At 36.9% G+C, this 144179-nt stretch overlaps 2 protein-coding genes and 1 non-coding gene across 3 annotated transcripts in view; 2 read left to right on the plus strand and 1 right to left on the minus strand.

Annotated features, from left to right (window-relative positions):
- The first annotated feature begins 7574 nt into the window (after positions 1-7574).
- LOC137765561 (U6 spliceosomal RNA) lies at positions 7575-7681 on the plus strand. Its single transcript, XR_011074208.1, has one exon. It is a non-coding gene; the product is annotated as a U6 spliceosomal RNA (small nuclear RNA).
- Positions 7682-8586: 905 nt separating this feature from the next.
- Positions 8587-76739, plus strand: ICA1L (islet cell autoantigen 1 like). Its single transcript, XM_068543822.1, has 13 exons — positions 8587-8709; positions 36915-37083; positions 39465-39537; positions 44643-44766; positions 45929-46127; positions 47896-48021; positions 49504-49602; positions 50853-50938; positions 54545-54588; positions 65432-65506; positions 68438-68692; positions 71661-71750; positions 76420-76739. The coding sequence occupies exons 2-13, from the start codon at positions 36922-36924 to the stop codon at positions 76533-76535; spliced, it is 1449 nt and encodes a 482-aa protein (XP_068399923.1). The 5' UTR covers positions 8587-8709; positions 36915-36921; the 3' UTR covers positions 76536-76739.
- A 7640-nt stretch (positions 76740-84379) lies between these two features.
- The window catches only part of FAM117B (family with sequence similarity 117 member B), an 81683-nt gene continuing 21883 nt past the window's right edge, over positions 84380-144179 (minus strand). Inside the window, exons 2-8 of the mRNA XM_068544638.1 lie at positions 122241-122392; positions 113306-113398; positions 112063-112176; positions 97203-97346; positions 95364-95589; positions 93034-93154; positions 84380-87290 (exon numbers count right to left, since the gene is read on the minus strand). Coding sequence (XP_068400739.1) covers positions 86972-87290; positions 93034-93154; positions 95364-95589; positions 97203-97346; positions 112063-112176; positions 113306-113398; positions 122241-122392 — 1169 coding nt within the window. The 3' untranslated portion in view covers positions 84380-86971. The remainder of the gene's footprint in view (positions 87291-93033; positions 93155-95363; positions 95590-97202; positions 97347-112062; positions 112177-113305; positions 113399-122240; positions 122393-144179) is intronic.

A 144179-nucleotide genomic window follows, 5' to 3' on the forward strand; every position in this document is an offset into this window, starting at 1 on the left:
AATGTCCTTTGTAGATATCCAGAACATTAAAACATGTAGATATTTCCAGTTAATTAAGAATTTCTTGAAATGTTTTAAGTGAAGTACTTTGTATTAAAGATAAGTCAGGGAGGGGACTTCCTTGGTGGCCCAATGATAAAGAATCTGCCTTCCAATGCAGGGGACGTGGGTTCGATCCCTGGTTGGGAAACTAAGATCCCACATGCCACAGGGGAACTAAGCCTGCATGCCACAAACTACAGAGCCCACGCGCTCTGGAGCCCACGCGCCACAACTACAGAGCCCACGTACCCTGGAGCCTGTGTGCCACAACTAGAGAGAGAAAACCCACGCACCACAACTAGAGAGGAGCCCGCGTGCCTCAACGAAGATCCCGCATGCCGCAACTAAGACTGGATGCAGCCAAAAATAAATAAATAAAAATCTTTTTAAAAAAAAGATAAGTCAGGGAATTCCCTGGAGGTCCAGTGGTTAAGACTCTGCACCTCCAGTGCTGGGGGCCTGGGTTCAATCCCTAGTCTGGGAACTAAAGATCTGGCAAGCTGCGTGGTACGGCCAAAAACAAAAATTTTTTTTTAAATAAAGGTAAGTCAGACTCCTTTAAAAATAGCATACAGATTTCATGGTAACCAGGAATCTCTCTCCCACACTTATCCTTGTATATAGATAAGAATTAGATTCTTCAGACAAAACCTTTCAGTCAGTATTAGATAAAAATATTCTAAAATTTTTTTATCATTAGCATTTATCTAAATTCATATATACAAAATATTTAAAGTAAATGTCTTAAAATGTGACTTTAATGGATTGGTATTTCTCAAGCAGAGCACCTCAGCCTCTAAGTAATATATGGGAAAATCAGTTTGGTCTCATCATTAGACTCTGATGCCATATATCTCACGTGAGGTTCCTATCACAGAGGTCTAGGAAACAACCACCATAACTTCACTGCAATTGAGAGCCAGATTTACAGTGGATTAAACCAGGTGGAAGATTAGTTCTCTCGTTTGGAGAGGTCCAGAGGCAGTCCAGTGCTGGTATAGTGGTTTTGTTCCATACTCCTTAGGGACCTGGGCTCCCTCTGCCCCTGTGATACAGTCATCATAGCTCACAAGAGCTAGAGCTCCAGGTACATCATTTCTTAAAAGACAGTAATATTTTAATGCCCAAGAAGTGAATAAAGGTAGTTGTAAAATTCACAAAGTCTGTTTTTCCCATTTTGTGCAGAATGGTGTAGATTTCATCATATTTGCAGTCTCTGGAAATGTAACTTTCAAAGGACAAAGATGAATTTATATTCCTGTTCTGGATGGTCCCTGAATGAATCTTAAAGGCAGAGTTATTTAAAATAACTTTCTTAATTCACCCAACCTGGACTGCTCACAGGTAGTATGCATACACTAGGTGGTTAAAGTAAAGAGTCCTGTTTATTAGATAAAAGACAAAGAAGGAAGTGGCATCAAGTCCTGGTCCTTAGCCTGTTCTTAACTCTGGTTCCAAGGCAGGATACATTCATGGTTCAGGTATTCTCCTTTGAGATGGATGTAACATTAGTGTCTAAGTCTGTTAGAGGATTGTCTGATTGATCTCTACCAAACTTCTCTTTTTGTGTAACACAAGTGATTAGATCTTATTCCCCAAACAGGAAGAACATGGGAGGCCAACAGAAGCCTAGAAGACTTAAGTCCTTTTAAAACAGTGCTCTCCTACCTCCCATCCTCCATCTTTTCTTCAGAAGTAGGAGTCTCCCTTTCAATAGTCCATTTTCCTCCATTTTAGTCACACCAGAGATAGGGGCCTTACATGGACTTACTTGCTCCTAAGATTTGCTTCGGGAAATGAGTGGAGCTGCTTTTCTAGTGCTGGGAGAAGTTTGGAACCAGACAGTGCAGAGTTCAGGACCTGCAGACCAGTACAGGGTTATTTATGCTGTCTTGCCATAGTAATGCCGTTAATAAGCCTGTTGATACTTGTTCAAATTCCTTTTCTTACAGTTTAACAGCAAACTTCCTAATTTTAAAATTAGGCTCCAAATGTACCCTAATTGCTGAAAAAGGCAGCTCAAGGAATAAGGCTGACTTTCCACCATGTATAGGGTCTCTGCTGGGGTGGAGGAAGGGGAAAAAAGAACCCAAAATGTGTAAGACATGGAGACTACCTTCAAAAAGGTCACATTCTCACACATGGGAGATGTTCAATTAAAAATTAGTTACAACAGTATCCTAAGTGCAAAGAAAGATGTAAATCTAAGGTAGAAAGGAGCAATTAGCTTTGTGGGGAGCGAGTTGGCTGTCAAGAAAGGCATGTAGAAGAGTGACATTTGAGCCAGATTTGGATAGAAAATTGGTTGGGAAAGTGAAGATGCAGGTTATTTCTGGCAGGGGAAGCAGCACAGAAGCATTAGAAGTGATAGCTCAGAAATACTGTGAGGAAGAAAGCATAATATTTCTTCATATGCTAAGAAGTTTAATTTTGTTTTCCTCTTAAATAAAGCGGCCTTCCAGGTCTTATCTAAGACATGATGATCTTATATTGGAAAATGAAAAAAAAAAACAAAAACCTGGCTGTTAACGATTACCTAGAGATTATTAGGGTAGAAATCTTGAGTTACTTAAGATTTTTAGGAGTTCCCTGGTGGCACAGTGGTTAAGAATGCACCAGCCAATGCAGAGGACACGGGTTCGAGCCCAGGTCCCGGAATATTCCACATGCCGCGGAGCAACTAAGCCCGTGAGCCACAGCTTCTGAGCCTGCGCTCTAGAGCCCGTGAGCCACAACTACTAAGCCCGCGTGCCACAACTACTGAAGCCCGCGCGCCTAGAGCCCGTGCTCCGCAGCAAAAGAAGCCACTAAAAGGAGAAGCCTGCCCACAGCAATAAAAAGTAGCCCCCACTCGCCGCAACTAGAGAAAAGCCCATGCACAGCAACAAAGACCCAATGCAGCCAAAAATAAATAAATTTTTTAAAAAAGACTTTTATTCTACATAAAATATTATAATAGCTTAACTGTCAGTAGCTGCCCAATTTTTTTTTTTTTTTCATATTCTTTGAATTTAGAATGACCGTTTTGGAACTGTTGTCAACAATGCATTATAATATATTGGAATGCTTCCTAGCATTATCAGGGGGAAAGAACAAATGAAAGTTTTAATTGACATAAAATACACCTAATTGAACAAACAACCCTGCAAAATGAAACATACTATCTGGGAATTTCTGATAAGAACATTGAAATCTGTTTATAAAAATTCTTCTGATGTATTGTAGTTTTGAAAAATCAGTTGCTTATAAGGAGAAGTATTAATCTTTGTGATGTACTACCATACCTCCTACTCTTAAAGGGGAAAAAAATGACTTTTTTTTTTTTTAAGATCTTTATTGGAGTATAATTGCTTTACAATGGTGTGTTAGTTTCTGCTTTATAACAAAGTGAATCAGTTATACCTATGTTCCCAATCTCTTCAACACTTTAATACTATGCATGTGCAAGGGTATTCAATTAATATCTTCTTTATTAAAAAAGCCACTAGTTGGAATCAGGTTTCATTAGACAACTGATATCCAAACTTTGCTAATCAGAAACTGCCAGGTATAAAAGTAGCAGGAATTTTTAAGTCACTTTAATACTGACATTTTTTGACTATCATAGACTTCTAGCAGTAACCATATTAATAATGTTAATTATTATTTTGTTATATAAGCCAAATATATCTTTAATATAACTTAGTAGAAAAGGAGTTTTTTGGTTTAATAGAATTAGATTGGCTATCGTTGGCTATTAGTTCCACTGGTTCGCAGGTTTGAGGAAGTATATTATCTAATGGCAGTGTCTATAAAAACAGCAAAAAATTATCCCACCGTAACAATCATCTGACATTTTATTTTATTTTATTTTATTTTATTTTATTTTATTTTATTTATTTGGCCGTGCTGTGTGGCTTGCAAGATCTTAGTTCCCCAACCAGGGACTGAACCCCAGCCACGGCAGTGAAAGCGCCGAATCCTAACCACTGGACCGCCAGGGAACTCCCATAAAAGATCTTTATTTTAAAGAAGAAGAATATATATGTTAGGTCAAGTTATTTGACCAGATTTCATGCAACCAGTAAAATGGCGGAGTAACAGTCTGAATTTGGATTTATCTGAGTCTAGAGCTCAAGCTCTTAACCGTACATATTCTGCCTATTCTTCAGGCATGCATGAGAACAATGATTTTATACATGCAAAGAATGAGAAAATGTCTTCACCTACATGAAAGAAAGTTTATGTATAAATTTAAGTGGCAGTTATTGGTACCAAACTACCATGTTATGTTCAGCTTTGCACGTTTTTGCCTTAAAAATTTATTTCAATTTTAGTATACCACTAAATGTATAGCATAATAATATGTAAATATGTACTTTAAAGATCCATTTCTGTATTTTCATATAGGAATCGTATATAAGCAGAAAGGAACTTTAGAAATTATCCTGTTATTCATATCATTTTAATTATCATGTTATTCATGTTATTAAAGGAAATCACAACCCAAACAAGTTAAATATCTAATGTGAAGGTATACAGTCAATTGGTGATAGAGATAGGAGACATGCTTCTGGGTAATAAAGACCACCGAGAAATGATCTTGGTTAGGTACAATTTGATAGAAAGTTTAGAAACGTCAAACAATTCTATGTACAGTCATATGCCTGGGACTTATTAATACCAAATAAAGTTCAATGGTGGTTTCAGGGGGAGGAAATACTTTTTATATGTCTGTAACATTTCACATTAAAAAATAATCACTTCAATAATACTAATTCTAGCCTTACTTGAATAAACAAAAATGCAGTATGGGAGAGCGAGCACGCTTACCTTGTCACGTTTAAGTAATTACTAGGACGAGCACCTGGGAAGATAGCGTCTCCCTACTCTGACTGCCACTTCCTTGATAAAATCAGATTATGGGGGGCGGGGAGGGGGTGATGAATTGGTAGATTGGGATTGACATGTATACACTAATATGTATAAAATGGGTAACTAATTAAAGAACCTGCTGTATAAAAAAATAAAATAAAATATAAAAATTAAAAAAAAAAATCAGATTACAAAGTAAGTGGAACACCTTGAAGAAATAGAGCTATTTCCATGACAGCAGGCTCCATGACGTCAGGTTCAACAGATCCCTAATCCTTAAGAGTAAAACAGTACAAAAGGGTAGAATTATTAATATGCTTTCTAATATAAGTTGAGGTTTTATTTAGGATATTAACCAGAGGTTTGCTTGATGGTGCAGAAATAAAAGTAAAGATCATTGCTCTAAGGAAATCAGGACTCCAGGTTGGGATCCCAGATTTGCGGATCTCCACATTCCAAGCCATCTAATGGTCTTCTTTTCTAGTTAGCTTGTGGAAGCCTACAATGGAGGAAAACACTGTTTATACTAGGATAAATCTGTTAATATGTTGATAGGATATTAAACAGCAGTTCTCTAAATGTTTGTACTTCTTAATGAAATTAAACCCTCCCATATAAAGTGTTTTCATGGTGTTAAATCCTTTCATTTTCTAAAAAAGGTTTTTTTTAAGAAAAACTAAATTTTAAATACTGCAGTTGCCTCATTTGTTAAGGGACTCGTACAATGCCATTTAAATAAATAGTTCCTACCCATCCAACACCGTGAGTGAGAAGACCTGATTCTTGCCCAGGAAGAGTGTCAGTAGCTCTACCTTGTTTGCTGACACCTTTCCTGTACTGTGCCCCTACCTGCACACTTTTCTTAGTGACCTATGAAGGAAAGTGATTATGTGTAAATGCTACATTATGTGGCTCAGAGACACTGTATATCTCTTGGTAATTTTCCCCAATTAAGTGAACAAAACCAACAGGTCTAGCCCCGGAGTTACTACCCTGACTTCCTGCTGTGTTCCTTGGAGGCCCTTTCTCTGCTTCAGACTGAGTTAAACTTCATTCTGTTGGAACAAGCACTTCCTAAAATATCCCAAGAAACTTACTATGGTGCATAGTAACAATTGGGAAGTCATCTTGCTTACCGTATTAGAATAATTTGTTTTAGGTAATTAATACTGTATACTTCAGTTGTCAATTAGCTATCTTTCTTCTGTTCATTTATTGATTGAATAAACATTCATTCAGAACCGAGTGTGTATTAGGCACTGTGCTAAGAGATAAGGCTATGGAAATGCATAAGAGGAAGCATCTAATGGGGGAGACAGGCAGGTAAGTACTCACAATACAGTACAGTTGTTGAATTTGAGAGTAGAGGGACACCAAGCTTGGCATGAGTGAGTCAGGAAAGATCCGAGGAAGTACAGCAATCGTTATATTTGCCAAATACTAATTCTTACCCTTTTAAGGATCTGGACTTTGAGACTCTGAGGAAAGCTTAGATTCTTTCCTCTAAAAAAAAAAAAAAGCCAAAATTTTGCATATTATTTTATGTATTCACCTTGACACCCCATATATCTCAGGGTAAGCATTCCTGGTCTACAGACTTAATATTTTCAGTCCAAATTAACTCTGTAGCATAAATAGCCTACCCTTTTCCCTATTCTAAAACTGATTTTTTCAGGTCTTTAAATACTTTGTAATAACATTCTAGAATCTTACCACATCTTTATGTCTTTCATGTTATAGACTAGTTACCACCTCAAGCGTCAAAGTTTTTTTCCTTGCTAGCCCATATGTCACAGTTGTGATTAATTCGTATTTTGTAAAGTTTTAGTTAAGTTGATAATTTTTGTGTCACCTTTAAAAAGAAAGCACTCTGGGGACTTCCCTGGTGGTCCAGTGGGTAAGACTCCGTGCTCCCAGTGCAGGGGGCCCGGGTTCAATCCCTGGTCAGGGAACTAGATCCCATATGCGTGACGCAACTAGGAGTTCGCATGCTGCAACTAAGAAGTCCACATGCCGCAACTAAAGATCCTACATGCCGCAACTAAATATGCAGCAACTAAACATGCCGCAACAAAGATCCCCAGTGCCACAACTAAGATGGAAGCAACCTAAGTGTCCATCATCGGATGAATGGGTAAAGAAGATGTGGCACATATATACAATGGAATATTACTCAGCCATAAAAAGAAACGAAATTGAGATATTTGTAGTGAGGTGGATGGACCTAGAGTCTGTCATACAGAGTGAAGTAAGTCAGAAAGAGAAAAACAAATACCGTATGCTAACACATATATATGGAATCTAAAAAAAAAAAAAAAAAGGTCATGAAGACCCTAGGGGTAAAAGGGGAATAAAAACACAGACCTACTAGAGAATGGACTTGAGGATATGGGGAGGGGGAAGGGTAAGCTCTGACAAAGTGAGAGAGTGGCATGGACATATATACACTAACAAATGTAAAATAGATAGCTAGTGGGAAGCAGCCGCATAGCACAGGGAGATCAGCTCGGTGGTTTGTGACCACCTAGAGGGGTGGGATAGGGAGGGTGGGAGGGAGGGAGACGCAAGAGGGAAGAGATATGGGAACATATGTATATGTATAACTGATTCACTTTGTTATAAAGCAGAAACTAACACACCATTGTAAAGCAATTATACTCCAATAAAGATGTTAAAAAGTGCTCGCTTCGGCAGCACATATACTAAAATTGCAACGATACAGACAAGATTAGCATGGCCCCTGCGCAAGGATGACACGCAAATTCGTGAAGCGTTCCATATTTTTGTGGTCATCCATGTACAATGCTTGGTGTCAGTCTATGTCTTGTAAAAATAAAATACAGTGTGTGTGTGTGTGAAAAAAAAAAGATGTTAAAAAAAATCCACTCATTATGCTGGTAAAAAAAAAAAAAGACCGCGTCACAGCCTAAATAAATAAATAAATAATTTTTTAAAAAAGAAAGCACTTTGGGTTTAAATTATCTTCCACCAATAACATAATTTTACTTTTGCCTTATTTCCAATTTTTTTTCTGAGGTTTTTAGGTGCAAATTTTACCTTTGACTCGAAGATTCATTTATGACAAATTATGGTTATGTAAATGTGCACTTGAGGTCAGTTATTAACAGTTATTAACTTAATCCTCTTTAAACCTTTAAAATAAGTTACATACAGCACGTGAACGTTTACCGCGTGCGGCCACTGGTGCTGAGAAGCGCCCGAGAGTTCAGGAATGACCGAGGCTCAGAAGCTTCCGTCCTCCGAGGGGTGGCAGCCCAGGGCCCGGCAGGTGCAGTGGGGCTGGGAGGAGGCGGGGGACCCGGGCTCCGGGCTCGGGACTCAGCAGAGGAGCCAAGAATTCCCTCCACTTCCCCACGCCTCGGAGGTCTCCCACTCAGTACCTTATACTGATGTTCTGACCGGTTTGGTGTTTGTCATTAAGTGAAGAGGAATTCGGGAAAGGAGGACCAGAGAGGGTCTCGGAGTTTCTTCAAGAACCGGCGGAGAGCCGCGGCTCCCGCGGGGTTACGCGAGAGCCTGAACAGAGTGAACGCGGACGCCGAGGCCGAGGCGCCGAGGGCAGCGCGGCTTTTGCGCTCGCCAAGCCGCGGGGTTTAAGTCTCCCGCCTCCCGCAGCCGGAGCCCGACACCTCCACGCTCCGGTGCGGAGGGGCACCGGCTGCGGGTGCGGCTCGGCAGCGGCGCAGGGCTCGCGAGCGGCGGCAGAGGGAACGGGCGCCGGGACCGACCTCCGAGCTGCCGAACGCGACCCGAGGCGGCGGAGGACCGGCGCGTCGCGGCTCCGGCGTCGAGGTGAGTGTCTGCGGCCTCCTCTGGCCCCCAACTCTCCGCGCGGAGGAAGGGCCGCGCCCTCCCCGGCGGAGGCTGGGAGGCCAAACCTTTGGTTCCCATGGCGACGCCCCAAGGTGGAGGGGCGGCGGTAGGTGCCCGCCACGCGCGCAAGCGGTCTCTCGGGGCTTCGCTGGCCTTCTCGGTTCTCTTGGGGACCCCGGCCCCTGCGGCCTCCCCTCCCGGACGAGGTCCTGTCCGAGCTCCTCCGGGCTTACCCTGGGCAGATCGGGCCAAGAGTAGTTTTAGGCTTGGCAGCGTCCCGGCGGGCCGAAGGGAGCTTCCACCCACGCTCGCCCCGGGTAGCGAGCGAACGAGCGCAGGGGCCTGAGGCTTGTTTGGGTGATTTCTCTCGAAGGTGCGGATCGCTTCCATTAGAAGCAGATGCTTACGGCCTTTAGGTGCTTTCCTGCTGACCTCCTTTTTATGTTGTGCCTATTTTCATGTTATTATTTTGTAGTGGGAATGTCTTCTTTACAGACTAAATGGCTAGCAATGGGTAAAACAAAACACAAGTAAATGTGCGGTTTAAGACAAAGTGCAGAAGGCGCGAGCTCCCGAGGGGTTCCGCGCACAGATCTCGCTGCCTGAGGCCTTTATCCCAGCGCCACGCACCGGTCCGGCTCGTGGAAACTGGATCATCTGGTCAGATGCCCAAATGCTGTCAGCTGTCAGATACCTGATGCTCTGAGAAAGATGGAGAGTGGAAAAAAATCCATCCTGGCAACTAACCCGCGATGCTGTGGATTTGCCAGTAGAGGGTGTAGGATTATTTTTCATGTAATAGATGATCTTGATGCACAGAGCATGAAAGCAATCATAAACTCTGGGTCACTGTGAGATAGCTTATTGGGAAGATAACATTTATCCATCGTTTGGGTTTTTTTCTAAGTATTTATGTAGTGATTTATGTGGTTACGACTCAGGCAACGTACTGTAAGGTGATATTACTTTAATCATCTTCACATCAATATTTATGGAGTAGCCACAGGTGCCCATCCTTTAGTAGGAGTTAATTATACATTTATTGGCCAAATAAACATCCAATGGTATGTATATATTTTTATATGACCAACCTTTTTAGTCGTTTTATATTTATACTCAGTATTCTTTGAAATTTCTGTGTTTATTTAATAGTGCAAAATGATTGTACATCTTGACATTAAAACAGTTATATGCAAGACATTGTTCTAATTAACAGTAATTAATGTTAGAGTTAGGTGGTTGTTCAGAGATCAGCCAGTCCAAAGTGCAAAAACTGCAAACATAAGACTGGTGGAAAAACTAGGAAGCCATATTTTTATTAGAGATATTTATTATAAAACAATAAAACAAAATTTATACCAATGACTGAACTAGGACAAAATATTAAATATCAGATATTAAACAGTATTGTTTTGTTCTACTGTGCTGTCAAACTTTATTTCATTGTGTGGTACATACTATATTAAAATTTTTTCCCTTTCCTTTATAGCTTACCTTTCTCAGTACTCACTGTGCCTCCTGTAAATTTTTATTCTTTAACAACAACAGATGGGGTGTGTGAAGGACTTTTCAGTATGTCTGTGACTGGAAAGATTTCCTCATGTGAACTGGCTTTTGTTATTTAATAACATCCTTATTCCCCTTTTCCCTTGTTTGTTTTTCATTCATCTGTTAGGTTTTTTCCTTTTTTCTGAAGTCAGACTTTTCAAACTTCTGCTTGCATCCAATAGTCACCTTCTATGTAATTATTATTATTATTATTATTATTTTCCTATTGTAGACTCATTTGCAAATAACACTTTAGGTTTTAAAAGAATTTTTTTGTGTGGATTTAGTTTAGATTAAAAAAAAAAAAACCAAAGCCCAAAAAGTAAATTACCACAGTAAGTACAGTTACAACAGCCAACATTAACAGCTGTTCACATTGTGTTGTATTTCTTTCAAATATTTTTTAAATAAAGAAATAAAGCATTTCCAATAAAGCTAAAGTTGTTTTTGTATCATACCCATTCTCTTACTGCCCGCTATATATTGCTCATTTATATTATTCTTTTTTTCTTAATCTTGCTAGAAGCATGTAAAGTTTAATAATTTTTTCAAATGAACCAACTGATTTTCTCTATTTGCTTGTTTTCTATTTCACTGATTTCTACTCTTATTTTTATTATTTTGTTTCTTCTACTTTGGGTTTACTGTGCTCTTCTTTTTCTTCTTAAAGTGGAAGTATAAATAATTGATTTTGTACCTTTTTTACTTTCATATATTGATAGGTATTTAAAGCTATTAGTTTTCTTCTAAGCATGCTTTAGCTGCATCCCACAAACTTGGATGTTTTCATTATCATTTAGTTTAAAATATTTTAAAATTTCTCTGTCACCTGTTATTTATTTAGATGTGTTACTTTACTTCCAAATACTTGGGATTTTTTTTTTTTAGATAGATCACTGCTATTGATTTCTAAATTAGTGTTGTTGGCGTCAGGACATACTCTGCGCTATTTCAAAACCTTTAAACTTATTGAGTTTTTTTGTTTGTTTGTTTTCTGCCTATCCTAAGGTCTGTCTTGGTGAATGTTCCCATTACCCTTGGGGAAAAGATTTGTATTTGGCTGGTGGTGGTGGTGGAGTGGTCTATAAATGTCAGTTAAGTCAAGTTGGTTGAGAGTGTTGTTCAAATCTTTTAAATCTCCACATGTTTTATGTCTCCTTATTCAGTCAGTTACTCTGGGGGGAGTGTTAAGTCTCTAATTATGATTGTAGATTTGTCTGTTTCTCCCTTTAGTTCTGTCAATTTTTTTTCTCATATTTCGTGGCTCTGTTATTAATCACATACATATTTAAGATTGCTATGTCTTTTTGATAAATTGACCCTTTTATTATTATGAAATGGTCATCTTACCTCTGAAAATACTTTTTACCTGGAAGCCTGTTTTGTCTGACATTAATATAAGCTTAATGTTTGTCTCATATCTTTTTTATCCTTTTCCTTTTAACTCATCTGTATTTATGTTTAATGTGTGTTTCTTATAAACTACATATAGTTGGGTTGTGCTACTTGTTATCTAGTCTTACAGTCTGCCTTTTAACACTGTTTATATCATCCACTTATGTTTTTGTAATTGTTTTCTGTGTTTGGATTAAGCACAAAATATTGGTGTTCTTTTTCTGTTTTCCTACTTACTCTTTGGTCCTCCTTCCTGCCTTCTTTCTAGTAAATTGAGTTTTTAAAAGTATATTCTACTTCTCCTCTCTTGACTTTTTAGTTTTGCCTCTTTGTGTTATTTTTTTTATTGATTGTGCTAGAGATCACAATATGCATCTTGAATTTATAAAGCCTATTCTCAAATATATTCTAGTACTTCATGAACAATGTAAGAGTATTACAACTTAGACTTCCATTTATCATCCTTTTACCTTTTCTTCTGTTATATATTTTACTTCTACATATGCTTATATTTTTTATTTTTAAAGAATCGATCATCTTTTAGTGAAATTTAAAGATGCACATGTATATTTTTGAAACTTTCTTTGTGTTTATCAGTATATATTTACCCTTTTTGATTTCTCTCTTGCTTCCTGTAGAACTGAGTTTCTATATATTATCATTTTCCTTCACCCTAAAGAATATTAAGGATTTTTAGTAGCGTAGGTCTGCGTGGGATAAGTCTTTCAGTTTTTATCTGTCTGAAATTTTATTTTCCTTTCATTTTTGAAGGATATTTTTATTGGGTATAGAATTCTTGGCCAACTTTTTTCAGTACTTAAAGATGTAGTTCACTTGTCTTTTGTCCTCTTTTTTTTTTTTTTTTTTTGTCAAGCAGTTTCCTTCTCTTCCTACTGTTCTGCCGAAGATGAAAGGAGTCATGAGTCCTAGGCAGGACTGTTCACTTTCTGGATTTTAGTTCATTAGCTTTTTTTTTTTGCATCCTCAGCTCTCTGATTGGCTTTAAAAAAACACATAATTGTGTAGGTTATCTATCAATAGTTTATTCTCATTGTTAGGATGGGGGTTCTCTTAACTTTCTGAAGTGGAAGTGGAATACCAGTACAATACTGATTTAATTAATATTACTTAAAAATCCCTTTATTACTCTTATTTTCCAGATTTTTTCTGGTTATTCTTATATTTTGTTTGCTCAGAGAACTTTTGACTTACTTTGTCATTTTAAAAATAATTGCAATTATTTTTTGGAACTATTTTTAAAATTTATTTTATTTAATTTATTTTTGGCTGCATTGGGTCTTCATTGCTGTGCGCGGGCTTTCTCTAGTTCAGCGAGCGAGAGCTACTCTTCCTTGTGGTGCGCGGGCTTCAGCGAGCGAGAGCTACTCTTCCTTGTGGTGCGCGGGCTTCTCACTGCTGTGGCTTCTCTTGTTGCGGAGCACAGGCTCTAGGCACGCGGGCTTCAGTTGTTGTGGCTCGCGAGCCCTAGAGCACAGGCTCAGTAGTTGCGGTGCACGGACTTAGTTGCTCCACGGCATGTGGGATATTCTGGGACCAGGGCTCGAACCCGTGTCCCCCGCATTGGCAGGCAGATTCTTAACCTCTGTGCCCCCAGGGAAGCCCAATAATTGCAAATTTTAATAATGATTGAGATTACATTGCATGCATAGATTAATTTAGAAACAAATGACTTTTTTTTTTTTTTTTTTAAGTTTAATATTTATTTATTTATTTATTTATGGCTGTGTTGGGTCTTCGTTTCTGTGCGAGGGCTTTCTCTAGTTGTGGCAAGTGGGGGCCGCTCTTCATCGCGGTGCGCAGGCCTCCCATTATCGCGGCCTCTCCTGTTGCAGAGCACAGGCTCCAGACGCGCAGGCTCAGCAATTGTGGCCCACGGGCCCAGCCGCTCCGCGGCATGTGGGATCCTCCCAGACCAGGGCTCGAACCCGTGTCCCCTGCATCGGCAGGCAGACTCCCAACCACTGCGCCACCAGGGAAGCCCTGACTTCTTTACTTTATTGAGTCTTCCTATCCAAAAACAAGGTGTTTCTCTTCTTTTTAAAGTCAACTTTCTATTTTAGTAGTGCTTTTAGTTTTCTTCATATAAGTATTTGGTATTGAAATTATTCCTAGGAATTTTAATAGGGACGAATATTTTTCTTGCATTATATTTTCTAACTATTTTTTGGAAATCAGTAGGAAAACTGCTCAGTTTTATATACTAATTTTATAACCAGCTACCTTCTTAAAAGATCTTATTGCTTCTAATAATTTCTCAATGCATTGCCTTAAGTGTTCCAGGTATACTGTCACATCATGTGTAAAATTATACTAATCCCCCATTTTTTTTTTAGTCTCATTCTATTGTTTAGCATTTCTAGAACAATGCTAAGTAATAGAAAAATGGTGGCCTTCCTTGGTATTGTTCCTCACTTTAATGGGAATGCTCTTGGTGTTTTATCATTAAGTACTATAGTGCATTTGAGTGTGAGTGTGTGTATGTGTGTATGCCCCCTATTAAAGTAGAAGCCCTATATTCCTGTTTTATGAAAAATTTCTTCTTAAGATATCAAGAAGGGATGTTAAATTTTATTAAATGCCTTTTTATCATGAAAGATGAAAAATTATCATACTTACATTGCTTCTTACTAACATTTTAACAGTATGTTCTGGAATTTTTGTCACAGATGATTTTTATCAAATTTTTCTTATTTTTACATTATGTACTTTACATTATGTATTTAAACAGTCATAACAGTTAATTTCTGTTTGTTTGTTATAATCACATTTAGATTTAACAGAATTAAATGCTCATTGCTATACCGTTTCACCATTTCTCCATTTTATAAATTCTTGATTTTTAAATATATTTTACTTGTATGGATTGTGGCTTCAAATAATTTTTGTTTTGTTGTTTTATTTTAAGAGGGGTTCATGAGTGCTATATTTCTGATTCTTGTATATCTAAAAAACCCTTGTCTAGATACTCAGCCTTACTCAAATACCATATTTTATTGATTCTAAGATGCACCTGTTCATATTTTCACATCTCTGAAATCATTTCTGTAATCTGAACTTTTTACCAATATGTATCTGACAATTGATGATATGAAAGCACAGTTTACTTTGTAGCCCTTTTTCTTATATAGAGGTACATAAAATAATGGTTCACTTTTCAAATGATGGTGTCTTCAATTGATGAAATATGATAATTACAAATTATTCCTTTACCTAAAAATAATTTTTTATCTCTAAGGCTGGAAAAGACCAGAAAATTGGTGAGTTGTAGTGAACAAGCACTTTTCTACATTACTGGTACTGGACATAAAAACTGGTACAATCTCTATGGAGGACAATTTAGCAAAATGAAAACAATTTAAAATGCATAAACCCTTTGATTCAGCCGTTATACTTCCAGAAATTTATTTTATAGGTATACTTGCATGTATTTTAAATAATATATATATTTACTAATTTTAGCATGGTTTGAAATAATAAAATTCTGGAAGCAATCTAAATATCCATCAATAATAGACCATCAAGTAGATTACTGTACATCCATACACATGGAATGTTATATATCCATTAAAATTGTATTTCAGCTACATAGAAAATTCCATGTTAGATTCTTTTTCCCTTAGTACTCTACAGTCTCACTTTGATCCATTCTCTAATGTGGCTGAGGAGATGCCTGAGGCCAGAATAAACTATTTAATTTGTAGGTGGCCCTCTTTTTTTCTGTCTAGATGCTAGTAGCATTCTTTCTTTACCCTTGAAATTCAGCAGCATTCCACAGCATGTCTTATTCTTGATCATTCTCTATTAATTTTTCTTGGAACACGGTGAACCCTTTCAATTTTCAGCTTTATATTCTTGAATATTTTGGCTGTTCCATATGTCTATCTCTCTCTAAGAATATTTCTTACATTAGATCTCAGTTGTTTATCTTCCAAATCTATACATCATTTTGTTCTGTCTAACCACTTTGTTTGAATCTAACCACCTTTATCTTGTAATCTTCATTCTGAATGATTTTCCCAGGCTTGTCATCAATATTATTCACTTAGTTTTCTGAAGTATCTATTCTACTTGGAATTGTTTCTAATGCAGTTTCAAGTTCTGTGGTATTTTTTTCCTCTTCTTTTTCTTTATATCTTTTGCTTCCTTCAGCTCTTTTTAAAAAATCTCTTTTATGGAATATTATTCCATTTATCTTCAGGCAGAGCAGTTTTTCTTTAAACCTGTTTTATGAAGCAGTTTTTCAAATTTATATTTTTCTCTTTCTCACGTTATGGTCCCTCCTTTTCTTATAATGCTACTTTTTCATGTTATTTATTTTTCATGTTATTTATTGTTGAAAGGGGCAGTTCTATTTTGGCCTACTTTTTGCCCAAGAGTAGTATAAATAGTTTTATATAACCCTGAGGCTGAATAGGTGACTGGGTACATTATCGTGATCTCTTCTTTAACTGGCTTCTTGATGACAGTTTTCATATGCTCTCTTGAAGCAGTTTCCCACAGCATATGTTAATCACTGGTTCCAGAGGCACGTCAATGCTGATATAGCTCTGATTTTTCTAGGGTACTTTTGTCTGCTATACAAGGTTGACTATCAGCTTGTTGTTTCTGTTTCTCTACAGCCATGCCTTGCCCCTTGTCAGGGAAAATAAAAATATCCTGGCCATTGTAGGTTTTACGGAGACCAACACATAATACCGCTCACCTTTTTTTCCCTCTTGAGATTGAAACCAATTCAGATGTAGTCAAAGACCTAGGCAGATGAAGGTAAAATATCAGCTTTATTATTGAGAGAACCGTTAGAGGATGTGTATCATGTCAATGGTCTTTTAATATTTCTGTCCCCTAGTCCAGACCTGGAAGAGCCCACTCAAGGGAAAGTTTGGGTCTTCATAATAGACACACTTACCTAAGACTTTTGCCTCTCACTGATTAGGTCACAAGTGATGAGTAAAAGATTAAAAAAGGACTAAATTCACTAATTTTATGACTTGATAAATTAGCTCTACCCAGTCAAATGTGGACCAATGGTTAATTCACCTGTCAGGCTTCTCGCTGTAGGGGAGAAAGGGCAAGAGGCTGGGAATATTTATAGAAAATTTCTCCTCATAGAAACCAGAAGAGCTTAAAACGAAGCATTCCCCGCCTTAAACATAATGATTTCTTCTTCAGTAGTCTTCTTTGCTAGCCTGTGATAATATAGGGAGATAGGCACCAAGTAAACTGTCTACCTCTTCCTTAAATCTGGCTGCTATGCCTTTAAGAATTCATGTTTTCAAGTTAGTGATTAATTATTGGAATTGCTCTTCAGGACCTAATCTATTTGCCAAAACCGAATCTGCTTCAGACTAGAGGAGATGCATGTCAAATTTGGTCATCCTTTTTGAATCTGATGCAAACTTCATTGTATCTGACATTTACTTATTGGCATCAGTGCTATGAGATGTGGCAATTTTTTCCCCATGGGGAACCTGATTTAATGAATAGAGGTTTTTATTTATTTATTTATTTATTTATTTATTTATTTATTATTGAGATATAGTTGATGTAGAATATTATGTAAGTTAGAGGTGTACAACAATTTTTAAAGGTTATACTCCACTTATAGTTATTATAAAACATTGGCTGTATTTCCTGTGTTGTACAATATATCCTTGTAGCTTACTTATTTTATAAATAAATATTATTTTATTTTATAAATAAATACCTCTTAATCTCCTACCCCTATTTTTCCCCTTTCCCCTTCCCTCTCTCCACTGGTAACCACTAGTTTGTTCTCTATATCTGAGTCTGTTTCCTTTTTGTTATATTCACTAGTTTCTTTTATTTTAGATTCTACTTATAAGTGATATCATACACTATTTGTCTTTCTCTGTCTGACTTATTTCACTTAGCATAATAACCTCCAAGTCCATCCATGTTGTTGCAAATGACAAATTTCATTCTTTCTTATGGCTGAGTAGTATTGTATGTATGTACACCACATTTTCTTTATCCATTCATCTGTTGATAGACACTTAGGTTGCTTCCATATCTTGGCAATTGTAAACAATGATGCTATGAATGTTGGGGGGTACATGTCTCTTTTCAGATTAGTGTTTTTCTTTTTTTCTGATATATACCCAGGAGTGAAATTGCTGGTTCATATAGTAGTTCTATTTTTAGTTTTTTAAGAAACGTCCAAACTGTTTCTTAAAACACAGGGAGAGAGACAGAGGGAGATTAGATACATACACAGAGGAGAAGGTGATGTGAAGACAGAGACAGAGATTGGAGTTATGTTGCTATTAGGTAAGGACTGCCAGCAGCCATTAGAAGGTACAAGAGGGAAGAACGTATTCTTCCCTAGAGTCTCTCAGAAAGTACAGCCCTGCTAATACCTTGATTTCAGACTTCTGGCCTCCAGAACTGTGAGATAATAAATTTCTATCGTTTTAAGCCACCAAGTTTGTGGCAATTTGTTACAGCAGCCATAGGAAATTAGTATATTGATCATACCACTACATTCTTTTATATTTTCTTATCTCTTTGTGGACTTCTTTTCATTTGTTCCACTGCTCTATGGTTCTGGTGCCAGTACCATTCTGTTTTAATTAGTAAGATTCACATTCAGGCTTATTTTTTCAAGATAATTGTCATTTTGTTAAAGTTGTACATGTCCATGACCTTTAAAAGTCAAATATTAAAGGATTATAATGTTTAAAAGCAGTTCTTCCAATCCTGCTCCAGTTCCAATCTCCAGTGTCATGTACCTTCAACCCTTTTTTTTTCCTCTGGTATTTTCTAAATCACATGTTTATATGCTACGTTTTGATTTATTAATTTAAAGCATTATCTACTAGGACTTAGGTCTCCTTCACCACCACAATCTAACCCTATATTACAGTTTTTATTAAATCAAGTAAGTGTTTATGTTACTGTGAACTAACAAGTATTTTTAAAACTTAGTCAAAAAAATATTACTGAGACTGATGTCAAAGAGCATACTGCCTATATTTTCTTCTGAAGTTTCATGGTTTCAGGTCTTATATTTAACTCTTTAAATTTATTTTTGTGTATCATTGAGAAAGTAGTCCAGTTTGATTCTTTTGCACATAACTCTCCAGTTTTCCTAGCACTATTTATTGATGAGGCTCTCTTTTCCCCAATGTATATTCTTGCCTCCTTTGTCAGATTAATTGCCCATGTAAGTGTGGGTTCATTTCTGGGCTCTGTGTTCTGTTCCGTTGATCTGTGTGTCTGTTTTAGTGCCAGTACGATACTGCTTTGATGACTGTAGCTTTGTAGTATAGTTTGAAATTAAGGCTCATGATACCTCCAACTTCGTTCTTCTTTCTCAAGATTGCTTTGGCTATTCAGGGTCTTTTGCATTTACATACAAATTTTAGAATTATTCTAGTTCTGTGAAAAATGCCATTGGTATTTTGTTAAGATTGCATTGAATCTGTAGATTTCCTTGAGTAGTATGGTCTTTTTAATGATATTAATTCTTCTAATCCATGAGCACGGTTTATCTTTCCATCTGTTTGGGAAGTCTTTGGTTATTTTCATCAGCATCTTACAGTTTTCTGAGTACCAGATTTTTACCTCCTTAGTCAGATTCATTTCTATGTATTTTATTCTTTTTGATGTGATTGTAAATGGGATCATTTTCTTTCTTTTTTTTTTTGGCTGCATTGGGTCTTAGTTGCAGCAGACAGGATCTTCATTGAGGTGTGTGGGATCTTTTGTTGCAGTGCGCAGGCTTCTCTCTAGTTGTGGCATGCGGGTTTTTTTCTCTCACTAATTGTGGTACACGGGCTCCAGGGCGCATGGGCTCTGTAGTTGTGGCGCGTGGGCTCCAGAGTGCATGGGCTCTGTAGTTTGAGGCACACAGGCTCTCTCATTGAGGCGTGCTAGCTCAGTACTTTTGGTGCGTGGGCTTAGTTGCCCCACGGCATGTGGGATCTTAGTTCCCCGACCAGGGATCGAACCCACATCCCCTGCATTGGAAGGTGGATTCTTTACCACTGGACCACCAGGGAATTCCCTAAATGGGATCATTTTCTTAATTTCTCTTTCAGATAGTTCTTTGTTAGTGTATAGAAATGCAACAGATTTCTGCATATTAATTTTGTATCCTGCAACTTTACCAAATTCATTAATGAGTTCTAATAGTTTTGTCATGGTATATTTAGGATTTTCTATATATCGTATCATGTTACCTGTAAACAGTGACAGTTTTTCTTCTTCTTTCCCAGGAGTGATTTGGATTCCTTTTATTTATCTTTCTTCTATGATTACTGTGGCCAGGACTTCCAATACTATGTTGGATAAAAGTGACAAGAGTGGGCATCCTTGTCCTGTTCCTGATCTTAGAGAAAATGCTTTCAGCTTTATAGGCACATGAAAAGATGTTCAGCATCACTAATTATAGGGGAAATGCAAATCAAAGCCACAATGAGATATCACCTCAAAATAACAAGTGTTGGTGAGGATGTGGAGAAAAGGGAACCCTTGTACACTGTTGGTGGGAATGTAAATTGATGCAGCCACTATGGAAAACAGTATTAGGGACTTAAGTAATTCCTCAAAAAATTAAAAATAGAATTACCATATGATCCAGCAGTTCCGTTCCTGGGTATTTATCTGAAGAAAACGAAAACACTAATTCAAAAAGATATATGCACCCCTATGTTCATTGCAGCATTATTTACAATAGCCATGATCAGGAAGCAGCCTTAGTGCCCTTCAGCAGATGAATGGATAAACAAGATGGTACACACACACACACACACACACACACACACACACACACAATGGAATATTACTCAGCCATAAAAAAGAATGAAATCTTGCCATTTGCAAACATAACAAAACAGAAACAGAGTCATAGATACAGAGAAGAAGTAGGTGATTGCAAGAGGGGAGGGGTTTGGGCGGAGGAGAGATGAAGGAGATGAGGGAGATTAAGAGGTACAAATTTCCAATTGCAAAATAAATGTCACAGGTATGAAATGTACAGTGTGGGGAATATAGTCAATAATTATGTAATGTCTTTGTATGGTGACAGACGGTAACTAGATTTATCATGGTAATCATTTTGAAATGTATAGAAATATCAAATCACAATGTGTGTAACATAGTGTTGTAGGTCAATTATACTTCAAAAGGAAACAAACTCATAGAAAAAGAGATCAGGTTTGTGGTTGCCAGAGGTGGAGGGTGGGGAGAGAGAAGTTGGATGAAGGCAGTCAAAAGGTACAAACTTCCAGTTATAAGATTAATAAGTACTAGTAATGTAGTGTACAACATGATAAATAAAATGAACACTGCTGTATGCTGTCTATGAAAGTTGTTAAAAGAGTAAATCCTAAAGAGTTCTCATCACCAGGAAAAAAGTCTTTTTCTGTTTCTTTAATTTGTCTCTATATGAGATGATGGATGTTCGCTAAACTTGTGGTAGTTATTTCACGATATATGTAAGTTAAATCATGCTGTACACCTTAAACTTATTCAGTGCTGTGTGTCACATATATATGTCACATATATATTTATATATATATAAAACTGGAAGAAAAAAACCAACTTAGTTGGTTTAGTGCCCTATAACCATTCCTCCTGTTTTGAATATCATTTCCCTTCATTTTTATTAGAATTAATACTGGCTTTTTTTTAACCTAATTTTCTTAATAACCATTGATTTTTTTCCCCAATTGCTCTTACATTTCTGCTATATGGCTATGAGTAATATGCTCAAACATATCAGTTATGTTTCCTAGTGATCTGCTTTCTAGAGTCATTAATCTTCCTGCTTGAATTTGAGCTGCTTGTTCTGTGTAGCTGTCATCTTATGCCTTCCCTTCATTGCTTTTCCAGATTTTATTTAGTTCTTCTCATCATGCATTGCTGCTTTTGAGAAATCTGCTCTTATTCTGACTCCCAGTGCTTTGTATGTGATCTAATTTTTATCTCTTAGAACTTCCAGGATCTTTTTATCCCTGCTTTTCTGAAAGTTTACAATGATGCGCTTTGGAGCAAATCTCTTTTTGTATGGAGATTTGTGTCCTTCAGTTACAGGAAATTTTCTTCAATTATTTCTTCCCTTAGTCAATCTTTACAATACTCTTTAGACAAATATTAGACTTAAGGACTGTCTTTAATTTTCTTAACTTTTTTTTTTCTAATGTATTTATTTATTTTTGGCTGCGTTGGGTCTTCGTTGCTGCGCAGGGGCTTTCTCTAGTTGTGGCGAGCAGGGGCTACTCTTCATCGTGGTGCGCGGGCTTCTCATTTCAGTGGCTTTTCTTGTTGTGGAGCACAGGCTCTAGGCACGCGGGCTTCAGTAGTTGTGGTGCGTGGGCTTCAGTGGTTGTGGCTCGCGGGCTTTAGAGCGCAGGCTCAGTAGTTGTGGTGCACAGGCTTAGTTGCTCTGAGGCATGTGGGATCTTCCTGGGCCAGGGATCAAACCCATGTCCCCTGCGTTGGCAGACAGATTCTTAACCACTGCCCCACCAGGGAAGTCCCTAATTTTCTTAACTTTTTTATTGTTCTGCTTTCTGAGATCTTTCTTATATTTTCTAACCCTTTTATTAATGTTTTAAAATTTTCAACTATTCTGTTTTTTTCCCCAATAATTCTTTTTTATTCCTTTATTATTCCTTTCTAAGTGATAGTCTGTTCATGGAAGCAGTAGCTTTACTTATCTCTCTGATAAGATAATATTTTATAAGACAATATTTGAGGGATATTAGAGAGTTATTTTTTGTTTTGTCCCCCCCCCCCCCGCCCCCGCACCAAGCCCCGCATTGTCTTTGTTTCCTTTCAGATAGTTTCTTTTTTTGTTGTTGTTGGTTTAGGTCAGAGGTCTTTCTTGACAGAGAGTTTCCTCAGATATCTGGCTATCTTTGGCTCTCTATATTTAAGATTATAACAAAGCTAATTGGAAGCTTAGTATGTGGGAGTGAGCTTGTCAGCTGGTGAGTTTCTCCCTAGGGTGAAAAGGCAAGGATCTATCCTTTTAGAATGTCCAAATGAAGTACTCCTTTTCTCTGGAGCTTTTAATTTTTTTCAGAGAAAAGAATGTTCCAGTCTTCTCTGAGGAGTGGAGAGGTGTGGGTGTGTGTGTGCTTTGCTACTGGTGAGCAAGGAAGGGGAAAAGAGCTTGAAATTCAGTGATTCAGCATGTAAACTTTCACTTAATCATTTTGTTTTCAGGCCAAGCCCTCTTCTGTTAGCTTGCCAAAGACCAGAGCTTTCCATGTTTAATTTCTTCAACTTCCATTGAGTGACATAGATTAAGCGGGTGGGGAGGTGCCTCAGGGTCCAGCCTGCTGTATACAGGCTTCAGTGAATCCTCCTTCCACTTCTAAATGGTGAGTCTTTCAGATACTCTGCAGGGTAATTGACTCATTCCTCATTAGCATTCCTTTGTTAGTTGCTTAGGATACTACTTTCTCTGCCTTCTTCCAAAAATTTATTGAAATCTCTCATATGCTCTAGTCACTATGCTTATTTTCTCTATGCTTATGAGTTAATAGATAACTTTTTTGTTTTACGCCTTTACTGTTATTTTAGTGGGTTTGGGAAGGGAACACAGATAAGTGCATGTAGTCAATCTGCATTTTTGACAGGGCACCCTTGTAATACATTTTAATACCTGAAAGGGCAAGTTCTTTCAAGTTTTTCTCAGTGTTGAGTTTTAAAATTATGTCAGTCAAATTAAAAAAGTTTAGGGTTTTAAAATTTTACATCCTATGCATTCTTGTTTATTGAGAGGCTGTATGTAATATACTTATATACAACTTTATATTTTTAAAAGAAATTTTGTGTTATCCCATTTGAGCTTCATATTATGAGAGGCTCTGCACTTGGGAACATTGAGCATAGCAGAGGATTGGGAGAGGTGTTGGCCTGAAATGTGCAATAAAGTTGGAAATATAATGCTCAAGTTTTATAAGCAGTTAGCTTTAATATCATTAAAAATTTTTTTTTTATTTTTAAAAATTAATTAATTTATTTTTGGCTGCATTGGGTCTTCATTGCTGTGTGCAGGCTTTCTCTAGTTGCAGCGAGTGGGGGCTACTCTTCGTTGAGGTGCGAGGGCTCTCGTTCTCTTGTTGTGGAGCACGGGCTCTTGGTGCACGGGCTTCAGTAGTTGCAGCATGCGGGCTCAGTAGTTGCGGCGCACGGGCTTAGTTGCACTGAGGCATGTGGGATCTTCCCGGACCAGGGCTCGAACCTGTGTCCCCTGCATTGGCAGGCGGATTCTTAACCACTGCGCCACCAAGGAAGTCCTAATATCGTTTTAACAGAAGAACTTAGTGTGATACTTTAAACTATCAAAAACTTTTGAAATATAGTTTTTCAGCCATTCTTTCAAAAAGATAAAGTATTTTCTTCTCTAGTTGACTTCCTCTTCTCTAATATATTGTTTATATTTTGAATGGTGTTATTGATTTTCATCAACATTTTTCAAGTCTTATTTTCTTTTTTTTTTTTAACATCTTTATTGGAGTATAATTGCTTTACAATGGTGTGTTAGTTTCTGCTTGATTTATTTATTTAAGTATAGTCCCTTTACAATATTGTGTTAACTTCAGATTAGTTTCAGCATAGTGATTCGGTATTTTTGTAGCTTATATTCCATTATAGGTTATTACAGGATTAATAGGTTTAATTCCTTGTGCTATACAGTAAATCCTTGTTGCTTATCTATTTTCTATATAGTAGTTTGTATCCATGAATCCCATACCCCTAATTTGTCCCTCTCCCCCTTCCCTCTCCCCTTTGGTAACGAGAAGTTTGTTTTCTATGTTTGTAAGTCTATTTCTGTTTTGTATATACTATCATTTGTATTTTTTTTTAGATTCCACATATAAATGATATTGTATAGTATTTGTCTTTGTCTGACTTATTTCATTAAGCATAATATTCTCTAGGTCTATCCACGTTGTTGCAAATGGCAATAAGTGGCAGTATTTCATTTTTCTTTATGGCTGAGTAATATTCCATTGTGTATATATGTGTGTGTGTGTGTATCACATCTTCTTAACTCAGTCATCTGTTGATGAGCACTTGGGTTGCATCCATGTCTTGGCTATTGTAAATAGTGCTGCTGTGAACATTGGGGTGCATGTATCTTTTTGAATTAGTGTTTTTGTTTTTTCCGAACATATACCCAAGAGTGGAATTGCTGGATCATATGGTAGTTCAGTTTTTAGCTTTCTAAGGAACCTCCATACTGTTTTCTGTAATGACTGCACTGATTTGCATTCCCACCAAAAGTGTATGAGGGTTCCCTTTTCTCCACATCCTCTCCAAAATTTATTTGTAGTTTTTTGATGGTAACCATTCTGACTGGTGTGAGGTGACACATCATTGTGGTTTTGATTTCCATTTCTATAATAATTAGCAATGTTGAGCATCTTTTCATGTGCCTGTTACCTATCTGTATGTCTTCTTTGGAAAAATGTCTATTCAGGTATTCTGCCCATTTTTTGATTGGATTGTTTGGTTTTTTTGATATTGAGTTGTATGAGCCGTTTGTATATTTTGGATGTTAACCCCTTGTTGGTCGCATCATTTGCAAATATTTTCTTTCATTCCACAGGTGGTCTTTTTGTTTTGTTGATGGTTTCCTTTGCTGTGCAAAAGCTTTTAATTATCTAATAATCTATTTTTTTTAATTAAAAAAATTTTTTTCACATCTTTGTTGGAGTATAAGTGCTTTACAATCATGTGTTAGTTGCTGCTGTATAACAAAGTGAATCAGCTATATGTATACATATATCCCCTTATCTCCTCCCTCTTGTGTCTTCCTCCCACCCTCCCTATCCCACCCCTCTAGGTGGACACAACGCACAGAGCTGATCTCCCTGTGCTATGTGGTTGCTTCCCGTTAGCTATCAATTTTACATTTGGTAGTGTATATATGTCCATGCCACTCTCCCACTTCATCCCAGCTTACCCTTCCCCCTCCGCGTGTCCTCAAGTCCATTCTCTACGTCTGCATCTTTATTCCTGTCCTGCCCCGAGGTTCTTCAGAAACTTTTTTTTTTTTTTTAAGATTCCACATATATGTGTTAGCATACGGTATTTGTTTTTCTCTTTCTGACTTACTTCACTCTGTATGACAGACTCTAGGTCCATCCACCTCACTACAAATAACTCAATTTAATAATCTATTTTAAATGTTACTCATATGTCCTTTATGAAATGATATGACTAAAGTGGTATACGTAAATTAATTATATCTCTAGAGTAAATTCATAATATGTCAGTCTAAAAAGTAAATAACAATCCTGAAGCATATCATTTTTTGAAAAAAATAACATCTAATTTGTTTTTTTATGTAACCTCTTCTTTATAGACTAAAATTATGCAGATTAATAAAAGTATATACTACTTATAAAAAATAAATTTTATTGTAACTAGAAATTCAAACACAGTTTGCAGTATCGACTTTCTGTTTTGTTAATGACCTTTTTCTGTTTTCATTCTTATAAGCAACATTCTTTTTTATGTACCTAACTAGTTCTTGGAAACCTATAGGTTTTTGGAAGCAGGTTACCTGAAAATTAGGAAACTAATATTGTATGTTTCAGTTAACTCACTATAAGACAGAAGATAACTTTAATCATAGTTTCCTCACCTTCAAAATGCAAAAGAACACTGCTTTTGGAGTCAAAGTCTTGGATGTGTGCTAAGTATCAATATGTTCTTAATGTATGTGTATCCTTGAGAAAGTTCTCTTAATTTCACAATGCCTCAGTGATCTCCTTTACAAAACTGGAATAATAAAATCTGCCATTTCTAGTTGTCAGGGTTGTCATGAAGATTGAAGGAGATAAAATGTATGAAAATGTTTTAAAAATTGTCAACAGTTCTACAAGTATAATGATTACTATTTTAGTCAGTAGTAATACCAAGATTATCGGGAACTTTTAAATATCTTAAGCCCCCTCTAAGACTTTATCTTTTACATAATTTTGAAGTATTTTTGAAAAACAATTAAGCTCTAGTCATGTTATAAGAATATTAGGTGGACATTGTATCCTCTCTGTGGGCAACTTACTTTCTTAGTATGGGATTTTGGGGTGTATGATTGAATGGCTGTAAGTAATTGCCATATTCTTTCTGTTTTAGATAAAGACAGGTCTGCATTTAATTTTCTCATTCAGTGTCTTATTGATGTTATGATTGCAGTGTCAAGTGTAGCACCCAGAACAAAGCTGGCATTTAATATGTGTATGAAACTGACTTCCTTATTGGGACTCTTCGGAAATTTCAGCTAATTATAGTTCTGCCTACTTCTATTGTCTCAGAGTATTTGTAAATTTCAACTGCCCTAGTCCTGTTCTAGTCTCTCAGTAACCAAACCCACATTTGGCTAAACAACAGTTAAGCTCACCTATCTGAAAGGATTTGTATTTATAACCTGATGCAATTCTAGTCTAATATTACAGCTGGTACTTTATAAAATATATCCTTTAGGAAAGTTCGAGGGGCAGATTCTCAATCTGTGACTTAAAAGTTTGTCTTTCATATCAGTAGCCCCAAATAATTCCAATAGGCTTCAGTTTGTCTCCATCTGTACAAGGGGACATACAAATGACCCTGTAACATAAACTACTCATTGATTTGCCAGAGCCAAAAACTATTCCTGAATTAATGGACAATTGATGAAAGATTAGTCAGGCAGTACCTTTAAAAATTACATATATGGGGCTTCCCTGGTGGCGCAGTGGTTAAGAATCCGCCTGCCAATTCAGGGGACACGGGTTCGAGCCCTGGTCGGGGAAGATCCCACGTGCCGTAGAGCAACTAGGCCCGTGCGCCACAACTACTGAGCCTGCACTCTAGAGCCTGTGTGCTGCAACTACTGAGCCTGTGTGCCACAACTAATGAAGCCCGTGCGCCTAGAGCCCGTGCTCCGCAACAAGAGAAGCCACCGCAATGAGAAGCCCACACACCACAACAAAGAGTAGCCTCCACTCGCCGCAACTAGAGAAAGCCTGCGCGCAGCAACAAAAACCCAACACAGCCAAAAATAGATAGATTAAATAAATAAATTTATTTTTTAAAAATTACATATATGATAATATAGTATATATATGTGTATACATATGAACAAAGAATAAACATTAGCTGAAAGAGACTTATGACTCTTCAGACTAGGCTTTGAGAACCATGATCTAGATCAGAGGTCTGTAAACTTTTTCTGTAAAAGACCATGATAGTCAATAATTTTGGCTGTGTAGGCCATGCAGTCTGCTGGATCTACTCACCTCCGCTGCTGTAGCAAGAAGGCAGCTAAGGACTAATTTGCCGGAGGACCATAGTGTTTGCCCATCAGCCTAGATCCCTGAAATACAGTGGAGATGTGATCTTGCTTAGGCACATCATTTGCCCACAAAGCACTTTCTTCTGAGGTGAGTTGTTTGAGTTCCTTTTTTTAGGTTGAACCGTATGAAATTGCTGATTTTGTAGGTCAAAAATGATCTAATGTTGGCAGTTTCATATTGGTCAATCAAAGACAAAAAGCTATTTTACTTATAAAAACTGTTTAATCAGCACACAGTCTTTATTGCTATTGCTCTGGTGAATGATTTTATGGCAAATGAGGATAAATGACACTTTAATCCCTTTATAGCAGTCTTGTTGGGTGATGGAGTTAATATAAGCTTTTCACTCTAACTCTATATCGAATAAATTTTCTCCGTGTAATTGTTTTATATTCTCTCAGTTATGATTAAGATTTTTGAAATTCTGTTATTGGTCTCTCATTTTATGGAAGTCTCCATCCCTTTTGAACTAGATAAAAGAAATAGAAAGTTGAACTAGGTAACCTCTAAGGTTCTTTTCAGTTTCTTTCAACTATGGGATTTAAGTATCTATTATATATAGAACATATTTCTCATTAACCTATTATTCTTTTTAATTTTTTAAATAAATTTATTTATTTATTTATTTATTTTTGGCTGCGTTGGGTCTTCATTGCTGTGCGCGGGCCCTCTACGGTTGCTGCGAGCGGGGGCTACTCTTCATTGCGGTGCGTGGGCTTCTCCTTGGCGGTGTCTTCTTGTTGCGGAGCACAGGCTCTAGGCACGTGGGCTTCAGTAGTTGTGGCATGCGGGCTCAGTAGTTGTGGCTCGCGGGCTCTAGAGCGCAGGCTCAGCAGTTGTGGCGAACGGGCCCAGTTGCTCTGCGGCATGTGTGATCTTCCCAGACCAGGGCTCGAACCCGCATGCACTGCATTGGCAGGCAGATTCTTAACCACTGTGCCACCAGGGAAGCCCTAACCTATTATTCTTATTATGGTTAATCCATAGCACAATACTAAGAACCTAGTGCAAATTTGATTCACCTTACTCAAACCTCCAAATTTTACCACCTTTCTGCTTTCTTTCTTGAAGTTCTCCTGTGTTCTCACTGCCTAACTATCTTAATATAGTTAGCTCCCAAATCACCATTTCCAATCTAAAAATTAAAATGAAAAAGTATAAAATAATATGCTTCTTAACTGCCAACAATTTCTGTTCTAAGTGCTCTACATGTATTTTCTCTTTTGATTCTTATAGCAATCTATTTACTTCATTATTCCTATTTTACCGATGAGAAAACTAAGGGTCAGAAAGATTAATGTAACTTGCACAATGTCCCATGGCTAGTAAATAGTGGAGTTGTTGACTTCAAACCTAGGCAGTATGACTGGAGATCCACGCTTGAAACAACCTTTGCTACTACAGTTTTAATTGGTTGTTAGATATTTCTGTAAAGTCAGATGTCCCTTATCATTTCAAATTCAAAATTTCACACATCAAATGCATAGTGTTCCCACTTAGATAGCTTCTCCTAATTGCCCTTATTTTTCAGGGGCAAAACTTGAATCATTATTAACAAGTTCTATAGATTCTTCCTTCAAATATGTTCTTATGCTAATGTCCTTGGTCCAGACTCCTATTAGATTGTATCTGGAATATGGAAAGATTTTCTAAACTCTCTGTTTAGTCTTTCTGCTGCTCAAAAACCTTCACTGGCTCCACGTTACCTATTAGGCTGTAGAGATAAGAATCCGCCTGCCAACACAGGGGACACGGGTTTGATCCCTGGTCCAGGAAGATCCCACATGCTGCGGAGCAGCTAAGCCCGTACACCACAGCTACTGAGCCAGCGCTCTAGAGCCCGCAAGCCACAACTACTGGAGCCCGCAAGCCACAACTACTGAAGCCCGCGTGCCTAGAGCCAGTGCTCCACAACAAGAGAAGCCACCACAATGAGAAGCCCGCACACTGCAACAAAGAGTAGCCCCCGCTCGCTGCAACTAGAGAAAGCCCACGCGCAGCAACGAAAACCCAACGCAGCCAATAAATAAATAAATAAATGTTCCTTTAAAAAAAAAAAGAAAGAAAATTCATAGCTTGGGAGCCAGAGTAATCAGGAATACTACATTAATATTAAACAGCAACCTTGTCTAGTGTATTTTCTTAATTACATCAAACGGTGATGTTGTATTTAGTCAAAAGTCTTCACATTATTTTTCTCAAGGGGATTTCAGTGCTTCAGTTTGCACATTACCGTCAGTCTGTTTTGCTTGTTTCTCAGTGATGTCATAGTAACGAGATGTTATAAGTAAAGTGAGTATAGAACTACCTCTAAAGAGAATATTGATTTGTTATATTTTAATATTTGTATTCCATATCCAAGAGATAGCTACAAATACAAATTTAAATATTATATAATGCAAAAATGAGTAAAGTGTTCCATGTGGTGACAGTGTTCAAGTAAAAAAAATATTGTACTCTTTCTAGAAATAAAGGAGATTATGGACTTCCCTGGCAGTCCAGTGGTTAAGACTCTGTGCTCCCACTACAGGGGGCACAGTTTCAATCCCTGGTCGGGGAACTAAGATCCTGCATGCCGTGCGACACGGCAAAAAAAAAAAAAAAAGAAGAAAGGAGATTTCTAGTTAAGATGGCATGGTAAGTTCTGCTCCAAATTCATAGTAATCATAAAAAAAACAAACCCCAGAAAGTTTATCTTGGCTAGATAATAAGATAAACATGGACTAGAAACAAAATAGAAAGACAAAGAGGTGAGTGGACTGAAACAGACATCTTGAGCTCTCAGTATAGAAGTAGGTCCTGGCTTCCGGGAGTTCAGGTTCTGCAGGTTGGTAGAAATTAAAAGTGTTTCACATGCAATGCTCCTTCAACACCCTGAATAGATCAGTAGTATTTCAGATACCACTATATCAGGGTCCCTAAAATATCAGTATATGACACTGTGAAAGTAGCAACCCTGAAGGTGAAGTGGAGGCAACTAGATTATAGATCTAGTGATCTATAATCACTAGATAAGGAGGAATAACCAGAGAGAGGAAGAAGGAAAAGTAAAGATTTTATACTCAAAATAAGCTTACAGAATTCAACCAGCAAAATCAATATTTGGAAAATGAATTTACTCCAGTTAAAAAGTCTAAGGATTCTATATATTTAGGGTGCCAAAGAGAAAAATTATGGAATGATGTCATTAAAAAGGATAAGAAATTAGGAGAATATTAAGAAGAACCAATTAGGAAACTTGAAAATTAAAAAAGAAAGAAAGAAAGAGTCACTGGATTAAAAAAAAAAGAAACCTCAATAGGTATGATGAACTCCAGACTGAACAGAGTTGAAAAGAGAGTTCATAAATTGGAAGATTGTACTGAAGAACTTACCCAAAATATAGGACAGACAAACAGATATAAAAATGAGCCATTAAGACATACAAAGAATAACAGCCAATAGAAGATTCAGATAAAAAGAAGAAATTATGGCTGAAAAGGAATATTTGAAGGGATTACAGCTTGGAATTTTCTAGAACTGAAGGAAGACATGAACCTCCATAATGAAAATACACTCTACTTAAATACATCTTAGAGAACCTCAGGACATCACAGATAAAAACTCTTTTCTAAAAGATTCAAAGAGAAAAAAGAGGGACAGTAGGAGCCCAGACTTCTCATTGACTGCAATAGACAACCTAAAGTATTAGGGCTTCTATCCTCAAAGAGTTAAGGAACACTAAGGAATGTTATATAATGGAAACAACAAAACAGACACATACATAGCAACATACATAGAACTTAAAAACAAAGGACTGGGGACTTCCCTGGTGGCCCAGTGGTTAAGACTCTGAGCTCCCAATGCAGGGGGCCCAGGTTCGCTCCCTGGTCGGGAACTAGATCCCACATGCTCCAACGAAGATCCTGCGTGCTGCAACTAAGACCCGGCACAGCCAGATAAATAAATAAGTAAATAAATACTGAGTGAAAAAAAACAACAAAAAATCAGAAATGAAATCTACAGCACAGTATCATTTGTGTAGATTAGCATATGTACATAACAACACATTTTACAAGAACACATTCAAATAAAAAGGTACACATCAAACACATTAGAATGATTGTGATGAGAGATGGATATGAGGAAGAGGTTAAAAAGGAATGAATGTACAAGTAAATGAACAAACAAAAGAATGAGTTTTGCATGGACCAATAATGATACCTTTAAAAAAAGGAAAATTGTTGCCAATCTATACTTTTATATACAATTAAACTATCATTTATGAATGAAGGCAAAATAGAGTGTCATAGATAACAAAACTGAGAGAATTTCTACCCACTGGATTATTTAGGATTGACAGGATTTATTTAGGGTAAGACCTAAATAAATGGAGATACATACTATGTTCAAGAAGTGGAAGACTCAATATTATTAAGATGCCAGTCCTTCACAGATTGATCTGTAGATTCAGTGCCATCCCAATCTAAATTCCAGAACTCTACAGCTCAATACTAAAAAAAAAGACAACCCAATTTAAAAGTGGGCAAAAGACTTACACAACAATGGAGGATATACAAAAGGCCAGTTGGCACGTGAAAAAGTGTTCATTATCAGTTGTCAGGAAAATACACATTAAAGCTGTAAGGAAATACCACTGCACAACTAGAATGGATAAAACTAAAAAGTCTGCCAACATTAAGTGTTATTGAGGTTGTGGAACAATTATAACTCTCATACATTGCTAATGGGAATGTAAAACAGCAATTTTTTATAAAGTGTACACCAATCCTTTGATAGAGAAGAATCCATTTCTAGGTTTTATCGAAGAGAAGTGAAGACATTTGTCCACAAAAGACTTGTATAGGCATATTCATAGCAGATTTATTTACAATAGTTAAAGCATACTGTTAACACTCATACAATGGATTACTGTTCGGCGATAAAAAAGAACAAACTAGGAAAGGAAAAACTAAGGTGAAAAAAAATCAAAACATTTATTATTTATGGTAGGCTAGGCATTGGCTGGAAAGGGATACAAGAGAACTTTCTGGGGAGTTGGAAATGTTCTATACCATAATACCTATTTGTCAAAAGTATAGAGCTCAAAATTGTACATTTCAATGTATATAAATATTATCAAAAAGAACCATATAATAACGATGATGATGATAATGATTATGGAGTAAGGTGGTAGGGAGTAGGTGAAGGTATAAATGACACAGAAATGAGAGAATATTGGGATGATTGAGCTATCATTTTATTGTTGTCTGCATATGTTAAACTATATATAACTTTTGAAGAAATTAAGGAAGAAAAATGTCTTATGTTTACCCAGACATTTACCAGTTCCAGTCATCTTCATTCTTTCCTATAGATAAATTACTGTTGTAATTTCCCTTCAGCCTATACAATTTGTTAGCATTTCTATAAGTCCCCTGGCCATGAATTTTCTCAGTTTTTTATCTGAAAATGGCTTTATTTTGATTTCAGTTTTAAAGGACAGTTTCTGTAGAGAATTATGAGTTGATAGTTTTTCTTTCTTTCAATCAACACCTTAAATATGTCTTTCCATTGTAGTCTGGCTTTTGTTGTTTTTGTTGAGAGCTTGCATCTTATTTATATTTTTGTTCCCATTTGTGTAATATACCATTTTTCTCTGCTTTCAAGATAGATTTTCTCTTTATCTTTGAACTGAAGCAGTTGGTCTATGATGTGCCTATTTGTGGTTTTCCTTGTGTTTATTAGTCTGTAAGTTAATGTCATTTACAAAATTTAGGATGTTTTATTCAGATATTTTTCATTCCCCTTCTATGCCTCCTCTCCTTCGGGGTCTTTTTTCTTCTCTGTTCTTCAGATTCGGTAATTTTTATTTGATTCGTCTTCAACTTCACTTCTTATATCTCCCATCTTCAGTTTATTCTTAAGAGTATCTAGTCAGTTTTTAATTGCATTTATTGAACTTTGCAACTTGAAACTTTCACTTGTTTTCTTTTGATATTTTCTGTCTATTCATTTATTGTGCACATATCCTACTTTAAGTCTTTTACATGTTTATAATAGCTGGTCTAAAGTGCTTGTCTGATCATTGTAATATCTGAGAAATTATTGGAATCTATTTTATTGACTTTTTTTCATGGAGTATGGGTCACATTTTCCTATTTCTTTGCATGTCTAGTGTTTTTTGGTTGGATACTTGACTTTTTAAATGATGGATTTTAGAGACTCTGAAATCTGTTTTGCTTCTCTGAAAAATAATTTTTATTCTAGAAGGCAGTTAACTTGACTGAATTCAAATTCCAGACTCTGCCTCTGCTGTAGTGGTAGCAGTTGAAACCTTTACTTCAGTTTCTAGCTGCTGATTTTCTGCAAGGACCCCTAGGGTCCCCTCCTTCACCTCATGATTAGTTTAGTGAACAGCACAGGTCTTGGGAGCTGTTTGTGTACAGATTTCAGAGATCATCTCCTCTTTGGCTCCCTCCCTTCCATGATATTCTTCCTAAATTTCTGGTAGTTCTCCAGCCTTGAGCTCTGTCGTCTGATGTCAAGCCAGTAAGACTTGGCCTTCTACTCAACCTACCCCCAGTGGCAAGCAGATTTAGCAGTGCCCGCCACCAAAAAATGCAAATGTGCTAATCTCACCTTTTGCAGATTTACCCAGCCAGTCACTGTCCTCCCCTTGCCAGGGAATGTGTGCTCTCTGCAGGCAGGATCGATTTCAGAGAGGAAAGGGAGGGCTAAGTTTATTGCTCTCAAATCCAATCAGATAAGTTACTCTTCCTTGCCTATGAAGGAGCTAGTGAGGGAGTGGAGAGAGGCCAGGAATATACTGTTCAAGCTACGTCAGCAAGTGAGTTGAGGTAGGGAAGAGATGTTCTCTTCTGATACTCACAAGAAGTTTGTTCTCTTAACTGATTGGGCCTAAGCCTACGTCAGCTTAGTAGAAGAGAGCAGCAGTTTGTCATACAGTTGGACTGACCCTCATACTGATAACAATCTGGAGGGGAAAACTAATTGAAAACCATCAAAAGCAACCAAAAGCAGACAGAAATTGGAGGGGAAAGATAAACTGCAAGTTTTCCCGCAAGACTTTGTGTCAGACGGTATAATGCTTACATCAAATCCATTACCCCCCTGTACTATCTTCTATCCCAAATTATGTCCAACCAAGTTACCAGCATAGCACATGAGAGGTTCTGCAGTTAAATGATGATTAATCTATACTGTCCAGGAATCCAGGAGGATATCCAAAGGAGAATATCCAGCAAATATCTGGAAGAGTGGCCACCTGGGGACTTTACATTTTGTCTTTGTTCTGTATAATGCTTTTTATTTAAACCTACTTTGTTTGATATTAATGTGGCTATCCCTGCTTTCATTTTCTTTCTACTATATTTACCTGGTATATCTCTTTTTATATAAATTTATTTTATTTATTTATTTTTGGCTGCACTGGGTCTTTGTTGCTGCATGCGGGCTTTCTCTAGTTGCAGCGAGCTAGGGCTACTCTTCGTTGTAGTGCACAGGCTTCTCATTGCAGTGGCTTCTCTTGTTGCAGAGCACGGGTTCTAGGTGCGCGGGCTTCAGTAGTTGTGGCTAGCGGGTTCTAGAGCACAGGCTCAGTAGTTGTGGCACACGGGCTTAGTTGCTCCATGGCATGTGGGATCTTCCTGGACCAGGGATCGAACCCATGTCCCCTGCATTGGCAGGCATATTCTTAACCACTGAGCCACCAGGGAAGTCCCTACCTGGTATATCCTAACCCATAATTCTTTATCGTTTTGTTTTAAGTGGATCCCAAATAGCATATAATTGGATATACTGTTTTATTTTTTATGATTTGAGATTCTTTGTATTTAAGAGGAAGTTTGCATTTATTATACTAATATAACTGTTCTTATTCTGTCATCTTAGTTTATACTGTTTGTTATGTTGCCTTACTCCTGTTTTTCCAGTCTTCTTTTGCTTTTGCTAGTTTTTCTCGTTCTCTTGTTTTGCTCCTAATAACTTAGAAATTAGACATCCTATTTTTATTTGATTAGTAATTTCAAAATAAAAAGAAAGTGAACTTCTATTTCTTTACCAACATTAAGAATACATTGGTTATCTATTGATTCCCCTGGAAATGAGTCACAGATTTTAGAACCTCTCTTTGTTCCTACCTCCCACCGTTTATTGGAATAGTCTGGGCTTTTAAAACTATTATTATTATTTCTTTTTTTTACATTTCATTAATGAACACTTTTCACATTTGTATTTCCTTAATGTAGCCATGTTAACCATGTTAAGAACAATTACTTAGACATTAATTTTTAAGTTTACAAAAGGTTACAATTTTCATCTCTATTTCTTTTATAACATATCTCCCTTATACTTAAGATCTTTATTTTTGTTAATTTATTGAATACTAAAGTATTTCTTTAAGTGATTTTTAAAGAGGAGTATATATCTGAATCTTTGCATATCTGAGGGTGTATATTAAATGTGTATTCTTCTGACATAGCAGTTAATCCGTAGGAAATTTTCCTAAGGAAATGATAGCAGGATGCAAAGATGTGTGTACAAGTTCATTTTTCAGTATTATTACAAAAGCAAAAATCAGAAACCAATAAGTGTCTACAAATAGAGATTGGTCGAACAAAATAAAATTATTTCCAGCCATTACTGCAAAATCATAACAGTTTTATCACTTTGTCACCTAATTAATGTATCATTAATCTTTTTGCCTGTTACTTGTGTAAGTTATAATTAAAACATAAATTTAGACCATACAAAGTAAACATTAGCATGTTTAGCTGTCAACATTAATATTCTATTTAGTATCTTTTTTGGTTTTTCAATTAGATTAAATATTGGCTAAATAGATATTTATTATTGAAAATATTTTTTAAGAAATTTAATTTTAGTTATTTCTTGTAGTCACTCCATGGATTTTTTTGGGCAACCCAGACCAGAAGATAACCAGTCAGTAGTCAGCAGAATGCAAAAGAAATACTGGAAAACCAAACAGGTCTTTATCAAAGCAACCGGGAAAAAGGAGGATGAGCACGTAGTGGCATCTGATGCTGAACTGGATGCTAAACTTGAGGTAAATTTTAGGATTCTGTGTACTGCATATAACTTGTTATTATCTAGGACGACTAGGAGGACTATGACAAGCTTTCATACTGAAGAACTTATCGGGATAAATGCAAAATTTGATAATAGAATAATTGTATCCATTTGTCAATCAGATCTTCTGGATAGGAGATCATAATTCTCACAGATTGAGGATTGGCAGAACTGGTGTTCATAAATTAGATAAATCATGAACCAAGTAATTTCTCTGGCACAAGTATTATAATTTTTATGCTGTGTTAATGAATTAATTATATTTCTAATTGGGACCATATACTCATTATGTATCATGTCATAATACTTTGTACTATTTTATCTGAAGTCTATACCTCACCGAAATACATTAACTGAAATCAAATAGTGAGTGAGTATTTTACAAGTTGGAGTTTTTGTTTCTATTATTAAGGGGTGGAGTTAATTGAAGTATGTCATAATGCATTTTTGGTTCTGTTTTTCATTTTAAGTAAAAGGACTAATTACCAGGAAACAACTTTAAACATATATGTGTCTTACGCTTTTAAGTAATTAAGCTAATTAGAAGGAAGGTCTCATGTACATTAATGAAAAAGTCTAGATTTTTAAATGCAGATTTGTTAATTCCATGTACATATACTAATGTAACTTTTACAAACATTTCCAGGCAGGAGTTCTGTTATGCTTGGAATATAGTAATCTGTTGGGATTCGTAAATATTCTTAAATATTTTTAAATAGAGGTCTAATTAAATAGGTCTTAATCTACTAAGTAATTTTATTCTACAGAAAATAAACTTTCGTAATTGCCCTAACAAATATGAAATAGAAATTACTTCTATTTAACAAACTTTTACGATTTGTGTTGAAAAGTATTCTTCTTAGGATTCAGTGACAAATGTGGAAAAAAAATGAAGGGACTTTATTATAAGTAATATGTTTTAGCACCAGGGGAACTCTTCACTGTTGCTACATATATTCCCACAGATGTATATTTTTTTGTATTGTTTCACATCATTAGGTAATGTGTGGGTGACATTTTATATTCAGTGTAATTCTTGTCCATTAGACAAATATTTGGAATCAACCAAGAACTTTCTCCCACAATTGTACTAATTTTTTTAAGAATGAGAAATAGTTTCATTTCAAGTATACATACAAGTATGCATACTTAAATTATCATGTTGTACACTTTAAATATATTACAGTATTGTTTGTCAAATTATACCTCACTAAAACTGAAAAAGATATTTTTATTATAACAGTAAAAAGCAATAGTATGTAAATCTTTCAAGGACCCATGGGAAAAAAAATCATAATCACTTCATCATAACAGAACTATCATTTTTGTATTCTTTTCTAATCCCCTTCCATATGGATTTAAAACAGCTTTTTAAATTGCCAAATCCATATACCAAGTGTAATCCAAACATACTTAAACTTACGTGGAAAATTGATGGTTGCTCCTCCATTTAGATTTTAGTGTCTACTATCAATCTTCCTTTGGTCTGATCAAATGTCAAAATAACAGCAAAACTACATCAGAGATAGATCATTCAGGCTTAATGGTGATATTGGAAGTTCATTTGATAATCAAAGGATTAGGGCCTAATATATACCACAGTGCCAAGGTCTTTTTGAACTAAAGTCTCATAGCAACTCTTCAGCGAAGGACTTTGTGAGTCTTCTTTAGGCTGCACCCTAAAACCCATGCTGGCTTGTTTCTCTGGGAAAACCCAAATGTATAGATATGTGTGAAGAGTTACCTCACGTGTATGTGTCCTGATCTCAAATTTTCACTTGCTTGCTTTGAAATGGAAGCCTACTGGATATTTTATTTTTTTGTTAGCTATTAGCAGCAGTGATAATGAAGGGATTAATATTCATGGAAAATTCTAAACAAAAATAATCCAAAAGTAATTTATTTTTGATGTTGTAACACATTATTTAATTTTTATGGTAAACTCACTGACCTGTTTTGCTTAGACCAATATTGGAGAAAAGTGAGACTCTGAGTTAGTTAATGTTTTCTAAGGCTATCTATACTCTTTTCATCTGTGGTAAGCAATGTTTGATGTAGTTTATATTAGATTTACCTTTTTGCTATTTAGATAGTTTGGAGCTGAGGGGAGGACAAATTCCACAGTTATAAATTTTTATTAGCTCCCATGTATTTATCACCATTTTTTCCAACCCTCATGGGGGAAATCTAAATGTGCTTTTTCTACACCTGAAATAAAACCAAAACTGAAGTATATCACAGTCAAGGAAAATAGACAACATACTTATAAGAAAATGTTTTGCTTTTGAAGTGCTTTTTAAGTATTTTATATTTGTTTATGGTTCTTTACATTGTCCTAATAAAATTTATATTTCAAAGGTTTTTCACTCCATTCAAGAGACATGCACTGAACTTCTGAAGATAGTTGAGAAATATCAGCTGAGACTCAATGGTATGAAATCATAGATATCTATCTGACAATTCCCGTTTAAAATAAATATTCATTTGCATTTTTTTAAATGAAAGATTTAATGTAAAAATAGTAGTTTATTGAATTATTTTGTGGACAGTTTCTAATGACAAAAATGAGTATTTACAGTGACCTGTTCTCAAATCCCCCAGTGTCCTCAGTTCATCAAATCTTCTGACAGATTCATTTTGCTGAGTTTAGTTTTCCTTCCCAGAGTCTTAAGTGGATTTGCTTCCATCATTTAAAAGCTCTCTTTCTCAAACCCTACTTGCTCTAGCAGTTGCCATCCCATTCCTCTGCTCCTTTCACAGGGAATTTCGACATAATTATCTGTAGGCACAGTGTCCATTCCTTTCCTTCCACTTTTCTCGTACTCACCCCAGTCAGGTTTTCACCTCCGCCACTCCACCAGATTGCTCTTGTCATAGTCATGAAGCAATAAATCCAGGGACCAATTCTCGGTCCGTGTCACATTATTTAACACAGTTGATTATCCGCCCCCTCCTTGAGACACTCTTTTCGCTTGGCTTCCAGGTACCACATGTCCCTGGATTTCTTTTTAAGGGTCATTCCTTCTCGGTGTCCTGCCACTGCTGGAATCTCCTCTCTTCTATTTTTTATTTATTTATTTATTTATTTATTTTGGCTGTGTTGGGTCTTCGTTTCTGTGCGAGGGCTTTCTCCAGTTGCGGCGAGTGGGGGCCACTCTTCATCGCGGTGCGCGGGCCTCTCACTGTCGCGGCCTCTCCCATTGTGGAGCACAGGCTCCAGACGCGTAGGCTCAGCAGTTGTGGCTTACGGGCTTAGTTGCTCCGTGGCATGTGGGATCTTCCCAGACCAGGGCTCGAACCCGCGTCCCCTGTATTGGCAGGCAGATTCTCAACCACTGTGCCACCAGGGAAGCCCTATTTTATTTTTAAATAAATTATTTTATTTTATTTATTGCTGTGTTGGGTCTTCGTTGCTGCCCGCGGGCTTTCTCTAGTTGCGGCGAGCAGGGGCTACTCTTCATTGCGGTGCATGGGCTTCTCATTGAGGTGGCTTCTCTTGTTGCGGAGCACGGGCTCTAGGTGCGTGGGCTTCAGTAGTTGTGGCACACAGGCTCAGTAGTTGTGGTGCACGGGCTTAGTTGCTCCGCGGCATGTGGGATCTTCCTGGACCAGAGCTCGAACCCGTGTCCCCTGCATTGGCAGGTGGATTCTTAACCACTGTGCCACCAGGGAGGCCCTCTCCTCTCTTGACCTCTTCTGGTTGGAACTCAATCTTTGGATCTCCTCCTGCCTTAATTACGGTTCCCTACTGGACATGGCCACCTCTCTGATTCTGTTACTTCTCTAATCTCATCTCCTCTTGAGCCATGTTAATCTCCTTCACAGTAGGCATATCTGCATAGTAGGCTCCCAATCTTCTTTAGGTATGTGGTCAAGTGTCATCTTTTTAGTGAGTCCTTCCCTGACCCCCATATCTAAAATGAAATACCCTTCTTTCTCATAAGTCTGTCTACTTAACAATAGAACTTAACAGTATTCAACATTCTGTATATTTTATCTGTTGTTTTTCTTACCACCACTAGAATATGCTGTCCTTAAGGACAGGAATTTGTCTGTTTATTTCTGTGTCTCCTAGCCTAGAAACAATGTCTAGCATACAGTCCATACTTAATACATATTTGCTCAGTGAATGGTTTTCTTGTGTAGCTGTGTAAATTGGTCTCAAAATTTTACAATCAAAGTTCATATATTGACCCATTAAAGCAAGAAATCCATTATAGCATGATAATTTTTTGAGTGCCTGCCATGTGTAAAACTATGTCCTTTTCCCAAGGCAATAGTTGGAGAAACAACTTTTTGTAACAAAATAAGAGACAAGAATAGTGTGTAATTGAATTCAGGATAGTGATACAGACATAACTCTGAATTCTCTTGGAGTGAAAAATAACTGTGTATTAGAGTGATTGGTAAAGGCAACTCCATAGATGGGAATTGAGGTAAAACGTAAAAGGTTTATAGATGTTGAATATGTGGGAAGAAAGGGAATTGGAGTCAAGGAATAAGGTTAAAGAGTGAGAACAGTCTGCATGACAGAAGAGTTTGTAATTGGGACTAGTAGAGTGATACAAGAGCAAAGGAAGATTCGAGTCAGATTGCTAAGGACCTTAAATATTGTACCAAGCAGTAAAAAGCCATTGCAATCATTGGAGCAGGGGAGTCCTGTGACAGAAATGGAAAGGTAAAGAAACATTGGCAAGTTTGTGCATACTGCATTTTGTCCTGGAATCACCAGATCTTTTAGCATGCTGGTGGAGCATTTCAGGGTAAGGAAGAGATATACATATATAGATTTCATCATGTACTTTCTCTTCAAGATTGTGTATGACTGTGTGATTTCTTGAATACTGTTTTATTAATAGATCTTCTGTTGAGACTAACATCGGACAATTGCAGTAGATTCCTCTGGCACTATAAAGCTTTACGAGAATAACTTGGCTGGGGAAGAACACATAGGAGTAGGGTCTCTGTAGGTTTTGGCAGCAGGTCCCAACACAGAATTAGCACAGATTCAGCTTCATCGCCTCCCCTTTCTGCATTGATAAGGATGAGGCTCAATGATGGTTCATGTTCAACTGATATTTGTTAATGAGGTAGTCCAAGTTCTCAGAGAGCTTTCTGGATCATCTACAAGTTAATATTTTTTTTCTAGTAGTTTTCATTGAGGTATATTTTATGAAGTTCTGATTCAAAGGAAATGTGTAATCTGTACATTTTTGAAGTAATGAGAATATTAAATTAACCAGATTCCTCAAATCCAGTCCACTCTTAACCAGGTTAATTGTTCATAAAACAGCACACGGTTTTATTAAAGATGATACTACAGAATGTGTAGACACCCTCTCCCAAACACCATCGTGCTCTCCTAGGGCCTCCCTTGTAGGCACTACAGGGAGGACCAGGCGGGGGGGCAGCTAGGAAGTGAGAAGGCCTGAGTTCCCCTACTGCCTCAGAGGTATTAAAAGGGACTTCCCTTTCAGTTTTTTTTTAAAAATTATTTATTTATTTATTTATTTTATTTATTTATGGCTGTGTTGGGTCTTCGTTTCTGTGCGAGGGCTTTCTCTAGTTGTGGCAAGCGGGGGCCACTCTTCATCGCGGTGCGCGGGCCTCTCACTATCGCGACCTCTCTTGTTGCGGGGCACAGGCTCCAGACGCGCAGGCTCAGTAATTGTGGCTCACGGGCCTAGCTGCTCTGCGGCATGTGGGATCTTCCCAGACCAGGGCTCGAACCCGTGTCCCCTGCATTAGCAGGCAGACTCCCAACCACTGCGCCACCAGGGAAGCCCTCCCTTTCAGTTTTTAACTTCAGTTTTTCCATCAGTAAACTAGGGTGAAATTAAGCATGACATTTGTCATGTTTTTCACTTTTTTTTATAGAATTCTTTTTTAATTTATTAATTAGTTGTTTTTTGGCTGCATTGGCTCTTTGTTGCTGCGCGCGGGCTTCCTCTAGTTGCGGCAAGTGGGAGGTACTCTTTGTTGCGGTGCACGGGCTTCTCATTGCAGTGGCTTCTCTTGTTGTGGAGCACAGGCTCTAGGAACGCGGACTTCAGTAGTTATGGCATGCAGGCTTCAGTAGTTGTGGCACATGGGCTCAGTAGTTGTGGCTCGCAGGCTCTAGGATGCAGGCTCAGTAGTTGTGGCTCGCAGGCTCTAGAACGCAGGCTCAGTAGTTGTGGTGCACGGGTTTAGTTGCTCTGCGGCATGTGGGATCTTCCCGGACCAGGGCTCGAACCCGTGTCCCCTGCATTGGCAGGTGGATTCTTAACCACTGCGCCACCAGGGAAGTCCTTGTTTTTCACTTTAAGCTCACAATTTGAACACTTTATGGGCTTCCTCACCTGTTTGTCTTATTGTGATTAAAGGGTCATCTTCCACTAGATCAGTGCTTCTAAAACTGTGGTGAAGGGCCATTTTCTGTCTTGTGTTTTACTTTCAATCTGTTGTAAACTGACACTTTTGAAAATACAATAAAAATGAATTTTCAGAAAAATGAAATTAAAGAAGACATGCAAAATATAGGCACACTTTTTTATTATTAGACTCAATAGATATAAAACAGTCAAATTGGTAAAAGTTTCTAAATAGGTTCTTAGTTTTGATATTTGTCACAAGCTGGTAGCAAATCGTTCTGGACTGGCCTTGGACCATGGACCACACTTTGAGTAGTATTGTACTACATGACAACTTTAAGGGTTTTAGGAGCGAAATCATGGACAGTTGTGGGTCTGAGATCCTGAGCATAGGAAAATGAAGCCGCGATGGGAGACAAGAATAAGTTAAGTTTAAATAGAAAGCCAGGGGCTTCCCTGGTGGTGCAGTGGTTAAGAATCTGACTGCCAGTGCAGGGGACACGGGTTTGAGCCCTGGTCAAGGAAGATCCCACATGCCGTGGAGCAGCTAAGCCCGTGCACCACAACTACTGAGCCTGTGCTCTCGAGCCCCCAAGCCACAACTACTGAAGCCCGTGTGCCTAGAGCCTGTGCTCCGCAACAAGAGAAGCCACTGCAATGAGAAGCCCACACACTGCAATGAAGAGTAGCCCCCGTTTGACGCAACTAGAGAAAGCCTGCGCACAGCAATGAAGACCCAATGCAGCCAAAAATAAATAAATAAAATAAATAAATAAATAGAAAACCCCAAATACTTTGTAAGAGGCAATGATCCTAAAATGCATCTCTGCACGTTTGAAAATGCGTCATCTGTGGTTTTGTTTTATTTTATTATTTTGGAATTTTTTTTTTCACTAAAGATCAGTCTTCCCCGAAGTGAGGTCCATGGAGTCAGTGCATCAAAATCATCTGGAGTGCTTGTTTAAAAAAAAAAAACAAAACAGATCCTCAGACCTGTAAAATCAGACTCTCTGGAGATGAAGCCCAGGAATTTGCATTTTAAAAATAAGTGTCTCTCCTTCCACCCCCAAGTAATTCTTATGTATAGAGAATTATTGCTGTGAGAATTTTAGTCGTGTGTGTGTGTGTGTTTTAAACCAATGATGAAATGAAACAATGAACTATACTGTCATTTTTTCCCTAGTTATATCGGAGGAAGAAAACGAACTAGGGCTCTTTTTAAAGTTCCAAGCAGAACGGGATACAACGCAGGCTGGCAAAATGATGGATGCCACTGGCAAGGCACTCTGTTCTTCAGCCAAGCAAAGGTTTATCATGGTTTTGCATCATCCTTAAATTTGTAGTCAGTATGACAGTTTTGATGTGTGTAGTTAAATTTGCATATTTGTAAAGGTTTCTCTTCATTCCAGTAGAGGGTTAAAAGAGAAGTATATTGCAGTATATAGTTGTTCTGATGCCTAACTCTTATTTATTTTGAACTTAAAATAATTATTTAAAAATTGACATTCACAGGCTGCTTAATTCCTAGAAATAGACTTTAGGCCTGTACTTAAATTTCTTAAGTGGTTTAATGTAACAGAGGCACAGAATGGCTAAAATTTAAATATATATATATTTCTTTTCACTTTTTGGATATTATACTATCTATGAGGACATTGGAACTTTTCCTCTTTTTAGGCAGAGGAAATTTTGTCTTCTTAATTATATACTTTGCATTCATTATTTTACAACTTTTTAACATAAAGATACCTGCTGCAAAGAATCTCCTACAATTACTAAATAAAGCCAAAATCTTTGCATTTTCTAGAGAAAAATAAAAATAGACTTTATTGGACCTGTAATGACGATATATAACTTAAGTGGCTTTATTCTGAAACACCATATTAGTGCAAAAGTCCACCTTTAAGGAGCTGACAACGAGAAAGCCAGTAAAAGCCCCTCTATTGCCACTAAGTCAAAAGCAGACCAGAGGAGCTGGGTTTGACTTGTGTTTCTTAAATCTTTTTTTCTCTTGTTCTTATCCTCAGCTGCTAAGACTTTTATCCTCATTCCTTCATCTAGCATTTTATCTGCTTTTCTATACCCAGGTTTTCTCTAAATTTGTCAAAAGAAAGGCTTTCTGCTTATAGGATTATGCTTTATAAATATAGGATCTCTTTACTCAAGGAATTCTTTTCTAAATGGCAGATTTACTTGGCAGATTGTTTATACATGGATAAACATCTAAAATGTTGCAAAAATCATATATTGATATTTCCTAAAACAAGAAAAGGGAGAGAGATAAACACATCTTTATTAACAGTTCAAAGTTAACCGTATGATCCTTATTTGCTTTCTGATTTTCTTAGGCATCTTAATAATTTCCTGTTTATAGACTCATCTTAATAGCAAGTGATGCTTTATGGTTGTTTTTGTTTTATTTTGCTTATGGGATGTACATGCCTCTTATTTTTACCTCTCTGCCATTAGATTGGCTCTGTATACTCCACTGTCTCGTCTTAAGCAAGAAGTAGCAACATTCAGTGAAAGGGCAGTGTCTGATACCTTGATGACAGTTAATCGGATGGAGCAAGCGCGCACAGAATATAGGGGAGCTCTGCTGTGGATGAAAGACGTATCCCATGAACTGGACCCAGACACCTTAAAGCAAATGGAAAAGTTCCGAAAAGTATGAAAATACATCCCTTTTTTATGTTTTCTTGAAGCTCTACAGAGTAATTTAATCAAGAGTATAAAACATCGGACTATTTTTGGAAAATGTGTTATATTATAAATTCTTGGTTGCTTGGAAATCTTCAGTTAACGTACAAAAGGTTGTCACACTTTTTTTTTTTTTTTTTTTTACTCTTTGAGTGGCATAATAGATCTACCTTTTAAATGTTGCCTACCTGGACTTTTAGGAGTTGTTTGCAGGAGGAAAACAGTTCATTAGTCAGGAAAAAACCTTAAGTAAAAACTCATGTAAAATGATTATTAATTATAAGTGAAGGTTATCAAATTTTTCATTCTGCCACAATACATAGTTTGACCACAAACTGTTAAAGCAACGACATGTGTGAACATATATTTTGCTAAGTAAACTCCTTATTATAAATTGTATTCCCTGAATTTTCCATACATGAATAGTAAAATTCACTCACTCCTTCATAAAGTGCCTATAATAAAAATCCATATTTATATTTAGTATTGATGGAGTCTTTTTACTAGCTGTTACAAGTTCTTTGCCTCAATGATTACTCCAACAGACCTGGGCAGTAGCTGGACACATGGCCTCAGGCAACCTGTTATTCTGTCCCCTTTATACTCCTTGACAATTAGAATACACTCCAAGGGAGTGGTTGCACAACATTGTCAATGCACTAGTGTCACTGAATTGTACAGTTTTAAAACGGTTAAGTATATGTTATGTGAATTTCACCTCAATTAAAAAAAAAAAGAATACAATCCATACCTCTCGTCTAGACCCAACTAGCCCTGCACAGTCTGATCCCTGGTCCCTCTGCTGCCACATCTTGTACAGTACTTACTTTCTGTGCTCCAGCCCTTTCTATGCTTGAGGAAGGAATTGGCTCTACCCTATTCCTTCCTGCTCTGAAAACACCTCCCACACCCAGGACTTTTGTCCTTCCTTTTCCCTGGGTCTAGAAGGCTCTCCTCAGGGTCTTAGCAGGGCCCGCTCATCATCTTCCTATCCCAGTTCACACATCACGCATGAACTCACCAAGGACTTCCCTGACCATCTAATCAAAAGTTGTCACCCATTTCTGTTGCATTTATATATTATCTTTGTGACTTGAGATTATGTTATATATTTATTTTCTTTTTTTCCTGGGCCTCCTCACTCAGGGATGGTGTGGAAGAACATTGTTTGTTCACCACAGCATCCCAGTGCCTGGAACAGTGCCTGGCACATAATAGATACCTCATAAGTATTTGTCGAATGAATGAATGAGTATATTTAAAGTTGAGTATTCACACTACTTGGTGATAAATGACTCATTTGTAAGAAATATAATAAGCCTGTATTTAAGTTTATAAATATATCTGTATGATTCAGAATTATTATTAATGTTTCTCAACACTTTTACTATGTCCTCTTTCCATTTATTCTTCTACTCTTTCTTAGCTAAATATTATCCATCAGTAGTTTTGGATGTTTGTTTTTATTTGGAATCTGTTTGGTTTTTTTTTCTTAACTATGTACTTTATATCTTTCATCACATAGTTTCTCAGCATAAAGATATCTGCTGGAAAGAATCTCCTACAGTTACTAAAAATAACCAAAATCTTTTCCATTAATTTTGAAATAATACAGGGAAAGGGAATTAGTCTTCTTTATTACAATTTCATGTGTCTGAAAACATGTATCATAAACCTGTGTGGTATATTTATTTCTGTATTATAAGCAATAATAATTAACACTTTTGTGGTTGCAGGTACAGATCCAAGTGAGAAATAGCAAAGCTTCTTTTGACAAGTTAAAGATGGATGTTTGTCAGAAAGTGGATTTACTTGGAGCTAGTCGCTGCAATATGTTGTCTCATTCACTCGCTACCTACCAGGTACCCACCTCCATGGTCAGCATGTCCTTGCAGTAAAGATGAGTGGTGAGATTCCTTTTTAAAAGTTGTCTAAAGGGTGCAAAAAAAACTGTATAATTGATCAGATTCCTTTGACCTTGCTGAAATTTACTTATTGAGTTATGACATTCAGAATCATGAATGGAAAAGACTTTTCCAGTCTTTTCAGACTGGAAAAGACCTTAGGGTCTTTCTTTGCCTACTCCCATAGCTTCACATTATTCCCCTTGGTATCCTAAGAGAGACAGACAGACACTTTACGGACTGTCTAGGGTTGAGGAGGGGAATGTGGAGAGGAGGCAGGATTCAAGGCCTATTAGCCTTGGTTCATTCAGAGCTACTCTATTTTAAACTAGTTCTACATACAGTTTCATTTGAAGCAAATATGCTGTGGCCCCGAACTGCGGAGCCTGCTCTCCGGAGCCCGTGAGCCACAACTACTGAGCCCAAATGCCAGAGCTACTGAAGCCTACATGCCTAGAGCCCATGCTCTGCAACACTTTTCTATCATTTTATGGATGAGGAAAGTGAGAATTAAATGAGAATTAAATGGCAATGTTGGGCTTAAAAACTTAAGTTTTCTAATTCTAGGTCTTGTGTTCTTTTCATTCTGCCAAACTGCCATTCCACACCACTTCAATCTCAGAAGTCTCATTTGTGCTTACTTTATTCCAAATCATACATAAATAGCATACCATGAGTAAGTTAGATATTATCAGGTAGCAGTTACTGATTTTATCAGGTATTTGTAAATGGCAAAATAGGAGAATACGTTTTTTTACATGAGAAAACAATAACAAACTAAAGGAAATGGATATTCACTGCTGCTTTTAGGGAATCTGCCTAATTCAGTTCAGCACTGTGGAATTCAAGAAATCAAGAGAGAATGCACTTGAAAATAAAAGTATGTGACAGGACTTCCCCGGTGGCCCAGTGGTTAAGACTCCGTGCTTCCACTGCAGGGAGAATTACTTGAGTTAGCTTGATAACACATTTTTTTGACAAGTCTTTCTTGAACTCTAAATGAAAGTCCAAATTTAGTGGTACAAATTATTTTACTCCAATTTATAAAGGTTTGTATTATATGCTTACCAACATAAAGATTTATACATATACTTATAATGCAAATACGATATTTTGGTGCTTTTACCATTTTTCTTTTGGATTCCTCAGACGGTGTTCTAATCTGCCAGTTTCATTCTCTCGGCTGCAATTACTCTCTAGCTGGCTCCAGTGTACATTTCAGTGCTGTATACAGATAGGCACACATACATGCAGATACAATGCCAATTCTTATGGAGAATTACTGTTTACAGTGCTTGCTGTTTCCCCAAACTTGGAAATTGATTTTAGTTCCTACTTCTTATTATTTGACAACTATTCATCTACTATAGTGAGGAAAAATAGCACTGAAAAAAGAGGAAAGGAAGGAGAACTGTAGTGTCACCTTTTCTTTTTCTGCAGAGGACACTGCTTGGATTCTGGGAGAAAACAGCTCGAATGATGTCCCAAATCCATGGGACCTGTATTGGCTTTCATCCATATGATTTTGTAGCTCTCAAGGTACATTTCTTTCAGTGGTCTTTTCTTAGATTTATTACACTTCATTTGGATAATAACTTTGACACTACATTTTGCTAAGCCTAATTTCAACTTTACAAATTCTGGGAAACATTTTTCTACGCTCTTTCAGCCATTTTTCTGAAGTTCCCTGATTCCAGATTCTACCAGCAGCACTAAGCAAATACATGGAAATACTGCTGGTGGGCTCAAGATATTAGTAGGGTGGGGGGAAGGGGGAATAAAAGAAAGAGAAAGTGAAAAGAAAATTAAAATACAAAAGAGAGAAAAGGTTATGGAAAGGAAAAACTTAAGAGGAACAAGTGATGGAAAGTGGTAATGTGTTTTCAAAAATGACCACATTACCCACCTGACAATTTTAGGAGTTAAAAATCTCCTTGCTTTACTTTTACACTCATGTCATAGATGTGATTCATGATACAAAAATTATGCCAGTTTTGGTCATTATGTATGTGTGGTTGCCTCTGAAGAGACTACTGTATTAGGTCAGCTCTTTCTGTAACACCTACGTGAAAATGTACCCTTCCTGTCAACCTTCTGTGCATATGGCTTATCCAGCAGAGAAGCACTGTGTTAATCATTTCTTCCGTTCTGGTAAGCTAGGTTTCAGTACCTTTGAACTTATCATTCTGCTTTATTTTCAGTAGAGCTTGAAAATGTTGAGTGTGCCTAAGTTGGATGTGATATCTGTGATGGGTTCATATCCTGCAACTGTGTATTACAGGGGCTTAGTATGGATTTTTAAGTCAGGTTCTGACATAGCATCTTCTGTTTTTGGTAGATGCCCTTGAATTCGTTTTATGTTGTTGTGTATGTGTTTTGTTTTTTACTTTTTCTATGTTAATGCTTTACTGTATAGCATACTGTGTATTTAGGGAAATTTAATATCCAATTTCTGCTCAGACTTGAAGTTGAAAATCTTTAGTTGTATTTAGAACATTGCAGTACCGGCTGGCGACACAGTGTAAGTCTTCCTTTTCTTTGGCATATCACAGAGTGGTGAACCCTGTGGCTGGCCCATGGTGTGCGTAGTGGCTACAGGCTGCCAGGAGACAAAGGACACAGGGCTTGGGTCAAATTACATCAGCATACATCTCCCATATCTCACACTTTCTACTTCATAACTCTTCCTATTTTATATTGTTCTTTAGAATTTTTGTTCTCATTTTCATTTGCACAAAGAGAGAAACAGATTCTTTGCATCTACTTAACATTGAATTTCTTACCCTTAGCAACTACAAGACACTCCAATCAAGCTTACTGAAGACCACAAGGAAGAACGAATAGAAGACAGTTCTCTCCCGGAAAACCTCAATAAGTAAGCAGACAAAAGTTATAAATCATGTTATGGAAGTCCTGGATACCATTACCATTGTACCATATATTTGGAAAGAGTTGCTTCTTCTTTGGTTTACCGAATACTTATTTCTCTGTCATTTTTCCTATTAACGTTAAACATTTGTTTTGAAACCTACCACCCCCCTCCCCCATTTTTAACATGGCAGGCAAAGATGATGATAGGAATACCGAACAGTTTGGGTGATAAACCCAAATTCTATAGTGTGGGAGACTGAGCCTTGTATTAAGAGCCTCTACCTAGTGAATCCCAGAAGGGGCAGCTTGAAAAAGAAAGGGACAGGTGCCAGCGGCTGTGAGACAGAAGCTATGGAAAATCTGCCTCGAAAACAACACAGATAGGACTGGGATTGGTTACCTGAAAATGGAGGCTCTTGCTGTGCACATCTTTCATGTTGCCTCTTTCCTTCCCTTTAATTACATTTTACCTTTGTTTTCCTTTCAGAACTGCCACTTGTCATTTTAACCAGACTGCACTGAGTATAATAGCGATCCCAGAAATAGGCCCAAACAATGACAACCATATATTGTTGAGTGGAAGGGGATCTGAAATATAAGTATTTCACCCTTTTCTCTAGGGGGAAATACAAATGTTTTTACTAACTTAGATATATAAATGTTTTAGTATATAGATTACACAATCAAATGTATAGATATGAATTAAATGTATTAACTTCGTTATACATTGACATTTAAAATTGTACATTAAGTATATTAAATTGGTAAATATTTCCGTTATCACATTTTATGAAAGTTTTATTCAAAATCTTCTCATACATCTTCAGCATTATGAAAGCTACCTTTTTTAAAAAAAATTTTATTTATTTTATTTTTGGCTGCATTGGGTCTTCGTTGCTGCGCGCAGGCTTTCTCTAGCTGCATCGAGTGGGGGCTACTCTTTGTTGTGGTGTGCGAGCTTCTCATTGCGGTGGCTTCTCTTGTTGTGGAGCACAGGCTTTAGGCACGTGGGCTTCAGTAGTTGTGGCTTGGAGGCTCTAGAGCACAGGCTCAGTAGTTGTGGTGCACGGGCTTAGTTGCTCCTCGGCATGTGGGATCTTCCTAGACCAGGGATCGAACCCATTTCCCCTGCATTGGCAGGCGAATTCTTAACCACTGCGCCACCAGGGAAGTCCGAAAGCTACCTTTTGAGTTAACTAACAGATTCCAAAACACTTCACTTTCTCTTCCATTCAGAGTGTTTAAAACACCATCTATGTATTCTGTCGTTGGAAATTTCATCCCAAATCAAGGTATCTGTTTGCTCTGTAGGCTTATTGTTGTAGTATTTGCAAATAAATACTATATTGCTTTTTAAGTGTCTTTAAAGACTTTTTTTTTTTTTTTTTTTTTTTATGTCTGCGTTGAATCTTTGTTGCTGTGCACAGGCTTTCTCTAGTTGTGGTGAATGGGGGCTACTCTTCACTGCAGTGCGTGGGCTTCTCGTTGCGGTGGCTTCTCTTGCTGAGGAGCACAGGCTCTAGGCACACGGGCTTCAGTAGTTGTGGCACACAGGCTTAGTTGCTCTGCGGCATGTGGGATCTTCCCAGACCAGGGCTCGAGCCCGTGTCCCCTGCATTGGCAGGCGGATTCTTAACCACTGTGCCACCAGGGAAGTCCCAAAAGACTTATTTTAGGGGCTTCCCTGGTGGCGCAGTGGTTGAGAATCTGCCTGCCAATGCAGGGGACACGGGTTCGAGCCCTGGTCTGGGAAGATCCCACATGCCGCAGAGCAACTAGGCCCGTGAGCCACAATTACTGAGCCTGTGCGTCTGGAGCCTGTGCTCCGCAACAAGAGAGGCCGCGATAATGAGAGGCCCGCGCACCGCGATGAAGAGTGGCCCCCACTTGCCACAACTAGAGAAAGCCCTTGCACAGAAACGAAGACCCAACACAGCCATAAATAAATAAATAAATAAATAAAAATTAAACGTTAAAAAAAAAAAAAAAGACTTATTTTAAAAAACCCTCCAATACTAGAGTTGTGAGGTTATACCCCAGGAATAATAACTAAATCTGGTTCAATTTCTTTATCTCATTTTTTTATTATTATACCAGATGGATGATACAAGTTTCCAAAATTAGTATTGGTTTGGAATGTTTTAGGCAAATGTGCCTTCTTTTGTAAACATCACTTTGTTGTTCAAAATACAGTATTCCATTTTTTCTACAATTCTTCATTCCCTCTAGTTCCCAAGTATTCTTGAGCAAAATTTTTTTTTATACATCTTTATTGGAGTATAATTGCTTCACAATGCTGTGTTATTTTCTGTTGTACAACAAAGTAAATCAGCCTTATGCATACATATATCCCCATATCCCCTCCCTCTTGAGCCTCCCTCCCACCCTTCCTATCCCACCCCTCTAGGTCTTTGCAAAGCACGGAGCTGATCTCCCTGTGCTATGCTGCTGCTTCCCACTAGCTATCTATTTTACATTCGGTAGGGTATATATGTCAATGCTATTCTCACTTTGCCCCAGCTTCCCTCCCCACCCCCGTGTCCTCAAGTCCATTCTCTATGTCTGCGTCTTTATTCCTGCCCTGCTGCTAGGTTCATCAGTACCATTTTTTTTAGATTCCATACATATGCATTAGCATATAGTATGTGTTTTTCTCTTTCTGACTTACTTCACTCTGTATGACAGACTCTAGGTCCATCCACCTCACTACAAATAACTCAATTTCATTTCTTTTTATGGCTGAGTAATATTCCATTGTATATATGTGCCACATCTTCTTTATCCATTCGTCTGTCGATGGACACTTAGGTTGCTTCCATGTCCTGGCTATTGTAAATAGTGCTGCAGTGAACATTGTGGTACATGTCTCTTTTTGAATTATGGTTTTCTCAGGGTATATGCCCAGTAGTGGGATGAACAAAAAACCTTTTAATGCTTGAAAACTAAACTTCATACTTGATGGCGTTGGTGACAGATGTTCTCTGTGGTATAGTATTTAGCACAGCGTTTACCATGCTGAACGTGGTGCTTGGTGCTTCATCAATACTCAGTAAATATACATTGAAAGGATAAGAGGTGAAGGATTATTTTTACAGTCTGTGTAGCTCTAGAGAAGAAGATTTGTCTCAGACAGATTTTAGGAGATCTACCAGACAACTATTTTTTTTTTTTTAAAGTGTTCTTTTTTTAAAATTTATTTATTTATTTATTATTTTATTTATGGCTGTGTTGGTCTTTGTTTCTGTGCGAGGGCTTTCTCTAGTTGTGGCAAGCGGGGGCCACTCTTCATCGCGGTGCGCGGGCCTCTCACTATCGCGGCCTCTCTTGTTGCAGAGAACAGGCTCCAGACGCGCAGGCTCAGTAGTTGTGGCTCACGGGCCTAGCCGCTCCGCGGCATGTGGGACCCTCCCAGACCAGGGCTCGAACTCGTGTCCCCTGCACCAGCAGGCAGATTCTCAACCACTGCGCCACCAGGGAAGCCCCAGACAACTATTTTATATGTCTCCTTAGTTAAAAAAAAATTTTTTTAAGCCACATAAAACTGTTTGTAGAGTATGAGTCCCAAATGTATTTTAACCAAAATCTTTGGATTTTTTTGTCTTTACTTTAGGTTAGTTTTGTCAGATGAGGAAGTGAGCTTGGGAAGTGAACCAGGTAAGATGGTAAATTCATTAAAATGTGAAATGATCACATTTAAATGTCAAAACAGTTTGTTACAGCCTTTGGGGATTGTGTTAATATCCATTCAATTAAAAAATGTTAAGTCCCTTTATAAGCCTCTTCTGTACAAACTTGAGTTCGCCTTTTTTCCCAGCTTTATTGAGGAGCTGTAATTGACATGTAACACTGTAAGTTTAAGGTGCACAGTGTGATGATTTGGTATATGTTAGTATTGCAAAATGATTTTCACCATAAGATTAGTTAACACATCTATCATCTCACATAGTTACCATATTTATTTTGGGCATAAGAACATTTAAGATTTACTCTCTTAGCAATTGTTTTTAACTATAGTTACATGCTATATGTTAGATCCCCAGAACTTACTCATCTTATAACTGGAAGGTTTGGTTACCTTTGGCCAATCTCCCCATTTCCCGCATCCCCCAGGCCCTAGCAACCACCAGGCTACTCTCTGTCTCTAGGAGTTCGGCTTTTTTAGATCTCACATTTAAGTGAGATCATAGTGTCTTCCTCTGTCTGACTTATTTCACTTAACATAACGCCCTCTTGAACAGCAATGAACCAGCGCAGCAATGAACATGAGGGTGCAGATACCACTTCGAGACAGTGATTTCATTTCCTTTGTATATAAACCCTGAAGTGGAATTGCTGGATCATATAGTAGTTCTATTTTTAATTTTTTGAGGAACCTCCATACTGTTTTTCATAATGGCTATACCAATTTAGACATTCCCACCAACAGTACACAAGGCTTCCTTTTTCTCCACATCACCACCAGCATTTATCTCCTGTCTTTTTTATAACAGCCATTCTAACAGGCATAGGTGATATTTCATTGTGGTTTTGATTTGTATTTGATTTCATTAGTACTGTTGAGCACCATTTCGTGTCCCTATTGGCCATTTATATGTCTTTGGTTGGAAAAATGTCTACTTTACCCATTTTAAAAATCAGATTATTGTTGGTTTTTTAAATATTGAGTTGTATGAGTGCATTATATATTTTAGATATGAACCCCTTATCACATCTATGGTGTGCAGATATTTTACCTATTCTGCAGATTGCCTTTTCATTTTCTTGATCTTTTTTTTTTTCCCCAGAGATTTTTAATTTGATGTAGTCCCATTTGTTTATTTTTGCTTTTGTGTCTTGAGCTTTTTGTGTCATATACCAAAAATCATTGCCAAGACCAGCGTCAAGGAGTTTTTTCTCTGTTTTTTATTCTAGGAGTTTTACAGATTCAGATTATTACATTTAAGTCTTTAATCCATTTTGAGTTAATTTTTGTGATTGGTGTAAGATAAGAGTTTAATTTCATTCTTTTGCATGTGAATATCCAGTAAGTATAGCTACCCCTGCTCTCTTTTGCATTCCATTTGCATGGAATATGTTTTTCTATCCCTCCACTCTCAGTCTTTGTGTATGTATCCTTAAAGCTAAAGTGAGTCTCTTGTAGGCAGCATGGATCTTGTTTTTTTTTATCCATTCAGCGGGTAAAATGTCTTTTGATTGGAGAATTTAATCCATTTACATTTAATTATTGATAAGTAAGGATTTACTAATGCCATTTTGTTCATTGTTTTCTGACTGTTTTGTAGTTCCTTTGTTCCCTTATTCCTTTCTTGCTATCTTCCTTTGTGACTTGATGACTTTTTGTGGTGGTATGCTTTGATTCTTTTATCTTAACTTTTTATGTACCTATTACAGGGTTTTTTTGGTGATTACCATGAGGCTTATAATAAAATGTCTTATATTTATAACATTATTTTAGGCTGATAACAACTTAATTTGATAGCATACAGAAACTCTATACTTCTACTTCTCCTCCCCTCACATTTTAGGTTATTGATGTTACAGTTTACATGTCTTTTACATTGTGTGTCCAATAACAAATTATTATAGTTATTTTTAATATGTTTGTTTTTTAAATTTTAAACTGGAATTGAAAGTGATTTATGCACCACTGTTACAATATTACAGAATCTGACTATGACTATATATTTACCTTTACTGATGAGTTGTACACATTCATTCATTTTTACAAGGTTAATTTGCATCCTTTTATTTCAGCTTGTAAAATGCCCTTTAGCATTTCTTGTAAGGCAGGTCTAGTGGTAATGAACTTTCTCAACTTTTGTTTGTTTGAGAAAGTCTTTATCAGGTCTTCACTTCTGAAGGACAGCTCTGCTGATACAGTATTCTTCATTGACAGTTTTTTTTTTCCCAATATTTTGGATATATCGTCCCACTCTCTCCTGGCCTGCAAAGTTTCTCCAGAGAAATCTGCTTATGGTTTTATAGGGTTTCCCTTGAATGTGACAAGTCACTTTTCTCTTGCTGCTTTCAAAATTCTGTCATTGACTTTAGACAGTTTAACTATAATGGGTCACAGTCTCTGGTTGGGTGAACTTGCTGCCCCTGCTCTCAGGTGGTGGAGGTGGTCAGGCTACTTGCCAGGCTCTGTGTTCAAGCAGTTCTGCTGGCTGGGCTCTGTGGTCAGGTGGTGCTGTGCTCTAGGGTCAGACAGTGTTACTAGCTGGGCTCTACAATCACCTCCAGTCAGGCAGGGTCACTGGCTGTGCTCCCTCACCAGATGCTGCTGCTGCCTGGCCTCTGCATGCAGGTGGGGCTGCAGCAGGGCTTCACGATCTGATGTAGCCTCAGCCTGTACTTTGTGATCAGGCAGAGCCACAGGCTGAGTTTCATAATTGGGCAGGACTATCACTGTGCTTGGCTTTTGGGCAAGGTCGCTGGCCAGACTTCCTGGTAGGGTGGGGCCTCATACTGTACCCCACAGTTGGGGGGTGTCATTGACTGGGCTCCCTGCCTAAGTGAGACTGCAGGATGTGTCCAGCAACTGGGCATGGACGTAGGCTGGGCTCTGCTGCCAGGCAGAGCTATAGACTGGGGTGTGCTGCTGGGCAGTACTGTGAGCTGGGCTGGGAGGCTCCCCAGGGTCCCTTTTAGGGCATCCTGGTCAGGTGGGCTGGGGCCATGCTCCCCTGTTGGGTGGGGCTGCTGACTTGCTTCCCTGCCTGGGCAGGCAGTAGGATATGCTCTGCAGCTGCCCCGGGTCTCAGTCCAGGCTTCCTGGTCAGGCAGAACTGGAGGCTATGCTCAGCAATGAGTTAGCTTTCAAGCAGTACCTAATTAGAGGGTCCAGTTGTCTTCTTTAGGGAATTCTGGTCTTCTCTAAGATAGGTGCTTTTAGTGTAGATATTCATTTCACAGGGTTGTATGATTGTTTCAGAATTATCCTCATATTTAAATTCGTGTTCTTATTTTTTTTTCGTGTTCTTATTTTTTAATAAATATATATTATATGTACAGTCAACATATATATGAATTAATCTAGCTTTGGAGCCAGAAAAATCTGGGTTTGAATGCTGGCTTTTTTTTAAAAACAAGTCATTTATGCCTCTTTCATTTTTCTTATCTGAAAAATGAGTCATACACTCCTGCCTTGCAGGACATTAGGGCTAGATATATTTATCAACTATATAGCACACAGTAGGTGTCCAATAAATGTGATAGGTATTTTTAAGTATACACATAAATACAGACCATATTGATAAAAGAAACTAAGAAGCTATAATAATCATGAGCTCATATATCTAACATACCTTCAGACTTATGTTCCAAAGGTTAGCTAATTTTGCATGCATAATCCTGTACCTAAGTAGAGAACATTTTTTTTTTTAACAGTCATAAATGATATATAATGGACATTGTTGTAGTTTCACTATCCATCTATAGTATTATTTTGTCTTTTAAAGCCTGCTGTATCAGCAGTTATATCCCTTTTTTTATTGAAGTATAGTTTATGTACAATATTATATGTTACAGTGTACAGCGTAGTGATTCACAATTTTTAAAGGTTATGCTCCATTTATATTGGGTTGGCCAAAAAGTTCTTTTGGGTTTTTCCATAACATCTTACGGAAAAACCCAAATGAACTTTTTGGCCAACCCACCAGTTATTATAAAATATTGGCTATATTCTGTGTGTTATACAATATATCCTTATAGCTTATTTTATATATAATAGTTTGTACCTTTTAACCTCATACCCCAAAATTGCACTTCCCTCTTCCCTCTCCCTACTGGTAACTACTAGTTGGTTCTCTATATCTGTGTGCCTGGGGTTTTTTAGTTATGTTCACTAGTTTGTTCTATTTTTTAGATTCCACATATAAGTGACATCATAGTATTTGTCTTTCTCTGTCTGACTTATTTCACTTAGCATAATACCCTCCAAGTCCATCCACATTGCTGCCAATGGCAAAAATAAACTCAAAATGGATTAAAGACCTAAATGTAAGGCTGGAAACCATAAAAGTCCTAGAGGAAAGCATATGCAGAACACTCTTTGACATAAATCATAGCAATATTTTTTTGGATTCATCTCCTAAAACAAGGGAAATAAAAGCAAAAATAAACGCATGGGACCTAATCAAACTTAAAAGCTTTTGCACAGCAAAGGAAACCATCAACAAAATGAATAGACAACCTATGCAATAGGAGAAACAATTTGCAAATGATGTGACCGACACTGCAAAGTAAAGGAGCTGTTACAGTGGAGGATTACTGGACTGAATGTCAATATTATGACATAGTATGAGTGTGTTTCATGTTTGGTAATTGCAATCATCGTTGCTTTTGTTGTGGTCATCCATGTACAATGCTTGGTGTCAGTCTATTTATCTCTTGTAAAAATAAAATACAGTGTGTGTGTGTGAAAAAAAAAAAAAAAAAAAAATGATGTGACCGATAAGGGGTTGTTATCCAAAATACATAAACAGCTCATACAACTCAACATCAAAAAAACAACCTAATTAAAAAATGGGCAGAAGACCTGAATAGATATCTTTCTGAAAAAGACATACAGTTGGCCAGCAGGAACATGAAAATATGCTCAGCATTGTTAATCATCAGAAAAATGCAAATTAAAACTATAATGAGATATCACCTCACACCTGTCAGAATGGCTATCATCAAAAAGACCACAAATAACAAATGTTGGTGAGAATATGGAGAAAAGGGAACCCTCGTACACTGCTGGTGGGAATGTAAATTGGTGCAGCCACTGTGGAAAAAAGTGTAGAGGTTTCTCCAAAAACTAAAAATAAGACTGCCATATGACCCAGCAATTCCACTCCTGGGTATATATGCAAAAAAAAACCCCAAAACAGTTATTCAAAAAGATACATGCATTTCAATGTTCATAGCAGCATTACTTACAATTGCCAAGATGTGGAAGCAACCTAAATGTCCATCAATAGATGAATGGATAAAGAAGATGTAGTGTATATGTACTCAGTCAAAAAAAATAATGAAATTTTGCCATTTGCAACAACATGGATGGACTTGGAGGGTATTCTGCTAAGTGAAATAAGTCAGAGAAAGACAAATACTGTATGATGTCACTTATATGTGGAATCTAAAAAATACAACACACTAGTAAACATAACAAAAAACCCCCAGGCACACAGATATAGAGAACCAACTAGTAGTTACCAGTGGAGAGAAGGAGGAGGGGAGGGGAAAAATAGGGCTAAGGGATTAAGAGGTACAAACTACTGTGTATAAAATAAATAAGCTGCAAGTATATATTGTACAACACAGGGAATATAGTCAACATTTTATAATAATTATAAATGGAGCATAACCTTTAAAAATTATGAACCACTATGTTTTACACTTGTAACATATAATATTGTACATCAACTATATTGCAATAAAATTCTTTTTTAATTAAAAATGGTCCTAATAATAGTTGAAGATGTAAAAATCTTGGATTTTGTTTTTTTTTTCATTCCTTTTTTTTTTTGCCACACTGCATGGCATGAGGAATCTTAGTTCCCCAACCAGGGATCAAACCCTGGCCCCGGCAGTGAAAATGCCAAGTCCTAACTCCTGGTCCACCAGGGAATTCCCTATCTTGGATTTTTTTTTTTTTTTTTGGGTCTCTGTCTATACTGGGTTGCAAATTAGGTAGAGATGTGGGAAACAGACTCTAAGAAACTGGCTCCTAGTGTAGTAATAGGGCATAATTTATCTCAATATAGGCCCAAAACTTAGAGATAATTTTAAAAAAAAATAATGTTTGCCTATGGGTTTTTTGTTTGTATGTTTGATTTTTTAATGTTGAACATTAAACATTAGAAAAATATGCTGTCTTTTAAATACACGTGTTTGATCTTTCCCTTCATATGAAATCACTACTGTAAACGAGAAATGTGGAGATGCCGCTCACAGCTATGCACAACTCTTAGAAGAACAAAGCAGCCTTTGAATTAACATACGTACAACATACCCTGTTAGGAACACGGATTTGAGCCAGGCTGTCTGGTTTGAACCTGAGCTCCACTGTTAATTAATTGTGTGACCTTGAGCAAGTTACTCGACTTCTTGCCTTACTAGTGCCTCATCTGCGAGGTGGGGATGCCTTGGTCATGGCACCACCCGGCAGGGTTTTTATGAGGATCACCATGGTAACGTGCACCAAGCCCTGAGAAAAGCGCCAGGCACTCAGCGAGCTCTGTAGCCACATTAGCTGTTACTAGTTTCCAGGTCCCCACACCTTGCAGTATAGGATATGGAAGTTTGGCACAAAAATTGCATCAACTTCACAGTTTTGCCAAGTGTCAGCTCATCTTAGAGCATCTGTCCAGGGCCTGTACTAGGACCAGGGAACACAGAGATGACCAGCTCCACTCCTCCACCAGGAAATCCTGAGTCTGATACAGGCATGAGCAAATAAACCAGTAGAAGGCAGCATGGGGAATATTACACATGTGTTATTAACTTGAAAAATTATAATCCTCAAGGAATAACCTCAAGTAATAATGTATTGTTCAGTGTATTTGTTTTCTATTGCTATGTAATAAATTATCACAGATTTGAAAAAAAAGCACAACATATCCAATCATTTATTCATTCATTCAACATAAAATGAATATCTGTTGTGTCAAGAGACGTGGAGAGCAGGCAGAACAAAATATAGTTGACCCTTGAACAACGCAGGGGTTAGGGACACCACCCGCCTCCCCACCCCTACCCCTCTCGCCCCCGAGCAGTCGAAAACCCACATGTAACTGTTGACTCTGCCAAAATTTAGCTACTAATAGCCTACTGTTGAATGGAAGCCTCACTGATAACAATCAGTTAACACGTATTTTGCATGTTATATGTATTATATACTGTATTCTTACAATAAAGCTAGAGAAAAAAGAAAGTTATTAAGAAAATTATAAGGAAGAGACTTCCCTGGTGGAGCAGTGGTTAAGAATCCGCCTGCCAATGCAGGGGACACGGGTTCGAGCCCTGGTCTGGGAAGATCCCACATGCCACGGAGCAACTAAGCCTGTGTGCCACAACTACTGAGCCCTCATGCTGCAACTACTGAAGCCTGTGCGCCTAGAGCCCATGCTCCACAACAAGAGAAGCCACCGCAATGAGAAGCCCGTGCACCGCAACAAAGGGTAGCCCCCGCTTGCTGCCACTAGCAAAAGCCCGCAAGCAGCAATGAAGACCCAATGCAGCCAAAAATAAATAAAAATTTTAAAAAAAGAAAATTATAAGGAAGATAAAATACCTTTACAGACTGCGCTGTATTTATGAATACCGTACATTTACATTGTTTACAAGATGAATCATCTATCAGTACCTACATCAATATTGTCTTACATAATATAAAACACTGTAGATATTATATGTATTACTAACACTAGACATCAAAAATAAAAAGATAATGTGAAAAAGAAATTCATATTTATTTACAGGTGTAACGATTCATGCGTCTATAACAAAGAAGCAGCAATACGATTGCATTATGGTAGCCTAGTGTAACTGCTAGACTGTTTGGATGCCTTCCGTGTTAACTCAGGGGCTCTGGATGGCCAGGGGCATTGTCCAATTTCAAAAGAACTTTAGAAGTCAGTCCCTTCCTGGCAAGGAACTTCCTGACTTCAGGGACAAAGCATCAGTGAAACCGATTCAGAAAAAGGGTTTTCGTGGTCCATTCCTTCTTGTTGTACAACCAGAAGACTGGCAGCTGGTGTTTACCTTTTCCCTTCAAGGCTTGGACGTTAGCAGCTGTATAGATGAGGGCAGTCCTGATCATGCACCTGACTGCATTTGCACAAAACAGAAGAGTTATTTAGCCTGTCCCTTCCTGCCTTGAAGCCTGGTGCTCACTCCTCTTCCTTATTAATAAATGTCCCTAGTGGCATTTTTTTTTGCCAGAATAGGACAGTTTTGTCTGTATTAAAAACCTGTTCAGGCAGATATCCTTTCATATCAATGATTTTCTTAACGTCATCTGGGAACTCGTCTGCTGTATCTTTTTCAACACAGTTTCTCCTGTTATCTTGACCTTTTTTAAGCCAAACCTCTTTTTAAAATTATCAAACCATCCTTTACTGTCATTGAATTCTCCAGCGTTAGATCCGTCACCTTCCTTTTGCTTTAGATTGTCATATAATGACTTTGCTTTTTCTCAAATCATATTAGTCTATAGATATGCCTTTCTCATAGCAATCCTGCACCCACGTAAAAGCTGCATTTTTAATACGAGATAAAAAGGTATTTTACCAAACATGCGAGGATTTTGCACATGCTGGCATAGCTGCAGTGATGGCTTCATGAATTTCCTTTTGTTTTTTTACAATGGTCCTTAACGCTGGATTCATTTATCTTGAAATGGGCAACTGCAGCTGCATACCTCAATCTATGGTACATACCAAGCATTTCAACATTTTCTTGTAATTTTCTGTGCTTCTTGGAAGCACTTCCAGCATCACTAGTGGCACTTCCTATGGGTCCCATGGTGTTATTCAGAGTTTACAGTATTACCGTAAACATGAAAAATACATAAGACTTGAGAGATCAGTTTTTACTGTGATACACAATTTATTGGAGAAAGGAAATGGTCGTGTGGCAATGATTAGTGTCATTTTTTTAAAAAATTTATTTATTTATTTATATTTATTTTTGGCTGTGTTGGGTCTTCGTTTCTGTGTGAGGGCTTTCTCTAGTTGCGGCAAGCGGGGGTCACTCTTCATCGCGGTGCACGGGCCTCTCACTATCGCGGCCTCTCTTGTTGCGGAGCTCAGGCTCCAGACGTGCAGGCTCAGTAGTTGTGGCTCACGGGCCTCGTTGCTCCGCGGTATGTGGGATCTTCCCAGACCAGGGCTCGAACCCGTGTCCCCTGCATTGGCAGGCAGATTCTCAACCACTGCGCCACCAGGGAAGCCCGATTAGTGTCATTTTAAGCTGATACTCCCAACGCTTGAACTCACTGCAGTAGCAACCGGAGGTGGCTATGAAATTACTACAGTTAATTTTATGCAGTTATGATTTAATTACTGCATCTTTACGTTTGTTTACATTTCTCTCAGCTGCAAATTGTGCCATATCAATGTTTGTATGCATAAGTTTTGATAAATTTTAACTTTTTATAATAGATTTGTGTGTATTTTATGGTAGTAAATGATAAAAATAGACTAGTATGTACATATATTTTATGCATTCATGACATACCTAACTTTTTCTTAATGATTTTGATATTTCTTGACTGTGAGGTTCTTCTGTGAGTTTTTTCAAATTGTCACAAATCTCCAAAACTTTTTCCAGTGTATTTATTGAAAAAATCCACATATGAGTGGACCTGTGCAACTTCAAACCCTTATTGTTAGGGTCAGCTGTATAAAATGGCCTTTCGGAGACTATAGAATGAGAACAAATTCACCAGGGAAGGAATAGGCTTTGGAATGTGAAAACTTTATTTAATTGAGGTATAATTGACATATAACATTGTATTAGTTTCAGGTGTACAACATGATGATTGGCTATTATGTATATATTGCAAAATGACCACCACAGTAAGTCTAGTTAACATCCATCCTCATACACAGTTACAAATTTTTTCTTGTGATGAAAACTTTTAAGATTTACTGTCTAAGCAACTTTCAGATATGCACTACAGTATTAACTATAGTCGACATGCTGTACATTACATCGTCATGACTTATTTATTTTATAACTGGAAGTTTTGTGCCTTTTGACTCCCTCCGCTCATTTTGCCTCCACCCCTGCCTCTGCCTCTGGCCTCCAGCACTGTTCTCTACATCTGTGAGCTCGGGTTTTGTTTGTTCTTTAGATACCACATATAAGTGAGATGGTACAGTATTTGTCTTTCTCTGACTTATTTCACTTAGCATAATGCCCTCAAAGTCCATCCATGTCATTGCAGATGGTAAGATCTCATTCTTTTTTTTATGGCTGAATAATATTCTATTGTACATATGAACCACATCTTTATCCATTCACCCATCGATGGACACTTAGGTTGTTTCCATATCTTGGCTATTGTAAATAATGCTGCAATGAACATGGGGGTGCATTTAACTTTTTGAAATAGTGTTTTCATTTTTTTTGGATAAATACCCAGAAGTGGCATTGTTGAATTATATGGTAGTCTATTTTTAATTTTTTTGAGGAACCTCCATATTGTTTTCCATAGCCACTGCACCAATTTACATGGAATATGAAAACTTTTAACTTTCAAGAGGGCATAGATATAACAGAGGACCTGAATACCTGTGGGTATTACAAATTTATTTGTGTATATATATAGTGTTATATATATACATACGTGGTTTTTATATATGGTTCTTTAAATTTTTAGATATATGTATTATAATCTGATTTGGTCAATTGAACAGTTTGGTCACATTATCGTAAAATACTATAGTAAATAAGCATGCTAAATGTCTTCTTGTTCAACTTATCTTATGTGCTTTTGTTTCAGCAACTGAAGATCACAAGGAAAAACATTCTGGAATAAGAGAATTTGGAGCACCTCAGTTTTCTAACTCTGAAAATGGTAAATTATAATTTCACTGTATATATGGATAATTTATTATTTAAAATTCTTTAGTTTTTATTTAATATTTATTTCCGTAACATGAAAATCTGTATAGGTCTCTACCCAGGAATGCAATCCTATACTTCCACTTTGTAGCACATGCCAATGGAAGTTAAATAATTGCTTATTCTGTATGTTTCAGCCCTGTGGAATGTACCTCTGTAACTGTGAGGACATGTAGCACTGTGTTTATCTTACTATCTCATGTGTCTCTAACATCCAGTAATGTAGGCACTACCTACAATGTAAATACTACCTTGAATGTCTCTGCCAAGCGTTGCAAACATTTTCTCCTAGTTTGTCTTTTGACTTTTCCTATAGTTGTTTCTTGCCATGAAAAAATTTTAAACATTTTATGTAGTCAAATTTATTAATCTTCTATTTTATTGGATCTGGTTTTTGTCATATGCAAAACCCAGGTTAGAGGAGTTCGTTTATGTTTTCTTCTAGTATTTGTATAGTTTTATTTTTTATATTTAGATCTCCAATTCATTTGGAGTTTATTCATGAATATAGCGTTAACAATGGATTAAATGTTATCTTTTTGCAAATGGCTATCCTTTATATTATTTTTTTAAATGCCATGTGTGCCCCAGTAATTTGAGATAACTCAATCATATGCTAGATTTCTATACGTATTTGAGTCTATGTCTGGACTTTCATAGAAACTTTTTTGTGTGTTTTTGTATCTGGTGGGACTAGTATCTTCCTCTTCTTTTCATTATTTTCTTAACTATTCTTGCATGTTTATTTTTCAATATGAATTTTATATCAAATTGTCTAGCTCCATAAAAAAGCTCATTGATAGTTTTATTGTGATCACATTAAATATGAAAACTGACAGCTTGCTGATGTCAAGACATCCTAAGCAGAAACAAAGGGCATCTTTCTATTAAAGTTTACTTGTCTATCTTTCAGATATAGTTTTTTCTTATAGGTTTTGAACATTTCTTGTTAAGTTTATTTCTGAATATTTTATTTCTTTTATTGCCATTATAAATGACATTTTCTTTCCATTTTATCTTTTAACTGGTTATTATTTTGTGTATTGATATAATTTTTGCATGTTAACCATATATCCTGCTACCTTGCTGAACTTGCTTATACTTTGAGTTAGTTTTATCATTGATTTTCTGGAATGTTCCAGGTATACCATCATGTCTTCTGCAAATAGAGATAGTCCTGTTTTTTCTTTATCAATTCTTGTGACTGTAATTAATTTCTTTTGTTTAATTGCATTGGTTACTACCACCAGAACAATGTGAAATAGTATTGTTCCTGATCTTAGTGTCAATGCCTGTACTGTTTCTGAATCAATTAAGACGCTAGCTTTTAGACTGAGGTATATATTTTACAGTGTTAAGGAAGTAGCCATACATTCCTGTTTTCTCAAGAGTTTTTATTAGAAATGATTGTTGAATTTTGCCAACAGGTTTTTCAGCATCTATGCCCTGTGAAAACATCTAGGCCTGTGATTTTTTGCGTTTTCTTCTCTGTGGAAATTGATCTGTTTAAGCTTTCTATCTGTACTGGGACCAATTTTAGTAAATTATATTTTTCTCAGAAATTATTCATTTTGTCTAGGTTTTCTAATTTATTTACATAGAGTTGTATAAAATCTCTTGATTTTTTAACAGCTTTATCAAGGTATAATTTAAGTACCATAAAATTCACCCATTGTAAGTATAAAATTCAATGACTTTTAGTAAATTTATAGAGTTGTGAAACCATCACAATTGACTATTAGACCATTCCCATTACTCCCCAAATTCTCTCATGCTTGTTTGCAATTAATCCTTCTCCCACTCCCCCACTCCCACCAGGCTAGAGCGAATTTTCATCTGGCTGAATTGAGAAGTGGGTGGAAGAGAGTGGTTCTTAGTTCAAGTACAATAGTCTTTCATTCTTTCCAAATTCTAATAGATTTTCTTGAGTAAATGTTTCTTCACTTGGGTGTGTGTCCTTGGAACAACTTCCAGAGACTTTAAATGGTTGTTTTTAAAATCATTTTCACCAGTTACTTAAAACTGATGTGCGGGTCCCTAGACCTCATCATTCTATCATGCTGGAAGCCCCTATCTTTCATTTTTATTGATAATGATAAATAAATATTTATTTATTAATGATAAATATTTTATTGATATTTAGGGTCATGATTTTTCATGTTAGTTGTTATTTAAATACCCCATGGATTATGATATGAAATGTCTTCTTTATCATTTTTCAGAAATTCCATTACCCTTCCAACCAAGAATTGTTTAATAGAAGGTATTAAAAATGTGCAAGTGGAAGAGATTTTTATTTCTGATTTCATTAAAAAAGTTGTCTCATTTTATTGCATTATAATCAGAGCATGTTGTTCGTAATATTTCTATTTTAAGAAACTGATTTGTGTGTGTGCCTTAGTTATAATTAATTTCTGTGAATTTTCAGTGTGTGCCTGAGAAAAAGGTACATTTTCTATTAGGGTTTGCCTGTATTCAGAAATAACTACCGTGTTTTTTTATGCTGTTTAGATCTTTTATATCTTTACTTTTGTCCTCTTGGCCTGTTTTTTTACTGAGAGTGGTATATTAAAGTCTCCTGTTTTTAATTTGTTTCAGTTTCTCCTTGCATTTCCTGTTTCTGTCTTACATAGATGGTTGCTTAATTATTTTATACATAAATATTCATAACTATTAATATTTTCATTGTGAAATGTGGTCATTTTGATCTATAGCCTACCTAATTAGAAATTATTTTCACATAAACTCCTCATCAGTTTAATTGTTCATTAAAAATTATGTTAATAAAGTATGAGAACAGTGAAACAAACTTGATTTGCCCTATATGCTACTCTCATTTCCTCAAAAAGAAAAAAACCATTCTGTTTTTATGTTCACTCAACAGTTGCAAAAGATGTACCAGTAGATTCATTGGAAGATGATTTTGAGAAGGAATTCTCATTTCTGAACAGCCTCCTAAGTCCTGGTTGTTGGAGTGCTAGTGAATTTTCCCAGGAATGCCAGGCTGTCTTTGGGAGCCCCAAGGCCAGTCTCACATCCCAGGAGCCTTCTGGGGGATCTGAGCTTCTTGCTCACTCCTCACGATTCCTTCCTTCACAACTCTTTGACCTTGGCCTTCGTGCTGCTGGAGCTTTCAACAGTAAGTGTCTATGCAACATTTGGATACCCTTGAACTGTTGTATCTTTGTGAAGCAAAAATATGTGCCTGTGGATGCTGAAATCAACAAGGAGATTGAGTTAGCTTCTGTACTAGTGGATAAAATCTGCAGTCACACCAGTCAACGGGAAAAATAACAAATATCATTGGAGTCTGTCAACGAGCGTGAAATAAGGGCTGCTTTCCTGCCACCTCCACTAAACCCCACATTTTTTCATTGACTCTCCCAGGTGTCTTCTCTACATAGAAAATCAGTGTCTTGTTTAAAACTCTTGACCTGCTAAGTTACCCCTGCCTAGGGCAGGTGATACTGTTTCTTCCACCTAGCAAAACTTGGTGTGTTCTCTTCCTATGGGCTCAGAGTTAACAAAAGCAAAAGGAATAGTTCTGGAGCTGGTTCCACAGCAGCCTTCAGGGCAAGGCAGCGGGAATGGAGGACTGTGGTGGAAAGCTGGGAGCAGGAAAGGGTCACCTGCTTTGTTTATATGTCAAGGACTGTCTCCACTCACCTGCTGTTCCACCATCCTGTGTCCAACCCAACACCTTGGGAATCATTTTGCTCCCCACTTCCATATTGGTTCCAAAGTCTTGTCAATTCTCTTTCTAAAACGTGTCTCAAATTTCCCACTCCTCCTCCTCTGCCATTTAGAACCTCATTTGGTTTCCTGGGTTACTGTGACTCCTCCTAATAGGTCTCCCAAACCCCAATTCATCCTCCATGTTTCCTCCAAAGTTCTCTCTCTAAGAAGCAGATTGAGAAGTCAGCACCCTGCTTACATTTTTCAAAAATAAAGCACCATTGGCCCCAGGGTCAAACCTGCCTGCCTGTGCCTGCATTTCCACCCTTATCTCCTACCTTATTTCAAAATACCTGCCATTTTCAGTAACCGTACTGTTTCCAGACCCTTCTGAGGCATCTTTGCTTATGCCCCTCTTTGGCTGTAATGTTCCGTAATAGAGCGTGGACTTGGGCCCAAATATTAGGTTCCCATCCAGTGTTTCCTCCAGCACACCAACCTTGAGGACTCCCTCAGTACTGCCAAGTGGAAGTGCTTTTTCCCTCCTCTGGCCTCCTGCAGTGCTTTATCGGTTTTCATGGCTGCGATCATAGTTTTTTTTTTAAATATAGATTTTATTTTTGTTTATTTTTGGCTGCATTGGGTCTTCGTTGCTGCGCGTGGGCTTTCTCTAGTTGCGTCGAGCAGGGGCTACTCTTCGTTGCGGTGTGCGGGCTTCTCATTATGGAGGCTTCTCTTGTTGCGGAGCATGGGCTCTAGGCGTGCGGGCTTCAGTAACTGTGGCTCCTTGGGCTCAGTAGTTGTGGCTCACAGGCTCTAGAGCGCAGGCTCAGTAGTTGTAGCGCATGGGCTTAGTTGCTCCACGGCATGTGGGATCTTTCCGGACCAGGGCTCGAACCAGTGTCCCCTGTGTTGGCAGGCGGATTCTTAACCACCGCGCCAACAGGGAAGTCCTGCAATCATAGTTTATCCTGCCTTATATCCCTGTCTTTCAGCCTCACAGCACCTCACGGTGTCTTAATGCATTGTACTTTGTATTAAAATACTTATGTTCATACTTTATCTGCAAGACCATCATGCTTTATCCAATCTTCAAGCACCTCAAGGGCATGATCTGTGGGGTGATTTATCTTGGTGCTTTCTATGACAGCAGCATAAAAGTTAGCTCAATAAAATAAATATCAGTTAAATAATTACTCAGTAAGAATTGGTTAAATAACCTAAAAGTAAGAATGGACTGTACTATTTGATAACGAGTCCCCGTCTAGGATAATTCAGATGTTTTGCTTGTGGTAAAATTTTAGACAACAGTTATTCTCGTGTGGCATATCAATGGCCCAATAGTTATAAAGATTTACAAACTGATTCACTCTCTGCTGTGAACTCCTGCTCTTTCTCCTTCACTTGCCACATCGCTAGCAGCACTGGACTCTTCTCTTATTTTCTGGCAGTACAGTATCAACAGGATTTCTGCACTACTCAGAACGTCTGTCCTGGTTCCTGCCTGCAGGCTGACGGGATATTCCCACATGATAGCCAAGGCAATTAGTCCTCGTGTCTGAGTGTCTTGCTGAGTCATCAGGCAGTTTAAACTGTTAAACTGCTCCCAGCACAGGACTCTTCCTACTTCACTAGTCTCTCCTTTATGTCTCCCTCTTTTTCTCCTGTGATGTAGACCAGGAAGGTGAGCTGCCCTGAGAGTTTAAAGATCTATGTTCTAGGAGCCTCAGGTAGGAACTTGGGCCTCAGATGATCTCTACTATACAAGGAAAGTAGTAGGCCAGATAATCTAAGTTCCTTTCTAGTGCTGTGTTTTAATTATAGCATAAATAAGTTTTCATGTTACAGCAGACATTGCCCTGTGTTACCAGTATTCATAATGATACTTTTTAAGGAGTATATCATATTTCGTCACATTTGTCCACCATAATCCACTTAATTCCTTCCTTATTGTTTCTACTTTTTCATGTTATAGATAATGCTGCAATAAATAAAATCATGCACGTACTTTTTCCTTCAGTTAAATTATTTCCTTAAGATACATTTCTAGGAATGGGATTACCAAGTCAAAGGGTATAAACCTATTCATAGGTTTCAGGATTCTAATTGTCATGTTTATTTCCTCTCTTCCTGACTCCTTACAGCTTCTCTTTCTACACCTTATCCATTTGCCATTGTTTTAAAGAAAAAAAGCTTATATATTTATTTCAGAACCACTTTGCAAAATGTAAGAAAGTCTAACTCTAGCTGGGACTAAACTTAGATGATTTGAATAAAATTCATAATAGCAGATATATGTCTTATACTGTGGAATATTACCCTGGTACAAAGATTGGAGGACTTTTATTAGATATTTTTTCCCTTTTCTTGTTTTGCTGGTGCTACTTTCTATTTGATTAATTATGGATAATTCATTATTTCTCTTTCCCCAGGCTGGGCCTCCCAAGGGGGATTAGAACTTCCTCTTTCACACATTGATAACCAGTCAGTGCCTTCACAGAGTCCAAAGAAATCAACAAAATGTAAGTTATTTACTTATATTATCATAAGTAATAGGCCATCATATTAACAATCAGTCAAATTCAGGTAAATTTAGAAAAGGACCATGTTACAGTCTTCACCTCATATTGTCCAGAAAAGTACTTTGTTAATAATGAATTAAAATGAAAGCTGTTATCTAGCTATCCCTCACTGTGGAAAGAATTGAACAGAAATTGTGAGCTGCCATAGTAAACTAAATTCTGTACCTTAATCCTTTATATTTTGTGTTAAGGTTTGTTGATAATGGATAATACCATTAGGGATAGAAGATGCTCTTTGTTTACAGAATGCCTATTGACAAAGGATGCGCCCAGGGTCTTAGCATAGGGCCTGGTACGTAGTAATTGCTAATATATATTGAGCACTTACTATATATATATTTTTAATTTATTTATTTTTGGCTGTGTTGGGTCTTCGTTGCTGCGCCTGGGTTTTCTCTAGTTGCAGTGAGCGGGGGCTAATCTTCATTGTGGTGCGTGGGCTTCTCATTGCAGTGGCTTCTCTTGTTGCAGAGCACGGGCTCTAGGAGTACTTACTATATTTTGTCTGCAGAGCTGGTCCATGTTGTAATTACCATGTAGGATATACATAGAAAATTGACACATTCTCCATCTTGCAGGATCTTAGATACATATTAATCTTAGTCACTGATGCTGATTTAACTTTTTAATTGGACATAATTTCAGACATACAGAAATATTTCATAAATGAAAATGGCACAAAGAACACCTGTATATCCTTTACTCAGATTCACCTATTGTTAGTATTTTATCCCATTTGCTTTATGCAGGCTTGTGTGTGTGTGTAATGTGTGTGTTATTTTATCTGAACCACTTGAGGGTAAGTTACATACACCATGACCCTTTACCCACACCATGACCCTTTACCCCTTAATGCTGCAGTTTGTGTTTCCTAAGAATAGATATATTCTCTTGCACAACCACAGTATGGCTGTTAATATGAACGTAGTCCTTTTCTATGATCTACCATGTATGTGTATTCCATTTTCGTGAGTTGACTCCATAATGTCCTTTATAGCACTGTCCCCCTCTGGGACAGCGAGTCTAGGGGTCATGTATTCAGTTGCCATGTCCCTTTAGTCTCTTTTAATCTGAAACATTCCCACAGCTTTTCTTTGATTTCTGGGCATTTTAAAAGAACAGAGTCCCTCTGCTCCACTGTTTTTGTTTTTAATAGAATGCTCCTTATTTCAGTTTTATTTGAGGTCTCCTTATAATTAAATTTAGGTTATTTGTTATCCTGAGTATCTAGTCAGGTTATCCTGACTAGAATACACATAAGTGATGCTCCTTTCTCAGGGTTTTACATCTCAAAGTTGTCCCTCTCTCCCTCATGGGTGTTGTTAATGTTGACCACTCTATCAAGGTGTTGTCCAGTTTTTCTCCTATACAATTACTATTTTGTTTTATTTGATCCTCCCTTGGCAATTACTAAGCAGTCTGTGGGGAGACTCTTGGCGACCTTGTACACGTCCTGCTCTTTGTCAGAATTTCCACATAGATTTAGCATCCATTGTTGCTTTTTGCCTGATTCAGTCTTGTCTTTATTGTGATGGATGAAAAGTGATCATTTTTCCAACCCTAGCACTCCCTCCACATTTTTTTTATTGTAAAAACACATAACAAAATTTACCATCTTAACCATTTTTAAGTGTACAGTTCAGTAATGTTAAGTATATGCGCATTGCTGTGAAACGGATCTCCAGAACTTTTCATCTTGCAAATCTGAAACTCTACACCCATTAAACACTAAGTCCCCATTCTCTCTCCCCAGCCCTGGTAACCACCATTTTACTTTCTGTTTCTATGAATTTGACTACTTTAGATACCTCATATAAGTGGAATGTATTTGTCTTTTTGTAACTGACTTATTGCACTTAGCATAATGTCCTCAAAGTTCATCCAGGTTGTAGCATGTGACAGGATTTCCTTTCTTTTTAAAGTTGAATAATATTTCATTGTATGGATATACCACATTTTGTTTATCCATTCATCCATTAATCACATTTTTAAAACATCCTTATTGACATATAATTCACATGCTATACAGTTGGCTCCTTCCACCTGCCCTCAATACCCTGCTGTAAACAAAAAAAACCTCTCTTCTTCCCCATTTACGTATTTATTGTCAGAATGGATTCGTATTTTTTCGATGGTTTATAATCACTACTGTACTTAATTATTTTGGTGCTCAAATTGCCCCTGTGTTGACCAGTGCGAGCCCTTTCAGGCTGACTTCTGAATCCTTGTGGTATCAATATTTTAAATTTTTCAAATAATTTTAGTCCTACAGAAAGGCTTGCAAAAATACAAAATATTCCTATATGTTTTCACCTAGATTTCACCATGTTTGCCTTAGTCTCTCTCTACACGTGTGAGTGTAATATGTATGTAATTTCTTCTGATCTGAAATTATTCTGAGACTAAGTAGCAGGCATAATGCCCCTTCACCCCTAAATACTTCAGCATCTGTTTCCTAAAAACAAGGACATTCTTTCACATAATCACAATTCAGTGATCAAAATCAGAAATTAACATTGCCATACTGCTATTATCTAATCTATTGACCTTATTCATATCTTGTCAATTGTCCCACTAATGTATTTTGTAACAAAAGAGAAAAAGATTTTTTTCCTAGTCCAGGATCCAAACCAGGATCACACATTGTATTTAGTTGTCAAGTCTCTTTAGTTTCTTAATCTGGAAAAGTTCCTCAATCTTTGTCTTTCATCGTCTTGGCTTTTTTTGTGGTGTACAGGCCGTTTGTTTTATAGAATATTCCTTGAGTTGGGTTTATCTGATGTTGTCTCATAATTAGATTCATGTTATGCATTTTGGCAAGACTAGCAGCACAGGAACAATGTTGTGTGTTCTTCATAAACCGTATCAGGAGGCACATGATGTCTATTTTGTCCTATTGCTTATAATGTTAACTCTGATCACTTGGTTAAGGTGGTGCCTGCCAGGTTTATTCACTATCAAATTACTATTATATTTTTCCCTTTGTAATTAATAATTATCATGTGGAAAAATATTTTGCAACTGTGTGAATGGCTTATTTCTGAGTATCAAAGTTGCACCCGCTAGTTTAGCATTCATTGATAATTCCTGCACGAATCGTCTATTGCGGTGGCTGTTGCCAAATGGCGGTCTTGCATCTCCTCTCCCCTCCGCCTTTATTAGTTACATTCTACTATATGGAAAAGCTTTGTCTTGTCCCTCATTTTTTACTTATTTGTTGGTATGTATCATTGTGGACTCCTGGAACCCTATTTTAATTCTTCCTAATGCTTTGGGATAAATCAATTGGGGAATCCATCAATTCCAAGCAAATCACAGATTCACAGCAGCCAATTCTGAATACAGCCATCCCTTAGGGATTCAGACTATTCATAATTATAGTTTTCTCTTCGTAAACTCAGTAAACTGAATTGTGCTAAATCATTAAAAATAGAGACTATAAAGTGAGTAAATTTCAGAATTGAACACGAGAAGGCTGAGGTATTGGGAAAGCTGCTATTTGCCTATAATCCTTTGCTGTACAGTAGAAACTAACACTACATTGTAAAGCAATTATACTCCAATAAAAATCTTAAAAATAATAAATTATATGATCATTACTTTACAGATGAGGAAGCAAGGGCCCCTGAAGTTAAATGACTTGCCCATTATTACTTATTAGTAGCTAGTATACCCAGGACTCAAAGCCAGAACTTGTGTGGGTATCACCGGCACTATCTTGGGGTTCCCAGAAGCAGAACTGGACACACAATGCAGGCTTTCACTCTGTCCTGATCCCTGAGGCTTGGGATCCCCACAGCCCAAACTCTTGTGATCTGTGGAAAGTGGTAACCATGATTGACTGTAAGAGAGGGTTGCCTTAGACGCTTCTGAGCAGGACTGCCTTCCATCCTTTGCCCACTGCGTCCCTGGTCTCATATGTAGGTCTTTAGATTGTCCCCTGGCTCTCAGCCCTGCTTTCTGGACCCCCTGGCCTTCAAGAGCCTAGCTTTCTGAGATGACCCACTGTCTGTGCCACTGGACAGTTTTTTACTAGTCCCAGCCTTCAGCATAGATGTGTATCCTTGACTATCTGCCACACAACTTGTAGACTATTGATGTATGCAGTTTTGCAGTCAGGTAACAGGAAGTCATATCCGAGACATAACCCACTCCATATATTATTTATCAAAAATTTTAAAGTACACATGGAAATGTGATTGATAGGATTAGGGGATTTTTTCCCCCCTATGTCTAGTATTTTAATATTACTTTTATAATAAATATAGATTTTAAATACTAAGTTTACAAGTGGAATGTTCCTACTTTGTAGGAACAAAGGTTAAATTTTGAACCTTATCTGAGAGCCTTCTACTACTTCCTGCCTTTTCACTTTTAATCAAGTCCTTTCTCAGAGCAACATGCAATTACTTAAATAGCCTCAGCAAAGCATGAGGTTATCTGCATTAGCTTTTCAAAATTATCCTCAAGGAGACGTAATTGGTGTTTATTCTTGTCAGCTGTCTTAAATTTGATTCAAAAGAAGCATCTACTTTAAAATCATAAAAGTGGCGCAATAATGTGATTTTAAAAATCTGAGACTCTAATGTGTTTTTTTCTTTTTTAATAGCTCCCAACAGTGGTAACCAAGACATGTCAGCCTGGTTCAATCTATTTGCAGACTTGGATCCGCTTTCAAACCCAGATGCTATTGGACACTCAGATGATGAACTTCTTAATGCTTGACTGAAGTTATGATGCCACTTCAATGGCCTTGAGACACCAATTTTGCAACTTATTGCCTTTGTGGAAAGGAGTTTATGTTGTCACCTACATACGAAAACCTTGTGTTTGCAAGGTTAGACAGATGGAAAGGACCACGTTTTAATACATTAAGTATCTCTTTAATATCTTGGATTTACAGCTGTTGCTAATATATGGAAAATACTAGAAACTACTGAGTCTGAAATACATACCAAAAGTTAGTTCAAAAATAACAGCTAGGAATAATTATCAATAGGAGTTGTGTTTATCTGTTTGGAAAGCCTTTTATGTATAAGATGCCTTGCTGGCTGTGAGAATTCTGTATCTAGAGAAAGGAAGGACAGCATGTAAACTGGGTTGTGATTTGGGGTTGGTTTTTAAATAAAACGGTGCCAGGGGAAATTCTCTGTTGTGGAAAATGGCACTAGAACCAGACCAGTTTTTTCTTTAGTTAGAAAGGTAGAATAAGAGTTGAGAACTCAATTTGCTTCAGTGAAATCACAGAGAAACTTGGTGCTTGTTTTCTCCACTTGGAGGCTAAAATGTAATATTCCTTAGTTTTTTTCCTTCATACAAAATCATGGACACCCCCCGATTTCATTATTGAATTTTCTTGGGGAAGTAGCAGGATGATTTATTTGCTAAGTCCATCCTCTGCATAAACAGAAAAATCTCTCTTCCCATTTTATAAACCACAAGAATGTCCATCCTATGGTACTTCAGACATTGTCCAAGTGTCTTCAGGCCTGATTGTTCACACATTGCTACTACAATATACTGTATTCATATGCTTCCTAAAAGAAAACGAGGGGAGGATACTCCCTGAGCAACTGGCAGTAGTATTCCTGAAATGACCCAGAAACTTCTATCTGAATGAGGGAAAAAAATTCTAATTAACTTACCCTCGTACAGATTTGCAATACTTCTTATTACCCCACATTTCTTGACATGATTTAACCCAGAATGCTTTCTGGCAAAGTTAGTTACAGAAAGCTCTATACCATCAGTAAGGGAGTGTTTTTCCACTTTTCTGTGGGCGACATCATCTGAGGCTCTATTTGATTACTAAGGACAAACATACACTTAAAAGCTTTAGAGTCTAAGTATTGGAAGGAAGGCTATTTAATGAAGTTAGCACAAGCTAATGAAAACATAGCCACTGTATACACACAGTCACTCAGTTTCCTGTTTTTTCCCATCCACCCTTTAGTTCTGAGGCAGTTCACCAGGTGTCTTGTTTCATTGTCCAGTCCATTGCATCTGCATAAGAAAACATTTTAACTAAGACTTTCACAGTAGTTTTCATTGTATTCCTAGTTCTAAACAGGCTTAATTATTATTTACAAGAGAACTGCTTGTAATCTCTGAGTCTCTGTATAAAGAAAAACATTTTTTAGGAATGGACTAGGGCAGGTAAAATGCAGCCCACTTCCCATCCACAACAGTCTGGCCTAACTACAATCTGAACTACTCACAAGCTATTTAGAAAACCACAACTATGGTCAAGTAGTGTGTAGGCTGGAAAGACCTTATCCGAGGGTCAGAAACATGGACTTAAGAAAAGGTTATGTAAATCCTTCCTTAAAATATTTTCACACGCTTATTTCTTTACTTGGTTAACCATTAAGAAGCATTTTGTAACTCTCCCTTTTTATTCAGTTTAATGCCCCAGAATGCAATACTGTCTTTGTTCCGCCAAAATTCAATCACCAGGGGTTATAATTATGAATCACAATCTAAATTCTATACCCATGGCTGCTCTGTGCTTTCAACTTTGAAGTACCTCAGAAAATGTTAATTTTATGTCTTGCGTTTTTGCCATTTTTCTTTCATTTTCACTAATGCATTAGTTCAAAAATATTTGTATGGCTTCCTCACATGCATGCAGAGCAGCCGTTATTTCATGTAAACAAAGACACTCAACCCAGAGGAAAATCACTAGTCTCTCCAGGCCCAAATCCCAGACTACGAATGTGAAGGGGATACTAACCCCAATTTTCCAAGAGCAAAGGTTATCAAAAAATAGAAGCATACAAGGATTTTTATTCTTCAGTTCTTAATTTCTCTAACATTTTCGCTTTCAACAGAGTATGTAGTTGCTCGTTTAGCCTCAAAGCAACATTAACTGCCGTAGCAAGTCTAGTTATAACTTCAGCAAGTCTGACTGCATTTTTGAAGTGCACATTTAAAACTTTGCTATTAAAATGAAGGTAACTATTCACATTTTCTCAAGATTATTTGAAGCTCAGTCTTTAATTTAAGGTCCAGAAACAGAAATTTGGCTATATTACACCTAAAATAGGTATAATAGGAAACCTAAAATAAGAGACAAGCTAAAATAAGAAACCAAGCACATATTCAGTAGGGAATGACAGGATAAACACAGAACAGAAAGGTGATCAGCTGCTTCCTGGTTAAATCTAGAATAACCATTCAGTAAGAAGTATATTAATTAACCTTAACCAAGGGTGGGCTGAGAACAACTCTTTCAAATGGATGGATGCTTTTTATATTAAATGGGGGGAAATATCTATGTTATACTTTTTAATACCAAATAAGAATGCATTTAAACTTAGAAGAGCCCCAGGAGAACTAAAAATTTGCCTAATCTTTCTTCAACCACTTTATAAGAGAGGCAGAAATACCAGGGCAGATTAAGATCAAATTGGTATAACTTTGTATTTTTTGAAATCTTTCATTAATTGTAAAACATAACTCTGATATGATTAGAAACAAACTGTATTTTAACAAAACAGGTTTCAGTATTTGCACAATGAAAAAGTGTTTGTATTTCAACTATGGATATTTCACATAACTATCTTTATAGACCATCTGGAAATGTAGAGGTCTTACAGCATATGAACAAAGGAAGTTTGAATGTGCTATTTTTCTGAGCCTCTTTTAATAAAGATTACAAGATGGCATAAAACAAAGTTTATTTGCTAAAGTGTTCAATACAAATCCAGTTACTGTTTCTCTATTCAAAAACTTGGGTTTTACCCCAGGACCATAGTAATAAGAAGGTAGTTTGAATGATACAGATACCACAGAATGAAAATAAAACCAGGGCAATTAATATCTTTGTGAGACTGATTCTTTCTAATTTACTTCATGCAGGAGGGACTTTGTAAGATATGGGAAATAACAGAATGTGTATTCTTTGTGTAAATACTCAGTAACAAAATACAAACAAATAGCAGAATTTTGAGCCTAGAAGCAATAACCAGTGAAATATAAGCCATAACATTTAACCTGATTTGTTGAAGGGAGGAATAAAAAGCAAGGCAGGATTGATTGATCCAGTTATTTCTACCTTCCATAGCACTGGCAGAGCCCTGCATTTCCTTACCTTGAGCAATGAAGCAGACCCAGAATCTTGGGATACAGACATTAAACTAGGAAGGAAATACAAACTTTAAAATATTAACTAATTCAGCAGTATTGAAAGTAATGCATTTAAAACACAACAGTAAGATATTTAAATATAGCAAAGAAAACCTATAGAACAGGATAGGAAGAAAAACGTTTGTTCGTTAGGATGGGTCACATCCATAAGCCCAACATAAAATTTCTTCCATGTTTTATGTGCCATTTAAAAGAAGACTAAAGAGTTCAGCAAGAACTGTCCTTGGCACCTAAAGTCAAGACATGGTTCTCTACTCAGTGGTGTAAATAAACCATTCAATGTCCAAAAATAAGTACAACCTGGAGATAAAGGTCTGAGTGGTGTTACCAGGTTAAGATTTTGAAGGGCATGTTTTTACATGAAAGAAAAAAGAGTTGTTTTCTTTATTCCATTTCAAACTTAATACTCTCATTTAAAAGTCTGTAAAAGTAGACGACAAAGAAATGATCTACCAACCTACCAAACAGGAATAACTACTGTTAATACTATATATGAACTAAATTGTGATCCTAGGTCAGGGGTTCCCAACCCCCTGCTGTTAGGAACCGGGCCACACAGCAGGAAGTGAGCGGCGGGCAGGCCAGCGAGCCAGCGAAGCTTCACGCCGCTGCTCCCCTTCGCTTGAATTACCGCCTGAACCCCCTCCCCGCTCCGGTCCGTGGAAAAACTGTCTTCCACGAAACCGGTCCCTGGTGCCAAAAAGGTTGGGGACCCCTGATCTAGGTGATTTCATTTGATTGTCTGTCTGAAATGGGCATACCAAGTAACTGAGGTTAAAAAATTACTTTTGTAAGTCTTTACCTCAAAAAGTCAGTTAAAAAAAAAAAAAAAACCACCAAAAATGTGAAGTTGCTACTTTCTGCCTCTCTAACAGACGTGCTCCCCAAATTAAAGAAAATATTTCTTTTGAATTTCTGCAGCTATAGCAACATTAAAACCCAGAGCTTGAGGATTTGTGTCACTACCTACCTTGGTCAGGAAGTGGTGTCAAACCAGGTTACTTTCTTTTCGCCCTCTGAACCAAGCTGCCAGCAGTTGAAGCAATGAAGAAGACCAAAAAGAACAAACAAGGCTACGACCCAAGGGCACATAATCTGCGATGATACCAAACACCTATATTTTATTAATGTCACTGTTATAGGAGAAGTCGCAGTAAGTCTGAGTTCTACAATCAGAATTGGTTCAAAGCCAGATTTTGACACTTCCCAGATGTATGACCATGGATAAGTTACTTAATCTAATTCCAATTTTGCAATTTATAAGACAGTAACTAGCAGTACCTGGCTTCACAGGGTTAATGTAAGCACCAAGCCTGGCACTTGGAAAGCTATCTGTAAGTGTTACCTACTTTCATTATGATTTCAGCTCAACATCCTTGACTATATTATACTTTGCAAGGTAAAATGAATTTTATGGGATCATTTTCCATGACCAACAACTTGTGGCTTTCCTAAGGGATGAATAAACTTACCTAACAAAACAGAAAGGAGATGATAACGTGTTTGCTTCCAGTTTTTAAGTTATTTTCACACCCACTAGCCATTTAACTGACAGCACTGTCATCAGCATTTCCTGAAATCACATAAGAAAACCTAGGTTCAAAGAGGTGACTTCTTTGCCTAAGATCCCATGACTATTAAGCTGCAGAGCCAGAAGTAGTACCCAAATTGTGGCTTTTCCTGCAACTCCTCTGAATCATCCCAATGATCTCAAAAAATAACTGCTTAAGCCGTGGAACTGAGATGAATGGTCATACTCCTGGGTTTCTGGCCATCAGAGCTCCATGACAGTCTTCTCTAAAACAACACAATGATTAAGCATGACTCATCCATGCTACTGTATAAAATCAAAGAGTATATGGAGATAAATTCTCAGTTTGAGGAAGATGCAAACTGCTGAAAAGACAAGAATTTTAAAAAATAAAACCAGCAATTTGGAGATGCTTAGTAAAGAGAAGTAGAAACAATGTCGTTAAAGACTCCAGTATCTGTGTTAAGATACTAGACCAACCCCAAAACACATATACAGAAGTTGTATCTACAACAGTATTTTTCAAATCATTTTGATTACAACCCACAGTACGAAATATATTTTACTTTACAACCTAGTACATATGTATCCCGATGGCTAGCAAAAGCTTTACATACAAATACTATTTCCCTGATGTCTTCAATATACTTTTGTTTCCTGTTCTGCTTCATTAAAAAAAAATGTTGGCTGGACCCATTTAATTCATTTCAAGACCCAAACAGTTTGAAAAACACTGAACCAAAGAGCAACAAAGGCTATCTGTGTTATCATACCATGTTCTAGTAGAGGTTTAAAATATTTAAAAAGCAAACATAATCTTAGCAAGGGAAAAAAATGATATTGATATACATCGGCAGGGAACTCCTAGGAAGAGGATACTATTTCACACCCAACCACTTAAAAGCAACTTTCAGTTGCCTTTAAGGAAAGCAACTGAAAGGTCTACAATGATCTTTTAAGGAAAGGATCATTACAGACCTAAAAACTTTGGGGGGGAGCGGGTATATTTAATACTAATGAATCAAAGCAAAAAAAAAAAAAAATCAGATAAATGGGGGAAGATGGGAACACCCAACGTGAGATCTAAATTTGCTCCTCTCAACTTCTTTAAAGGTGGAAGGAAAAGACTGAGAGAAAAAAAAAATGGGAGAAAATGTTACGCCAATTTGAGAGATTCTCTTTGCGTTTGCTGCTGTGTTTAATTATAATGTTATATATATATATTCTCCAAATTCTGGTTAACTTTTACCCCCAGAAATAATTTTTAGAATTTCTTGCAAAGTAATTTGGTGACCACTTTTTATGACAGGCAGCTGTGGTGACACTTTTATATCACTTAAAAGATGACCCTGCTTTCTAAATGATTATACCGCACGCAGCCTTCATACAGATTAAACCCTTCAGCCTAAACAACTGTCTTCCATTTGTAAACCACCGACACAAAGGAAGCAGCAACAATGAATTACCAAAACGGGGAAAAAACTCCTCTATCTGTACTTTAGAATGAAATTAAGTGACTGCCCCCAGCTAAATCTCTAACAACCTGTAAAGTACTGAATTACCTATAAACAGGTATGCCTTTCAGTATGCTTGCTTATATTTTAACATTTGCTTATTAGCACTTAACACAAAGATCAGGTGCTTTCAGTTCAAGAGCAAGTTAAGGAGGTAGCAAGGAAGTAAGGAAGTAACAACTGGCAATATTATATATCCTGCTACCTAACACAAATTCATCTTTCTATCTGTGAAAAAGAACATACTAAAGTTATTTCAAGCTAGAAATGTCTGAAAAGAAAGAAATTTGAATTTGAGGCAATATTCATAAAAGTACACAGAAAAAGACTCAAGAAGAACAGACTTTATTTTTAACATAAAAGTTCTATTTTCTTGTGAGGCAGCAACAAGTGTTCAGGTATAGGGAATACGTAAGTACACAGTAACAATATTTATCACCACTGGAAATGCTGTTTTTTGGGAGAATTTTGTTAGAAAAACGAAACTTTAAAAATTGCATTTTAAAAAGATTTGCACAGCTTCAACAGAGATGAAAAATAAAGACTTTTAAAAAACATAAATTATATTCTTCAACAGGATTGTACAAACAAAATATTGTTCAGGGCTGCTCTGCTTATCATTAATTTAGGCAGAGTAAAACTTAAACCTTAAAGTGCGAAGTTAAGTGTTTTAGCTTTCTTAATGCAAATTCAGCACGTCCACTGGTCTGGTCTTGAGACACTGAAATTCTAAGCATTAAGGAATGAATCTTTAGAATAGTAAATTCAGTAGTGGCAATTTTTCTTTTATTTCCTTTAACAAAAGAAAACTCTGACAACCCACTCTTAATCTTGGACATAACAGAAAGCTATAAATTCTATTTTTTAAATACCTTCTTCCAGTAAAAGCCAACCTTTTTAATAAAGAAAGAAAGAAAAAAAAAAGGCTTCCTTGTTGCCAGTTATTCCACAGTTAGCAATAGCACCTTCTAAAACTCTGATTTGGCTTGTCACAAATATAAGAAATATTTTAAACAAAATGAAGACTCTAGTTAAAAAATAATTTTGGCATCCATGCTCACCATATTAATCAAAGAAGAAAAACAGGTATTTTTAAAACATAATTGCTCACAAAAGTCATGACAAGTAATACAGACTTGGTCATGATCAGAAACCGTAAATTCATGTTATCACCGCAAGAAAAAAACCGTTTAAGAGTAAAAATAACTTAACACTGACAAAGTTCATAACCAGAGAATAGCTTTCTTCTGCTGAAATATACAAGCCACCTATTTCTTTCTTTTACCGCAATGGAAGTAAATTTATTTAAATTTTTTAAAAATTTAAATTATATTCCCATTGAAGCTATTCTAATTTATTTACCTTCTGTACAGTTTTCTACAGAATAACAAGGTAGTTATGGAATGTAATTTTAGAAAACAATATTATGCATTCTATTGAGAGTAGACCCATTTTTTAAAAAAAGTCAACCACCTGTGAACCAAGGTTACATAAAGCCGAGTAGACTATGGCCAAAATTTTTTCAAGACTGCATAAAGCTCAGATACTTAAAAATTAGCCCTTTGGCACTGGCAGTTAAGTGTTTTTTATACCTTGTACCTTCCCCCCCTCCTCAAATCTCAGGCTCTATTTCTCCCAAACATGAGGACTATGTTTAGTTGCCATATAATTCATTTACCTGCAAATTCACATTCTCCTTACAACCAAACATTAAAAGTTCCACCTATGAGACTGTGAATAATACTATCTTAAACTTGTTCTCCCATTCTGATTGTAAATTACTTTAGTTTAAGGATATATGAAACTCTACAGAAAGATGTGAGTTAGATAAACATGCACAACAGAGTAAGAGGAAAAACTGTTTACAAAGTGGCATTGTAGTTGTAAAACACCCTTGTGACATGTACAGATGGAAAGGGAAGTAAGTGTAAGGCAAGGAAAAGAACATAGATTTAACAGAATTCAGGTCATCCAAAAACTGATTTTGGATTTTTTTGAAACCTTATTTTTTAACTTCCTACCATCGATACCAACTCACCTGATTTCAGCTTTACCTTGCTTTTGTACTTCTGACAGAGCAGTTCTCAGTGGTGAAATGGTAAATAAAGTTAGAGGCAAAGAATCAAGGTTCTCAAAGAACCTACTGACCAGAACATTTAGACTTTGAATAACTTAGCTTTTCCTGATTTAGAAGCCACAATGTACTAATTTCAGGAAAATTAGTTTTGGACAGAAGGGGTACCAAAATTCATCGATGCCACCAACTGAAACCTGACAGACTTATTCAAATGTTTGAGTTTATCTAATTTGCCTAAATACATCTCTGTTTTCAACTTAACAGGGCAAAATTTTTAATTACTTAGATGTTTTAAAGGTACATGAGTATAAGAAGTCCTTTCAGAAGATTTATTGCTACCACTAGCTTTTCTTTGATGGGATATATCTGGACAAACTGACATATTAACCTTCTAAACTATATCCCTTTTACAAGTACTTGTTTTCTCCCTATAATATAATATGTATAGGAACATTAAATTATTGCATCATAAGGTAGTTTATGAAGATCTTAGAAGGATGCTTTCTATCAACACTGTTTGCTATAACTTTTTAAAAAGAGCTGCTCCTTAATTTCACTACCACATACCCAGACATGAAATACTGCTGTCATGTGATACTGGCAGTGATTGTATTAGGATGAGCCTAAATCCAAAACCGTATGGATTCTTCAAAGGTTCCTGTTCTTTACGCTCCAAAGCTCTCCTTGCCTGTTTTCCCCACTGTGTGGAATGTTGGAGGGAAAACTAGCAAAACCTATAGGCAACATATCTCAGTGCCAAACACCATAAAGGAAACGTCAGTCGCAAGATTCTGTGACTAAGGATTGCTATTCAACGGATTACACTCCTGGCAAACTACTAACCCTGACCAAATCCACAAGACAACAACATCACAAAAGCAAAGGAGGAAATCCATGCACAGCCATTTTAGGATCTCTTGGGGCTATGATACAGTGACGGTTAAAGGTAGAACGACACCTGTGGGAAAGAAAGGAGATCATGTGATAAGTATTGAGCAGAAAACCCAAGGGGCTCCTGACTCCTAGCTAGCAGTCGACACGGGGTAGTTTCCTTTTGGCTCACTGATTTTTAAACCAAGTTCCAATGATGGGTGAGAACATATTAAAGCACTTGTCTCCAGATTATAATTTTTCTGACCACATGGTGAAATGTGTACAGGAGTAGTGAGGAAAACAGCAGTTTTACAAGTATTTCACCCAAAGCACAAACTTCTGACATCAAAAAACATAAATCACGTAATGTACTAATATTGCTTTTTTATCTCTTTTATATATACTTGTTCAATGCATTTACCTATCAATTCTTGTTTGGGAGAAGAACACAGTCATGAGATTAAGATTGCTAGGAAAATGTCAACAATCCCTTTGGTCCCAAAGCTGAAAACAGCTGAGAAAAGCGCACATCTAGAAAGGGAAACAAGAAACAGAGGCCAAAGAATCGTCTGAACATCCTGTTTGCTATGTTTTCAGAAAACGTAACATTGGTATTATAAAATAGTCATTTTCATATAAAAGATGGTTCTTGCAGCATCATTCACGTCTCCCTTCAAGAATCATGTTTGCAGGGATCAGTTTTTTATTTGTTTTTTCAAAGAAGTCTAATTTGAAAGCAAAAAACAATGTGATATCAGCCCTCCAAAAGGAAAGAATGAAACCTTTTTCTTCTTTCAACCGGTGCTTTAAGAAAAAGCAGGCTAAGCACTGAGGGCTGGCCTTCAGGGGTGAGCAGAGCCATCAGCGGGGCTGCTTTCTTCCAGAAGCCGCACGGTGACGCGTCAGCGTGGAAATGCTGGAGCACATCACAGCCAACTGGGAGCGCATGATGCCATCGCTGCCAAGGGATGGAGGAGATTCTCAGTTGCCCAGAACAGTGGCCTCACAGCACTGGGGCCTATCCTTCAGCTTCCTCAATGGGTTCTGGTGGTGGGAGGAGAGAGGCTGATGGCGGGACTGTACTCGTTCCTCGAGAGACTCGGTCTTGCTCTGTGTTTGTAGACAGGGAGGCCACAGCGATAGGCTGCAGAAGAGTGGTTGTCATGCCAGTGGTGACTGTCAGACTGTGGCCAGAGCCCTTGAGGGTAAGATCTGGTGTGGGGAGGAGTGGCTTAAGGATGCTGACGAGGCAGAAAGCAGAGCCGCTTTTAGGAATGAAATTCACCTTGTTTTTGTCAGGGCAGTAAAAGGCCGGGATTTCGTGAAGTTGTTTTGGCCTAGACATAGAATAAACAACCCAATACTTTTAAGTCACAGAACATCAGAAGTTCTTTTCTTCAAAAAAAAAAAAAAAAAAAAAAAGTAGTAACTTACAGACACAAAAAAGGAAAACAAAACTCAAGCTATGTCCAAAGCTTCAGATGCTACTGACCAAGGACACATGATTCAAATTATTTATCTCAATGCTGGAAGGACACCAGATTTTGTTGCTGCTTTCAGTTCCCTGGCGAGCCCCGGGCACCACATAGGATGCTCAGACATCTAAGTGAAGATCTAAGATAGCCAATCTGAATAAAGAATTTCCTAAAGCAAAAGATATTCTAGCTGTTTAAAGACAAAAATATGTTCCACTATGATTTTTCCAAAGTCTGCACTATTTTGAAGGGAAAAGGCAAGGAAATTAATGACACACATTGTCTATCTTTTACTGAGTTCCACCACTGCGTGACTAAACTTCAGTGGGCATGAGTTCTCCAAGTGCCCTTAAAAATCTCTTTGAAACAATTCTGAGTTAATAGCCATGATGGTTTTCTGAATAACGTAACATAAATGTAAAATCAAAATAAAACTAATGACAGTCCTCTGTTCTGAAAGTTTTTATTGAAGCCAAATCCTTCCCTGTCCCTAGTTGCGCCTGCAAATTAACCCAAAGAGCTGCAAAAGGATACAAGTGTTAATGGTATTCCCTGAAAATATAAAAAATTAAACTGTTAAAGTAACATGGAAGTGACACAAAATTAAAAAGAAATTCAAGTGGAAGAACCTAAATAAATCAAGATTCAGGTGGGAAAAGGTAATACGATATGACAAAAGTATGGTTCTCATCTCTCCTAATGAAATGAAAAAAAAAAAAAAAAAATCCAAATGTGCCAAGTCTGCACTAGATTCTGGAGACCCAAAGGCAAGATGATCTACAAGGAGATAAACATGTAGTTCTTGGGAAGAGGAAGGTACTGGGGACAGACTGTATTTCAATATCATTAGTCTCCTTTATAATCTTTAATTTGTTTTTAAAACATTATTCAGAGAAGCTATGAATTACTTCAAAGGATCCATAAGCTTTACTGGACTGCCAGAGGTGCCCATAGCACAAAAAAGCTTGAGAACTCCCGCAAGCGGGACTGACAGATGTGATAAAAATGGTTCGTAAAAGGTTTAGAGGTAGAACAAGGGAGTGGATAACCTGTGGCACAGAGAAAGAGTGGGGGAGTTTGGTAGGAAGGTAGCTTCTAGAGGAAGTAACATCTGAACTGGGTTTTAAAGAATGAATAAACAGCAGACCTGGGGAGTAGGTGCAAAAAAAAAAAAAAAAAAGTTCCAAGTACAACATTTTTGGGTGGGCATATTTTGCTTTGGGTGGGTATATTTTATTAATAGTGAATACTACCCATGGATAGCTTTGGCAAGTATAATAATTTAAGAAGAAAAAAATTACATTGTTTAAATTTGTTTTTCTTGTGTATTGTTCTTTCTTAGATACAGTGGAAACTTATTACTTGAGTACATCTAGGGCCACATGTGTATTTGGATATATTATGATAAGAAGAGCACACACCCCTCTGTTTTTACTGACAGCATGGATTTCAATTCCTTAAAGAAGATAGGAAGTTGAGATTATGTTTCTTTTTTTTAAAATAAATTTATTTATTCATTTATTTATTTTTTGGCTGTGCTGGGTCTGTTGCTGAGCGCGGGCTTCTCACTGTGGTGGCTTCTCTTGTTGCAGAGCACAGGCTCTAGACGCGCGGGCTTCAGTAGTTGTGGCACATGGGCTCAGTAGTTGTGGCTCATGGGCTCTAGAGCGCCGGCTCAGTAGTTGTGGCGCACAGGCTTAGCTGCTCCGCGGCATGTGGGATCTTCCTGGACCAGGGCTCGAACCCGTGTCCCCTGCACTGGCAGGGGGATTCTTAACCACTGCGCCACCAGGGAAGTCCGAGATTATGTTTCTATAATTAAATAATGCTTGTATTTTCTTTTGAAGAATTATTAAAGATAGCTTTCATTCTTATATTAGGAAAAAAAGGGCTAATCAATTTTTATACCCTCCTCCAAATGAGGCCTAGGTTTTTAATTAATTAATTTATTGTTTGAGGTTATCTTATTAAAAAGATAAAATTGTCTTAAAAATCACTTAAGACACATGGCTGCTAATGGATCTTGAAGATGAAACCACACATTTCTGAGATACAAACTTCTGACTTTGACATTTTTTAATGACAGAATCTAAAATCAGTTTAACTTCCTTTCTGCTTTCATGAAAACACTTATGACAGATCTCACACAAAATAACGTAAACAATAACAACTTGTCTAACTGGCACCCAGATCAAGAAAACAGAACACTAACAATAAAAAAAAAAAAAGCATCACCACCCCCTCTCCAGTCATGACCCCAACCCACCAAAAGGAATCATTTTTCACTCCATTTAACTTTGAGGAGCAGAGTCTCCAAGAAACTCGTTACCCACCCCTGGGGTGTATGACCAGTATTATACTTATGCTACTAGAAGCTGCAGGTACTAATACTACTTCAAAGTTTTCTTCAATTTAAGAACCATACATATCAAAAAACCAAAACACACACACACACAGAAACCCTCAGAACTAGTTTAAATATTTTACTTTTTCCTTAAGAAGTTATTCCAAAAGGATTGTATCTCAAAATAAATATAACTGCTTGCTAGCTGACTTTCTGAGAAACAAATGGTCAGGATGGATAATTATTATAGGTATTTTCATACTGATGTGAGGAATTCTTTGGTATTTTTTTTAAAGGCTTATGTATTTTCTTTTTAAATTCAGGAATAAATTAGTAGCTAAGAAATGGTGATTCCAAATTATTTATAATGGGAGGGAGGGAAAGAAAGGAAGAAAAGAAGGGGTTATGTCATATTTTTTTAAAGATCTCTATACTGCAAAGAGGCCGAAATATCTAGGAATCTAAGGTAACTAAGGTCAAGGAGTTCATTAATTGGGATCAGGAAACAGCATATGTGACTTCATTAAAAAGGACTTGCTGGGACTTCCCTGGTGGTCCAGTGGTAAAGAATCCTCCTTCCAATGCAGGGGACGCTGGTTCAATCCCTGGTCGGGGTACTAAGATCCCACATGCCGTGGGGCAACTAAGCCCGCGTGCCGCAAACTACTGAGCCCGCGTGCTCTGGAGCCCCCACTCCACAACTAGAAACAAGCCCTCGCGCCACAAGGAAAGATCCCACATGCCACAGTGAAGATCCCGCATGCCACAACTAAGACCCGACGCAGCCAAAAATAAATAAAATAAAATAAAAAGTAAATAAAAGACTATGCCTCTGGTGCCATATTAGCTATAAAAAAAAAAAAAAAAAAAGGACTTGCTAAGTGCAACAGGCATGGCTATGGTCTGTGCTGTATCAAAAAAAAAAAAAAAAAGAAATGCAAAATCTGGTCTTGCCCTTTATGGTCCCAAATCCAACTACCTATTTTCTTTCAGGTAAATAAGCATACATTTCTAAAAACCAGAGATCAACCTCTCACTGACTCCAACCCCTGGTTCAGGTCAGAGTTATTACCTTTAAACCAAAATTAAGACTTGGAGAGAAAAGTATACTTTAAAGAATGATTAAGCTAAAATTTAAAAATTAGGACCAATAATCTACCCTTACTTTAATGCTAGTGCATCCAGTTTTGCTCTAATTATGACATAACTGGGGCAAAAAGGAACCAATTTTTTAGACTTTGAGTAACTTGTTTTATTGATAGAAGGTTAAAATTACCTCTAAGAAATCCACTATTGGGTTACTGCTGTTAATTTCTTTTTGGAATATAATTAAGATATTTGAAAATGAATAGATTTCCATGAGCTACACATCCTTTATATCAGTAAAATTTATAATAAACTATGTGCATTTAAAAAAGACTAGGTTTACCTTCTAATAACAGATGGCTGTGCCATAAAACATTTTATATGTCAGGGTTTACCTTACGTTTCTTTGATCTATCTATCCATCCACACACACACCCTGTCCTTTCTTCCTTCCCTTTAGAAACAAATAACATAGTTGTATGTATATAGTTCAGATATTGAGAAATTTTCCAAACATAACAGTCTAAGGCAGATACCACAGGACACCAACCCACACAACCAATATTCACTCAGTCATTTACACAGAAATTCAAACTGCTTTTTAAGTCCATCAGCCACTTCTCTGCACTTAGGCACATCTGAATTACCAATACATCAATCAAAGATTTCAACTCCATAAGGTTCCATGTGAACCATTTGATTTTTACTTAAAAGAATGACTCCATTTCTTAAGAACTCTCATGAAAAGGTCTAAGCCAGCATTTTCAAGTCAAGCATAAAAATCCTATGAGGTTTGTTAAAGATGCATAATCTAGGTCTTACCTATGTCCATATTTTTACTCATTAGGCCTGGGATGGGACCTGGGAATCTGCAGTTTTAACTAATAACCCAGATGATTACGACGCAGGGAGTCTATGAAACACATGTGGAGAAATACTGCTTAAACTCTCTGGCACCAGTCAAGTTTTTAGACTTACATGGTGAAAAAAATAAGCAGTTGCTAAAATAGAGTTTTCAATTACTGTCAGAAAAGCAGATAGGAGACTGACAGCTGGGATCTCCTAGTAGAGGAGGTGAAGGGATTAAAAAACAATGCTCTTTGTGTGGCAAAATTATTCAGAATTTAGCTTAAAGGAAGCACTGACAGAAGGGGCACAGAGAGGAACAAAAGGATGTCATATTTTAAAATGATTCTAAGATGTTCATGATGGAAGAAAAAGATACATTATGTGATTCAGACAAGGCTGGACAATCTCCACATTGCAGTTTTGGTTTCATACTGAGAAAAAGCCAGAGGATGGCTCTTAGACTTGCAGCGATAGTGAGATTGGAAGGTGAGGTTTATATAAGTACCATCATCCTCTCCCCAAATAATGTTCATCAGCTAATTTGCTCAGTTTTATACATACCTGCAACCCTGCAGCCACCACTTACAAAGCTACTGAAAACTCAAAGTTGCAATACTTGCTGAGCAGACTCTGAGTCTAAAACTAAGAGTACCTGACTAGAGAACTAGCCAACAGAAATATACGAGCACAGAAGATCGCATACCAAGGGTACCAGACGCCGTTTAAAATTCTACTTCTTCCGTGATCTTCATCACGGGAACGTGTTTCTGCAAAGTAATAGGATTCTCTTCCCCATGTTGGCAGGAAAATATTTTTTTTAATTGTTTAGAGAACTGGAGACTAAAAGTAGTTAAAAACTGGAGGGAATTTGATCCTTGAAAGAAGGAAACCCACCCTGCATTGAGATCCGTGGTCTACCTTGAATAAATACAATGCTAAATTCAATGTGTGGAGCTGACCGTTTACAGGTTCAAAACTAACCACGGGTGATACGTTGGGGACAACTGAGGAAATGTGAATAACAACCGGATATTAGTTCATATTAAGCATAACTGTAATTTTCTTTGGTATGACAATGGTATTGTGGTTATGTAGGAGTGGTTACTTTTACTGTGGTTACTTTTAGGAAATGAATATTAAACTGTATTTGAGGTTAAATGTCATGTCTGCAACTTACATTCAAACAGTTCAGCAAAAACTAAGCAAAATGTTAACTATAGGATCTAGTGGTGGATCTATGGGTGGTCACTGTACTGTTCTTCAGCCTATTTGAAAATTCTCATAATAAAAGTTTTGGCGGGGGGAGGGATGGTGGGGGATACTTACGAGCATTCCTCAAAGACTTTGACCCTCTCACAGCCCTCAGGAGGTTCCCTTTTGAACATGTAACTGTTGTTAGGTTTTGGTGAGGTTGCATATTTGGGCAAAGGAGAGTTGTTCCCATTATCTGCAAGAAACGACATGCTGGATTACTGAGAAACACTAGCACGTACGTGCAGAGTCATACTGTATTGGATTGTTCTTGGCCTCCCCCTACACCATGAACTACCTGAGGGTAAGGAATAGTGCTTCATTCATCCACATCACCCCACTATCTAACACAATTCCTGGTAAAGAGGAGATAATGTTTGTTAAATAAATGCATAAACAAGGAAGAGATTTTTATTTTTCTTCTACTTACCATCACCACAGCCTAGGTAGGTTATTATTTAACCTACCATCACTTACTTACTCCTCAGCACTGAACACTGATCTATGTTGCTGCCGTATTCCTATTCCGTACACGGCATATGGGCTCAAATGCCACTTCCATTCTTCCCAGGACAAGTAACTGAAATGGTTCTTCACTGGCTGCTTATCATTCACTCTCGGTCTGCCCCTCAGAATCTCTCTATTTGATTTCTCTGCTCCTCTGGTCACAATCTCTGCTCCAGGTAGTCAGATCCATATGCACACTATATGCTGAAGACTTTCTTTTGCCTACAAACTTCTCTATACCTAAGAGGTCCTTCTCCATACGCTTTCCAAAACCTCCTTCAAAGTCTGGCTCAAAGATTTTGAAATCTTTCTTTCTTTTTTTTTTTTTTTTGAAATCTTTCTAAATTAACCCTACCAAAGGGAACACTTCTTGACTCTGGTATTCCTGTCCAGTGCTGATGTCCTCAGTTTCTATTATATTAACTTGAAATTCTAGACATGTTCCCTAAGTGTCCTATATGTAGAGTCTGACTGTGCCAACTAAACTACAATTCCTTGCTGGCGGTAGCACTGTAGCCCCTTCTCATAAAAGAAATCAGAGGAGCTAACCAGTCACTAGTCTCCTAAAGTAAAATACAGCAGGACACAAAACTTACGTTGTTCCTATATGTTATTGAAGTAAAAGTAGAAAGTATGGGAAATCAAGGGACAGGTTATAATAGCCATGGTTTAATTTGTGAGGAGAGGGGTACATCTGATTGAGCACTAAGTACCAGGGGCTGCATTCACTATCCCTTTTAATCTTCACAATAAGTATCAGAAGTAATTATGCCGACTCCTGACAAGAAACACATGGCCCAATCAAAGGATTTAGTTCAGTGGGTGTCAAACTTCTGTGCACGTGAATCACCTGGGGGCACCAAAAATGCCTAGTGCCTGTGTCCTGTCCCCAGGGGTTGTGATTTAATTGGTCTGGGGTGTTGGTCTGGAATAGCCATGTTTTATTTAACCTAGAAGATGACAAAAAAGGGTCCAAATAATAAAATTTTACAACTGCCCACGGTCTGAAGTGACTTCTTCAGAAAATGTTATGTCCTCTGTACTTGCTACAGTCTAAGTACTTTAGGTGACTGGCAGTAATGACCAGTTGTCATCGGACATGGAACATTTCAGGACATTCAACACATTGCAAGTAGAAAGTTCTAAATGAATGACTACTAAACTGAGCTGTAGAATTTATTTAATAATAAATATCTTATTATTGCTCTCAAGTTCATGTAATAATAACTAGGATTAGGCTAAAAAAAACACTGCCCTGATACAGAGAGATGAAAGGCCCTATTTGTTTTAAAAAGTAAGAATATTATTAGTAACTAATATGCAAAGTGCTATGTCTCCAATTACTTTCTGAGTCGGGCAAGTGGTTTAATACTATAAGTAGCCCACCACCACCACCTTTTACTCCAGGTTTGCCTGGAATACTCATCTTGCATTGATATAAATCAGCTTAATTCTTGTTAGAAATATCACAAATACAGATCCTAAAACACACTACTGTAACTTGAAGGTTTCACATTCAATTAAAAAGTAGTAAGATTGTAAAAACATGACAACTAAGGTGATAGAGAACAAATGCTTATCAGGACAAATGTTTATCTCATTTATACCAAAAAGAATGTCTCTCACTAATAAGGAGCTTGTATTAGTAAGTGCAAAAAAGGAATAAAAAGGTACAAACAAAAGCCCATAAACCTACCCAACTAGACCATCACCTGAGCACCACAGTAAAACCTACTGTTTTGCACTCCAATTTTTTTAAATCTATGTTTTGAACACATCTCAAAGTAATTATCTTAGTAGCCCTAAGTGTGTGTGCTCTGCTAGAAAATGAACAGAATGCACGATACAACAGGTGGTATTCACTTATCATCTGGTAGCAAACTCCTCCTGCACTGTACCTTTATCCCTGGGATCAACAAGCAGGTCATCAGCCGAACAAGGGCTCTCCTCGCTCCCCTCGTTGGAGATGGTGAGGAAGGACGTGGGGGACACAGACTGGGAGCGGCTGCTGCTGTTGCTGCCCCGCTCTGCCCCGCCGGGGGTCTGCGTGTCGATGCTGCGTGTGCTGCTGCTTCTCTGCACCAGGGGCGGAGGTGCGCGATGGCCGTCGGGAATGTCTTGTGGCTGTTATGAAATTTTAAAAACATAAGTATTTTTGTCATTGATTTTGCATATAACCTATGCACATACTCCTGTGTCCTTTAAATCATCTCTAGATTTCTTATATACCCTAATACAATGCAAATGCTATGTAAAATAGCTACTGGTGTGTGGCAAATTCAAGTTTTGGATTTTGGAACTTTTCAGATTTTTTTTTTTTTTTTTAATTTTTTGGCCATGCCGCATGGCCTGTGGGATCTTACTTCCCTGACCAGGGATTGAACCTGTGCCCCCTGCAGTGGAAGCACGGAGTCTTAACCACTAAGACCGCCAGGGAAGTCCCTGGCATTGATTTTGAAATGCACCTAACGTCACCCTTCCCCTGCTGTTCCAGAAGACTCAAAAGTCAGAAACCCTCTCCTTATCAGGCCTCACAAGAAAGAAGCCTCTGTGTTGCTCCGTGGGGACACCCCTGTCTCATCTGTCCCCCGCTGGACACTGAGTGGCAGAACAGAGCCTCTGTATTCCCAGGGTCTGGCACATGAGTGGTCAGTGCTTGCTGAAGGATGAACTGCAATGAATTACTTATCATGTGCTATTATTTTTAAAATTATAAAAACAGGCCATTATAAAAGAGGAGAAATCTAGGTGCAACTCTAGGTTCCACATTAGAAGAAAAGGTTATCCACTGTGTAAACTAGTCATACTTGATGACAGGCCCTGCTACTTTCTCCCCCTGCCCACTTCCCTCCAAGAACAGGGTTTTCAAAGAAACCTTCCTAAGTGAGAGAAAGCTTAATCACAGCAGTGCTAATTATACAGGGAAATCAAGGAGAACACTCAGAGGGAAGCTTGTGTGACTCACTCCGCAGGGAAACCAGCTCCCTGTATATCTTTGGTACATTTACCTTTATTGCATCAAGGAAAGTTTCCCCATCATGCAGTGGAGGAGGGAAGGAGGAGAGGGTGTGGGCAGTTGTGTTTTCTCTAAGCTAAACCAACCTGTAATCTTAAGGGAGAGAATCTTAGGTGTCAATAAAACACTACTTTAAACTCCCCAATTCCTCTTTCACTGAAGAATGAAAGCTTAAATATATTGTGACATGGTTTTAAATATAAACAGGAAATTTTATCACTGTCTTATATATGAACCACTCTTATCCGTGTCATAGTTAATAGAATACACATTCTTATGTGTATTATAGGTAAGCAGAACTGTGCTTCGATGATATAGTCAACCAAACAGTAACTAACATAAGCAAGAGGTAGATTCATACTTTAGAAAGTATTCCATGTCATATCCCTCCCTCCCCAACAAACTCGTAAGCTAAACTTCTGTTAAATAGAGTTACAGCCAATAAGAAGCATATCACCTGTCTAGGGGTTTTTAAATACAGAAAAACAAAAAATAGCTTCTGTTCAAGGATCCAAATTTAAGTCACATCAGTTGTCTCTATGAGATGCAAAGAAATGAAAACTTTTCATTCACTTGCAAAGGTCAAAGTTTTTCAAAAGAGAAAATTTTCATTCTCAACAAGAAAGAAACCCATGTAAATACAGAAACCAAAACTGTGAATTTTCTTAATAATTAGAAAAGTGAATGTATAAGAATGATTTTAAGATACAAGAGTACTTACTATAAGTTGTTCTTCCTTTTCCCCAGTCTCTTTAATTATTATTTCAATCTCCTGATTCAATCCTTCCACACTATTCCGGAACCGGGAGCCTGTTGATTTGGTGATGGGAATTACTGGAATAAGTGCACTCTTTGGAACAGGAGCCTTAAGAAAAAGTGGTGGAGGGGGGAGAAGATACACTTAATACTACCTTTAAGTTATCTAGATGGAAGCATACTTCCATTTGACATGGTTAACTCTAAAATAAATCAAAATAAAATTTATAGGCCTCACAAAAACTGTGAATAACCAAACCTGCTCCTTGGTATACATGAAATATAATTTAAAGCCAAAACCCCAGACAATCAAGGGAGAATTTCAGAAGTTTATTCACACCTATGAGAGACTATAAAGGGAATAGAGATAAAGGAAAATACTAAAAGAATGTTAACCTCAGATATTCTTTTATAACAGAGTTCAGGTTTCAGAACATAACTTTAAAGTCCTCTAGTGCCATAATTATCTATATTCCAGGAAATAAACGACAAAAGTAATTTATCAAAAAAAAAAAAAGAAAAAATATTTTGGTGGAAAAATAAAATTACTTCCAAAGTCCATACATAAGCAAGATTACAGAATAACTTCCCTGTGAAATTTATTTTTATTGTCATTGTAATGATTTTAATATGTTTTGTTCCAAAGCCTATCTCTAATTTTTTTTAAAAAAATTTCCCACTGGCACAGTATTACTTTTGAAAAGAAATATCTGATTATATTACAGGATGTCACTTGGTTTCCTGACAAACACTCAAAATAAAATATGAAACAAGAATTGCGAGGTATCTGCCAAAGTTCATAGCAACAGTGTGCCAGAAGATCATCTTGTATTGTGCTGCTGTCTGGTAAAGAAATGTGATTATTCCATCCTTCATTTAGGGAGGTTTCTTTGGAAAACCTCTCTAAGAGAAAAGTGGAGGCAAGGAAACAAAGGTAGTAACAGGGCCTCTAATCAGTTACCACTAGTTTCATTTGATAACCTTGTTGTCTGACACAGAACTTAATGTTAAACCTATATTTCTCCTTTTTTATTCCTGCACACCTTTGTAATTAAAAAAAAAAAAAAGAGAGAGAGAAAAAAAAGCACAACACAATCCTGGGAAACCAAAGCAAGACATTTGTGAGAAAAAAAGTCAAAGGGAAATCAAAGGGAAAGCTTCAATATGGAGTGCTGAGGCAGCACTTCTTCATTGCTTAGTTATGTTGGGCCCCGAGTCTCACCTTCCTCACGTGTAATATGAGAACACAGCACTCCACCTCAGAGAGTGGTTTTGAGAACGAAACGAGAGGACAGGGGTGCAGTGCCTGGCCCAGAACGGATGGATCCTCAGTAAACAACAGCTACAATTTTTATTTTGTGTTTTCCCTATTATGTATTTGTGTTTTCCCTATTTTATTCTTGTCTTTTCACAAATTTTTTCAAGTACTGTTTTCTTCTACATATGGAATCTTCTAACTTTCCTGCTTTTCAATCCTTCTGTTCCCCAGTCTTCTCCCCAAACCCTCAAGCTTCTCATATTACTTATTTCCTTTTCACTTCCATCTCTTCTTTCTGTCCCATCTTCTAGTCTCAATATCCACTATCAAAGGAAGGAATATGAAAAATCTTAAGTTTAGATATTCTATAGGTGTTTTATAGAGAAAATTTATATAATTAAATTTTTTTTCAAGTCCACATCTTTGAGTCATTCTCTACATGGTAGATCTTTGGGGCACTGATATACCATTTCCAAAATTGTTTGCTGAGGAAATCTTTGCCATGTCAATATGTCTATTCTCTTGGTCTACTTCCTTTTCTCTGAAAACTTGTCCTGGTTAGACCCCTTCAGATGCCATAAGTGATAACAACTCTCCACCCAACTTGGCAGGTGGCTAAAGCACAACAGCATCACAGATCAAGTACTGGTTGGAAAATAAAACCTGAACTCAATGACACTCTATACTTAAGAAAATTTAAATTTCACATAACCTCGCGTCAGCTAAACTGTAAATTCCAAGTAACAAAGAGTGGCCTATAAGAACAACGAGATTTTTAAAAGGTGAATGGGAGAATTATTTTGCAAATTTACAAACAGAAAATCATGGGAGTAAAACTTGATTAAAACTATTCATATAGGTCTTCAAAGGTTTAGCTCTCATATTTCTTTTGATTCCCTCTTTCTTCAAGTAAAAACATAAATACTGCCTATATGGGAAAAGAATCTGAAAAAAAAAGAGTGGATATATGTATACGTATAACTGATTCACTTTGCTGTACACCTGAAACTAACACAACAGTGTAAATCAACTATACTCCAATAAAAATTTTAAAAAAACCAAAACACAAATACTATGTTCAGGGGAAAAAAAGCAACTAATTTCTCAACACTTTCTGTTCTACCTATTGGAACAAAGTCTCATCTATCCCAAATATTTCACAAAAGTGGAGTTAAAGAACACTCTTCCTTTATCTCTGAAAGTTTATCTGACCAAAAGCCAATATATACATATGCAACACACACACACATTTATATTTCACACACAAAAAAAGACTATTCTTCCAAAATGTCTAGAGTAAAAAGCTATACTTGGGTAGAGGAATCGCAGGTGATATATTTTTCTTTTAGATTATTTTTCTACAACCAACCTGAGAGGAGAAACTATGTCTTACTCATCTCCTTATTGCCACTGCCTAACAGAATCTAGAACAGACGTGATGCTTATTCGACAAGGCTGGTGTTATGAATTGAATATCTGTATCCCCCTAAAATTCACATATTGAAGCCCTAACCCCCAGTGTACCTATATTTGGAGATGGGGGCTGTAAGGAAGTAATTAAGGTTAAATGAGGTCATAAGAATGGGGCCCTGATCCAACAGAATTGGTGTCCTTGTAAGAAAAGACACAGGAGAGCTCACTCACTTGTGCTCTCCTTCCTCTCCCCCTCCACACACACGCACCAAGGAAAGGCCATCTGAGCACATGAGAGGGCAGCCATCTGCAGCCCAAGGGGACATCTCACACCAGACACTAACCCTGCTGGCACCTTGATCTTGGACATCCAGTCTCCAGAGCCATGAGAAAATTAATTTGTGTTGTTTAAGCCACTTGAGCTTATGGTATTTCACTATGGTAGCCCAAGCTGACTGATACACTCACTCTTAGTTTTATCCTTCATTTTTAGTTTTCAACAGTCTAAAGAGACTACTTAAACATAATCCTGAGATACAGTAGCTTGAGAGAACTTGAATATGGCCATAAAAACTTTACTCTGAGACACTATTTTTAACTGGCATTGTTTTCTTTATGGCAAAAGTAATAAGTATTCACTGAAGAAAGAAAAATAAAGGGGATTGTTACTAATTTGATAAATATCCTTCTATCTAGCCCTTTTCTTCTGTGCATAGACACTTTTAACCAGAAATAGATCGTAACTTGTGCTTTGTAACTTATTTTTTTACTTCCTATTTCCCTAATTTTACTTCCTAATTCCCTAATTCCTATTTCTTTCTATGCTTTAAAACTCTTATTTACCAAATCATTTTTATAGCTGCATAGTATTTCATTGTATAAGTGTATGAAGAAGTCAGTGTCCTGTTATTGGCCAAAGAGTTTCCAATTTTTCACTATTCAAAAAAAAAATACTGGCAATTCTCTGGCGGTCCAGTGGTTAGGACTCTGCGCTTTCACTGCCAACGGCTTGGGTTCAATCCCTGGTCAGGGAACTAAGATTTCGCAAGCCACGCGGCCCAGCCAAATATAAAAGAAAAAAAAATGCTGCCATAAACATCCTCTTAGATGAGTATTTGCACACATATGTAAATACTTCCTTAGTATACAATCCTGGAAGGACTAATGGCTCAAAATGCAAGAAAGATTTTCAGGATTTTGATTCATATTGCCAAACTGAACAACGAAATATTTTTACTCCTGACAATATCTGCACCTCCACGTTCATTACCACGTTTATAATATTTACAATAACTATGACATGGAAACAACCTATGTGTCTGTTGATGAATGAATGGAAATGTGGTACACACATAAACGATGAAATATCATTCAGCCATAAAAGAAATCCTGCCATTTGCGACAACATGGATGGACCTCGAGAGCATTATGCTAAGTGAAATAAGTCAGACAGACAAATACTGTATGTTCTCACTTATATGAGGAATCTAAAAAAAACCCCACAAACTCAAAAAATAAATTAAAAATTTTTTTAAATAAAAATAAAAATAAACCAAACTCATAGAAACAGAAGTAGACTGGTGGTTGCCAGGGGCAGATGGGTGGAGGAAATGGGTAAAGACAGTTAAGAATACAAACTTCCAATTACAAGATGAATATGTTCTGGGGATCTAATGTACAACGTGGTGACTATAGTTAACAACACAGTTTTATATACTTGGAAGTTGCTAAAAGAGTAGATCTTAAAAGTTCTCACCAGAAAAGAAAAAACAGGTAACTACATGAGGTGATGGGTGTCTTAACTAATCTTACTGTGGTAATAATTTCACAATATATACATATACCAAGTCGTCACATTGTATATCTTAAATACACAATGTTATATGTCAATTATATTTCTATAAAGCTGGGGAAAAAGGAAAAGAATGATACACGATTTCTTCAAAATTGTTTTTTAAAAAAACTTTTGCCCTATGAACGACACTATCAAAAGAATGAAATACTAATTCAGACTGGGAAAAAATATTTGTAACTCACATAGTCAACAAAGGACTTGTATTCAGAATATATAAAGATCTCTCAAAACTCAGTAATAAGAAAACAAGCAGCCTGATTTAAAAATGGGCAAAATATTTGAACGTACACTTCACCAAACATGATATACAGATGGCAAATAACCATATGAAAAGATGTTCACTAGGGTAATGCAAATTAATATCAAGATGCAATGTCACTACACATCTATCTGAATGGCTAAAATAAAAAATACTGACAATACCAAGTGCTGATGAGAAAGCAGAGCAAATGAGATTCTCATACACTGCTGCTGGGAATGCACAATGGTACAACCATTCTGGAAAAGTTTTACAGTTTCTATTAAGTTCAAGACACAATTACTATATGAACAAGCAATCCCATTTCTGAGCATTTTCCCTAGAAAAATGAAAATTTATGTTTATGCAAAATTCTGCAAGGGAATGATTATAGCAATTCTCTTCATAATCTCCAAAAACTCCTCAGCAATAAAAGGGAACAAACTATTGATATACACAACTTGGATAAATCACAAAGGCACTATTGCTGAGTAAAAGAAGACAGTCTCAAAAGATTACATACTGTACGATTCCATTCATAGGACATTCTCAAGAAGATTTAACACTAGAGTGATGGAGAACAAATCATTGATTACAGAGGTTAAGGAGGGGTGTGTGTGTATAAAGGGATAGCATGAGGAAATTTGGGGGGAGTGGTGGTGATGGAATTATTCTCACACAATATCCTGTGTCACAGCATCCTGACTGTGGTGGATGGTTACATGAATCTATACATGTATTAAAATTCATGTAGCTGTATGCCAACCCCCCAAAAAAGTCAATTTTACTACATGATCATTGACAAACAAAAGGAAAAGTTACTAGCTAACAGAATCATTCTGGATCATGTTCTTTCTGTCTAATATTGTCTCCTTAGGTCTTTGCCTAGAGAGAGCTATATGCTGAAATGGATGAAAGGTGGGAAGAATATCTTTTAAAAAGCAGTCCACGAATGACTTAGGGACCCCTCAAAAGTTAGGTATGTCCCTTTTAGGTGAGGTCAACTGAGTACTGACCAGTCCTGTCAGCTGCCTTTCAGACACCCTATTCTTCAATCCTTCCATCTTAGTGCTACAAAGCCAGTAACTTCCCTTGCTTCCCGAAAGCCTCATCAGCAATCCAGCACTGGTTCACCCTGTGACAGAACTGTGATAAGGACAGGACAGGAAGAGGAAGGCAAACAGCAAAGGCCACTACTCCGTTCCATTCTTGTAATAACCTGCATTCTCCACCCTCTGCCCTACTCTCATTCCAAGGTCTTCACTTTCCTACTTTTAACTTCAGTGAAATAATGCCTAAGAGAGTCATTGAAACTGGTTATTTCTCATCGGTCTTTTATATCACTAAGACCTGTCACTAACACCTTGAAGGAAAAAAAAATTTTTTTAACCTATTCTTACCCTCTTGTTTCCTTAGCAACAGAAGTAAAATCCCAAAGTATAATCTAACAAAAGGCTTAAAAAAAAAAAAAAAACCCTCTCCAATTAGATATGTACTTGCTACAGGGATAAGAGTGGGAGAGTAGAGCTAAGAATATGTTTTGGTTCATAATGGGTCAAGGAGGGAAAGAAACCTTTCTTAAAGTAGTGGAAATAGAAAATAGAAAATAGTGAAGTGACAGGAAACTGATTCAGACTAAAGCACCTAGGGGTTAAAAGAAACCCACAGCTCACTAATCTGCAGTGGAGGGCACATTAGAACATTTTTGTCAGGCAGTCATCCTTCCTGTGCCTGGACTCTTCCTGTGTCAGGAAACAATGAGGAGACAGGGAACTGGTACAGACTAAGAAAGATCTCAGGAGTTATTAGTATATATACTACAAATAGAACTTTTACTTTTTTTTTTATACTGAGTGAAAGGTACTCAATTCTAAACTTAATTTTCTCTCCTAAATGTCACAAAACAACATAAATAATGGCTTGCTTTGGATGCCATTTTCAGGCTGCACTTGGTTTGTAACTGTTAAGTTATAGAAATGAGGAGGGAGAAGGCTAGAAGGGGAAGATGACCTGTCAAGGTTTCCACAAAATGTTGACCATCCTGGATTTTAGAATCATAAAGATCTGTCAGTAAGCTTGCTAAGAACAGAAAGCTTAAGTTTCCTGGGTGTCATGTTGAGAAATGCACATAAGAGGAACCCACCAGTATAGTAACTAACTGTACATCTTGTTACTGCCTTTCCAGGCAGCTACAGAAGTCATAACCTACTCAATTGGTAAGAAGTTTTTCTCAAATGTAATCTAAATAGCAGCAAGTATTTATCAACAGTTTAATCTATTTAAGGCAAAAGAAAGAAAGGAAGGAAAAGAAAGAAAGAAAGAAAATGGCCACTTCCCTAAGGTCAACACACCATTTTAGATAAATGAAGCAAAAGGTTCAACTGTAATTCATTTAACTAGCAAATAGCTATATGATTAGAAGAAAAAAATCTACCCAACCTGCCTGGGAAAGATTTTCTTCATTAAGCATACTGTTATTGTTCCAGAAATAAAAGATAATAATAGGCCTTTGATTTTACTCCTTACATAAACTATATTCTAAAATATCTAAAAATAACAAAAATGATTATACTTTAACTTTTATGCTTCATTTCAAGGGCTCTTAAGGAATTTTATGTGTGTGTATATAATTTATTTTTCCCATATCCACACAGCTTTCTGTAATAATATCTACATTTCTAAATATAAATCAGTATATGCAAATATAAGTGGGTTATCATATTAACTGAGAGGTCATCCTTAGATAGCTCTGAAAGGTTAAAAATCCTTCAATGTACTAAGGCAAAATCTACCTCTCCTAAGATCTAGTCTTTGGAAACAACAAGGATCTCCTATTTTCTCAATTTTTGATTCTTTCTCTTCAAATCAGAATGTTTTCCACTCAATTAAGATTTCAATTAGGTGAATCACTGTTTTAAAGGTTTTTTTCTATTTACATTCTCCATATATCTATATACATTACAGCTTAAAGATCAAATTCTGCATCAAAGCTGAGAAGTAACCAACAAAGAAAGAACCCCAAGAGAAGGGTTGGATAATCCTGAATCTTCATTAGAGGTCAATCTACATTATAACTTACGTATCTGTTTCAAAGTGTGGGGATAAGACTGTGGTATGACACAGAGAGTCAGGAAAGATGGGAAGAACACCTACTGAAGCAGTAGCTGAGCAGGAAAAAGAAATATACAGTTAAATTTTCAAAGGAAGAAAAATGTGCCTTGATAGGCAAGTAGGATGGAAAAGGTGTGTTCAGCAATTGAACAGAGATCTATGAGAGAAATATGAGCCAGAAACCCTAATATAACAACAGGGAGGTCAAAACTGATGTTTAGAATGGTTTTAAAAAAATTAGAAAGCACTGGAAAAAAAGCTTTCCTATCTTAAGGGCTTTTTGTAGAGGGCCTCCCATGTCGCCTTGATTCCTCCTGTCCTGTCAGCATTACTTTATTTCTGTCCTCCAGCAATCACTGTCCTTTCATCTGATATCCCCCTCTTAGCTCTTCTAAGCTACAACTATACTCTATAATAAAGGTCACAGCTGAAGCACCTACTCTTGATTTCTAAGTAGCAAAATCTTAAAACTTTCAAGAACAGCAATCATGTCCTGGACTGGCATACAAAGATTTTATTGCAGAGCAGCAATTTTCTCTTTAAAGTGCAACGCCCCTCTCACTCTTCAGATGAATATAGGTTTTTATCCCTTTCTACCTCACTATCCCTTTGCTCTCAAACCCTCCTAAGCTACTACAAAACTACAGTGTCCCAGCCCAGATGAAGAAATAAGAAAATCCTATGGGAGGGCTTTCTTGCTTGAGGCTATAACAACCAGAAACACCTGCATGATTTTTAAATTCTCACTCCTAAATTAGTTTATGCAACTGTGAAGATGCTGCATCTCCCGCTCCTCTGTTTACTAATATCTGACTTTAATCATCAATCAAACAATCCTGAAATGTATTAGTTACATATTCTAATGAGAATATTTCTTGAAATACTCCTTAAAAATACGATACCGTAAGTATCCGAGGGCTCTGTCAATTTTGGAAACCACTGACATGTGAAAAGATTCTCTCTCCTAAGAAACTTGGCAGCATTTATTCTTCATAACAAATAGTTCCCCACCCCCCAAATTTCCAGGGAAAGAACCACTCAAAAAGGTATGTGAGAATTCTTTTCTAACTGCAAATATCCATTGTAAGCCCAAGAAAAAGATCTTTTGTTAACCAGTGGTTATAGACTATGAGCTAGCTATAAGCAGAGCAATACTGTCCTTGATCATTAAGGGATACTAAAGGAATTTCCCAATAATCTTCTCCAAACAAAAAAAAACTCCAAACCAAAAAACTGTAATAACTTGGAAAGTCTATGAAGAGAAAAGTTAAAGAGCCCCCCAAATATTCAAACTTCTCAACCAAATAATGGAAAATCTACCCCTAGGAAAGTATAAATATATAAAAAGCTTTAAGCACACAGGAACTGGACCCAACTAAATAGCCAAAATTAGGGAAATGCTCTACAGAATCTGAAACATTAAAAATGTTCCTGAAGCATCTGTAATAACATTTTTCCACATTAAGTAAATTTTTTAAAATATATAAAGTCTAACACATGGTAGGATCTCAACAAGGAATGAGAAAGGAAAAAGAAGAAAAAACGTAAGGAATAGCTGTCTTTAAAGAGAGACTCTGGATGATTTTTTTCCTATTTGATTTTTAAAAAAATTACAGCTTGACTGAGACATAATCTTTTTATTTGACTTTTTTAGTTTCTGAAATTTTTGTAATAAGCATGTAAATATTTTTATGATAATAAAAGCTTTAGAAAATAACTTCAATATGAAATTGGCAGAGAAGCCTAGTGAAAAATCCAACTGGAAGCAACCTAAGATCTACTGAACAGTTATTATGGGTCAAGAATTGCATTAACTGTTTTATAACATTCTATCGCATTTAAGCCTCAGTATAACACACTAACAGGTAATACTATAACGCAGAGAACCCGAGGAACTTCATACAGCCAACAAGCAGCAGGGCTCAGTTGTAAACTAAACAGTCTGATCTCAGGGCACCTGTGCTCATCCTCTAGCTACATGACCTCCCAGGTTACTTTTGGATTCTTTGCTAGCGTCTAATCTATTATTTCCAGACAATTATATTTGTATTTTATCTATTTATTTTGTATGTTGGTTGGTAGATTTTTTTGCAGCAGCTTATTGAAAAATAATTCACAATACCATACAACTTACTCGTTTAAAGTGTACAACTTTTGCTTCTGAATGGTTATTGAACAGAGTTGTACAACCATCACCACAATTGATCTTAGAATCACCAAAAATAAGTCCCTCACCCATTAGCAGTCACTCTCTATTTCCCCCCAACTTTCCCAGCTCTAGGCAACCACCAATCTACAACCCGGCTCTATGGGTTTGCTTATTCTGGACATTTCATGTAAGTGAAATCATATAATATGTGTTCTTCTTTCACTTAGCATAATGTTTTCAAAGTTCACCCATATGGTAGCATGTACCAGTACTCCATTCCTTTTTATGACTGAATAATATTCCATTGTATGGATATACTGCATTTTATTTATCCATTCATTGGTTGATGGACATTTGGGTTGTTTCCAAATTTTGGCTACTGTGAGCCATGCTGCTATGAACATTTGTGTCCAAGTTTTTATGTAAACGTACGTTTTCAATTCTCTTGGGTACATACCTTGGAGAGGAAGTGCTGGGTTATATAGTAACTCTATGTTTGTTTGGTTTTTTAAAATTATTAATTATTTATTTATTTATTTTTGGTTGCATTGGGTCTTCATTGCTGCACGGGCTTTCTCTGGTTGTGGCGAGTGGGGGCTACTCTTCACTGTGATGTGCGGGCCTCTCACTGCAGTGCCCTCTCTCGTGTGCAGCATGGGCTCTAGGTGCGTGGACTTCAGTAGTTGTGGCACATGGGCTTCAGTAGTTGTGGCTCGCGGCCTCTAGAGCGCAGGCTCAGTAGTTGTGGAGCACGGGCTTAGTTGCTCCACAGCATGTGGGATCTTCCCGGACCAGGGATCGAACCCGTGTCCCCTGCATTGGCAGGCGGATTCTTAACCACTGTGACACCAGGGAAGCCCCCTGTAACTCTGTGTTTATTTAGCCTTTTGAGGAACTGCCAGGATGTTTTCCAAAATGGCTACACCGTTTTACATTCCTATCAGCAATATATAAGGGTTCCAATTTCTCCACATCCTTACTAACACTTGTTATCTGTCTTTTTAGTTTTAGCTGTCCTAGTGGGTATGAAATAGTATCTCACTGGAATGTGTATGCATTTCCCTACTGACAAATAATGCTAAGTATCTTTTTCACATACTTATTGGCTATCTGTACATCTTCCTTGGAGAACTCTCTATTTAGATCCTTTGCCCATTTTTAAATTGGGCTGTTTGTCTTTTCATTATTGACTTGTAAGAGTTCTTTATATATTTTAGATACAAGTGCTTTATCAGATATATGATTTATATATATTTTTGCCCATTTTGTGGGATGTCTTTTCACTTTTTTGATGGTGTCCTTTGATGCACAAAAGTTTTTAATTTTGATAAAGTCCAATTTATGCACTTTTTCTATTGCGCCTCGTGCTTTTGGTGTCATATTTAACAAACCACTGCCTAATCCTATGTCACATTTATGCCTATGTTTTCATATAAGAGCTTTTAGTTTCAGCTCTTATATTTAGGTCTTTGACCATTTTGAGTTACTTTTGTACATGATGTGAGGAAGGTAGATATATTTTTTAAATCATGTTTTAAAGGCTAGAATTGGCCTTATCTTTTACTCCTATGTCTCCATCATTCCCATCTCATCAACCATCAGCTAACAAAGTTTAAAAACTCAGACTCTGGGGGATTCCCTGGTGCTGCAGTGGTTGGGAATCTGCCTGCCAATGCAGGGGACACGGGTTCGAGCCCTGGTCTGGGAGGATCCCACGTGCCGCGGAGCAACTAGGCCCGTGAGCCACAACTGCTGAGCCTGCGCGTCTGGAGTCTGTGCTCCGCAACAAGAGAGGCCGCGATGGTGAGAGGCCCGCGCACCATGATGAAGAGTGGCCCCCACTTGCCGCAACTGGAGAAAGCCCTCGCACAGAAACAAAGAATAAATAAATAATTAAAAAAAAAAACAAAAAACAAAAAAAAACACTGTGGTTTATGTAAAATCTGTATGGCCTTGTTAAAAAAAGAGCACTGTTGTGTTAATTTAAAAAAAAAAAAAAAAACTCAGACTCTGAAGTCAAAATGCCTAGATTAGAATCCCAGTTCTGGCTCATATGACCTTGAACAAGATACTTGATCTCTCTGGGCCTTAATTCCTTGCCTGTAAATTGGGGATAATAACAATCTCCAAATCAAAGATGAGGATTAAATGCTAATAATATATACAAAAGCTGAGTAGAGTGCATCCCATATTGTAAGCACTTAATAGACTTCAATTATTAATTATTAGTTTCTAAATATCACTCAGGTTTGTCCACTCTCTCCAGCTCCACAACTTCTACCTTACTTTAGTTCACACCATCATTTCTTACATGGATTATAAATCTATTCTCAAATGGTTTCCTGCCTCTAATCTTGTCCTCTTCCAAATTCATTCTCTACTCTGAACCCATAATGATCATGACAAAATGTGTATCTGATCACCTATCAACCCCCTGAATTGCAGAAAATAGTTCTCTGGTGTCTCTAGGACAAAGTCCAAATTTCTTAACAACTGAGACATGAAGACTTTCAGGTCTGGCTACTATTTACCTCTCTAGCCTAATCTCTTACTACCACCCCTACCTGAAGCCATGATTTCTTATACGTCTAGAAAATTGGCTAAATTCTACTTAATCTTCAGGGACCACTTAGACACCATTTTCTCTAGAAGACCTTCTAGATGGCTCATAGCCAGTCCAAGGATAAATATCCCTTCTATAGCACTCTGAACACTCCCTGATCAACACACTCAATACACTATGTAAAAATTAACTGTTTACTTACATCTATTTGAGACTTGGTGGGGGGAAAGCCCCAATATTTCATTTATCACTGCATCCCCTAATAAGTACTACAGTACGAGTTATATGGCAACATTTAATATATGTTGTGTGAATGGAGGAATGGCCTCAAAGCACACGTATCTCAAACTGGTACTTTCTCCACTAGAGAGAGAACCCACTAAACAAAGCCACACCCATGACTTACTGAATGGTATTTTCATGTTCACAGTCTCAAAGTTTCAATTAAATATGAATACTACTACCATAGCTATCATGATGCATACGTGCCTGATCTCTGATTGGCTATTAACACTAAAGCAAGTCAAGTAGTCAAAATGTTTGTTGTGTCAAGTGTACAAAAGTCAAGCTACATGAATTTATTTTTCAAGTTACTATATTTTCTAGTCCTCACCTTCTCCACGAGACATTTTAGAATTAGACAAAAATGAAGTTCATGCAAACTTCAATAATCTTTATGAAGCAAATTCAACTTGCAAGGGAAAAAAAGAAGAAAATTTTGGATAATTTTATTGCTTTAATTGCTAATTTTAATGCAACTTTTAAAAAAAAATCACTTCAGGAAGTTATAAACTGCTAAAACCCGTCACTTAATTCAATAAAACTCAACCTTGACCTCTATTCTACTTGGAGTAAAAATATGGATTGGAAATAAGAATTGGACTTATCTCTTAGAAACACATCTAAATTATTTATGGATGAATTAGAGGAAGTGGAAGGTTGGCAAATTCACCTGTAAAACCATGTGGGTCTGTAGCCTTTGAGAGTGAGTGGAATAATTAGTATTCCAACTTTGACAATTATTAATCTATTCAAATTTTTCATTTCTTGTTTTGTCAATTTTGCATTTTCTATTTCTCCAAATATAAATGCAGTTTGTTTAGGATTTTAAATGCATTAATATATATTCATATTTTATAACTAAAAATGCCTTATATATGGAAAAAAGCTATTGGAAACTACAATCAAACTATAAATTTGTGAAATCAAATTTGACCCATGCATCAATATTTTAAGACACAATTAATTTGAAAAAAATATATACTTCTATCCATACTTTCTCTTGAAAACAATCCACATACACTTGACAATCATCAGAAGCTATCAACCTGTAAGTGGGGCTGGCAAACTATTTCTTGCTCTCTCCTTGCTAAGGGACCCCATCTAATTTCAATTCAGTTAAAGAGAAATGCTCTGTGAGTGAGCCATCAGGAGCAATTCATAGAGTTCAATTAAAGAATCAAAGCAGTTAAAGATTTTCCCTACTAAAAGACCTTATGCTCCAGGTATCATCATTATCCTCTATCTTCACATGAGGAAACTGAGACTTAGAACAGGTTACTTATCCAGGGTCTGGTTCCACAGCCAATGATTATCTCTATTATTCTGCCTCCAACATACTAAACTGATAGAGACGAAAATATAGTAAACCAAAATATGTAACTAGCTATAATGCCTAGAAGTCATATCACAGATCACTACAGGAAAATATCATTTGGTCAACTTAACATTCTGTTTTTTTTTTTTTTAAAGAGGTAAATTTGTTTTTTTGTTTTTTGTTTTTAAACTTTGGGTTTATTTATTTATTTATTTATTTATGGCTGTGTTGGGTCTTCGTTTCTGTGCGAGGGCTTTCTCTAGCTGTGGCAAGCGGGGGCCACTCTTCATCGCGGTGCGCGGGCCTCTCACTATCGCGGCCTCTCTTGTTGCGGAGCACAGGCTCCCGACGCGCAGGCTCAGTAGTTGTGGCTCACGGGCCCAGTTGCTCCGCGGCATGTGGGATCTTCCCAGACCAGGGCTCGAACCCATGTCCCCTGCATTGGCAGGCAGATTCTCAACCACTGCGCCACCAGGGAAGCCCCATTCTGTTTTTTTTAAATGAAGGTTGTGATTCAGTATTTAATCACTGTTTCAAATATGTTTTAGACATGTTTATCCTAAACAGTTACCTATGAAATAACGTATCACCAGGAAAGCAACAAATCCCTTGTCTGGATTTTATGGTATCTGTGCTCCTACCTGACACTGGTTAATAGCTGCATGGTTGCCATGGAATGGAGACTGTCTTTCTTTATCTCGATGATGCCGACTGCTGTGTTTACTTCTCTGCAATTGCTGGCGTAATTTTGCAATCTGAAAAAGGGAAAAATAACAAGTATGTCAGAGTGTTTTCCACATTACATAAAACATACTCATGCTTAATAAGAACCAGTAAAATTCAGCCTTAATAAATCTCTTGAGTTTTTAAACCATCCCACAAAAATCTGATTTATTGTAAAAAAAAAAATTATATATATATACACATATATATATATACACACACACATCTGTATATGCATAAATGTATATCTTTCTTTCAAAGAAAAAATTATGTTCCAACACTATTCTGAGCCTTTAAGCTTCCCAAGTACTAAACAAATGAAATTTTTAGCATTTAGAATAAATTATATTATACATTATAGCTTTCACAAAGAATTCAAAAATAATGATAAATATTCTCTCATTTCACTTACGAGTCACATTTTATTTAGAATTAGATTTCTTTAACAAACACCTAACCTTCAACAGCTCCAAAAAGTAAACAGTATTATTTAAAAATCAACTCAAGCTCCCCAGGCTCTGGGAGGCTCCTGGAGATGTGCTGTCCACTGAGCATAATCAAATTATGAATAAACATAATAAACATCAACTCTGTTAAAAAAAAAAAAAAAATCAACTCAAGCCATGAAATGCATTCAGATACCAGTCTTTAAATAACAAATACAATTTCAATCAATATCCTATATTATTCTTTGACTGAATTTTTCTGTTTTATTGCTACATTATGTATAAAATGCAAATGTCCTAATTACAGGCACAAAAAATGGTAATCATAGCATAGGGCCATAATCAACTTGGTTATACTGGGTTACTGAAATTCAGAAATACTACCACTGTATATAGAAATAGTAAGTGTGAATTTGTTGTATCACTGCAATCTTATACATTTGATATTTATATTAACAGCTATGGACTCTCATTAAAAATAAAGAAAAACACATAATCAAGTAAGTTATGTGTACATTTCCCCATTCAAATCTTTATTCAACATAATAACTGTTTTTCTGTTATTTCTCAAGTAAGCAAAACCACCAAAACAAAACAAAACAAAAAATTAAAAAACAATGGAAATTGACAAATCTTTGCTGCTCACAACTTCAAGGAACTAGTCAACGAAGGGATCAAATTTCCACACCCACTTCCTTGGAACCATTTCTCTGACCTCCTTAAGTTGATCTGTGCTGCCCCACGACGCTGAACGCTTGTGAGACCCTTTCTTCTTTTCAGAGTACTCTTCAGCCCATGCACTCTCTGTCTATAATGGGAAAAAGAAGGAAGAGGTTTTAATAAAACAATTAATCATTTAACAATAATGAATGCCACATTTGCGACAACACAGATGGACCCTGAGGGTATTATGTTAAATGAAGTCAGAGAAAGACAAATACCATATGATCTCACATGTGGAAACTAAAAAAACAAACAAACAAACAAACTCATAGAAAAAGAAATCAGATTTGTGGTTACCAGAGCTGGGGGTCAGCAGAGGGGGAATAGGATGAAGGTGGTCAAAAGGTACAAACTTCCACTGAAAGATAAATAAGTACTGGGTATGTAATGTACAACCCAGTGGCTACAGTTAACACTTGCTTTTATCGTACATCTGAAAGTAGCTAAGAGAGCAGATCCTAAAAGTTCTCATCACAAGGAAAAAAAAAAAGTTTTTTGGTAACTCTATGAGGTGATGGATGTTAACTAAGCTTACTGTGGTGATCATTTTGCAATATATGTATGTCAAGTCATTATGCTGCATACCTTAAACTTATACAGTGCTATATATCAGTTATATCTCAATAAACCTGAGAACATTTTCCCTTTCTAAAAAAAAGGTATACCATATTTTTCTATTACAAAATACATTCCTATTACAGAAAAATTAGATATTAGAAAATATTTTAAACAACAAATTACCCATAATTTTTACTACCAGTTACTTAATTACAATATTTTAGCCTATTTCTTTCATTTCTCTAATAAAAATTAGTTATTATTGTTATATAATTATAAGCATAGCATTTTTTGAACAAATGCATACTAATAATAGCTAACATTCCTGTGATCTTACTATGTGCTAGGCACTGTGCTTTATGAAAGTACAGTGAAAGGTCTTCATTGTATTATCTGATTTAATACATACAAAAAGTTCTACAAATTCTGCAGAAAAGGAAGTTGTGACAATGAGGTTAGATAAGTTGCCTAAGGTCTCACAGTCGGGAAGTGGCAAAGCCAAAGATATAAACCTAAGACTCCAGAGTTCATAATCTTAACCTCTAAATTTTGTCTTTTCTTGCTTTAAATATCTGCAGAGTACAGCCTCAAAAATGTTAAATTCTTAGTGGTTACACAAAATCCAGAACTTAAAAACATTGTATCAGAAAAAAATATTATTCTTGGCATATGAAAATACGCTCAACCTCACCCCATAGTAAGAGAAATGCAAGTTAAAACTTCACTGAGACTGGGCAATTTGATCACATACACCCTCCTCCATTGTTGGTGGAATGTAAAATTAGTACAGCCTTTATGGAAGGCAACTGCTGTCAAAGTTACAAATGCACATACTGTTTGACACAACCACCCATATTTTGGTAATTTATACTGCAGATGTACAAATTTACACCTTTATGTACAAAATGACATATATTATTCCCTATAGCACTGATTTTATACAAGATTAGAAAAATGTAAATAGAGGATTGGCCAAATAAATTATGGCTTACCTTTGCAACAGAATAATACACAGCTATAAAAATGGATAAGGAAATCTACACTGTACTAATAACAAAATAATCTCCACGAGATGCTGTTAAATGAAAAACTAAAGGCTCGGACTTCCCTGGTGGCACAGTGGTTAAGAATCCGCCTGCCAATGCAGGGTACACGGGTTCGAGCCCTGGTCTGGAAAGATCCCACATGCCACGGAGCAACTAAGCCCGTGTGCCACAACTACTGAGCCTGCGCTCTAGAGACCACGAGCCACAACTACTGAGCCCGCGTGCCACAACTACTGAAGCCCATGCACCTAGAGCCCATGCTCTGCAACAGGAGACGCCACCGCAATGAGAAGCCTGCACACCCCAACCAAGAGTAGCCCCTGCTAGTAGCAACTAGAGAAAGCCTGTGCACAGCAATGAAGACCCAACACAGCCAAAAATACGTGTAAATGTAAATAAATAAAATTTTAAAATACTATTTTAAAAAAAGACAGAAAAACTCAAGGCTCGGTACAGTATGTATAGCAACTACCTTTATATATAGGAGTGCTATAAAGAATATACACACGTGTAAAGTACATCTGGAAGAATATACATGGTAACAAAAGAAACTGGTATCAGTGGCTGCCTCATGAGAAGAAGATAACTCTCAAGTTTTGTACTTTTATGAATGAATGTATAGCCTATTCAAAACAATACCTCTTTATATATAAGATGGAAAAAAACTTTTAAGGGGAAATTTTTCTATATGGATAGAATGGTGTCCTTAAGTGAAAACAAAGTTGCAGAAGAATGTATACAATATGCTATCTTGTGTTTAAGGAAAAAAAAATCACCTTTCTGGGGGGCAACCTCCAGGGAAATAACTGATTTAGGCAAGGATCATCAATGGACACTAAAACCATTAAGTGAAAGGTTACTAGGGAACAGCATATTCACATGGTACAAAAAAAGTATTCTATAGTTACTTGCTAATTCAAAAAGAATAAAATATCTCCTTTACAAATATGTAGTATAATTCATAAAATAAGATAAAATAACAATGTTTTTAAGACCAAAAGAAAGTAGGAGATGAACTGTGCTAAATTAAAAGGAAGTGGGCTTCCTGGTGGCGCGGTGGTTAAGAATCCGCCTGCCAATGCAGGGGACATGGATTCGAGCCCTGGTCTGGGAAGATCCTTCATGCTGTGGAGCAACTAAGCCCGTGTGCCACAACTACTGAGCCTGCGCTCTAGAGCCTGTGAGCCACAACTACTGAGCCTGCGTGCCACAACTACTGAAGCCCGTGTGCCTAGAGCCCGTGCTCCGCAACAAGAGAAGCCACCACAATGAGAAGCCCGCTCACCACAACGAAGAGTAGCCCCCAATCACTGCAACTAGACAAAGCCCGCACACAGCAACGAAGACCCGATGCAGCTAAAAATAAATATAATTAATTAATTAATTAATTAAAAAGAACTAAGAGAAAGCAAGTACAATGCATGAATCTCAGACTGGATCCTGGTGAAAGGAAGGAAGGAAGGAAGGAAGGGATCTTGGGTAAACTTTAACATGAACTGGATTTGGGTGTTACATGATATTATGTAATTATTGATTTTCCTAGGTGAGCTAATGCTACTGTGATTATACAGGAAATATCCTTATTCTTAGAAGATATATGCTGAAAGATTTAGGGATAAAGTGTCATGACATCTGCAACACACTTTCAGAAAGCAGAGAAACACACACATAAAAATACAAAGATTGATAAAGCAAATATGGCTATGTTTAAAACTGTTGAATCTAATGACAGCTGTCATACCCTTCCAATTTTTTGGTATGTTGAACATCTAATTAGTAAAAAGTTAAAAGGGGGAAAAAAACCCAGAATCTTAAGTCATATCAATTGACGTTTTATAAAATCCACTTAGGACAATTCCATAAAGAAATACTTCTATGAAAAAGTATTAGACCTTTAATCCATTTTGAGTTTATTTTTGTGTATGGAGTTAGAGAACATTCCAATTTCATTATTTTACATGTAGCTGTCCAGTTTTCCCAGCACCACTTATTGAAGAGACTGTCTTCTCTCCATTGTATATTCTTGCCTCCTTTGTCATAGATTAGTTGACCATAGCTGCGTGGGTTTATCTCTGGACTTTCTATCCTGTTCCATTGATCTATATTTCTGTTTTTGTGCCAGTACCATACTGTCTTGATGACTGTAGCTTTGTAATATAGTCTGAAGTCAGGGAGCCTGATTCCTCCAGCTCCATTTTTCTTTCTCAATATTGCTTTGGCTATTCAGCATCTTTTGTGCTTCTATACAAATTGCAAAATTTTGTTCTAATTCTGTGAAAAAATGCTATTGGTAATTTGATAGGGAATGCATTGAATCTGTAGATTACTTTGGGTAGTACAGTCATTTTGACAATATTGATTCTTCCAATCCAAGAACATGGTACATCTCTCCACCTGTCTGTGTCATCTTTGATTTCTTTCATCAGTATCTTATAGTTTTCTGAGTACAGGTCTTTTGCCTCCTTAGGTAGGTTTATTCCTAGGTATTTTATTATTTTTGATGTGATGGTAAATGGGATTGTTTCCTTAATTTCTCTTTCTGATCTTTCATTGTTAGTGTATAGGAATGCAAGAGATTTCTGTGTATTAATGTTATATCCTGCAACTTTACCAAATTCATAGATGTAAGACCAGATACTATAACACTCTTAGAGGAAAACATAGGCAGAACACTCTCTGACATAAATCGCAGCAAGATCTTTTTTGATCCACCTCCTAATGTGAAAATAAAAACAAAAATGGGACCTAATGAAACTTCAAAGCTTCTGCACAGCAAAGGAAACCATAAACAAAACAAAAAGACAACCCACAGAATGGGAGAAAATATTTGCAAATGAAGTGACTGACAAGGGATTAATCTCCAAAACATACAAACAGCTCATGCAGCTCAATATCCAAAAAAAAAAAAAAAAAGGAAACCCCATCTAAAAATGGGCAGAAGACCTAAATAGACATTTCTCCAAAGAAGACATACAGATGGCCAAGAGGCACATGAAAAGATTCTCAATATCACTAATTATCAGAGAAATGCAAACCAAAACTATAATAAGGTATCACTTCACACCAGTCAGAATGGCCATCATCAAGAAATCTACAAACAGTAAATGCTGGAGAGGGTGTGGAGAAAAGGGAACCCTCCTACATTGTTGGTGGGAATGTAAATTGGTACAGCCACTATGGAGAACATAATGGAGGCTCCTTAAAAGACTAAAAATAGAGCTACCATATGATCCAGCAAAACCAATCCTGGGCATATATCTGGAGAAAACCATAATTCGAAAAGATACATGTACCCCAGTGTTCATTGCAGCATATAAGCACTATTTACAATAGCCAGGATATGGAAGCAACCTAAATGTCCATCAACAGAGGAATGGACAAAGAAGATGTGATACATATATGCAATGGAATATTACTCAGCCATAAAAAAGAATGAAATAATGCCATGTGCACCGACACAGATGGACCTAGAGATTGTCATACTGAGCGAAGTAAGTCAGAGGAAGACAAATATCATATGATATCGCTTATATGTGGAATCTAAAAAAATGGTGCAAACAAATCTACTTACAAAACAGAAACAGAGTCACAGATGTAGAAAACAAACTTATGGTTACCAAGGGGCATGGGGGGGGAGGGATAAACTGGGAGATTGGGATTGACATATGCACACTACTATACACAAAACAGATAACTAATAAGAACCTACTATATAGCACAGGGAACTCTACTCAGTACTCTGTAATGACCTATATGGGAATAGAATCTAAAAAAGAGTGGATATATGTATATGTATAACTGAGTCACACTGCTGTACAGCAGAAACACAACATTAAAAATCAACTATACTCCAATAAAAATTAATTTAAAAAATAAAAATAAAAATGGTTAAAGAAAAAAGTATTAGACCAACAAATAAATGCAGGAAGAATGACAACAGAGTTAGAAAATCATCATTTGGAAGTACTACAGTAATTGTTGATTCAAGCAAGAATCATCAACGAATGCCAAAACCAATGCATGAAAGCTTGTTGGGGAACAGGATATTTACAGTCTCAAATATTTCCCCACAGACTATGTATATACAGTTACAAAGAGAATCTGGTGGGTCAAGCTTAACATTACTGACATCCGGCACCTCTTGATGCATGTGCACAGAGAGGAACACACAACACATATAGTACTCCTGCCAAAAATGTTATTACTGAATCTAATAGTTTAAAAAACAGATAAACCCAGGCTGAGAAGATTCAACAAAAATACTAGCTTGCACTCTTAAAAATATCAATGTCATGAAAGACAAAGAAAAGCTGAGAAACTGTTCCAGTTTAAAGGATTCTAAAGAAACATGATATCTAAATGCCACATGTGCTCCTTCACTGGGTCCTAGCTTATGCGAGAAACTGCTACAGATAACATCATTGGGGAAACTGAAAAAAAATGTGTCTATGTATCACATATTAAATAGTAGCACTGTATCAATGTTAAATCTCCTGAATTTGATAATTACTTTGGTAATATTTTTTAAGTCTTTGTTCATATACATCCTGAAGTATTTGAGAAGAGTCAGAATTTCTGTAAATTATTAACAATTAGCAAATAATAACAACTGTAATAATAACAATTATATATACACAAAGAAAACAAAATATGCAAAAATGTTTATTGGTAAACATAGGTGAGGCGTATAGGGTGTTCAATCTACTACTCTTGGGACTCTTCTATAAACTTGGGACTTTTTTCCCCAATAAAAAGTTTTTAAAAATTAGAGAAATTACTAAAGATATTAATTTTAAGTATAAAAATTCAAGGAAAAATATAGATTTAAGAACAAATTAAAGATGAGAACAAGAATATTAGATGGTAAGGTAAAAATAAGCATAAAGAGCAAAAGACAGCTTGGTTAATTTCAGTGATAAGATGTTCAGGCAGGAAAAAATACTCGGCAAAATCATTAATTTTACTTAAACTCCTAATTCAAAAGATAATTGCTTTCTTTGTTCAACTAAGTAGCTGTGCCTTTATTATAAGACACTCAGGTATTAATAAAAAGTAAAATTGAGTTTTAATTAAGCATGTTTCAATTTTGTTCAATTTTATATTGTATACTGGAAAGCTATTATGCATCTTCTAATGTATCAGGCACTAGACTAGGTACTGCAGTTAGAGAGTTTTTACTCTCAAAGAGTTTTTTCTAGGACAGAAGGAATAAATAGCCAATTATGATATGTGATGACTTAGGTTCCCTAAGAAAGGCACCTAATCCAACCTGGAAGGACAGGGAAAGCAGGTAGGCAAGGTTCTATGGGATCGGGGGAGGCTGCTGTAAGCATCAGAGTGTAAGCTGTCCAGGCAAATGGTGGGAAAGCGTTCCAAACAAAAGAAAAAACAGGAACACCAGTCAAGTGGTAGCCAGAGCTAGGTCACAGCAACTTGCTGAAAAGACTTACTGAACTGCTTCTACAGATCAAGGGGCTCCCAACGGCTTATTAGAATGTATATTCTTACTGGTAAGACAAAATATCTCAACCCACTGAACCTGAAACTGCAGAGCAAAGAAAGAGGGTTGCAGAAATGTTCAAGGAAATGCACCCATACTAATTTAAACATGACCTGTGGATTAAGCAGAAAGCAAGTAGAGACTGTATTCATTTCCTTTTTTTTTTTTTAATTTTATATTACAGCATAACTGATTAACAATGTTGTGTTAGTTTTTAATTTTATATTGGAGCATAGCTGATTAACAATGTTGTGTACAGCAAAGTGATTCAGTTATACATATACATGTACCTAGTCTTTTTCAAATTCTACTGTACAGCACAGGGAATGCTGCTCAATATTCTGTAATAACCAAAGTGGGAAAATAACTTGTATTCATTTTCTATACAATGTGCCCTAATCTCAGCAAGGTTACAGATTTTGAATAAATGCAGAGTTCTACAGAACTCTTCGGTTTAAAAAGTCACAATTTCAGAAAAGATTCATTACTTTTAATGAGTACAGACTCTGCATTTTCATTTCCGTAGTTGCAACTGGAGTATAACCCTCAAGGTAATTTCGAATCCCAAGCATCTACCCCAACAATGGGGCTCAGTTTCAAGAGTATCAGAACAGAAAACAAACTAAGTCCACCAGGAACATCTGGAATTCTAGAAACCAGTATGTAAATCCAAAAAACACTGCAAAGTGTATTTACTTGGTCTTGTAAAAGGATATTCTCCCACAAAGTGCTGAGATCAAGCAACCATCAGTGATGTAAATTTGAAGTCTAAATCAAGATGTACCTTAGCTGATTTTCAACTATCAGTATAAAGAATCTTTTAACTCTTTAAATGATTTTCTTTCTTCACTAGCCATAAAGCTTTAACTGTTCTGCTCATTCAATCCTTTGCAAATATTCCTTGAGTGTTTATTCCATCAGGTACAGTACTAAGTCCTGAGGATGAAAATATAGAAATGAACAAGCCAGACACAGTTCCTGCCTTCATGGGAGCACCATCTAATGAATATGAGAAACATTAAATAAATGACTAGACAAATATTTAATTAATTATAATTGTACTAATTTGCTATGACAGAAACTACACCTAACTGAGACGCATCATCAACTGGCTCTATGATTTTGGACTTTAGTTTCCTCATCTGTAAGACTAGGAGGTACATCAAATGATCTCTTAAGATTTTTTTAATTAAAACTTTTTATAAATTTAAAAGTACAAAACTTTGCTTCCAGAGTCCCTTTGTCACGATATTTACATTTACAGACTCTACCAGCAATAGAATATAATCCCCATCTTGCAACACATGAAGATTTTTGGGCACAAAAATATATGGTTGGATGGAAACTAAAGTAATATTTACTGTAACAGATTTTTAAGTCCAAATTCCGTATATTAAATATATTGTGATGTTCTGAACTGACTATAAAGAGTAAGTGGGAGGGGAATTCCCTGCCGCTCCAGTGGTTAGGACTCTGCACTTTCACTGTCGGGGCCCAGGTTTGATCCCCGGTCGGGGAACTAAGCCACAGGCAAAAAAAAAAAAAAAAAAAAAGTAAGTGAGAGAAAAGTATGTGCATATATTATCTGTATGTATCGGAATTACTTTGGGTACTGTTTAAAATGCACATTCCCAAGCCTCAACCAAAACCTACTAGAGAATATCTGAAGGTCAAGCCTGGGGATCTGCACTCTTGATAAGCTTCCCACATAATGCTAATACACACTAATATTTTACGAATTTGAGCACAGAGTAGAACAAATAATATTATGAGAAGTGGTTTCAGAGTGAAACACTTCAAGATAAGAACTGTAATAACCCTACCTGTGTGGCCTTGTCCCGCATGCAAGGAGCAGCTTGCCCATGACCATCACGAGGCCAGTGCCCTGCAAGGTACGGAGCAGCAAGTGTATCCAGGGAGGAGGTACGGCGGATGATGCTAGAGGGGCTGGAGGAAGGCAGTCTTGCTTTGTCACCTAGAATTAAGACAAAAACATTTATTTTAAAAATAGATTAGGAAGGAAACAAAGTAGAAACTATGCAGAGCTTCTCTAACTTAAATACAAAAAGTGAGTAATAAAAAGAATAAGCTATTGATTCACACAAACTTCGATGAATCTCCAGAGAATTATACTGAGTAAAAATAGTCAATCTCAAATGGTTACCTGCTGTATGATTTCATTTGTACAACATTTTTGAAATGAGGAACTTTTAGAAATGGAAGAAAGATCAGTGGTTGCCAGGGGTCCACTAATAAGATAGGGGAGGGAAGGTGAAGTGGCAGGAGAGAAGTAGGTGTTATAAAAGGGCAACATGTGGGACCCTGGTGATAGGGAACTATTCAGTATCTTCACTGTGGTGGTGAATATACAAACATACAAATGAGATTAAGCAGTATAGAATTCAACACATACAAATAAGTACAAGTAAAACTGAAGAAATCTGAATAAGAGCAGTGGATTGTACAATGTCAAAATACTACAGAGTTCTACAAAATGTTATCACTGGAGAAAAAAGGGCAAAGCGTACAAAAGATCTCCGTGTTATTTCTTATAACTACAATTATCTCTACAAAAAAAAAAAATAGAAAATAAGACAAATGTATATCTATCCATTTAAAAAATGTTCATCTTGGTTTTAAGATTAAGTAGGTATAATATGTAAAATACTCATTTATCATTATACCACCTATACTCAAAAGGATATAAGGCAGCTAAGATAAAGTTACAGGTGAAATTCCATTTTAATTAGCACTGTAAGGCACATATCTTAATTTTTGTTACAATAAATAGACTGTAAGAAACCATACTAACCAGCCTATAGGAGCTATACTTAAAGCCACATATGCAAATATATTTTCCATTTCAAGCTACAGGATATGTATTTAGATATAAGCCAAAACTAAAAACAAAACAAAACAAAACAAAAAAAACTAGAGGTAATGGGAAGTTAGAGGTGATGTATAAAAAAACAGTCTCATATCTCCATTTGTTTCTTTTGGAAGGGAGAAGGCGATAGGCTTAGCTAATTTATGCTTTAAAAATTAAAAAATTAAGGGACTTCCCTGGCGGTCCAGTGGTTAAGACTCCGTGCTTCCACTGCAGGGGGCATGGGTTCAATCCCTGGTTGGGGAACTAAGATCCCACATGCCGTGTGGCGCAGCCAAAATAATAATAATAATAATATAATAATAATAAATTAAAATAAAAAATTAAGGGGTTTAAAAATATCAAACAAATATATGCATGAGTAGGATTATATTATAATATTATCACTCTAGCTCTATATGATAACAAACACCTTGTTCTTCTTAAGGCCATATATGAAAACACTTTAAGACACCTCTCTTCTACTTATATTATTTCTTAATAAGGGTCTTATATAGTTACAAGTATAAAAGTTCAGTTGCTGGTTATGTGACCCAAATAACAAAAGATTCAATTCCACCAAGATAATACTTTTAGCAGCTGTGTTGCTGATAATCATAAAAGTTGTTTCACAAGATGTGCCTCAGATACATAATTTGTTTTCAAAATTGCACAACTATTTCACTACAACAATGCCTAATTGTTTGAAATGCTAATCATCTCTGCATACAGTCTTCCTCTTATAGTTAAACACAAAATAAATACAATACATACCCATAAGTTCAAGGAAGCATGTACCCACATTATTAACTGTGACAAGTGAAAAGCAATAAATATACATGTTCACGATTTTTCCTCTAACTAAAAAATTAATCTCTACTGTGATAGTCACAAGAAGATTGTTCTTGGCCACACACACACACAAAAAAAGGCACACACACTATGTAAACTGGTGTATATTCATTAAAATCAAATTGTTAAAAGCTGTCTGACACTTTTCTTCCCTGACTATAACATTGCTTCAGTCACCCACCAGTGCACTGTTCAAATAGATCTTACTAACAGGTCTGATTCCATTTTCAAGATTTTAAATTATCCAAGTGCTGACTTTTCAACCAGGCCTCCTAAGACCATTAGATTTTCTATCACAAAATGGAGAACAGAAAAGTTATACATGGTCACATGTAAAAATACTAAACATTTTCTCTTTTGAACTCCCTTCATTTAGACATTTTTAAGGGTCTGTGAGCCAGCGCTAAGCCCTAGAAATTAAAAAGATTAAGTTACAGCCTGCCATAAAGAACACAGAGTCTACATCTAGCTTGTCATCATTCCATTTCAATCCAAGTTCCCAAAATTGACAAGATTTGGTGCCTAATTATGAGGGAGTTTAAGGGAAGGGAGGGAGCCTCAAAGAGTCAAAGATGACTCAAAGAATCCCAACCTACATGAACAAAGGCTGTATTTACAAGGAAGTCCAGAGGAAGAAACTCTTTGACAGCTAACAAGATCCTTCATGATCTGGCTTCTCCAGCCTTCCTTTCTTGCCTGTACTGCCTCAAATCCCGATCACGCTGAACGGACTTGCAGTTCCCAACATGTGCCAGACCCTGCATGCCTACAGGCTTTTGCCTCTGCCTACATAATCCTCATATCCCTTTCCTGGGTTTGGCTAATTCATGTTTAATCTTTCAAACTTCAGTCTGGATGTCTGAACTGAAATTGAAAATTCAGTTCAAATGTTTCCTCTGGAAAATCTTCCTTGAACAGCCACTCAAACCCAAGAAACACATCAACATCTGGGTCAAAAGCCCTCCTGTGTGCTGCCATAGCACGGTTCACTGAAGTGGTCTCTTGACTGTCCCAGTGCTCTAGGAGAGAGTGAGATTTTGAAGGGCAGGAATTTTACTTCCCCCCGCAATCGAATGATTAAAATAATACCTGACATATATGAAGAGAAGAGAATGACTTCTAATGTTTCTATCAGCAACGGCAGGTGCATGCAATAAATTCAGATACTCTTTTGTTAACCCAAAGTAAATCAACAAAAACTAATACTGCATGGTATCACTTGTATGTATAATCTTTTTTCAAAAATCAAACTCATAGAAACAGAGAGTAGGAAAAATGATTGCCAGGGGTATGGGGAAAACAGGGAAAGGTTGATGAAAGGGTGTAAAGTTTCAGCTATAAGATGAATAAATAAGGTCTGAGGTGTAAATGTATAACATGGTGACTACAGTTGGTAACACTATATTATATAAGTGAAATCTGCTAAGAGAGTAGAACTTAAATGTTCTCTCACACAAACAAAAAAAGATAGATATGTGTGGTGATGGATGTTTTAATGAACTAGATGGGAGAAATCTTTTCACAGTGCTTACATATATTAAATCCTTATGAGGTATGCTTTATATATCTTACAATTTTATTTATCAATTATACCTAAACAAAGCTGAGAAAAAGTAAATCAAAACAAAAGAAGTTCAAACTTGGCTTTGTTCTTTAAAAATCAAGTCTTAAAAGAAGTTAGCTACAGCTGGGTGTGGCATTAAAAATTTCAGTCAATGCCCTGGGCTCTGGAGTTCAGAACTCCCCAACTATCTGCACCAGTTCAGCTAGTTCCTGGGTAACTTCAATGGCAGTAGTAGAGCATCTCAAACCATGGCCCTTAGGTATTACATTACAAAGGTTCTACAGACCTTGTTAGATTTAGGTATTTGCAGAACTTGATCAGGTACTGGCTTAAAAGCTATATTTCTTGCTATCCACAAAGTCATTTAACAAGCAGAAGGGATAACCTAGACATATGCATTTGTTCGGAAAGGGGAAAAAATCTTTCCTTCTTCATGTATAAAAAATGATAAATACTTAGTATAAAGAAAACTAACAGTATTTAAAAACACACACACACACAAAATCCCAATAGGCCACCACTCAAGAGATAACCATTTTAATGAGTATTTATTTTCCAGAAATCTGTCTACACTTACACAGACGTACAATTTTATATAAATGAGGTCCCATTAGGCATGCTATCACTTATTGTTGAGAAAGAAAAAGGGCATGTCGAGGACCTATTGCCACTGTAATAAATATGAATCTACAATACATCACCATTTTAAAAAAATTTATTTTATTTATTTATTTATTTTGGCTGCCTGGGTCTTCGTTGCTGCACGCCAGCTTTCTCTAGTTGCGGCGAGCGGGGTCTACTCTTTGTTGCAGTGTGCGGGCTTTTCATTGGCGGTGGCTTCTCTTGTTGAAGAGCACGGGCTCTAGGCGCGCGGGCTTCAGTAGCTGCGGCACGTGGGCTCAGTAGTTGTAGCTCGCGGGCTCTAGAGCGCAGGCTCAGTAGCTGTGCCTCATGGGCTTAGTTGCTCCGTGGTATGTGGGATCTTCCCGGACCAGGGCTCGAACCCGTGTCCCCTGCACTGGAAGGCGGATTCCTAACCACTGCACCACTAGGGAAGTCCCCACATCACCATTTTTAATAGCTGAATAGTATCCTATTGAATGGATACATCATAACTTAATCCCATATTGATGGACATTTTCGGTGGCAGATATATATCCTTTTATGTTTACTTAATTATCTCAATTTTTTTTCCCAAAAGGATGTAGTTTATTCACATTCTGGCAAAAACATTTCAGGAACAAAATAAGTGGGTAAAAAGAAGAGCCAACTGGCAGACCACACCCCCCCGCAGCCTGCCAGCTTCCTGTCATTTCCACATCAAATCTCTCTGAGGCATGTGAATCAGAACTTCTGGGGTCTTAGCTCTTCACAGGACACTTTTTGGATTTTTTTTTAAGCCTAAAAGACAGTAGTCTGTCTCCATTCTTGTTCTTTGGAATTTTTCAGTCTTAAAGGAAACTCAAATTGGGGCACCCTTCTCTCATGTTAAAATATTCCAATCACACAAATATTACGAAGATAGCACCTCTTTGAACTGAGGGAGGGGGCTGCTGACAAATGGGGGTAGCAGAGAATTCTGAAAAACCGCAGTAGTAAGAGAAAAGCTGAGCTGTTTTCTTCATGTGTCTCTGATACCCACATGTGGTAGCTCCTCCATCCTCGGCAGCTGACAGGCCTGCCTCCCAGCCTCCTCAACCTTCACCACTTGATGTCTCGGCTGTTAGCAGGATGCTCTGGGCCCTGGTATGCGGTATGCAGGGCTTCCTGGACTCGGGGGGCAGTGAGTACCATCCAGCCACTCCTGGTACACCTCCTGCACGTGGGCACTGGTCTCCGGGAGCCACACAGGGATGTCAGCGTGGATGCCTTTCATCTTCTGCAGCAGGGCCTTGTCTGTGCGCCCACCCTCAGTCTGGGCTTGACCTCTGTCGTTAAGGCATCCCCCGGCACAGGCGAGGACCTCCACAAAGTGGAACGGGAACTTGCCCTTCTTAATTATCTCTTTATGAAAAAATTTCTAGACATCAAATTTTATATCCAAGGATATATACACATTAAAATTTTAAGTACTGCCAAATTGCCTTCCACCAGAAAGAATTTTGCCCTCACAAGAATACTCATTTGCCCACATTCTGAAGTATTTTTTTAATATATATATATATATATATATATATATATTTTTTTTTTTTGGCTGTGTTGGGTCTGTTGCTGTGCGTGGGGCTTTCTCTAGTTGCAGCAAGCGGGGACTACTCTTCATTGCAGTGTGCAGGCTTCTCACTGCGGTGGCTTCTCTTGTTGTGGAGCACGGGCTCTAGGCACGCGGGCTCAGTAGTGTGGCTCACGGGCTCCAGAGCGCAGGCTCAGTAGTTGTGGTACACAGGCTTAGTTGCTCCGCGGCATGTGAGATCTTCCCAGACCAGGGCTCGAACCCGTGTCCCCTGCATTGGCAGGCAGATTCGTAACCACTGCGCCACCAGGGAAGCCCCCTCTGAAGTATATTTTGTCAATTTTTTCCAATCTTCCCAAAGATTAAAAATATCATTTTATTTGCATTTCAATTATTGACTTCTATAATATTAATTTTACTGGCAATTTATATTTCTTTTATACATTACTAGTATTTTTAAAATATTAATCATAATCTTTTTTCCTAATCTTAAAGAGATCTTTCCTTCTGATGAAGAAAATGTTTTTGGCTGTGCTGTGTGGCTTGCAGGAGGGATCTTAGTTCCCCGACCAGGGATTGAACTCAGGCCCTCCGCAGTGAAAGCAGCAGTGAAAGCACAGAGTCCCAGCCACTGGACCACCAGGGAATTCCCAAGAAACATTTAAATTGAGGGAGATTCCTTTGATTTCATTTTAGCTTCCTTTTCTTTTATTAAATTCTAGTAAAATTCAACGTAGCTGATTTTTATCTTAATTAGCACACACAGTATGATTAAATTCTTATAAAAGTATATGCCTATTCATCCACTGTCTAAACTTCCTCCTCCTACACACACACTTAAAATGTCTCTGGAAAGAAATATAAAAAACTGATGACAATGGCTACCTCCAGAAAGGGGAACTGGATGGCTGGCAGACAAAGAGGTACAAGGGAGATATTTCACTGTCTTTCTAATTATACCTTTTAAATTTTACATGTGAACTTATTACCTATATTTTAAAAACTCATATTCTTTGATTCAACAACTCTCTATCTAGGCATGTAAATAGAATAATTAAATGTGGAAAAGGGCTTTCAATTCAAAGACATTCATAACATTTGCAATAGTAAATACCATAAATCATATGTCCAAAATTGGAGGTCAAGGAAACGGATGGAAAATATATAATGGAATATTAAAGATATTAAAAACTATGTCTTGAAATGATAAACTTACATGACAACTTATTTATAATCTATTAAGGGAAATGTAGGAAAAAAGTATGTGTTTCCATAATTTATTTCTAACTTCGTATCTTCTTCGGTTATTTCCATGTTTCTTCTTCAGTTAACTTTTCAATTAAGTTTTCAATGAAACATTAACAGGTAACATAATGAATAACTGTTGCACGCACAGTAGTACCAAATTAATAAATTAACCCTAATAAGAACTAAATGATTAATTTAATCAAACTGATTTCCTATAGACATGGTAACAAAAAAAGGTCTAGGCATTTAAAAATCTAATTTACAATAGCCAGGACATGGAAGCAACCTACATGTTCATCGACAGAGGAATGGATAAAGAAGATGTGGCACATATATACAATGGAATACTACTCGGCCATAAAAAAGAATGAAATAATGCCATTTTTAGCAACATGGATGGACCTAGAGATTGTCATACTGAGTGAAGTAAGGCAGACACAGAAAAGACAAACACCATATGGTATTGCTTGTATGTGGAATCTTAAAAAAGTGTACAAATGAACTTATCTACAAAACAGAAACAGAGTTACAGATGTAGAAAACAAACTTATGGTTACTGGGGGTAAGGGGGGGAGAGGGAAAAATTGGAAGATTGGGATTGACATATACACACTAGTATATATAAAATAGATAACTAATAGGGACCTACTGTATAACACAGGGAACTCTACTCAATACTCTGTAATGGCCTATATGGGAAAAAGAATCTAAAAAAGAGTGGATATATGTATACGTATAACTGAGTCACTTTGCTGTACAGCAGAAACTAACACAACATTAAAAATCAACTACATGCCAACAAAATTTTTTAAAAAAATCTATTTAGCAATTATTCTTTTGTTAAACATGAGGTTTAATTTACATAAAATGAAATTAACCCTTCTTTAGTGTACAATTTTGAAGAGTTTTGAAAAATAAACATACCCATTTAATCACCATCACAATCAAGATCTAGAATATTGCCATTACCCTAAAATGATTCCTCATGCCCCTTTGATGTCAACCTCTCCACCCTTGGGCCGTGGTAAACTCTGACCTGCTCTCTTGTCAGAGGTAAGTTTTGCCTTTTTTAAAATGTCATATAAATGTAATCATATAGTATATACTCTTTTGTGTCTGACTTCTTTCACTCAGTACAATGCCTGTGAGATTCATCTTTTTGTGTATTAGCAGTTCATTCCTTTCTACTATTGCTGAAGAGTACTTCATTGAATGGAAATACATGATGGTTACTTTTATGTCAACTTGACCGGGCCATGGGGTGCCCAGATAGGTGGTTAAACATTATTCTGGGTGTGTCTGGGAGGGTGTTTCTGGATGAGACTAATATTTGAATTGCTGGACTAAGTAAAGCAGATTGCCCTCCCCAACATGTATAAGCCTCATCCAATCCACAGGAGACCTGAATAGAAAAAGGATGGGTAAGGGAAAATCTGCTCTCTCCCTGCATGACTGCCTTCAAGCCAGGACACTGGTCTTCTGCCTTCAGACTCGGACTCAGACTCAGACTCAGCATCAGTTCTCCTGGTTCTCAGGCCTTTGGACTCAGACTGGAACTATACCACTGACACTTCTGGGTTTCCAGCTTGCAGGCTGCGGATGGTGGTACTTCTCAACCTCCATAACCACGTGAGCCAATTCCTTATAATAAATTCCTATCTATCTATCTATCTATCTGTCTACCTACCTATCTATCTAATGTGTCAATAGGATGTAAATATATATTGATATATATATGATATATACACTATATACTGTATATCCTATCAGTTATGTTTCTCTGGAGAACCCAGACAAATGCAATATACTACAATAGCCTGTTGATGGACATTCTTCCTGTGTTTCACTATTAAAAATAAAGCATTCCTGGACAAGTCTTTTTGTTGATATATGTTTCCATTTCTCTTGGAGAAATAGTGGAAATGCTGGGTCAAAGGATAGTAGGGTCTCACTTTTTATTTCACTGCCAAAATGTTTTCCAAACTGGTTGTACCATTTTACATTCCAACCAAGAGTACGTAAGAGTTGCAGTTACTCACACCCTCATCAACATTTAGTATTGTGAGGTTTTTTCCATTTTAGTTATTCTAGTAAATGTGTAAAGGTATCTCACTGTGGCTTTAATTTACATTTCTCCAATGACTAATGAGATTGAGCACTTTTAAGTGCTTTTTGGCCATTCATATGTCTTCTTTGGTGAGGTGTCTGATCAAATCCATTGTCCCTTTTTAAATTTGGTGATTTGTCTCAAACTGCACTCATGTATTCTGGATGCAAGTCCTTTGTCAAATATATGTATGTGAGCATTTGTGCCTAGTCTGAGGTGTGTTTTAATTTTAATAATGTTTTCTGAAAAGCAATTTTTAATTTCAATATTATACAATTTATCAACTACTTCTGTTAATAGTTTGTGTGTTAATAGTTCTTTGCGTCTTAAGAAATCTTTGCCTACCCCAAGATCAAGAAGATTTGCTCCTATGTTTTCTTCTAGACATTTACCAATTTTAGCTTTCAAATTTAGATCTTTGATCCATTTAGATTTCATTTTTGTGTATAGTTTGAGGAAAGGGCCAAAGATTATACCCTCTACCATCTGTTTCAGAACCATCTGTTGAACCTTTACTGAAATGTGTGGGCTATTTCTAGATGTTCTGTTCTACTGACCTCTCTGTTCACAGGCAGTATAGTATAAGCTTGCCAACTGTAATTATTATTTTTCACTATTGTTTTGACTATTTGCGTTTCATCATAAATTTTAGGTCTTTGCATTATCATGTAAATTTTAGGTTTAATAGTAAAAAATATATTTATACATATTTTTTCGTATAAATTTTAGGACCAGAATGGCAGTTATGAGAGCTGAATCCTTGGTTTGTTCTGATTTTACGAGTGTAAGATGTTAGCTGTAGGCTTACATTACATTGTACATTTATATATAATATAATAAAGCTGTCTTTTGTTCCAAAGTTCTCTTCTAGTCCTAGTCTCCTGAGAGTTTTTAACAGGAAAAGATGGTGAATTTTGTCAAATACATGTTCTGCATAAACTGAGATAATCATGGTTTTCCTTCTTTGCTCTTAGATAACAGGCTGAAATACAGTTGATTCTCATTCCTCATGGTAGTTATGTTCTATAAAGTTGTCGAGAACTCTGAAACAACTGCTCCTAGGAGAAATACAGGGTTAGACCCCTGCAAGCCTCTGATCACATTTTCATCAACCAATCAATACATAAACTTGTTTTATGTGTGTTTCTGTTTAAAGACACCTTATTTAATATATATGACTGATTCCTTAACATTGAAATCATGGCCAACAGCACTATAATTCAGGCCTGAACAAAATTTATCTAATGTATATTTTCTCCCTAAGACACGTAATCGTCTTCTTGTGTTTAGGAACACTAGACAGCACTTCAGCACTACAGTTGGAAGCCATTTTAAAGAAAAAAATCAACAAAAGGAAAAAATGAGAAAAATATGGCACTAAGTAGACTGTGAAAAGGGTACTTGTTTACAGTATGAGAGCTGAAAGAAGGCAGAGTGCTTTGTTCGACCCCACTTGAGAATGTAAACATTGGGCCACTCAAACTTCTCATGAATGTCTGTGAATGACTGCACAAATATCGTGAGTTTTGATTTTGGAATTACAAATAAATTTTCACTAGTGGGAAAATTTTCAAATATGGATTTGCAAATAATAAGGATTGACTGTATATTGCTAGGTTTGGGGTTTTTTTTTTTACTGCTAAACCAAACTTGTACATTTGGCAGAAATTCCACTTAGTCGTGTTCTATCGTCGTCATATTTACATTTATATTGCTGGATTCAACTTGCTGTATTTTGTTAAAGAGTTTTGTATTTGTATTCATGAAGGATATTGTCATGTACTTTTCTTACAATGTCTTTGTATGGCTTTGGCATTGGGGTAATAATACCTCATGAAATGAGTTGGGAAATGTTATCTTCTATTTTCTGGAAATGTTTAAGGGCAGTTAGTATTATTTATTTCTTAACAGTTTGATAGAATTCACCGTTGAAGCCACCTGGACTAGAATTTTCTTTATGAGAAGGTTTTAAATTATGAATTCAATTTCTTTAATAAATATAGGGATAAAGGGACATTCAGATTTTCTATTTTATCTTGTGTCAGCTTTGGTGGTCTCTCTTAAGGAATTTGTCTACTTCCTCTAAGTTGCTGAATTTACTGGCATAAAGTCCACAATGATCCTTTACTATGCTTTTAATTTATATAGTATCTGTAGTAATATCTCCGCTTTCATTCCTGGCATTGGTAATTTGTATATTTTTTTCCTTTAATCAATTTAACTAAAGGCTTATCATTTTTATTTATCTTTTCAAAGAACCAGATTTTGATTTCACTGATTTCCTCTATTTAGCAGTTTTCTAAATTCACTGATTTCTGCTCTTATCTTTATTTCCTTCCTTCTACTTACCTTGGGTTTAATTTGCTCATCTTATTCTATCTTTTTAAGGTAGAAGCTTAGAAAATTATTGACTTTGGACTTTTCTTCCTTTCTAATATAAAGCATCTTTCAAAGCTATACATTTCCCTTAGCTATATCCCCCAAAATTTATGGTGTGTTTTCATTACCACTCAGTTCAAAATATTTTTGAATTTCTCTTGTGATTCTTTGCCCCTTGGATTATTTAGAAATGTTTTTTCAATTTCCAAATGTTTTAGAGAGTTTCCACATATCTTTCTGTTATTGACTTCTAATTTCACTCTCTTTTGATAAGAGAACATATTCTATATGATTTCATTCCTATTAAAGTTAATAAGACTTATTTTATGTCTCAGCATATGGTTTATCTTAGTGAATGTTCCATGTGCAGTGGAAAAGAATGTGTACTATGCTATTGCTGAGTGCTCTAAAAATGCAAATTAGGTTATTATTTGTTGATAATGTTGCTTAAGTCTTCTAAATGCTTACTAATTTTCTGTCTACCTGTACTATTAGTTCTGGGAAAGGAATGTTGACCTCCATTTCATGAATTTTGAAGCTTACTAATGAAAGCATACTCTTAGAATATACCTTCTTGATGAATTGACCCCCATGTCATTATGAAATGTCCCTTTTCCCCTTATTTTTAAGTCTACTTTAAATAGTAATCAGTACTGCAGCTTTCTTATGTTCAGTTTTGTACAGTGCATGTTTTTCCATCATTTTACTTTTAACCTACCTGTTTCTTTATAGTCTTTAGCCCACATATTTGGATCTTGCTCTTTGCTAAATCCAGTCTGACAATCTGCATTTTTATTAAAGTGCTTAGACCACTTAATATTGATATAGTCATACCAATCTACCATCCTGCTATTTTCTATTTGTCCCACCTGTTTTATGTTCTTTTTCCCTCTTTTCCTAAATAATTTCGGCTTGAGTATTTTTAGTGACTCATATACTCTATTGATACATTAGCTATACTTCTTTTACTTTTTGCTTGGTTGCTCTAGGGTTTCACAAAGTGTATCTTATCACAGTCTACCTTCAAATAAAATTATATCACTTTACATATAACATAAAACCCTGAGGACTGTGATGTTTTCATTGCTGCCTCCTGTCCTTTGAGCTACTGCTGTCATATATTTTATGTATACATTTAATATTAATATATGTTGTTACTATTTAGCTTTAAGCAATTATCTTCTAAATAAAGCAAATGATGACAAAAAAGTCTTTTATTTACTCATTTACTATTTCTGGTCTTCTTTATTCCCTTGTGTAAATCCAAGTTTTTATCTGTTATCATCTTCCTTCCACATGAAGAACTGCCTTTAATATTTCTTGTAGTTCAAATTTGTTGCCAAAGAATTCTCTCAGATTTTGATGTGTGAAAAAGTATTTGGCCTTCATTTTGAGGGATATTTTTGCTGGGTATAAAATTCTATCTGGGTTTACAGCTTTATCTTTTAGTACTTTAACGATGTCATTCCATTATGTTCTGTAATATATTATTGATATTTCAAGCAAGAAATCTGCTATCATTTTTTGTTCATCTGTAATAAAATACTTTTTTCTAGCTGCTTTAAAATTTTTTTTTTCTCTAACACTGGTTTTCAGCCATTTAAATATGATGTGCCTTAGTATGGTCGTCTTTGTGTTTATTCTGCTTGAAATTATTGAACCTCTTGGATCGGTAAGTTTACAGTATTTATAAAGATAGGAAATTTTTCAGTCACTATCACTTAAAGCTTTTTTTTTTTTTTTGGCCCTCCCCCTTCTTCTGGGAGTAGAATTACACTCACACTGTCTCCTAGATCACAAAAGTTCTGTACAGTTTTTTTTTTTTTTAGTTGTTCTTTTCTCTGTGTTTAATTTTTGGGTAGTTTCTTGCTATATCTTCAAGTTCACTGATCTTTTCTTCATCAGATAAGAAACTGCTATTATCTCCTGTTAATCACAATCAATGAATTTTTCATTTACTGTGTTTCTTATCTCTGCAAATTCCATTCAGTTTTTAATATTTTCATTTCTTTCTCATTACATTCATATTTTCTTTTAAATCTCTGAGCATTCTGAGCATACTTATAATGCCCATTTAAAAGTTTTTGTCTGCTAAGTCCATCATCTTTGTTATTCTTAGCCTGTTTTCGCTGCCTTAAGTTCTCCTGGTGTTCACATTTTCCTGATTCTAGTAATTTTGTATTGCATGCTGTACACAGTGTTATACATTTAAGTGTCTGGATTTTGTTATTTTCTTTTAAAGATTGTTGAGCTTTGTTTTGAAAGTCAGTTAAGTAATTTGTGGATCAGCTTGATCTTTGAAGTTTGCTATAAGTTTCAGGACAGATTGGGGGTAGACATTACTTCAGGCTAGTTTAGTCCTACTACTAAAGCATGGACATTTGGGGGTCTCCACTGAACATACTGGATGGTCAAAAAAGGTCTCACCACTCTGGTCAGTGCTTGAGCAACTCCCCACCTCTAGAAATTTCTCAACTTGTGGCTCCTCAGGCAACCCCTGCCCAGCTTCAGAGAGTTCCATTCTATATACACACATTCTACACACTTTTTTAGCAAAGGCTAAAGGAAACCCCTATGCAGATTTCTAGCTTTTTTCTACTGAGCTTCCTCTTCTCTGAAACTCTGTGCAGCAATTTTCAGCCACTTCAACCTCTCTGAACTACAGTCTCTATCTCCCCAATTAAACAAGACACCATGCCCTGAGATACCCCTGCCTGCACCATGATCTGAAATGTGTCTTTTAGCAGAAATCCAGGGCAATTATAGCACTCACCTTACCTGTTTCCTTTTTCTTAGGAATCACATTCCCACATTGCCTGTTGTCCAATATCTAAAAATAGCTATTTGATATCCTGTGTCCAATTATCTAATTGTTTACCATAAGAGGTTAAGTTCAGAAACTGTTTCTCCTCATGGCAAGAAGTAGAAGTCATTTCATGTCCAAGTAATCAAACTTTAAACTCAAGTGATTCCTGATGTATCATCCAGGACTATAAACAAATCTTTTGCTTAGCGAGTTGTTTTATGCATGGAACAGTTTTTGATGCATATAGAATTACATAAATAATGAGGAAAAAATGAAAATGAAAAATAATAAAGAAAAAATGAAAAACCTAAATAAAACTAGCAATTGTTGAGCAATTAATATATATCAGGCATTGTGCTAATTGCTACCATGTATTACCTCATTTAAACTATACAATAACGCTCTGAGATAGAGATACTCAATTCACTGGTTCAATAAATCTTTATTAAGCACCCGTTATGAGCCCAGACTCTTCTAGGTACTGGTGATATAGCAGTGAACACAAAAGTCAAAATGCACAATCTTTAGGAGTTTATTATTATTCCCATCCTCTAGATGAGGAAACTGAGGTTTAGAAAAGTTAAGTAACTTACTACCATTACACAGTAAGAGCCAGAGCCAAGACGTGAGTGTAGATCTCTTTAAAACTAGACTGGCAGTCCCTCCAATCAGGAAACTTGCACAACCCTCTTAGATAGCTTCACCCACCAGAGAGCAGACAGCAGAAGCAAGAAGAACTACAATCCTACAGCCTGTGGAACAGAAACCACATTCACAGAAAGACAGACAAGATGAAAAGGCAGAGGGCTATGTACCAGATGAAGGAACAAGATAAAACCCCAGATAAACAACTAAATGAATGGGAGATAGGCAACCTTCCAGAAAAAGAATTCAGAATAATGATAGTGAAGATGATCCAGGACCTCGGAAAAAGAATGGAGGATAAGGTTGAGAAAATGCAAGATATGTTTAACAAAGACCTAGAGGAATTAAAGAACAAACAAACAGAGATGAACAATACAATAACTGAAATGAAAACTACACTAGAAGGAATCAATAGCAGAATAACTGAGGCAGAAGAACGGATAAGTGACCTGGAAGACAGAATGGTGGAATTCACTGCTGCGGAACAGAATAAAGAAAAAAGAATGAAAAGAAATGAAGACAGCCTAAGAGACCTCTGGGACAACATTAAACGCAACAACATTCACATTATAGGGGTCCCAGAAGGAGACGAGAGAGAGAAAGCACCCAAGAAAATATTTGAAGAGATTATAGTTGAAAACTTCCCTAACATGGGAAAGGAAATAGCCACCCAAGTCCAGGAAGCACAGAGAGTCCCATACAGGATAAACCCAAGGAGAAACACGCCAAGACATACAGTAATCAAACTGGCAAAAATTAAAGGCAAAGAAAAATTATTGAAAGCAGCAAGGGAAAAAGGACAAATAACGTACAAGGGAACTCCCATAAGGTTAACAGCTGATTTCTCAGCAGAAACTCTACAAGCCAGAAGGGAGTGGCATGACATACTTAAAGTGATGAAAGGGAAGAACCTACAACCAAGATTACTCTACCCTGCAAGGATCTCATTCAGATTCGATGGAGAAATCAAAAGCTTTACAGACAAGCAAAAGCTAAGAGAATTCAGCACCACCAAACCAGCTCTACAACAAATGCTAAAGGAACTTCTCTAAGTGGGAAACACAAGAGAAGAAAAGGACCTACAAAAACAAACCCATAACAATTAAGAAAATGGTCATAGGAACATACATATCGATAATTACCTTAAACGCCAATGGATTACATGCTCCAACCAAAAGACACAGGCTTGCTGTGCTGATACAAAAACAAGACCCATCTATATGCTGTCTACAAGAGACCCACTTCAGACCTAGGGACACATACAGACTGAAAGTGAGGGGATGGAAAAAGATATTACACGCAAATGGAAATCAAAAGAAAGCTGGAATAGCAATACTCATATCAGATAAAATACTTTAAAATAAAGAATGTTATAAGAGACAAGAAAGGACACTACACAATGATCAAGGGATCAACCCAAGAAGAAGACATAACAAATATAAATATATATGCACCCAACATAGGAGCACCTAATACATAAGACAACTTCTAACAGCTATAAAAGAGGAAATCCACAGTAACACAACAATAGTGGGGGACTTTAACACCTCACTTACACCAATGGACAGATCATCCAAAATGAAAATAAATAAGGAAACAGAAGCTTTAAATGACACAATAGACCAGAGAGATTTAACTGATATTTATAGGACATTCCATCCAAAAACAGCAGATTACACTTTCTTCTCAAGTGCGCACGGAACATTCTCCAGGACAGATCACATCTTGGGTCACAAATCAAGCCTCAGTAAATTTAAGAAAATTGAAATCATATCAAGCATCTTTTCTGACCATAATGCTATGAGATTAGAAACAAATTACAGGGAAAAAAACGTAAAAAACACAAACACATGGAGGCTAAACAATATGTTACTAAATAACCAAGAGATCACTGAAGAAATCAAAGAGGAAATCAAAAAATACCTAGAGACAAATGACAATGAAAACACGACGATCCAAAACCTATGGGATGCAGCAAAAGCAGTTCTAAGAGGGAAGTTTATAGCTATACAAGCCTACCTCAAGAAACAAGAAAAATCTCAAATAAACAATCTAACCTTAAACCTAAAGGAACTAGAGAAAAAAGAACAAACAAAATCCAAAGTTAGCAGAAGGAAAGAAATCATAAAGATCAGAGCAGAAATAAATGAAATAGAAAACAATAGCAAAGATCAATAAAACTAAAAGCTGGTTCTTTGAGAAGATAAACAAAATTGATAAATCATTAGCCAGACTCATCAAGAAAAAGAGGGAGAGGACTCAAATCAATAAAATTAGAAATGAAAATGGAGAAGTTACAATGGACACCGCAGAAATACAAAGCATCCTAAGAGACTACTACAAGCAACTCTATGCCAATAATAAAATGGACAACCTGGAAGAAATGGATGAATTCTTAGAAAGGTATAACCTTCCAAGACTGAACAAGGAAGAAATAGAAAATATGAACAGACCAATCACGAGTAATGAAATTGAAACTGTGATTTAAAATCTTCCAACAAACAAAAGTCCAGGACCAGATGGCTTCACAGGTGCATTCTATCAAACATTTAGAGAAGAGCTAATACCCATCCTTCTCAAACTCTTCCAAGAAACTGCAGAGGAAGGAACACTCCCAAACTCATTCTATGAAGCCACCATCACCCTGATACCTAAACCAGACAAAGATACCACATAAAAAGAAAATTACAGACCAATATCACTGATGAATATAGATGCAAAAATCCTCAACAAAATACTAGCAAACAGAATCCAACACATTAAAAGGATCATACACCATGATCAAGAGGGATTTATCCCAGGGATGCAAGGATTCTTCAATATATGTAAACCAATCAATGTAATAAACCATATTAACAAATTGAAGAATAAAAACCATATGATCATCTCAATTGATGCAGAAAAAGCTTTTGACAAAATTCAACACCCATTTATGATAAAAACTCTCCAGAAAGTGGGCATAGAGGGAACCTACCTCAACATAATAAAGCTCATATACGAAAAAAAAAAAACTAGACTGTGAGCAAGAGCTAAACTATCACACTGAAAGGTATCTCACAGAACTCACAGCCTAGTGAGAAATAAAGATAAGTACATACAACATAGTAGATAAATACTAGACGATAGGACCTAATCAAACGTATAAGCTTTTGCACAGCAAAGGAAACCATAAGCAAAACAAAAAGATAACCTATGGACTGGGAGAAAATATTTGCAAACAATGTGACTGACAAGGGCTTAATTTCCAAAATATACAAACAGCTCATACAAACTCAACAACCAAAAAAAAAAAAACCTTAATCACAAAATGGACAGAAGACCTAAATAGATATTTCTTCAAAGAAGACATACAGATGGCCAAAAGGTACATGAAAAGATGCTCAACAATGCTAATTATTAGAGAAATGCAAAGCAAAGTACAATGAGGTATCACCTCACACTGGTCAGAATGACCATCATTAAAAAGTCTACAAATAATAAACACTGGAGAGGGTGTGGAGAAAAGGGAACGCTCCTACACTGTTGGTGAGAATGAAAATTGGTGCAGTCACTATGGAAAACAGTATGGAGATTCATTAAAAAACTAAAATAGAGTTACTATATGATCCAGCAATCCCACTCCCGAGCACATATCCAGAGAAAACTATGATTTGAAAGATACATGCACCCCAATGTTCATAGCAGCACTACTTAAAATAGCTAAGACATGGAAGCAACCTAAACGTCCATCGAAAGATGAATGGGTAAAGAAGATGTGGTATATATACACAATACTACTACTACTCAGCCATAAAAAAGAATGAAATAATGTCATTTGCAGCAACATGGATGGACCTAGAGATTATCATACTAAGTGAAGTCAGAAAGAGAAAGACAAATACCATATGGTATCACTTATATGTGAAATCTAAAATATCACACAAATGAACTTATTCACAAAACAGAAACAGACCCATAGACACAGAAAACAAATTTACAGTTACCAAAGGGGAGAGGAGGTGGGGGAGGGATAAATTAGGAGTTTGGGATTAGATACAAACTACTATATATAAAATAGATAAGCAACAAAGTCCTGTTGTACAGCACAGGAAACTATATTCAATATCCTATAATAAACGATAATGGAAAAGAATATGAAAATATATATACACATATAGATATATGTGTAACTGAATCACTTTGCTGTACACCAGAAACGAACACATTGTAAATCAAATATTACTTCAATTAAAAAAAAAAAAATTCGAGAAGAGTGATAGGTCCACAGTGTTAAGAGGTCACAGGGCACCTCACACATTTTGCTGTAAGCAGCACAAAGAAACCTGTTGGCACCTTCAACACTTTGCTTAGAAATCTCCTTAGCGAGATCACCCAGTTCATTAGGCACAGTTCCTACTTTCCACACTACTAATGTCAAGAGTGTTGCTAAGTTTCTGTCTCAACATAACAAGGATCCGCCTTCCTCCAGTTTCAACAATACCTTTCTCATTTCCTTTTGAGCCCTCACCTACAGCTTCCTCAAAGTCCAAATTTATAGTCTGTTCAAGGCAATTTCTCCATCATCATCGACAAAATTTTCCAACCTCCACCCACTGCCTGGTTCCAAAGTCACACCCACATTTTTACATATTTGTTATGGCAGCACCCACTTGGAGGTACCAAAATCTGCCAGATAAGCCATTAAGTTTTAAAGTAATTTGTTAACACAACAAACATTATCTCACAGGTTCTGTGGGTCAGAAATCCAGCTGTGATTTTAACTGGGTGTCTCTGACTCAGGGTCTCTCACAAGGATGCAATCAAGGCACCAGCTTGGGGCTGCAGTTACCAAGGCTCAAGTAGAGGAGGATCTGCTTCCAAGCTCATTCATACAGCTAAGAGCAGAGCTCAGGTCCTTGCTGGATACTGTTAGCAAGAGACATCAAGTTTCTTGCCACTTGAGCCTCCCTATAGGACTACTAAAATATAGCAAGTTGCTACCCCAACAAACAGATCACGTGAGTGAGGAAGAGCAAGGTGCAAATGAAAATCTTTTGGTAACCTAATCTCAGAAGTGACATCCCATCACTTTTGCTGTATTCTTTCGTTAGAATTGAGTTACTAGGTCCAGCTCACACTCAAGGTGAGGATATTATACAAGGGCAGGAAAACGAAGAAGTAGGACCAACTGGGAGCCACCTCAGAGGCTGCCTACCTACAAGAGGTCTTACCTATAAGAGATCTGACCATGGTACTAGTGATCACAAATTAGGATACCCAAGGGGAGAGGAAACATCTAGAAGAGCAGAGGTTTTGTGAAAAAGGTGGCATTTGATCCAACTCTTAAAAATGGGAATTTGATAGTAATGGAACAAGGAAATGACATGCCAAAAGAACAAAAAAGAATGGTGAAATACAGCTTTAGGACCTAAATGTACATTATAACGGCTGAAACAAAAGGACCAAGCAACATGACCATGAACTGACCAGAGAAGGTCTTGAATGCTCTGCCAAGTATTTTATCCTGAAGGCAATAAGGGAAATGACATAATCAGATTTGCATTTTAGAAGAAATTTTTTGACAGCAGTATGGATGTAAAAGAAACTGAGTCAGGAAGACCTATCAAGTGACTATTGCAATAATCCAAGTAAGCAAGGCAACCAGAATCAACAAACATGAAATATTTCAGAGCTACTCAAGAGGTCGGCAGTACTGGGTCCTCTTAGGGGTGTCTATGTGTGCTGTGTTCATGTTGAAGGGAGGGGGACCAAAAGTGCAGCAGAATGGATAGAGTTCGGAGTTTGCAACTATACATATTCTGTTCAAATCCAACTCCATCCGTTGTACTGCCAACTGGTTAAGTTCCTTAACTGTTCTAAACCTCTCTTAGTGCACCTGTAAAATAAATAGGGTTGCTATGAGGACTAAGTGAGAATGTTTATGTACAGAGCCCAGACACAGTAAATATCATCTAGCATTATGATGACTTCCCCAAGTTTCAGGCTTAGGCAACCAGGATATAATTCAGTTTCGAACTCACTGAGTTTGATACAGCTGTAGGATATTAAATTGAGACTTAATAGACAGTTTTACACTCTAGTGTGTGCATAAGAATGTATCTAGAGTTCTGTGCCAGAAGCAGAAATTTAGAAGTGATCTGTGTATAAACAGGTTAAAGCCATTGATGTATAAACAATTGATGAAGCATAAGAGAAGTGGGTACTGAATGGAATCTTAGGAAACAAGAACATTTCAGGGTGTTGCAAAGAGAAATTTGGGGAAAAGGCTGCCTCTGGATTGCTGTGAGGATCAAATAGAAAAAAAAATACATAAAACACCTAGCATGTAGAGGACACTGTACTCCCTTTCAAGAGCCATGTCAGTAAAGTCAACAGGCAGAAGTCACACCATATAGTCTGAAGCATGAATAGGAAGTGAGAAGTTAGACATGACTCTTTAAAGAAGCTTCCTCATGAAGGAATAGAAAGTAAAAGCTTTAAGAAATGGAGTAGAAGGTATAATTGGTCTTTAATTCATCACCCTAAAGCAGGCACTAGCAACTTTTTTACACTAAATTCAAGTCCAAACCAAACAGTAAGAGGAAATGCTTTGTACTGAAGCAAGGACTTGGCCCTCCAGCATTCACAACATCAGCCAGCTGTAACCAAAGTTCATGCTACCTTAGTTCATAAGCATGCCAAGGCTCCTTTCTGGGCTTCCATTGCTGTCTTATACATTTCTTGCAAACAATTTTTTTAAACAACTAAAATAAACAGATCCTTTTGTAACCAATAAACACTTGTTAATATCAGTCTTCAAAGAGTGACAATAAAGGACTAAAATACAAAAAGCAAACAGAACTTAAGTTTTACTCAGCCATAAAAAAGAACAAAATAATGCCATTTGCAGCAACATGGATGGACGTAGAGACTGTCATACTGAATGAAGTAAGTCAGACACAGGAAGACAAATATCATATGATATCACTTATATGTGGAATCTAAAAAAAAAGGGTACAAATGAACTTATTTACAAAACAGAAGTAGAGTCATGGATGTAGGAAATAAACTTATGGTTACCAGGGGATAAGGGCGGGGGGTAGGGATTAATTGGGAGACTGGGATTGACATATACACAATACTATA

Source organism: Eschrichtius robustus, chromosome 5 (assembly GCF_028021215.1).
Source record: "Eschrichtius robustus isolate mEscRob2 chromosome 5, mEscRob2.pri, whole genome shotgun sequence".
In the NCBI taxonomy this organism is placed as follows: domain Eukaryota; kingdom Metazoa; phylum Chordata; class Mammalia; order Artiodactyla; family Eschrichtiidae; genus Eschrichtius; species Eschrichtius robustus.

What these genes read in the sequence shown, in the direction of transcription:
- ICA1L (XM_068543822.1), top strand. Translation starts at nt 36,922, where the DNA reads ATGGATTTTTTTGGGCAACCCAGACCAGAAGATAACCAGTCAGTAGTC. An exon ending in ATATCAGCTGAGACTCAATG is followed by an intron (nt 39,538 to 44,642) that starts GTATGAAATCAT and finishes TTTTTTCCCTAG; the next exon opens with TTATATCGGAGGAAGAAAAC. An exon ending in GTTTTCTAACTCTGAAAATG is followed by an intron (nt 65,507 to 68,437) that starts GTAAATTATAAT and finishes TTCACTCAACAG; the next exon opens with TTGCAAAAGATGTACCAGTA.